General features: G+C 38.7%; 5 protein-coding genes across 7 annotated transcripts; 3 read left to right on the top strand and 2 right to left on the bottom strand.

Annotated features, from left to right (window-relative positions):
* Positions 1–3,411: 3,411 nt before the first annotated feature.
* On the top strand, positions 3,412–13,462 carry LOC104612056 (potassium channel AKT2/3-like). The gene is made up of 11 exons (XM_010279369.3): positions 3,412–3,887; positions 5,964–6,182; positions 6,832–6,990; positions 7,107–7,164; positions 7,235–7,552; positions 8,398–8,637; positions 9,365–9,682; positions 10,763–10,948; positions 11,751–11,826; positions 11,927–12,493; positions 13,128–13,462. The coding sequence occupies exons 1-11, from the start codon at positions 3,643–3,645 to the stop codon at positions 13,256–13,258; spliced, it is 2,517 nt and encodes an 838-aa protein (XP_010277671.1). The 5' UTR covers positions 3,412–3,642; the 3' UTR covers positions 13,259–13,462.
* A 24,982-nt stretch (positions 13,463–38,444) lies between these two features.
* Positions 38,445–40,735, top strand: LOC104612057 (uncharacterized). The gene is made up of 2 exons (XM_010279370.3): positions 38,445–39,526; positions 39,665–40,735. The coding sequence occupies exons 1-2, from the start codon at positions 39,170–39,172 to the stop codon at positions 40,265–40,267; spliced, it is 960 nt and encodes a 319-aa protein (XP_010277672.1). The 5' UTR covers positions 38,445–39,169; the 3' UTR covers positions 40,268–40,735.
* Positions 40,736–42,472: 1,737 nt separating this feature from the next.
* LOC104612058 (serine hydroxymethyltransferase 7-like) lies at positions 42,473–61,992 on the bottom strand. Of its 2 annotated transcripts, XM_010279371.3 has the most exons (4): positions 60,603–61,990; positions 51,457–51,862; positions 43,053–43,154; positions 42,473–42,952 (listed from the first exon to the last, which is right to left on the bottom strand). In XM_010279371.3, exons 1-4 carry the CDS (start codon positions 61,638–61,640, stop codon positions 42,729–42,731), a joined length of 1,770 nt encoding a protein of 589 aa, XP_010277673.1. In that variant the 5' UTR covers positions 61,641–61,990; the 3' UTR covers positions 42,473–42,728. The 2 variants fall into 2 exon arrangements, with proteins under 2 accessions (XP_010277673.1, XP_088752455.1); XM_088896329.1 differs by lacking the exons at positions 42,473–42,952; positions 43,053–43,154 and adding an exon at positions 43,163–48,596 and having other exon boundaries at positions 60,603–61,992.
* Positions 61,993–82,137: 20,145 nt separating this feature from the next.
* LOC104612059 (RING/U-box superfamily protein) lies at positions 82,138–84,421 on the top strand. The gene is made up of 7 exons (XM_010279373.3): positions 82,138–82,385; positions 82,516–82,642; positions 83,175–83,206; positions 83,538–83,582; positions 83,666–83,790; positions 83,877–83,985; positions 84,076–84,421. The coding sequence occupies exons 1-7, from the start codon at positions 82,284–82,286 to the stop codon at positions 84,145–84,147; spliced, it is 612 nt and encodes a 203-aa protein (XP_010277675.1). The 5' UTR covers positions 82,138–82,283; the 3' UTR covers positions 84,148–84,421.
* Positions 84,422–88,629: 4,208 nt separating this feature from the next.
* LOC104612061 (auxin response factor 17-like) lies at positions 88,630–115,146 on the bottom strand. 2 transcript variants are annotated; one of them, XR_737769.3, is made up of 4 exons: positions 113,846–115,133; positions 97,746–98,522; positions 89,023–89,161; positions 88,630–88,938 (listed from the first exon to the last, which is right to left on the bottom strand). XR_737769.3 is itself a non-coding variant. In XM_010279374.3 (3 exons), exons 1-2 carry the CDS (start codon positions 114,914–114,916, stop codon positions 97,791–97,793), a joined length of 1,803 nt encoding a protein of 600 aa, XP_010277676.1. In that variant the 5' UTR covers positions 114,917–115,146; the 3' UTR covers positions 88,630–88,938; positions 97,746–97,790. The 2 variants fall into 2 exon arrangements, 1 of the variants encoding a protein (XP_010277676.1); XM_010279374.3 differs by lacking the exon at positions 89,023–89,161 and having other exon boundaries at positions 113,846–115,146.
* Positions 115,147–144,179: the final 29,033 nt, after the last annotated feature.

The following is a 144,179-nucleotide window of genomic DNA, read 5'->3' as shown; positions in this document are numbered from 1 at the left end:
ACCTGGAAAACTTCATTTAACTCGATCCGCTCAGCTAGACTCGACCCGTTAATAATGTATTATTGCATTAGCTTAACTAAATAAGAATGCCCCACATCATTCATGGGCACATAATAAGAGATTGAAGTGGTTGTGGGGCATGAAGTCATATAAACAATTGATTGATAATTCTATGGTTTTTTAACCGTCGTTGACCTGGATGATCAGATCGTTCAGCTCTGAAATAGGTCAGAACACCAGTTCTATTTCAATCTTAAACCCTTTTTTAAACCATTAAATTAGTTAATGATCTATTGATTCGGACAGTCAAATCATTGATCCATTTGATCCAAACAATGATTTTTAAGTGAATTTTAAATTTAATATTTTTAAGTCATCATGAACCGATCCATTCAGACCGGACGGTAGAATTGCTGACCGAAAAACTGGTGGTCAAAGTAATTCCAGTTTTAATTTGGTTTTTAAAAAATTGAATGATTCACATAGGGGTTACAGTTGATTAAACAGCCCCGACACAGCCAAATGGTGCAGCAAGCTAATCTGGACTCGGTGAAAACGTAAATTGTCACAATCACTGTCACGAAAAACTTTGGCTGTTAGGCGCCAACAGCCAATAGTATTGAGAGAATTTCTGGAAATGCCACCTTACTATGAGAATGAATAAATTAATAATTATATATTAATTTATTTTTACTAAAAACTAAAGCATAAACATAAATAAGTGAACTGCCGAGAACATACCCAGCACAGAAATTGTCTCAACAGCCTATGCTGCTGGGCCCAACAGCAAAAGTTAACCCTAAACATGTAGTTAACATTGACTCCGTGAGAATGTTAGTTGTCGGAATCACTGTAATAAAGACCAAGGCCCTACCATTTCAACCAAAAATACAAGAAAGCAACATTTTATTTACATCACTTTTCCCTGAAGAAGAAACAAGAATGAAAATAACAACACATCAATACTGATGAAAGAGGTGGGGCCACTTAAAAGCTGATTTATTATATATAGCCATATTAATTATTTATGTTGAATAAAAATTAATTTTAAAATGGTATGCAGATATTTATCTTGAATAAAACCAGCTGGGCAAGACCCTACCAGCAGTGTCTCATATAGTTAAATGCCTGTTGAAGATTCACGAGTTAATCACTTGAAATTCACAGTGGTCTCACAGAGCAGACGGGTTTGGCATTTCCACTTAATCTTTACATATCCCTTTAGTGTATCAAAAGAGATTTTTAGCATTAAAACTTTTACTAGACTTAGGAACATGCATTAGCCGACCCCATAACAAGGCTCATAAGATGATACATCGATGACATTTTCTGACAAAACCGCATCAAGTAGGTGTCACATTAGAGAAAGCGATGCTTTAAATAACGTCCTCTTGTTTGGTATCATTTTTTTAGAAAAAAATAATGTTCTAGACCATGTCTTGGAAATTGGAAATGTGTGGTCTAGGTATATATTAAGCATCGATGCTGTGGATAACGGTGTTGTATGTATGTGGGTTGGAAGCACCGTTTCCTGTCAGGTAAGATATTTCCTAGGGCAACAACAATACCTTCTGTTTGGTACCAATGCTCCATATTTGTTTTCAGCACTAGTAATCATTATGGGAAGTCTACGTCACTGTCACGTCATATCTTCATTGGCAGCAACGAGTTCCAAATTGAGAAAACGTCGAATTCAGCGGTGCTCCAAACTACACCTTTTGGAGCACCAATTTTTCCAATGTGGTGCTGATGTGTCATCGTTTTCAGGAGCAACAACATCAATGCCAAACACTGCTTAGAGCAACGCCAAATTTGATGCTTTCTAAGAAAACAGTGCATTGCTACCGACAGTGCAATGACATGGCATCATCTTTGACATTAAATAATATAGATCAATATTGAAAACTTTACTACCAAATACCAAACAAAACCAGTGTTATTTTCTCAAAAAACGCCCATGTGACAGTACCTATTCCAAATAAAAACGGTGCTTACAACTCCACATGCCCACTCAAAAAATGGTGATGCTCCCAGCACCTATGCCAAACAACTATGACATGAAAAAACATATTTCTTTTAATTAATAAAATCTTAGGTGGAGTAAATGGTAAAAACCCCTAAAATCATTTTGCAAAGTGACAAAAGGCCCCATGACTATCTCTCTTTCCTCCGACTAATGGGTAAATTTTGGATCTCTTCTGGATTTCCAGAAATAACTTAGCATTTAATAATGTTCATAGGTCTGTTCAATGGGTACTGTCTTGATCTCCAAAGTTTTTTGTGAAAATAGGGGAAAAATCTATGATGTGAGAAAGACATGATATAGAAAGAGTTTTGACCAATCAAATTTTACTCATGAATTTTGATAAGTAACTTCATATTTACGATTAGGATGGATTAATGAGAAGTTTTTCAGATATGGTATCTTTCCCATATCATAGCCGAACCCCTTTTTGAGTCTTTTCATGCTACTTTAAAGTGTGATGGGTGGTGGGTTCTTTGGACTTTTGGCGTTTGTATTTTTGATTCTCATAAATCTTTTTTATTGGTTGCAGGAGTCAAATGAATCTTTGTAAAATTGGAGGCCTATTTTGACATTGTCAGATGTCTATTATGAATTTTTTGGAAACTGGTTCTTCTTCCCTTTCTTGGAATAGCTTTTGTGTTATTGACCGTATTAAATCTCATCTTCCTGTCTCCTTTTTCTTTTGTTAAGTTTAGCTTTTTGCCAAGGATTCTCAACAGGGCTGCCCATAAGCTTGCTTAGGTATCTAAAGGTATGGATTCAGAGTTTGTTTGCTAGACCAGCTGCCCTCTTTTTCTGAGTTCTTGTACCATGAATCACAGCAAGTATACATGTGTAGGATATGCTCGTCAACATGTTACCACGCCTTTTGGTTGCAGCAGATCCCTGTCTCCAAAATTCCGCCCCAAAACCCTGACTAAACCTGAGAAGGGTGCAGGGGTTGCTTTGGACCAGAGGAAAGAAAGTTGATTCATATAAAAACCTTTCAAAAGGAAAAAGAAAGACGAAGAAAGTGGATAAGTAAAAAGACATCTCTCTCTCTCTCTCAACCCAGAAGGTTATAAATTGATTAAATTCTATTAATCAAACAATCAGTACAATCTATCAAGCAACACATCTTTGTTTAATAGCTCCAGATTTTGCCAATCGAGGATCAGAAAAAGTTGACAGTCCCAAAATCAGCAGCCTACACAGGATGATTGCATCACCGCCAAGAGGAAAAAGACAGTGAATTTGGAGCTACCTTGAAAGTTCTAGCTCCTGCTCATTCATATACACGAGGGGCCCTCTCTCATATATACCTACTTCCATGTAACTTTCAGGAGTAAAAGCAATAATGGAGAGACGGCCATGTGCTACATTAGTGAATAATAACAAAGAGTTCTAAACCACACAAGTGCTCAGCATATAAATTCCTCTCCAGTCTCCACCCCTCTTCCATTATAGAGGCCTTATCTCAAGCACTCGTTGAATGAAACCAATGGATCATTTCCATCTTCTTAATTAGTTCTGAGTCAGTTTATGTTGCAACCCCATCAGACCTTTCAGCCTTTTTTACACCTCAGTACTGACAAGTCTGGACAATTTGGTGGGTTTTGTTTCCAACTTCCAAGTTGATGGAAGGAAGATTCACTGCTGCTCCATACAACCATAGCTTCAGTTCTGAGATGAAGGTGAGCTTCAACAGGAACCACCAGAACCATGGCAACTCTGAAATCCCACACGATGAAGACGACGATGCACCTCTTGATCTTCGCTACCTCTCAAAGATCATTCTTCCTCCATTGGGTGATTCAAGTTCTAATCTAAATCAAATTAAGTCCAAAGGATGGATCATCTCACCCATGGATTCAAGATACAGGTCAGTTCAACTTAATTATCACCATTCTTATATAGTTGCTTCTTCAAATATTCCAGCTTTATCTGTTCCAGTATGTAAACAAATTCAGATCTGTATTGATGTCTTGCAAAGTCGCCCAAAGTGCAGACCACAAAACCAGTGGCTCATCTGTTCTTCAGCCAGGTCTCCATTAAGGATGATCAGGTTTTAATCCATCCAACACCCATGTCTGTCCTTGTATATGAATTCCCTCTTTCAAGAGTCAAGTTGTATCGCTAGTGACCTCAAATCAATCAGAACAAGCTCACTGAATTATAAATTGTATGTGGGAGGTGAGTTTGGCAAATAATCTCCTGATAAACCAGGCAGGCATAGCCTTAATTGTTAATGAAAGTTTTGTTTTAAAAGATTTAAGGGGGTGTTCCACAACATGAATGCTTTTGTTTTCATTTGTTTCTGAAATCTCCATATCAGAAAAGAAAAAAAAAAAAAAAAGAAGAAAAAGAAAAACATGTTCTTGAACTCTGTTTTGGGAATCAAACTTTGAAACCATCAAAATAATGTTTTTAAAGCAAAAACTGTAGAAATTGTATGATTTATCCAGATGAAAACATGTTTTTGCTTTCATTTTTAGAAACAAAAAAACACATACACAACCGGGAATATTTCTTCTGTATTTTTGTTTCGAGAAACAACCAGTTTTCAACCCAGATAGGTTTTGATTAGTTTTTGGAACCAGCAATAAGAAAAACTATTCACCCTGCAGAACACCTCCTAAGATACCCTATGTATTGGCCTTCAAATATAGGGATTTCTTGTAAATCTCAGCAGGAATGTGCCCCCAGATCATAAAAAATGAAAATTTTCCAATCCAGTCAAGCTTGCGTTGGCTGCAACCATCGTTGTATAAATTCTTGCAACCACCCAGATGGCCTCTTTTTTCCTTAGTTGCTAGTTGCTACGCTGTCTACATATTTTAGGGTAGTTTATGATGCCAGAAAGGTACAATACCAGAATATCTTTGACCAATATAAAAATCCCGCATGAATTTTGTTGACATTTCTATGATACCGAATGATCGATTATAAGATTTTTATAGTCAATCCCTTTATTAGGAATCGAAAAATTTTTCTAGGGCCATAATTGAAGTAGATTTGGACTCAAATCAGTTCCCTCAAAAATATGGAGGGGAAGTGGACACATCCCACCTTTGGTACTCAGAATAGGGTAGAGCAAACTCCTTTAATTTTTTTCGGTAGGAAAAAAGAGAGGAACATCCCAAGGAAAGGTACTAAATGCTTTTTATCTTGCAAAAGTTATGGTATGGTAAAAAGCATATTTAATATGCATTCAATTTGTGTTATTATCATTGTAAATAAGGGATATGGTACCGAAAAGGTTTGGTACTCACAAATTAATTAATACTTCTCGGTACCATAAAAAGTACCATTTTTTTTTTTTTTTTTTTTTTTACTTTTCACAAGAGATGTGCCCCTTTTGTTAAAACTTGGGTGCCCAAATCAGACAATCAAAATGACTGATAACTAAGTATTCTGGTATAATTACATACCAAACAAGCCAGCAGTCAACACAGTGCTTAGGTTGGTGGTTTCTTTCAAATTTTGACTTGGTCAAATTTATTATATTAACTTCAAAAGTAATTTAGAACCTTCATGTCAACAGAGGTTGAATTGCTTTTGCCTCCATGTCAACAGCCCATCCTGTAATGTCATTATTACAAAATTTCGAAAAATTAGAAGAATACAGAAAACCGATAACCTGTTGATCAATGGGTCTGATGGGTCAATGATTCGAACTTTATGACTCATTGGGTTATAGACTGAATCAATGGTTTTTCGTAATAAAACAGGTTAGAGGTTTACTTCTAGTAATGAGCTTTCTGTCATTCTGTGTAGTCTTCTACATATAATTATGTCATGAGCTAGGTTTGAGCACTCTTGTGAAATGTTGGTTTGTTACAGCTAGTTGGCAAGGTGAAGAAGGAAACCAGTGACTGGTTTTCTGAGTTATACACCATTCAGAAATTTGTGTTCTCTGTTTGTACAAACTGATGCATGTTTTCTCTGACTCTTTCAGGTGTTGGGAGACTTTTATGGTGCTTTTGGTGGCTTATTCAGCATGGGTTTACCCATTTGAGGTTGCATTCTTGAAAGCCACTCCCACAAGAGGACTCTACATAGCGGACACCATTGTTGACCTGTTCTTCGCCATTGACATTGTTCTAACATTCTTCCTGGCTTACATCGACCCGCGAACTCAGCTTCTAGTTCGGGATTCCAGAAAAATTGCCGTAAGGTTTGCTGCTTCCTGCACACTATTAGATAATTGCATACCATCTTCATCATAACATGACAAGTTCTGATTATAAGTAGTAGTTCATAACTATTAATTGATGGAAATACAGAAAGATCAATCTTACAATTCACCTCAGAGTTTAAATGTTGCCAATACTCATTCATTGTTTCTGTGATTACTTTCAGCATAAACTGTGTATGAGTTTAAATTGAGTGGCATTCCCAAAATGAGTAGGGTCAGAAACTCAGACCAGAAAATCTCCGCCAATTCTTGTCTAGGACATAGATGCTATGCTAGGCTCAGTACCAGGCCAACCACACCTAGGTCAACACTCATTTATGGCCAAAGGAAGGAGTCTGTTCATGATTATGCACATTGATGATCAGTTTCCTAAATCATTAGAAAACTGTGAAGTTATATCCAGTCCTGACACACTTGGTCCATTGGGCCAATCCCTAAAGGCCCTTCAGGAGACCCCCAACCTGTTAAATCCCTCAATTCATTAAAAGTCTTGAATGTGCATCCATTACAAGAATCCCCCATTTGAGTAGATGGGTATCATGTGAATGTTCATATAATATGTATAAACAACATTCGGCAATTCATAGAAAGCAAATGATATTAATCTCAGTCTTACATTGTTTGTCAGGTACCTCTCAACATGGTTTATCATGGATGTGGCTTCCACTATCCCCTTTGAGGCTCTCGCATTCTTGTTTACAGGAAAATCCAAGGTGGGTCTTAGTTACTGCATTTTGGGCTTGCTCCGGTTTTGGAGGTTAAGAAGGGTCAAGCAATTCTTCACAAGGTAATTTAATTTCACCCTCTGCAAGCAAGTGAGGATTAGAGGATTACAGAGTTTATGCCCCCTAAAGCTTCTCTAACTCAAAACCTTTTCTCCTCTTTCACTTTAATGGCTTGCAGGCTTGAGAAGGATATCAGATTCAGCTATTTCTTGATAAGGTGTACTACACTTCTATCTGTAAGTAAAACTTGATTTGCATTTTGCTTCAAATGAATGTGCAGAACCATGACAGAAAGCTGTAGTGCAGGTCACATTGTTTCTGATTCATTGTGCTGGATGTCTCTATTACTTTATGGCGGACCGGTACCCGCATCAAGGGAGGACATGGATTGGTTCAGTGATGACAAATTTTAGTGAAGCAAATGTTTGGACCAGATACATCACTGCCATTTACTGGTCCACCACCACCATGACTACTGTTGGCTATGGTGACCTACATGCTGTGAACTCTACAGAGATGATCTTCAACACATTCTACATGCTTTTCAACCTTGGCCTTACTGCTTACTTGATTGGAAACATGACCAATTTGGTCGTTGAAGGAACTCGTAGGACAATGGAATTTGTAAGTCTACTTCTATCATCAAATTTGAATAGTTCTTGCATGCTTTATAATTGCTTTTTTTTTTTCTGTGCGCTAGGGTCAAACAGATTCCATCACTACTAAAGCAATCAAACCCTGTTACATAGGGTCTGGATCTGTATTTTGAGTCCCAATTATAATAGATAGGGTTGGGCTTGAATTTATGACCTTAAGGCTATGTTTGGATTGATAGAAAATAACAGAGAAACAGAAAGTTGATTAATTAAGAGAATGTTCTTTAGGCTCAGTTTGGAAGGAGTACAAATACAAATATGTACAGTGGAATTAATGAATACAAAATAATATAAAATGCAAGGTTTTTCAGTGTACATATTTTGTATTTCTACTCTTTTCAAACTGAACCTGAGGATTTTTACAAAATTCTTTAGAACTTTATTTCAACTTTTTGTTTCTCTTAATTTCCATGAACTAATTTTAATATAAACAAAATTTTCCAGTTTAATTGTCAAATTTTGCTGAAGGCCTTTTCACATCTGCTCTGCTGCAACCATGGTCACTGGTGTGTTTGTATTTCATTGGGGTGACATGCGACCACAGTTGCAGCAGATGTTTTCTCAAATTCTACCCAATAATTTTGAATCTGATTAATATTAATGAGGTAAGTTCTGGGTCTATAATTTATAGAGAGACTCTATAGGGTTTGGGTTGAGATAGTGTCTTGGAGTTCTCGGACCGGGATCTACATGATCAGCCCCAGGTCCAACCCATTAACAACCCTAGTCATAGGCTGGTACCATATAGAATTCAGGACATTTCAACTGAATTTCATATTGAGATTTTACTGAATCATTGAGCCCATATTGCAGAGAAACAGCATACAAGCAGCTTCTAGCTTCGTGAGCCGGAATCATTTACCTCGAAGATTGAAGCATCATATATTGGCCTACATGTGCTTAAGGTTTAGAGCTGAGTGCTTGAACCAGCAACAACTAATAGAACAACTTCCGAAATCAATCTGTACAGGTATCTGCCAGCATCTATTCCTACCAACAGTGGAGAAAGTTTATCTCTTCAAAGGTGTATCAAGGGAAATCTTGTTGCTTTTGGTGAGTAGTGAGTACTAGTTTGAATTCTAGACCAATGTTGTCACACTCACATCAGACCAGACGGTCAGACCGGGCCAGGAACCAGAAGCCAAAAGGCCCAAAACAGTCCTTTGCGTTTCCAATTCCTTAAAATGTTGACTTAGTCAAATATGAACCCAGATTTCCTAATTCACTTTCTCTACCTGCACCCTACCATGGTACATTGTAGTCATGTATCTCACAAAACAAGGAGTTCACGTCGCCCCACAGCACATCCCAACCTTGTATTGGGAGATGTCCCAATACAAGGTTGGGATGTGCTGTGGGGCATTGTGGGGCACCCCCTTGTGGGGGCGCAGATGTAACTCCAATACAAGATGGCTATGTGTGACTGCAATTCAAATAAAGTGTAGGGTAATGAGAGGTGGGCAGAGAATCCAGTTTGGTCGCATGAGGTGAAAATTGGCTACGCTGAAATCACGTTCTTTGATGTATTCAGTGGCCCCACTTTAAGGTGACTTCATCAATTCAAAATGGGGCCATCGTGATTTACGATTTTAGCCCAAGGCTACGTTAATGGTCACAGTGGATTTTTTTTTTTTTTTGTTTTTTTCAGTTTTTGGCGCTGCACTTGTGCACTACAATGAGACACTTGTTACGGATTGAATGAAAGTGCAGCGCAAAGACTGCAGCAAATCTTGTATATCCCAAGACAAATTTTGACTAAAAAGTGGACAAATTTGGTCAGGTTGCAAACATGAAGGCTGAGTACATCCCTCCTAGAGAGGATGTCATAATGCAAAATGAAGCGCCGGATGATGTTTATATAATCGTCTCCGGTGAAGTAGAGATCATCGACAGTGAAACGGAGAAAGAACGAGTTATGGGCGTTTTGAAAACCGGCGACATATTTGGGGAAGTCGGTGCACTTTGCCTCAGACCTCAGAGCTTTACATTTCGAACGAAGACATTATCTCAGCTCCTGAGGTTGAAGAAAAGCGCTCTAATTGAAGCTATGCATGCCAAGGCACATGACAATAAACTCATCCTCAGGAACTTCCTTGAGGTAAGTGCAAGATAACAAGGATTTCATTGGGTGGGCCTAACCCCAACTCACCCAAACCAATCCAAACTTTTGCACGGGTTGGGCTTCAGGTTGAGACCCATGTCAAGAAACTCTGGTTTCACCTAAATTCACGTTTGGCTTTGGGTTGAGGGCTTGAGGCCTCAGGTAGTCCAAATACGCCCTGATATTTTATGACATATACAAGTATATAATGTATAAATCAGATTCTCACAGCACTTTTCAGTCTTGCATTGGAAATATCTCTCATGAATAAAAAGTTACAAATATGAAGATGTTCTTAATGCACGACGAAAAATGGCAGTGAGAATGGTGTGAGCACAATTTTGTGTGGTGTGAATCCGCCCTCATAATCATAATTTATATATTGTGCCATTTTATCTTGTGTACATGTATACATATTACATATTTATACTATCCCTAGAGTATATTATATGTAGATTTATATACAAAATACATATATACATTTATTTATTAATAGTATTTATGTATACGGTTGATCTATTCTACTACTACATTAATAGTAGATGTACAAAACATATTTTATAAACCTTCTAGCCTGCCTGATCAACCTGTCTGGGCCAAGCTGATTTGTGTTGGATGTAAGTTCGGGTTGGGCTTGAGATGGTACACTCGGGCTGGGCCAAGCCCAATCCTGAGGCCTTAGCCCTTGGGTTGACCCTAAGTCCAACCCATCTGCCCAAGTTGTACCCTTTATTAGTGTGCATGGGGCCAGACCCAAGTCTAAGTCAGGCTACATGGGGCTAAACGGATCAATTATAACTAGATCCTAATTTGATTTACTAACATTTGGATTTGAATTGAATATTGTTCAATGGATTTAGATCAGATTTGAATTTAATTTTGATATTGGATATCATTAACAGATTAAACTAAAATATAAAAATATTATATATAATCAACAAAGTAAACCAAATATTGTATTGATAGTTGGGATAAGACATGATGATGGTGATGAATAGAATGACTTAAAGATAATTTATATATTATAAAATATAATAAGACATGATGTTTACATAGTTCCAATCTGATGCATTTCAGCACTTCAAGGAGCTTAGGGATCTCAGCATCCACGATATACTAACTGAGAATGGAGGTGATGGAGACCCCAACATGGCTGCCGATCTACTGACTGTAGCAAGTGGAGGTAACGCTGCTTTGCTAGATGAGCTTCTCAAGGCAAAATTGGATCCTGATATTGAGGACTCCAAAGGAAGAACCCCACTGGTAAGCTTCCAAACCTAACAACTAATCATATACGTTGATCAAGCAGCAAATGGAACCTACATCTCTATATTTGCGTAGCGGGTCGGGTTCGGGATTGTACCAAACCCGCCCGTTTACATCCCTAATATGGAAATGGAGAAAGAGCAGAGTTAGAGATGTGACTTGTGAGTGGATTGGGTCATGTGGTAAACCTGCACTCCATTGGGTTAGGGTCGGTTCAGTTTTAATTGGGTTTTGGATTGAGGCTTGCTTGAGTATATAGATGGGCCGGATTCAGTGGTCCCTCTCCATTTAATGGGTCGGGTCAAGGTTGGGGCAGCTTTGGATCGAGCCAAACCGTAAATCCAACCCGTTTAGGTTTACCTATAACTAGGGCTGTAATCGGATCAGATGCAGCAAAATCTGCACCCAATCCGATTGCTGATAGCATACATCCAAATCCGATCGGATTTAAAGATTTGGATTCGAATCTGAACTCTAACCGATTTGGATTGAATTCGGATTTAATCCAACTCTATTTTATTATAATAGGAATCAAATTTTAATCGAATTGGATGGATCCGATCAGATTATTAATCGGATATAGGTTATAACATCCGAATCGATTACATATATATACATCACCCGAATCCGAAATAATGAGATCGGATATCGGATCGGAACTCGGGTTTTCGGTATCATTGACAGTCCTCCCTGTAACCCATCAACTAAATAACCGTTTATAGAGAAACAGAAATCTACTTCTGGGAGTATATTAATATTTACACTTCGCTATCTGATTCACTGATTATGGCATCACCAGCACATGGCCGCATCCAGAGGCCACGAAGAGTGTGTATTGGTCCTACTTAAGCATGGTTGCAAGATCAACACACAAGGTAAGCTCTATTTCTTCTTTCCAAAATCCCAATCATATCCCTGGGTTGAGGCTATCTATCATCTCCATCCATCAACTTGATCATGAACCATTGGTTGCAGATGTGGATGGAAATACTCCATTGTGGGACGCTGTTGCAGCAAATCACCATTCCATCTTCAGGATCTTGTACCACTTCTCCTCCATTTCTGATCCCTACACAGACGGGGATCTTCTCTGCACAGCAGCGAGAAGAAACGATCTTCAGACGATGAATAAACTCCTGAAACATGGATTGAACGTCAACTCGAAAAATCGCGACGGAGTCGCTGCTCTGCAAATCGCCGTGGATGGGGACTACGTTGATATGGTGAACCTACTGGTGACGAACGGTGCCAAGGCTTATCAGGCCAATCAGAACGGACATTCAGATGAGATGATGCAGAAGCCGGAGGGGGGCTACCGTATTACGGGGAGTGAAGCAATACTGCCACATGATGCCTTAGTAGGACGGTTCAGGAAGATGCAAGAGGGAAAGGAGAGTAGGGAGAGAAGATCGAACGGTGGGAATTGTCTGAGGGTGAACATATACAAAGGTCATCCTACGGTGAGGAGGTATTCATTTGGAAGGGATGCCGGGAGGCTCATAAAGTTGCCGAACTCAATGGAAGAGCTCAAACGCATTGCAGGTGTGTTTTTCTTCATATCTTATCCCCATAGCAGTAGAGCTGTAACATGGGCGGTCCAACCTAAACTCGACCCGATCGAATTCATATTCTCGGGTTGGGCTTGAGTTTCAATTCCGGGTTGAGCCTAGGCCAGAAATTTTGGGTGATGGGTATGATGGGTGCAAGCAAAAAAAATCATATTCTCAATGTGCCGCTAGATCGCATGTGGGTAAAACTTTTGCTTACAGGAAATCCCATCTCTGAGGCTTCAGATAGTGAGCCTGACCTAACTGAAGTCGGGCTGATATTATTAATGGCTTTCAGACAGCGGCTTCTGGCATTTTGATTGAGGCCCACTTAAAAAGCCTATAGTCCATCCATGTTTGATATAAACCTGGGAGAGCCTAAAGTGACTTTTATCAAAAGTCAAAAGCATGGCTGAAGCTTCTTTTAGTTGCAGCTCAGCCCACGCTTTAGCACTCCCAAACAGGTCTATATATATTTAGTTGGTTCTACCTCCTGGGTCATCTAGGTAATCCATGTCTTGTTTATACAATTGAACACTGTGCTCATTTTGATGGTTTTCTCTCTTTCTGAAAAGATTGGTGAGGTGAAAGATGTCTGGAAATGACTTACAGTTTTCACTTGTTAACAGGTGAGAAATTTGGGTTTGACCCAAAGGATGCAATTGTAACAAATGAAGAAGGTTCGATAATTGAGTCCATTGAAGTGATAAGAGATAATGAAAAGCTTTTTATAGCTGAAAATACCAACTGTCTAGACTAATTAACTTCTACATTCTGAGTCAACTGAGATCCCCAAATGAATATATATATATATATATATATATATATGTCAGTAGCCTTCGACTTTTTTAACAAGGAAGGATGCTACATTTCTCAGTTCACTTTGTTCTTAAAATCATGAGTATCAATTGTAATTATACTTTATTATAAATTCAATAAGAGCTAGATTTATACAGATTCCAAACTATGGCTGTGATTTTCTTGGACCGCATGAAACACACATGAGCACCAAAGCACAAAAGAATATAAAAAGGAAAAACACTTTTAAGTGTCAGACATTATTTTTTGGTCTTTAACCTATGTTTGGTGAATAAGATGTTTGGAAAAGAAGTACTTGTTGCACAATTACTTTTTAGAAGTGTTTCTTTTAATAGGGCCTGAAGGTTGTTTGGTGATTCACTTGCCAATCACTTATTGTGTTTTTTAAGCACTTATTGGGGTGTGGATGTTTGGTGGCATACTTTCCCCACATGTAAGTGCTTATATTGGCTTAAATGACAGTTTTAGCCTTCACTCCACACATGCTTATAAACAATGCTTTCCATATCATTATAATATACATTTCAACGAAAAATCGTCAAATCATTATATCATGACACATGCGAATCCACGTGGGCCCACACATAGAGTGTCACATGGATAATAATAATAACAATAATAAATACTTCCAAAAAGCATTTTCAATGATCAATTTTCACCAAAGTACTTCCAGAAAGCACTTTCAAGGCACAAATTTCACAAAATACTTTTCAAATGTCTTTTTATGGCATAGTTTTCACAAATTATTACAGAAAGCACTTTTAAGGACCAATTTTCACAAAATACTTCTAGAAAGTGCTTTTAGGGAGCAACTTTCACAAATTACTTCTAGAAAATGCTTTTAATGACCAGTTTTCACAAAATACTTCTAGAAAGTGCTTTTATGGAGTAATTTTCAGAAAGTGCTTTTATGGAGCAGTTTTCACAAACTATTTCCAAAGAGCACTTTCACAACTGAGTTTTCACAAATAGACTTCAAGAAAGCACTTTCAAGGTGCATTTTTCACAAAATATTTTTAGGAAGTGTTTAAAATGTACTTTTCACAAAATACTTCCATGTCCATGTTCATTTAATGTGCCCTAAAGTAACACCCTCATTTGGTGCTTTTAAAAAGTACTTTTCACAAAATACTTCCATGTCCATGTTCATTTAGTGAACCCTCATTTATGCCCAACTATCATAACTGTGAGCAACCATGCCACCAAATATGATGTCCAAATCTACTACATGGGGAAGATCCTTATATCTAAACCATGCCACATCAGGGTATGTCTATCACACAATGACATAATTATGTAAGGTTCTACCTAACAAGTTAATTAACCTGCAAGTTTATTGTATTAACATACATACCTTTAGATAGTCATCCCAAAAATCATCCCCAGTAGTGAATATTTCATTCACTGGATCCCAACCCGAACTATATAAGTTGAACATTTATGAAATATCTTCCATTCATTCTTCACCTAATCCCGTTGATTCTTCAATTGTTTTTGGGTGTAGTTTTTCCCCATTATCTTGTTGAACTCCTGAATCAAATTTGCCCACCCTTGTCTATCCAATGTAGTATTGGTTCGGTGACTAGCAATTACTTGTTGCAAGCATAGGTCCACCCAAATTTTGTGTAGTTCGGGAGTCCACGTAGCCCGGGAGCCCCCCCTCTCCACCCCCATTTTTCCCTTGACTACTAGCCTTAACCTACAAGTTAGAAATAATAAATCAACAAATGAAAATTTGGATTATTCAAAAAAACATAGAAAAGATAACCAATACCATTGATAAATTTAAAAAAAAAATAAAGTAGGATACAATTTATTATACATATTAATATTTGGATTATTCAAAAAAATAAAATAGGATAATTTTAACTATACATATTGATGATGCGCATTTTGGCAGCTCCCGGCTGGCTAGTGACTCAGATGCCTGGCTGAATAATCCCAACCTGAAGGTGGCTTGGACGTCTAGCTGAATGGTGATGAGTAGGAGATGTGGCTCTGATACCTAGTTAAATGGTGACAAGCTGGAGAGGTGGCTCTGATGCCTAGTTGAATGGTGACGAGCTGGAGAGGTGGCTTTGATGCCTAACTGAGTGGTGACAAGCTGGAGAGGTGGCTCTGATGCCTAGTCGAATGGTGACGAGCTAGAGAGATGGCTTTGATGCCTAGATGAATGGTGACGAGCTGGAGAGGTGGCTCTGATGCTTAGCTGAATGGTGACAAACTGGAGAGGTGGCTCTGATGCTTAGCTGAATGGTGACGAACTGGAGAGGTGGCTCTGATGTGACCTACAAGGAAACAGTGTTAGTGCCCGGGTTGCTTTACCTGGGGTGGGCACTCCGATGCTTAAGTTAACGAATCAGAGATTTTAAGATAGCTAAATGTGAGAGAGCTAGAGAACTCTGAGAACTAAAAAATTGCGCATCTACCTGGGTCTCAGGGGCTGATGCCCTTATATAGTTGGGCTGCCGTTGGTCTCGCGAAACGCTCCTGGAATCCTTGGCCCACGACATAGGGTTCGTTCCGCTTTGGAAGGAGGATAGCGTGCTAGTTAATAATGGTTACCGTTTCTCTCCGATTCGGATGGGATGAGGATAAGGCCTACAGTTACGTGGCGTGATCCTGAAAGGTTTGGAAACAACTGGCAAGCTTCTAGAGAGGTAGGTCGCCAGGTCGGCGACAGAGGTAGATCGCCAAGTCGCCAGGTCGGCGACAGAGGCAGGTCGCCAGGTCGGTGGCAGAGGTAGGTCCCCAAGTCGGCGATAGAAGTAGATCCCCAGGTCGACGACAGAGGCAGGTCACCAGGTCGACGGTAGAAGTAGGTTGCTAGGTCAGTGGTAGAGGCAAGTTGCTAGGTCGGTAGTACAACTAGGTCACCAGGTCGGTGGCAAAGGCAGGTTACCAGCTAGGACCCCATTTTGGCAAAGGCAAGTTGTTGCCTAGGTGATATTGGGATGTAGTCCAACTGTTTTGATTTGCCATGTGTCATGATGTCAGTGGAGGGCCAAATCTACCCTCATCACATATAAATCAATAATTCATATTATTCAAGAAAATAAAAGAAAAGCACCACCAATTCATTATACATATTAATCTTTGGATTATTCAAAAAATAAATAAATCAACAAAAAATAGGATAATTTTAACTATACATATAAATCAATAATTGAAAATTTCAAATTATTCAACAAAACAAAAAAAAAAACACCATCACTATCAAACTAAAAAAATAAAATAGGATGACTAAATTCAAACTATTAAAAAAAATGAAAATTTAGGTTATCAAAAAATATTAAAAACATCATCAACAAAAATTCATGAAAAAAATTCACAAATAATCACACTTCAAGAATATATTCACACAAATATTCATTCAACTTCATCAAATTTTCATTCACATAAATATTCATCAAACTTCAGCAATTTTTTTGCATGATTTCTAACAAAAAATGCCTAAAAGAATTTTGGATTTCTCATATGAACACAAAAAATATTGAACTAGAGAAATAATCATCCAAAAAACCAAAAAAAAATCAAACATGGAGGGGAGGAGTTTGGGCAAACTCACCTTCTAACCGGCAGCCGCTGGCGGCTGGACGGTGGGATATCGCTGTTGAAGTCGCCCAAACACAAATCTGCGACCAAAGAGAAAGGGGGAGTTTTAGACATCAGAAAAACACAAAAAATAGCCTCAAATCGGTGGAATACTACAGAAAAACAAAGATAAGAGCAAAACGATGGGTCCGCTAACTGTTTTTTGCTCACTGTCGAATGTCGTTGGTGGACCTGCAACTGACGCCATCGCTGACTAGTATGTTGTAGGGTTTCGAATGGAAGAGGAGGATGACAACCTCGTGCGTGGGTATTTTTTTCATTAAAAAATAGGGACAGGTTCGTCCCATTCGAATGAAGAAGCACTTCTTCAAAAAGTGTTGAAAAAAAAGCCACATCCAGGTCACTTTTTTAAGAAATGTTTCTTTCAGCAAGAAGTACTTCTCCTCCACTTTTTTACCAAACACTTATAAGTACTTAAAAACCACTTAATGTGTGGTCTCACGTCTTAAAAGAAGTACTTGTTGAAAGTAGTAATTTCTAAAAGTGAAATCAAACAGGGCCTTAAAAGCACAAACCCTGAACTTGAAACTTATCCAAATGTAAATGTCCCTGTTTGGATAAGCTTTTAACTATGGGAAATAAAAAAAAAAAGCCAGAAAGTGTTTTGACCATTTGGCTATGGTTGCTTTTAAAAGGATAGCAATTTGAAGTCGAAAATCTTTTAAACTCCAACCACAATAAATCCCCATTTTTTTGGCAAGTAGAAAGCCTAAAATTGGGACTTTGTGGTTTTGGGCTTTAAAGCACAAAACTTATAGCTTATCCAAGCCACCTAGTAACTGGCATTTATGAATGGGAGATCTATGACCTACTCCAGAATTAGGCTTTTAGGAAATCCTAGTTTCATTATGGAAGATCCCCATTTTAAAAAGAATCCATTAGATCTACGCTAGCGGAGATGGAATAGAAACCGCAGTCGGTGGCTTGGTTTATCTTCTAGAAGATGTAATTAGGGGTGCAACTTGGATAGCCAATTTAAAATAGGGGTGCAACTTGGATGGCCAATTTAAAAAAGTATATACAACATTAGGCCCAAGCCCAAGCTGGGCTTAATACCTATGTTTAGGGCTTTAGTTTGGGCATAAGCCCAGGCCACCTGACACACACACACACGAATAGATAGATAGATAGATAGAGAGAGAGAGAGAGAGAGAGCGATTAAATGCATGTGATTTGAATTTAAAAGGGTAAATCTCTTAAAGTACCCTTAAGTTTTAGGAAATTGAGTTACTCTATCCTTATTGTTTGGAAATTGTCTTAAAGTACCTTCAAATTTTCTGACAATTGACTAAACCCTCTCCTTCCCATTAGTGTCTGTTTACATTTATCACAATCCGTTCACATATGACACCATGTGACATATAGAATTTTTAACAATGCCTCTATTGATGTTTAACGTGCTCCCACCATCAAAAGTTGTAATTGCAAACTATGCTAAACCAAAACCAAACCACTACCTACAATGAACTGGTTATAGTGCCATAAGAAACAAGGGAAATTGATGGTGAAAATGCTTGACCTGATCCATTAACATGGTTCTATATCTTTTTGGGCTTGCAATTAACAATGTGTAGCTTTGGGTCACTGCTACCAAAATTGACGTTTTTTGTTTCGACCATGGTAGAATCTTGGTGAGGACAAAAGCAACGTCATTGGCAATGGGGAGTTCACACAGTTAGCCCTTCTATTACCATATTTGTATGGAGAGAAACACAATTGTAGCCGGTTTCAAAGTTTGGAGAGGTTAGAGAGACACAAAAAATAGAATTATCTGTTTCATTTTGAAAATTTAAAGAATGATGTGTAAATAGTCTTTTCCATCTTTACATTCACATCTAACATTCCACCATCCATGAAATAAAATAAAATAATGAAAAACTAGGGTTTGATTTAATTTGGTCTAGAGAGAGTTTCCAACATTAATCTACATAATAAACTACAAATTGCTACAGTTTTGGCTATTTTGCTGAGATCATCATATGCATCATATATACATGATGATTTCAACTTTTTAGGATAGTGCAAAACTACTACGATAATTAGATTTAATCCATGAAAGTCTCTTATACCAATTGAAAGTGAAATTGCAATTAATAGAATGAATCGATTCATAGTTAGCCCAAGATCTCATAGGAATCTAATTGTTTTAATTTTTCCTTTCATACGTACCCATATGTAATTGATCCTCACGTTTTGGACTGAAGAAAAGTCTGAGTTTATCCTTTGGTTATAGTGATCCAATCAGCCTTTAGGTTTTACAACTCTCACGTTTAGATCTATTGGCACCAAAAGCAGTAGTTCAATCTCCACTCTCTAGGGTCTTTTTTTCACTCTAGGGTTTTGACTAACAACTATTCTAGAGCTCTCTATATCTTATATAGAGAGGTAGGCATATTGGGGGTGTAAGATCCTCTAGGGTTTATAAAACTTAAGAGTAAAAGGAAGAACAAGAAAAAGAAACTCCTCTTCCTCTCCACCTTGAGATAGGAATATTTATTCCTTATCTAATATGTATGGTTAAGATTAAAATATCTTTTTAATGTTACAGTCAAATCCAACAATTCCTCTACAATTTCTCTTAAGTCCCTGGTAATTGTCACATAGGCCCTCTCATGCAAAGATGATTTCAGTTTTTCCCTTTCCACACAACAATGTCCTATTTTGGTTAGGAAAAACTACACGTGATTGTCTGGACCAACCGCCATTAATATGGGATTTATGCAAGAGTTCTACTAGATTAAGAAACCTCCTAAAGATGTCAAACTTGCTTAGAATCACTTTTGAAGCAACTAATGGCATATGATAACCAAAGTATATTAGGGATTCCCTAATCAATCAAAGCATTACAAGATCAGCCCTAGATTCTTTCTTGTGAGTTCTAATGATAATAGGACACTTCCTATATTCATCCCAGGGTGATCTGAGACTAGAATATTAGAGTCTTATTGCAATTGGGAGTTCTCCCCAAGAGTCCCATTTCAAGTAAAATTCCTTACAAAGTCATCTCGATGTTGCTTATGAACTTATACATAAATGAGTCCTACTCTCACTAGGATTTTACTATTAGAGTCCTATTTGAATTAGGACTTCTAGTCAGAGTCCTCATGCAAACCAACTTGTTGGTTGTAACACTCTCCTCTCTTTTGAGTGTGTATATTCCTTATTGACAATCCCTAGAAGTCTAGAACTACAATATCACTTTCAACTTCTTAAAATACAATATATATCCATCACAAACCAATAGTGACCTCACCCATAATATAATAAAGAGACTAATCATGATACCATAACCTTGATGATCCATTAAAGGGCAAAAATGTCTTTATACTTGAGTGATACTATTCGCTAACAATGACTAATACATCCTATGATGGATAAAACTCAATTGGTTTAGTACCATTGTGTATAAGAAACACACCCACATGGCAACCTAAATCCTCATCTTAATAGTTAAGATATCATTATTCACTATCCATGTGCCAACCATAAAGTAAACTACCCAAGTCTATATTTAGTTGGAATATCCTAAATTTACAAGGAACTTAGTCATTCAGATCTCCCATAAATGAATCTCATTCATCATTTGAATGCTCTTAAATATAGCCTTTCGACTAGATAATAAAGATTGCATACAAGCAATATCAACGATGTCTAAAAAAAGTTTCACTTTACGGATTAAAGAAACTGTCAAAATACAAATTGGCTTTAAATGAGCACATGTAAATAATATTTCAAACAACAATATGCCTTTTCAAGTCAAAGAAATCCCCATTTTAATCTTAGATTCCCAAAAGTTGTTTTTGTTTTTTTTTTTTTTTTGAGACCTTTTCCTTTGACTACCTAAACCCATAGGTTGTTTGGTCGTCTATTACCACTCAATTAATGGAGTCCAAGATGTTATCTAAATTTTCACTTACTGTTTGATAGTATATGCCCTTAGCTCCAATCAGATTAATGTAGACAAACATTTATGAATAATATAACTACATTATTGTTTCATGATCACATTTGATATGTTTTTGTAAGTTATTCCTTAAACTAAACACTTATGAGATTCGTGTTACTTTAGAATGTTCTTAACCATTGAATAGACTTGGGAGTTCATCCTGACAATGCTAACACTAGTGTATTGTAGAATTAGTGAAGCAACTTGTCTTAGTTGCTAGGGTTAGATCCCAAGCACAACTAGTAGGTGTTTAGAAAAAGCACTAAAACCGGACCAATTTTCAATTGTGCCCTAGACCGTGGAGATTACCTGAGTTGGTGATCATAGTGATAAGATCAACACTTTTGTTAAACAAATTGAATATCAAGGTTTACACTCTTTGATGGAAACTTAAAATTGTTGGAAATGGACTTCAACTATATTTGAAATTTGATTTGCAAAATATATTTATATAATATATTACTAATTTATGAAAATGTTTGTAAAATGTTTTAATCCCAAGATACATCTGAGTAGAGAGTGTGACAATGCACTTTGCAATCAGGTAAGAAGTTCTTCCCTCTGAGTAATGTTTTGATGATTATGGACCAAGAGGTTAGGTGTAAGAGACCAATATAGGGCTGATTACCTAATGGGCTTCATCTTACATTTGTTCATTGCCCTCGTGTCTTTATAGGGTGGCTAAACCTAAGAATCATTTACATATAAATGTTGGGCCCAATTGAGCCCAAGTTGATTGAGTGGGGGGTTTATTGCTCTTGGGTAGTGAATTTAGCCTAACCTCTTCCAGAGGTGGGGCCAAACCCTTATGGACTAGTGTGAGACCTTTATGGGTCTCATGTCATACACTTTTCAAGCGTGCATGGCCTTGTAACACATAGGAAAGTGAGTCATTAAACAAAATGGGCCTAAGGCCCATTACTAATATGATTAGTTAAGTAGGCAAATGACAACTTAACCCTAGTATGGGTTTATGGATATGGGTATGTAACACCAATCCTTCTAATAAGATAAAGTTTATCCATAAGGATAAATCCTAATCTAAATCTGATATGAATTAAACTTCTAGTAGGATTAAGAGAATGCTCTATATGAGCTCGGCTTCTGTCAATGCAAGGGCCATTCGAACAGCCTTTATAGCCTTGCATCGAGAATATCTCCACACTTCTATGCTTTATTTCATGGGGAGATATTCCCAATGCAAGGGGATGTTCGAATGGGCTTTGCACTGACTGGATCCAGTTTTGCTCTATATAGGGGAAGAGAAGGATGGGTAAACCATTCAATCCTAATCTCTCTCCAGCTCTCTCTTTCTCTCACCTCCCTTGCTCTCATAAAACCCTAGTTCGCTCCATCCATTGTAGGGGATGATTTTCCTTCAGTTCCTAACAGTCTTATTAGAGAAAAACATCATTCTCAAGAAAGCTCACACTATTGCATCAATCCCAAGAAGATTGGAGGTCCGAAGTACAATAACTTCACCACTGAGTCAACTTCACTTCACTACTACATCATCTTTAGTGGGAGGCCATTTCATGTCTAACATTGGGTGTAGACTACCACCTTGGGAGTTATATTTGTTGATTCCATATCAGGTATAATTAGAGATTAATTTGAGTTTCAAAATCATTGGGAAACCAATTCCTAGGTTGGATTAAAAAATTTTAAAAATTTATCCAGCCACTAGATCTAATTCGACCATGTCTAATCTGATTTCTAACTCATCCAACAATGGTATCTGAGCTAGGTTCAATTATTGGATTGAACCAAATCAGATTTGAAAGAAACATCAAGTCGACATGGACTAGTCTAACCAATTCAACCTAGTAAGCATATGAACCAACAATTCAGTTTCAATTTAGGGCCAATCATTTTAAATTTATTCTTTATATTTTCTGATATTATTTGGAATAATTCTATGGTGAATTCTTGAATTTTTGGGCTGAAAGTGTGATGGAGGTCGAATTCTGTATTGGTGGCCAATTTAATGCATAATATGTGATTTTGATATTCATGGTCTGTAATCATTTTTTTTTAATTTTTCTATACAAAATGTATAACGTGTTTTTATATTTAAGCACTAGAAATTAGGGTTTTATAAGATGGTTTACTCTAGAGAACAAGTTGGAGATCATAGAGGTTGGTGGAATACAAGTTCGATGAGAAGAATGGAGATTAATGCAATTTGTCCATACCATATTTGGACCATCACACTCTCAGCCTTTGTTGCTTTATTTTGTTGTTGGTTATGTCTGATATGCTGATTGATGATCATAGTTTAAAGTACTCCGGTCATATATTTTGAATTGATGCATGTTTTGGGCACCAAACCCTAGGTTAATTTGACCTAGTTTTGGTCCACCATACATGGGCCAAACCTAGGGATCTTTAGGGACTATTAATAACTCCCTAGATCACTGATTAAGTGATCATTCTCTAACCAAGGCCAAGGGCTTGATGGGCCATTACATAAACCAAATCAGCCCACACTTATGGAATCTAGTTGGGTTTAGATTAAAGCAAGATAAGTCAATTTCAGCATAGACCACTATATGGATCAAACTGCCTTTTGTAGTTGGACTCGTATACCAAATTGAATTTTATTATATAAATGAATCCAATAATAGTATGATAATGTGTTAATCTAAATGGATCTGGGTTTTAAAGCTTTAAGTTGATTTCTTATCAATTATATGTGATGTGATATGTCAATGTAATTCGTATATGGGCCATAAGTATTTGGCCCATGTGAAGATTTTATATGGCTTTCTATGGGCCCTTCTCTTATTTCCCCTCCAAAGAGGGAACCTCACATGAACCCAAGCCCATTTAGGTCCATTTAAATTAAACTTTATGAAAGTCTGTAGTAGCCATTGTGGTAAGACCTAAATTGACCTAAGGACTGAAATAATTGTTCCGTCATCAATAATATAAGTGCTAAATGATAATCATAGAATGATATCTCTAAAGTCCTTCCGTCATTATCATGAAAACGGCCTGAAGTAGTGGGCAGTGATGCACCATAAAATTAGGTTATTTGTTTCACTAAAATTGCCAGTTTAATTACTTCATGAGATGATAGGAGTGTCATAGACTAATGGGAGTGTCTTATCCTAAAATTGAAGACTTCCGCAGTACCTTGGGGCAATCAACGGTACACATCATAAAAAAATAATTAGGTCATGGACTAATTACTCGTTCATTTTATTATAAATGGCACACATACCGTTCACTAAGCTACTAAATAATAACAAAATCAAAGAACCCAACTATGCAGATTGGATTCACAACCTTAACCTAATGCTCACGTTAGAGAAATTGGACAAAATTTTCAATCAAAAGGCAATGGAATGTCCCAATGAAAGAGCTTCTGAGGCTAGAAGGAAGGAATATCAAGAATGGAAGCAGAAAAACTCTCTTGCCCATTGTTACATCATTGCTTCACTGGAAAATTCTATCCAGAGACAATTTGACAAGATAACATCTTGCAAATAAATCTTAGATAGTCTTAAAGTTACACTTGAGACATATAAAGCTTGACTTATGGAGAAATTTTACATTCAAAAAGAATGAATCAATTATGAGGAAACCTTCTTATTTGTGGCCATGCTAAAATCCATTATACTATTGGCCATAGTTGCATACTACGATTAGGAATGACAACGGGGTGGGAATCATATTCTCCATCCCCGCCCCCGAATCTAAAATTAATCCCCATCTATGTCCCTAATCCCCAACGGGGATAAAATTTGTCATCCATTCCCAATCCCCGATGGGGATGGATTCCCTACGAGGACCTGAATCCCCAAATTTTTTTAGATAATAGTATTTTTTTGAAAATAAATTTACTTAAAATAAATAAAAATTATAAATTATAAATAATATTTTAAATATGATATATAATCGGGGTCGGGGCGGGGCGGGGCAGGGACCCCAATTCCCATCCCCGATCTTGACCCCGATCGGGGATTCTTATTAATCCCTGTTTCCGTCCCCGCCCCATCAAAACAATCCCCATCCCTGACCCCCATAAAGTCGGGGAAGTCAGGTCCCTGTCGAGGATGAGGAAAATTGTCATCCCTAAGTACGATTATGAAATCTAACAAATGGATGTCAAAACTATGTTCTTGAATGATGATCTTATTAAGAATATCTATATGCAACAACCAAAAGGCTTTATTACCATGGGTCAAGAACACTTGGTGTGTAAACTCAATTGATCCATATACAGATTAAAGAAAGATTCTAGAAGTTGAAACATATAGTTTGAATCAACTTTCAAACAATTTGATTTTGAGCAAAATCCGGATGACCCATATGTTTATAGAAAGACAATGAGAGACAGTTTTCTATTTTTAGTTCTATATGTAGATGGCATTCTGCTCATTAGGAATGATGTAAGAATGTTAACAACAATGAAAGAATGGCTTTCACAATAGTTCTCCCTAAAAGATCTTAGAGAAGCTCCGTACATCTTAGGACTTCGACTTTATAGAGATATATCAATGTGATTAATTGGATTGTCCAAATCTACTTATATTGACAAGATAGTTAAAAGATTCAATGTAGGATTCCAATAAGGAATTTCTTCCTTTTAGGCATGAAATCACTCTCTTTAAAGGAATGTCACTTAAGACCCCTGAATAGATAAAGGACATAAAAAAAAATCTTTATGCCTCTGTCATAAGGATCATCATGTATGCTATCTTATGCACTTGAGCTGACATTTCTCAGACCGTTAGTGTTATGAGCCAATACCAATCCAACCCGGGATAAGAGCACTAGACAATAGTGAAAAACATATTGAAATACCTACGAGGAACTAAAGACTATTGTTTTATCTCTGATGGTAGTTCACTACAAGTCATTAGTTACAACGATGTCAATTTCCAATTTGACCTAAATGATAGAAAGTCTACATCTAAATACATCTTCATGTTAGGATCTTATGTTGTCAATTGGAGAAATAGCAAACAAGGGACCATAGTAGACTCCACGATCGAGGCTGAGTACATTGTCACAAGTAAGGCTGCCAAGGAAGTAGTGTGATGAAGAAATTTGTCTACGAATTAAAAGTTATACAATCTAACACATCACCCAGTTATAAATCACACCTGCAATAATTTGAATTAAAAGAAAAGAAAAAAGAAGGAGATTGAAGAAAAAGAAGTGATGGAAGAAGAAAATGGAAGAAAAGGAAGAAAATGAAGAAAAAGAAGAAAGAATAGTTCAGAAACCTCTCTTCAGCCCCCAATGATCTCTTTTATTCTTTTGTTGTAAAAAATAATGATAATTACATGAGTGCCCTTAGTAGGGTGTCCATCATTAAAGACAGTATTGAAAACATTAAAAAAAAAGTGAAAACAATCCCATAACTAAGGCTCAATACCTACTAACACAAGTCATAAACATAACTTAATGAAAAGCAAAGAAACTAAGGCCTATTTGATCCATTATCTCTACACTACCCCTCAAGATGAGCACAGATATCAATCATTCCTATCTTACTTATATAGCGTTGTAACTTTATCTTGGATACACCCTTGGTTATAACATCTGCTAATTGTTGCTCTAAGTTAATAAAAGGAAGGCAAACTCTTATAAAAATGTCAATCAACTTCAATATGTTTTGTCATGTCATGTTGGGTTGATTTCTAAGCTATGTTGATCATAGCCTTGTTATCATAATAAAGCATTATGGGCTTATCATGTATAATACCCATCTCCTCTAGAAGTGACTTGTTCCATAACAATTCTAAATTTCCATGTGCTATTACCCTATACTCTGCCATAGCCTCCACCTGGCTACTACTAACGGTTTCTTACACCTTTAGGAGACAATGTTCCTTGCAATCAAGGCACAATAACCCGATGTAGATCTTCGATCATCAATACTACCAACCCAATGGGCACCTATATAAGCTTTTAGCTTTATGTGTCCATACCTAAAGAAGAGGTTACCCTTTCTTGGATTTCCCTTCGAGTAACACAAAACTTGTGTCTCTAGGGAAATGCAAAAACTGACTGATCACACTAACAACATATGAGATATCTGGTCATGTAATGCAAAGGTATAGCAACTTCCCCAAAAGTCTTTGGCACCAAGTTTCCCAGTCTTCGTGAGAGGATCTATCACATACTTCTATTGGGATATGAAGATGCCATCTTTAGACCTAGCAACTTCAATCCCTAGGAAATATCCCAATTCCTATAAATCTTTAATTTCAAATTCTGAGTTAAGGAATGTCTTGAATGCCTAAACTTCCTTTGTGTCACTCCTTGTAACAACTATATAATCAACATAAATAATAAGGTAACCTCCTCTTTACAAACAAGGTATGGTTAGACAGTGTCTGTGTATAGCCAAACTCAACAAGTGCAGTTTTGAATCTATCAAACTAAGCTTGTGGGGATTGCTTGAGGCCATAAATTTCTTCAACTTGCATACGTTGCCCTACATTTCCTTACCATACATACCCAGTGGAAATGACATATAAACCTCTTCAGTCAAGTTTCCATTTAAGAAAGCATTCTTCACATCAAATTGATCTAAGGGTCGGTCATAACTTACTACCAAGATAACATAACTCTCATTGTGGCCATTTTTGCAATTTGTCATATAGTCTCCATATAAAAAATTCTATATACCTGAATATAACCCTTGGCTACTAGCTAAGCCTTATACCTCTCAAGGGTTCCATCAACATGATACTTGATGGTGAAATCATCCTCCATCATTTCATAGCGAGCTGCTTTATGGATTCGTTACTTAGCTAGGATCAGGCTATGATGCTGAGTTGTTGCCCGTGCTGAGTCAGGTCCACGTGTCATCATTTCATAGGTCAAGTCAAATCATCATCCATCAATTTCCCCCCACTCCTTGAGCTAAGAGTGTTGCCTTAACGCAAGGAGTTCATGAAGTATGATGGACTGATTTGACCGAAATTCAAACTTGATTGACTGCTCACATTAAATGCATTCGCGGGAATCGGGAAATTTTTTGATCTTTCGTATTCCGAAAATGTGTGGCAGTGGCTCTTAACTCCGGAAATTTTTTATATATTCATCATATTAAATAAAAATAAATATAAAAATAAGAATTATCTTTCTTAATGATGGAAATGAAACAAAAAATTTAAAATCAATCAAGCAAAATGGTTTTTTTCCATCCAGGTGGTTGGCTTATGGTTCAACTATCCATGTCTACTAGGTTAAGATATGATGTTATAATTAAATAATTAAATACATAAAGTTCTAGAAAATATTGAAATTTGTAGAAAACCTTGGGCACATTTATAACACATTATCCCACCAACCATATCAAATGGTTTAACGATTTAATTAACTAGGTCACCCAAGAAAGTGGTTTGGTGGTAAATTGACCTAGAATCTAGAATTGGGCAATGGATTGATTAATCTAATTAGTTGATTTGACCACAATATTAAAAAGCATTATTCAAACAATATAATGGAATTGCATTTTCTCCAAGTAAATAAGTAATTTTTATTATGTCATAAATTAAATAATAAAAATAAAAATATAGAAATTTTTATAATTTTTATAGAAAGATTTGAGCATGCCATTAATATTATGTATTCTTCCTGTTAAACAAAAATATGTTTGAGAAAATGATAATTATTGTTAGTAAAGATGGAAATGGCTAAAAATCCAAAAAAAAAAAACTAATGTCTTAATCATGGCCCATTGACTTGGTCAAATAGGTTTGTGGTTCAACTAGTAAGATCATTTGGTTGTTGACCAAGCCTATGATTTTTAGCAACAAAGTGGTTTAGATTAAAACATACTCAAAAAAATTGTCTAAGTGATAAACTAATAAATCCAATCATCTGGTTCAACTGCAAATTGAAAACATTGATAGAAACTATAAGAACATCTGAACTTAGGTCTTTGGGTTAAAAGGCAACAAATCAACCAATATACCATGCTTTGACCATTTTTCTTTGTTACATGAGCTTTAATAAGAACAATAAAATATTATTATTGTCATCATCATTTGAAACTGCCACATGCAACACATGTACATATTTATTAGTCTTTTCAAAATAGAATTTGTTTTTCTAAGTAAATTTACTACCCCTTGACTCAAGATCTATGAAATTACAATAGGCAATCATCTCATTAAACTCTCTAGTTTGACTGTTGATTACTTTACGCTTCAATGTTTATCATTACTATATCTAATTGCATTTAAATCACCCAATACATACCATGGTCCAGAAATAATACCAGCTATATCTTTGCTCCATTATTGTCATACCAGATGTTGTTCATTTCTTTTAGGGGGAGAATAGATGAAGGTGCACGGCCAACATAAGTTCTGCATTAAATCATTCACAAAGACAATGCACAAGTAAGGGTGTCAATGGACAAAAATCAATTTGGACCGATTGGACGGACCGAAAAGACAGTGGATTGGACCAATTCGGTCCAAAATATTTATTAGATTGGACTGGACCTGGTCCATCTGTAATAAATTTATATAGGATTTAGTTGGATTAAGCCAATATCCGGTTCATTAATATAAGATAAGAATATAGGTGTCAATAGACTGGATTTGGGTTGAAACCAATCTAAATTAAAATGAATTTGAACAAATTGGACGGTCAGGACATTGAATTGGACCAGTCCAAAATGGTCCAAATTATTCATTGGCAAGTCTACCATTAAAGTAAAACCATTCCCAAATAAACATGCAAGCGGTATCTCACATAAGGTGCACTAATTAAAGTCATTGCGAAGTAGAGACTAGAGGGAGTGTCTCAATAAACATATATTTTCAATTTGAGTGCTTGGTACCTAAAAGGTCTGGTATGACGAGCTTGATAAACATCTATTATAGTTCACCTTTATGAACTAGCAATCCAGTTCCTACACCATCAATTTGAGTGCTTCACTGTGTTAGTTCATATAGGAGAAGTATAATTTTTATTTACAAAATATTCATAATACTACATACATTTTGTGCTGAAAAGAGTCAATATTGTCGAGTTTTCTCAACAAGTTTTACAGAGTTAAATGAATAGGATTCTGTACCTTTTAGGAGCTATGATCTAGTCTGCAGATTATTCCCCCACATGAAATGCTTTTTTTTGTCAAAATAAATGAAGAAAAAAAAAAGTTGATGGATGATGATGATAGAATTAAATAGCAAGTTGGGCTTGGGTCAGGCCCACTTATGACTTGGTGAACATTCCTTCTTAGTGCTGGGCTATGTTCCCAACTTGCACCCTTTGGTCCTATCCCACATGACCTCCTTGAGCTTCATAAGGTCGATTGTGATGGCTCCTTTCTGTACAATGAAAACCACTGATGGCTCTACATAAAATGGCATAGCATTGAAAGTTGAAGGTTGTAAATGGACAAGAGATGGTCTGAAATGATGTGGATTGGGCTTTTGAGAACATCAAAATGATGTAGGAGTAAGTGTTAAAACTAAGAAAAAGTTCATCATCTTGCTCCAGTAAAATAAGTCGCTTGATTCCACAAGAGAGGAGAGAAATTTTCAAGGAATAACTGAAATCCTTATTGAGAACATCAATGTGGGTCGTTATAAGCATGTTTGCAGAGACTCCAAGCTCTCTCGATTCAACTTTGAATCCAATTTTTCCCGAATAGAAAACTTGCTAATAAGAAATGTAAATTTTAACCGAAATAAGAAAACACCCAAAGCAACTCAAAATGAGTAAAGCGAGATTTCTCGACTCTTAGACTCCATGATTCCATTGGACTCATAATGACAAATTTTCAGGGCTCACTAGAAATAGTAAATTTTCCAAAATAGCAACTTTCAAGGTTTGTAGAAACAAAATTCAACTTTTCGAATGATTCTTGATCTGAATTCACCATTGAACATCTTGTTGATTGGAAACCATGCCATTTTCATACATTTTATTTGTTGCTTCAATGAATGAATCAAAATTGATGGCTTCTGAAAGTTTCAGGCAGTTTTCTTTACCTTTCAACCCATTTTTCACCATCTGATCCAGTTCACCCACTCCACGAAGTTCTCAGCAATCCATTCTACATCACAAAACAAATACACATGCCATAGATAAAACTTTGATTGATCTTTATTCCATTAACTTAACTTGTTGATTTTTAGACAGCTAGAGAGCCATGATCTTATTATTCAATCAATTAATGAATTAATGAAGATTACAATTGGCACCACGAGTATTTATATTGCAACTCATCATAGTAAGAGATTTCATCATAGAAGTAAATACTATTCCAAGTCCAACTGACCATGGGTGGTGGCTTTTACTCTTTGTAGCCCAAATTTTTCATCAATCAGATGAACCAAGATGTTAAGTGGGCCAGGTCTGGTTTGGGTCACTCCATTTTTGAATTTTAATAAACCGAGAACATCCATTCTTAGTGAGATAGTGAGAAGACAGGTGATTGATTTATAATGATAAACAAAAGATGCTGTATGGGAGGGGGAGGGGGGTCCCTCTTCTCTTTTATAAGACAGTTAGTGGGTACTACTTGTGAAGGGAGGAATGGTTTCCAGTTATGGGGTTGGACCCTCCAGCCTTAACCAAGGCTGTTACTCAATTGGCACTCGTTCTCTTGTTTATGACATGTAAAAGAGATTCTCTATCTAATCAAAAGTACGAATCAAATCAGGCCTCCACCAATTGAGAAGAAGTGGTGAGACCCATCTTCTCTAGTGATTCGTCATCTCATTGTAGGTCTATAGGCTTTTAGCTTCTTTTGGGCATTTTATTTATTACATCTACATGGTTTCTTAGGCACTTCCTGTGCTCGAGAGTCGAGAGCTCTTTCGTTACACGTTATATCAAACCGCCCAAGCTTTTCCTTTTTCTTCCATATCTTCTCTCCTTCTCCAGCTTTTCCTTTACAGCTAGCTTTTACAAGATCTGCGTTTATCCATCCCTGGCTCACCATTTTCTGTCAAGTCAATTGGAGGCCGGTCGGCACAAGCTAGCGGAGAATGCTTTAGAAAAGCCAGTACTTCCATGGCCGATCCAAGCCTTGGAACAAGTCTATCTTGATGCAGACAGCTAACGAGGGTGAGTTGTTAAAGTTGATCCATTGGAAAGCTACTCCATGTCAGGATCGATCAATAGGTTATTAGCTGTGGAGCTTTCATTCGAGGCATCTCCACACATGCATAATGCAACCAAGGAGAATAATTTGGTCTACACATGGAATGTAACTAGTCATGCACATGCAGAACCAAAGCTTCTCTCAGGCTTTGAAGGGTGTAACTTTCAATCACAATTATAACCATGAAGGACCATCTCTGCAACTGATGAGGCTCACTACACTTTTCCTCTTTCCAGCCTACTACTTGTACCCCATTTACTATTGATGCCCATCTGATAGGCTAGGTTTGATTAACTGTTCATCCATTTTAGTCCCAGCCATCAAGGGAGAAAAGGGTAGCTGTATAGGCATGAAAATGTAGTGGGAACCCTAAAGTGGTTTTTGCAGTGAAACCCAAAAAACTAGCAGCCTCAAATTAATGTACATCCCTGATCACCATCAATGTGGTCAAATTAGGGTAATGGGTATAGGCCAAAGAATAGGGTAAGTACTCAAGATTATAATTGAACCTCTCTTCTCAATTCTCATAGCATCATATATCCCATCTTCTTAGTAAAGGCTAGCTAGGCTACTTGGTTGACCTTGTTTCTCTATTCCTTTGCTCCTCCCATATGGTACTTATGTATGGTTGACACTTCCCATCAACAATGGCCACCCCATAAGGTGTTCTTTCCTCCACATACGGGTTGTGTTCCAGAAATTCTCTTTTGTCCTTTTCTTTCTTTCTTTTAATTCTTTATTTTTTACTAGGGTTTTCATGGAATCAAAATTTTCACTAGGATAAACTAATAATGAGACATATAGCTAACAGTACAAGTAGCATGGGATGACAAAAGGAAGCTAATTGGGAAATATTTCTACTCCCAGTGGGACACTTGAAAAGTCCTCTTCCACCTTCTCATACCTTTGTGCCCAATAAATTTGAGGTGGTAGTGCATTGGGACGTTGAGTTTGGTGAAACCCAGGTCAGGTTGAATGTGACAACCCTAAACCGTCCAATGTTTTAAACATGTTTGAACTGTAAGCCCACACAGAAATATCCTCCTAAAATGGTGTTAAGTCAAGGTGCCTCCTTCATCTCTTGTACAATAAAGATCCTGTCACAAGTAGAATTAGTACTGTAGTGACAAAGGGAAAGTTATTTAAGTTCAACATATGCGAAATTATCCCTACATTGTCTGCATAGGGGTATTTTAGTATTTAGGCTCCGTTTGATTTGTGGGAATAGGGGTCTGGAATCAGAATCGGAATGCGCTATTCCAATTCCAACTGTATGATTGGGTGGAATCAAAATCTCATTCTCATTCCTGCTGGAATGGCACTCCCCCATTTGAGGGAATGGCCATTCCCTGTTCCTTTCTTGGGAATGGAGTCCTATTCATGATGATTTCAATTTCCCTTTTCATTCCTGTTTGAACCAAACATACTATGGGAATAGACCATTCCGATTCCGATTCCAGAATATTCTAATTCCAATTTCAACTGCAAACCAAACAAACCCTTAATTTGTTTTACATATTCTACTGGTACTTTAAATTAGGATTGTGCTGAGATACCTTGATATAAAGTCTAATGGGCTGTTTGTTAGGGTAAACTTTGATTATATTGAGACCAGTGAATTTTGTAGGGATGTTCTATCGGCATAGGCGTAGACAAGGTTCAATGTATTACAATATATCAGTGTGTATTGTATAATAAATATATTGGTTTTTGAACCCATTGAAATCAGAACTAATAAATATTAATAGTTAAAGCTTCTTATGGGCTTAAATATTTAAAAAAAAAAAAATCATTACATACTTGTTGGTAAAGTATCAAACTCAAAATGAATTTTCTCAAAAAAATAATGAAGTAATTAAAACACGTTGAATACTCAAAAATTATCGAGCGTAACAACGAGGCATACAAACTTCAGACCACTTCAAATCTTGTTCTCTATTTGCGTTATTTTCTTTCGAATTTTATTGGTCTCTTTCTGTCACAACATTCTGGCCTAGTTAGGGTTAGTCCCTGCATTGGGTTAGAAATGATGCCAGCACCCAAAACCCAAACATTAGTTCAAACCAAGTGGGGAATGAAGATCAGTGGCCACAACCCAACAGAACTAAAAAACTTTAAGGAGGATTGGGTGGTTGGAGGGTGAAAAAATAAAAAGAAAATACCAAAAGGTGGACTAGTACTAGTAGTGGCCCATATATAGCCCATCAAGTACTGGTCCATTCAATGAATGGTCCTGAACAATAAATGGGTGAATCATCCATTCATCTCGAAGCATCAATTACGGAACTCTTTCATTCAAGTCTAGCATTTGCAAATAAAAAAGTAAATACTTAAACTGTTTCTATTTTCACCAGCCATGAATGAATTCAAGAAGGAAACCAGTCAGTGGTCCCCCTCAAGAAGCCAGTTCAAGTGAATTAATATAATTAATAACTTGGCAAGACTGGCCATCTCAATATTACTTTCTGAGTTGATTGAATATGGTTTTCTTTTAATGCTCTTTTCTTTCTATTTCCCAAAGACACTCATTCCTCCAGGCTCTATCTCCCTTTCATTGTTAAGAGACTCTGGACCACCCAGTTGTTTCCATCTAAGCTCATTAAGGAGAAAAGAACCCTGAGGAGAAAATGACTGATACATCCAAAGGCCCCATCAAACAAATCTGGCTACTCATCTAGATCTCATTAGCATCAGCATGCTTCACACTAGAGATGTCAATGGGTCAGGTTTGGTAAGGATTTAGTTCATCCTAAACCCGACCTAAAGTTAAAGGCACTCTAACCCAAACCTGATCTGACCCGTCTAAAGAAAATGGAAACCCAAACCCAATCTGCCACACCTATATATTCCAAGGTTCAAATTTTTTATGTAATATGCTCTGTATTAGGCGTATCGTATTGTATTGATAGGTCTAAGATATAATTTAGAAGGCTTTTCAAAAAAAATGTGTTATTTTTAATACTTAAATAACAGTATTAGAAGCCCCATGTGAAAATATGAAATTTAAATAATAAAAGGGTTTTTGACTCACTCGAAACACCCAATATGCATGTTCATGTGTATCGGGTGTATCAATACTTTGAACCATGCCCTATACATAATATACCTATACTCAACCAAGGCCATCTATTATTATATTAAAGCAGAATCGTCTGATGTGGCATTTATCTTTTTTTCTCATTTTTTTGGCATAATTCTACGTTGCCATTTCTTTAAACAAGGAATAGGAATCAAGGAGATTTCCATGTTTTATGAGTTTTTCAAGCAGTATCTAAGAGAGAGTGAAATTAATGGAGAGTTGGGCTTGGAGACTTTCAATCAGCCATTTAGTATTAAATGATAGCCTGATAGGTGAGTATTGCTTTTTAGAAGAGTTCTTAGATTATACCGATTGTATTATAGAGATTACTAATAATTAAAGATAATTTATTACTCATATATAACTAAGTATTATTAATAGGTTATATTTATATGATAATTTTTTATTTATAAATAGTACATAATTAATTATAACTTAATTAATTAAACTCAATAATTTAATTAATTATAACTCAATTGGCCCACACATATTTATATTATTTATACATATTTGTGCTATTTGTGTTGTTTTTTATTTATATATAAATATTATAAAGTGATACTTAAAATACATATAATGTATGATGTTTTTACTACAAAATGTATAAAATAATTTTTGTAAATGTTGCTGCCAAGGATGGCCAAGGGCAACAAGGCACTTTCACTTCCTTAGCCGAGGGCTGGTGTGTCTAAGGGCTGACGAAGTTCAAGGCCTATAGGTCTGACTTGTGAAGAAGGAAGCACGTCAGAGGCCCCAAGTGTTATCCCAGGGGCGGAGACTCCGACAGTTAAGTTAGTAAACGCGCAATAAGGAGGTTGGACGAGGCCTGAGGAAAGAGTGCTCAAACGAAGTCACCCAAGAAGTAGAGAGCTTGAGAGCAGAAAGAGTAAAGATAGCTTACCTAGGGAGTGATGCCACTTATTTATTCTTGAGCTCACCTAGAGTTGGTTAGCAGCGAACGGCCAGAATTGCATCTGACCAGTGCCACATGGCACCATCTTAGGCCTTGCCACATGCGCCTACATCAGTAAACATAAAATTCATAGGCTCGGAATTAGGTTTAGCTGTACTTGGGGGCTAGGCTATAGCCCTTATTACAATTGCTAAGCCCATCCTAGACCCGTGTACGACTAGGTGCGGGTTATGCTTCTGGCCCGAAACATAGGTCAGGCTTGAACCTAGGCCATAGCCCTATAATATGTGTTAACCCAGCCCAAGTCGGCCCATGACCACAACTATTTAGCTTCCATCCATTTTAATTCTAATTAATACAAGTCAATTAATAAAACAAAAAAACATTATTAAGAGATTGTTAGTTTTGAAATTAATTTTATAATTTAATATCCACTAAAATTACATTTAAAAACCATGATAAAATTTAATAAATATGATAACAATAAACTAAAATGCATACTTAATAAGAATAATAAATATATTTAAAAAATTATTGACTTTAAAGTCCATTTAAAATATTAACATTAAAAATTCTAATAAAAACAATAAAATTTACTACAAAATTAATAAAAAAATAGTACTATGAATTTATTAATAAAATTAATAATGTAAGAAACTTATTAGTTATAAATTAACAGAAAAGTAATTTTAACACTAACTTATCTAACAATACATAATCAAAAACTAATGATTGAATTGAACTCGATTTCCCTTAACCCTCTCATTTGGAAATGTCATAAGACCTTTTTCCACAATTACTTTTGACAAAGTCCAAGTATCACATGGGTCCCAACTAGCTTTTACAATTGTTGCAATGTTGCATATCAACTGATCGAGTCCAGCACAGAAGAACCTCAACCTGAATCTGACCCAAAACCCTACTAAGGTTGATCCCACCCAAATCTGATAGGATCGGGTCAATGTAAATTTACCACTTTAACCTGACCCACTGACATCCCTGCTTCATACTAAATAATTGCTAATTTCTATGCTATATAACTCAACAATGGGAACCCTAAAACTTGCCCGAAAATATGGCTCAGTTTGAAAAGAATACAAATACAAATTTGTAGAGTGAAAAACCTTATATTTTGTATGTATTTGCACTGTATATATTTGTATTTGTACTCCTTCCAAAAGTAAGCCTAAAGAGATCTATTCAAAAAATGTTTCTTACAACTTTTTGCACTCTTTTTAATAGATTCTAGGGAATCACCTTCACTGGTATAGAGGAGTAAGCTGCAAATCAACAACCAGAATCCTAAATCTACAACTATCCTACTCTCTTTGCATATATGTGGAAAAATAAAGGTCCGTTCTCACATAAGAAAATGTAGATTCAAGTCTTAGCAATCCTTAATGACCCCACACACAAGCACACAGAGTTCAAAAAAAAAAAAGGTTTAAAAAGAACCCAAGATCTTGTCATGAGTAATTTGGAGCAAGATAATGATCTATAGATATAATGGTTCCATGAGCCCACTCTGTTGTATGATTAAAACCCATCTGGTCTATTACATAAAAATGTAAACAATTGATGGTTAGGATCATTCTTTAGTTAAAAGAGATTTCCCAAATAGGAGAAGGTGACAGATAAGAATGGTGAGGGTTTGTTGTTCAGTTGTTATGATCTATAATATTAAAGAAATATAAACAAAACAAAACTGATTGGTTATTCACTTTCCAATGAGATCTCAAAAGACCAACATGCTCTCAAGTGTCCCAGTCTCCAAAAACCCACGAGCACTCTCTAAAACAAAGAATAAAATAGAATTAAGAAAAGATTACTAGTCCCACAATCCACTTCCCCAACCTAGAAATTCCGGCACTAGTGTATCTTAACAGAAATAAAATAGGAGATGTTCCCAAGAGTGGAGCATTATGGATAATGATTCTCTATAGCCACAAGATAACAATGGCCATCAGGATCATTGATCAGGACCATCCAATGGATGAATGGTTTCAAAGATAATGACAAGCCCAAAGTCAGAACTGTGGGCCTCTCCATGCTCATTTACCCTATAAATTCCTTCCTTTCCATTACCAAATAGATGGCAAAATTAGGAGTGGGTAAAAAGGGTTAAACTTGAATCTTCTTATGCATCCAAATCTTATCTCAGCTCTGGATCAGACCCTTGGGTCCTCCCTGTGCCATGAATGAGAGAAATAAAAGAGATGGCCCACGTGTTGAATGGTTTGATCAATAAATCAGTGGGCTTATTAATCTGTAATGGGTGTAGGGAACATCATATGTTCCATCACAAACAAAATATTATTTATCTATAAGAAATAGAATGTCTGGTAGCCTAAAAAGACGAATTTTGCATAGTAGACAGAAATAATTCTCAATACATGGAACCCCATCATTAATTCCCTCCCCTTTAAAGAATCAAACCAAAATAAAATATCTAGGAGAAATAAGCTACAGATTTCAATGGAGAAAAAAATAAGAAATAAAGAAGAAGAAAAAGTCAGTAGCTCGAGGAATGAGAAAAAAAAGGAAGAAGACAAAGAGCACTAGGATCAAAAGAGAAGGGAACTCAAACCAATATTGAAGAATAACAGGAAGAACTTCAGCCAAAGCAGTCAAACTTTTCTCAATCAAATAAGCACAAAAAAGGGGAGAAAACTTTTTAAAAAAAATGAAGCAATAGTAGCGGAGAGACACTTCTTACTAGCAAAGACCCATGTTTTGATGATTTCATACAGACATCTTTGAAGGGGTGCAAGAGGAAGGAAACACAGAAAGGGAAGAAATAAATAGAGAAAACCCATCAAGACTTTTATGTTTGTTGGCTTGAATTGTTGGTTCTTTCTCCCACTCTCCCCCCCCCCCCCCCCCCCCCTCTCTCTCTCTCTCTCTCTTTGTTTTCTTTTTTTACTCTCTTTCCTTTCTCTCCCTTTCTGCCCATTAAACTATGAAAATGGCAGATTCCCAATCATCCTTTCCCCTCTATTGGAAACACCCATCATTGCCCCCATCCATCCTTTTCACCATGGAAACCTGAGCTTTTAAGCCATTCCCTTCTTCCTTCCCTGTTTTCTTCTCCTCGTTCTTCTTCCTATTCTTCCACTCCTTGGAAGGTTGTCTGCTTCTTTCAATTTAAATATCACCCTACTGATCACCTTTTCTTCTGCACGCCTTCCTTTCCACCTTCTTACAATGGATCCTTCATCCACCACCTCTGTCAATGGCTTCTATACCTTTCTCACTCGTGGGATCGACGATCTCGAGCGGTCGTTCCTCTCCAACAACTTCATGTCCATTCAATTCCTTCAAAGGGTCCTCTCACTTCTTCGGTCCTTTCATTCCCAGTTAACCATTTTGGTTCAAAAGCTTCATCTACCCGTAGGAGAGAAATGGCTGGACGAGTATATGGACGAGAGTTCAAGACTGTGGGAGGCCTGTCATGTTCTCAAGTCTGGCATCTCCGGCATGGAGAATTACTATCTTGCCGGGGCGGAGATTGCCTCCTCCCTCGACGGCCATCACAACCTCAGTCCCCAACTCTTGAGACAGGTTTGAATTTGATCAAAAATCAGAGAAAAAAAAAGAAAAAAAAAAACGAAGAAGAATTAGCATAAGTTGCTCTTCATTTTTACTATTTAGAAGCAATGAATTGAATTGATTTCTTCATTCTCATAATTCTTGTTACAGGTCATTCGGGCAATCTCTGGTTGCCGCAGAGAAGTGGTAGGATTGGAAGAGGAGAACAGGGCCTTGATGGAGACCAGAATCCAGCCTCTGTCACTAAGGTTCGACGAGAATGTATCCATTGAATCCAAACTCAATGGATTCAATGGCTTCCGGGGAGTCCTGTATGCAATGAGGAACGTCAGCTCACTTCTTCTGATGATCTTGCTTTGTGGTTTGGTCTACTGCTGGCCCGAGTCGAGCTTTCGCCGAGGAGGATATGAAGGGTGCTTGTTCTTCGGCTCTGCTTTCATGGTTTCCACTGCAAGGTTGCAGCAGAGGGTAGCAGCAGAGATCAACAGAATGGATGGGCGCCCAGGAATTCTGCTCTACGAGTTCCGAAGAGCAAAAATGGCAATGGATGAGCTAAGAGCAGAATTGGAGAGGTCTCAGGGACTTGGGGAGTGTGAATCAGAGGTTAGTATTAGAGAGAGGGTGGAGAACTTAGAGGGTTGTTTTGGGTTGTTGAGATCTGGGATAGAGAGTATTATTGGGCAGCTTGATGACTTCTTTGATGAAATTGTTGAAGGAAGAAAGAAGCTTTCAGACATTTGCAGTCACAGGTAGAGAAGGAAGATTAAAATAGAAGGGGAAGAATCAGTTGTTAGGGCGGTTGATCTGTTACCTTTTTCTTTTTTTTCTTTTTTTTTCTTTCTTGTGTTCTCTTTGTTTTGCAGCTACTATAGTTGATGATTTTGAAGAACTTGGAAAAAGGCAATTTTGAGGGAAAAATAATATGAAATGTGATATGGCTCCCAGGGAAAGGAATCAAGGAAACATCACCATCCAGAAGAACAAAGGAAGAAGAATATTAGATGGAAGCTTCACTAGAAAGCCATGTTTCTCCCACTCCCGTCCAAACAACAGTTTCTTCTCCCTGTATAAAGAAATATTATTATATTTATTAATCAAAAGGAAAAAAACAAGGAAAATATGCAACTTGTTATTGTCATTATCAAAAACAAGAACCGGCATTACAGACAACTCCCATGTTATATGTATGAAATTATGATATTATTGAGAGGATTTCAAAGGAAACGAGAAAAGAAAGAATTTGGGTTGAAGCTTTCTTTAATAATTGCCTTGTTTTTTATTGTTTGTTTTCTCACTCTTTTAACCTGTTTATTGTTGGAGAGTGGAGACTTTGAGTTCCTACTTGGTTCTTTTTATTAGTATTTACATTTTTTTAGACTTCAGTTATCTATTCATTTATTAAGTTGGGATGCTTTTTAGGGTTCTTTAGCTGTTCTAGTAAATGACTAATCATTTCATTTGTGAAAGAATGATGAAATGAGGGACACTGGGGACTGGAGATTCCTGGGCCGCTTTAAATTCAAAAGCGCTCTTTTTCCTTGTAGAAGCTTGTCTGATTCGGTTCCTTTGAAAGCAATGGAGTTGATGATGAAAGCTTCTCAACATTCTGACATGTCCCCTCTGCTTAGTTCGTCTCTCTCTCTTTCTGGACATGATCTGATTCGGTTCCCTTCTCTTTTTCATTGCCCATATTTTCCTTTCTCGGGCTCTGCAATATGTAGTAGGTTGATAGGCTCCCTCGTTAACTGAATATGGCTTCCCCTTTTTCAGCTTTCAATTTCATGCATCCCGTCCCCTCAGGAAATTGATTCCTTTCACTTGGAAAGGTTTTCTTTCTGTCAATAAAAGAGTTGAGCAAAATGAATGGAGAAAAAGGAGAAAGAGTGAAAGAAAAAGGATAACACAGAATGGAAAAGTTTGTTGTTGGTGGCTAGTGGGACATCAAGAAAGAACCCAGAACCAATAATCAAGAGATTCACTGCTCTTCCCTGCAATACAAGTGACCCATGACATAATACTGTTCCTTGTCTCTACCACTACCACGACAGGAACCTGGTCTACATCTGCCTTCAATCCTTAATTGAGGAACCATAATACAAATAATTAACAGCTAAACTGAGCCATGCAATAATAAATTATTCGCTATCAACATCAAAAGCTGGCTACAAATCTTGACCCCGGCCAAGCTCTGATCATCCAATCAGTGCAACTTCTTAAGTTCCGAGTAGTAGCTTTATACAAATACTTCGACTGACCAATGGTCACAATTCATAGTCGGCATTAAGCCATCAAAAATCGATGAACTGCCCACAATGGTCGAACAATAAGCCTACCAGGATGGATGGACCAACTCAAACCATAAATAAATTGTTACAGATGGCTATGGCAATCAAACGAACCATGCCACATAGCTTCCTTCGGTGTTCTTTCCCTTTCCAAACCCCTCACCCAACCCTAAGAAAAATAAGAAAAAAGCCAATAAATAAATAACCAGGTCTGTCCTCAAATTTGTAATTCACTTTTTTCCTTCTTTATTTTCTGTAAGGCCGAGCTGTGATTGACAGCTAATAGAGAAGCCCACAAACTATGTATACAGATATACTGAAAACATTTTAACACCTGTACAGCAACGACTCCAGAAGATGTTATTTGCACGCACAGTTGTTATAATGTAAAAGGTGTAGAAACACCATCATGACAGTGGTACATATCTTGTGGCTCAAAGGCGTAACAGCAAACATAACCTGCAAAATCTGGCCGAGACATCAAGCGTGGATTATCTTTGTAACAAACAAAAAGAAATCCAATCCATCCTTTTACCGGGCAATGCCATTTAAGCCAGCGGGTGAGCAGGGACAAAAGTTTCCCGTTCTGCAACCAAATTGTGATCCAAGTTCCAGTTGAACAGAATGAGTACAGACATTCCGAACACCATCATTCCGGGGGACACCAAAACAATTACAATCAAATGAAAAAGAAATAATGACTTCTGTATAATTTACAAAATCATGTAAGGTCAGACAATACAAAAGGGTAAATAATACGCCATATAGCAGATGAAGTAGAATACAGTATTGGGTGACCTGAAATTTACAGAGGTAGGGAAAGCAACTTGGGACAGTATTTGAATTTGGATGTATTAACATGCAGACCTTTGTCAACCAAGAAAACAGGATTATGATGTTTATATCCACAAGGCATCTCTCAAACATGTTCAAACATCAGATCCAGGCATAGCAAAATGAGATGCAAAAGACTCGACACGGGACCGGAGTTCAAGAATGTCCTTGTTGTTCTGGAGACCCTTGAGAAAATCCTTCTGCAATTTTCCATGTTCTCTCTGCACAGCACTTGCAATCTGAGCTGCCCTAACGAGGAAATCAGCTATTGTTTCAAAATCAGACTCCAGACAACCTCTTGTGGTCATAGCAGGAGTACCTGAAAATACAGGAAAATCATTAGCACCTGATACTCTCTCATAAACCACAATAATACAAGTTTTAATGAGTAAGCAACCAATAATAAGAACATTACGTACCAATTCTCACACCTCCAGGAGAAATAGCACCATTATCACCGAATATAGCATTTTTGTTGAGAGTAATATGACACATCTCACAGACTTTCTCATAGTTCTTACCTATCAAGGAAAAATGAAAATAAATAAGGGTGAACATCAATTCTCAAATGCAAAAGCATCATATTACAGTAAAAAAACAGTCCAAAATATCAAACTGTGTTATGGACCCGGGCGTAGGATCTCGTCACGGGTCGGTCCACGGGGAGAACCTCTAACTTCCCCTTGCCCCTCCCTTTGCGTGCAGACCCTATTGTGGCAACCTAATGGGTGATTTGTCCAAGAGATCACCCGAACTCTCCTTGCTCTTCCCTTGACTGAAAAACTGAATGCCTTTATTCCCAATTCACAGCTCCTTGAATAGGAGATTACAAGAGGTGACTCCTTATTGAATTCGACTAGGCTAGGATAATCCAACTTTAAATCAAACTCCTACTTCTAATAGGTAAACAAACTCCTACTAAGAACAGAAAACAAACTCCTATTTCTAATAGATAAAGTAAGAATAGATGGGATAAGGTAAGCTGGTGAAGAGCTGGCACGATAAGCTGTCGTGGCAAGATAAGTTGTCGCGTGGGCCCCTCCTCATTGCTGCTGCCGCCCTCCTCATTGCTGCGGCCGGCGGCGGTATGTCTTTCCCACGAATGCATCCATAACATCACACCCCTCCTGGGCAACGAGCTTGTCCCCAAGCTCGAGATCTGGATAGGCGTTGTGAAGATCAGACCAGGGAATCCAGGTGGCCTCAGCTGATGGTAGTTCGTCCCACTCCACTAGGACTTCTAAGGTACCCCGATTGACGCGGGACCGAACAAGAGCCTGAGGTTGGAGAATGGGTCTGCCGTCCTTTAAGGGTGGTAGGGGAGGTACCTTATCAGGAGGAGTCCCTGTAAATGGCTTGAGTAAGGACACATGGAAGGTATCATGGAGTCTGCTGTGTTTTGGTAGCTCGAGTTGATATGCAATCTTCCCGATCTGTCATAAAATCTTGAAGGGCCCGTAGAATTTGGGAGCCAGTTTAGGAAAGCTCTGCGTCTGAGGGAGTGTTGCCGATAGGGTTGGAGCTTTAGCCATACGAACTGTCCGGGTTCAAAGATTAATTCTCTGTGGCGCTGATCGTAGGCGTTCTTCATGCGTGCCTGAGCCTGCTGCAAGTGTAGGGAGACTTCGGCTAGGAGGGCATCGCGGTCCTGTAGGCTTCAATCCACTTCTTCCAACCATGTTGAACCGGGTTCGTAAGACAATAGACAGGGAGGGTCCCGACCATAAACAACCCGGAAGGGGGTCATGCCAAGAGAGGAGTGATAAGATGTGTTGTAGCAGTATTCGGCCCACGGAAGGTACTCCACCCAACGCCGTGGCTGGTCTCCCACAAAACAGCGGAGGTACATCTCTATTGTTCGGTTTACCACCTCCGTTTGGCCGTCAGTCTGCGGATGGTAGGCGGAGGAGAAGGCTAGGGCTCTTCCCTGTAGTCGAAATAACTCCTTCCAGAAGGTGCTAGTAAAAATCGGGTCCCTGTCACTGACGATGGATTCGGGTAGCCCATGCAATCGGAAAATATGGGTGAAGAAGGCGTGGGCAACTGAAACCGCGCTATATGGGTGGGATAAGGGAAGGAAATGAGCATACTTGGAAAAACGATCCACCACCACGAACAAGACCGATTTCCCGCCAACCTTGGGCAGGCCCTCAATGAAGTCCATGGAAATATCGGCCCAGATCTGAGTTGGGAGTGAAAGTGGTTGGAGAAGGCCTGCTGGGTGCAAGTTTTCCCACTTTTGTTGTTGGAGAGTTCTTCTGAATGAAGTCCCGCACCGAATCCCTCATACCCTGCCAGTGGAAATCAGCGTGGATGCGGTGCAATGTTTTTTGGACTCCTTCATGCGTGGAGTTGTGTATGTTGGAGATGACGGAGGGAATTAAGGGACAGTCAGCTAGGAGATATATCCGTCCCTTGTATAGTGCCAACCCGTCGTGCATGGACCAGTTTGGGTTGGTTGTTCCAAACTGTATTTTCTGGACAAGATCGTTCCACTCTGGTGATTGCGGCAATGTGTTCCAGATATCTTCCAGCAGGGTGGCTCGGGGTTGGGAGATTGCATGGAGGAGCATATTGTCTTCTTCTCGGCGAGACAAGGCATCTGCTGCACGGTTCAAGGTTCCCGCCTTGTAGTCCACCCAAAAATCGAAACCAAGTAGTTTGCTGACCCAATGTTGTTGTGGCGAAGTGGTAAGCCGTTGTTCCAACAAATATTTGAGGTTGTAGTGGTCCATCTTGACGACAAAGGACCTTCCCCATAAGTATGGCCTCTAGTGCTGCACTGCCTTAGCCAACCCAATCAGTTCACGTTCGTAGGCGGGTAATTTAAGGTGGCGGTTAGCCAGTTTGCGGCTGAAGAAGGCGACCGGATGTCCTTGCTGCTGTAGTATGGCGCCGATGCCGGTGCCGGATGCATCGCATTCGACTGTGAACTCGAGCTCAAAGTTTGGCAACTGTAGAACCGACGTGGAGGAGAGGGCTTCTCTTAAACTCGCAAAGGCTGCATCGGTTGTATTATCCCAGTGGAAGGCATTTTTCTTGAGCATATTGGTTAGTGGGACCGCCAAAAGTCCGTAATTTTGTAGAGCCTTGGCAGATTGCGGTCTGGGCCATTCCTTGATCGCCTGAATCTTGGAGTCATCCACAGTGACCCCTTGCCCGCTGATCACATGTCCTAAGTAAAGGACCCGGCGTTCCCCAAAGGAGCATTTGGATCGCTTAAGGAAGAGTTGGTGTTGTCGCAGGAGTTCAAAAACGATTCGTAGATGCTGCACGTGTTCTACCCACGACTTGCTATAGACTAGGATGTCGTCAAAGAATACCAAGACAAATTTGTGGAGGTGGGAGTGAAATACCTCGTTCATCAGGGACTGGAACATGGAAGGAGCGTTGCTGAGGCCGAATGGCATAACTAGGAATTCAAAATGGCCATGATGTGTTCTGAAGGCCGTTTTCTCTATATCTTCAGGAGTCATCCGGACCTGGAAGTAACCCGACCAGAGGTCTAATTTTGAGAAGTATCGGGCGCCATGGAGTTCGTCCAATAGCTCATCTACGATGGGGATAGGAAATTTATCCTTGACCGTCCGACTGTTAAGCTCTCTGTAGTCCACACAAAATCTCCAAGTCCCATCTTGCTTGGGTACCAACAGAACCGGAGAGAAGGGGGAGCGACTGGGACGGATGATCCCCTACTGTAACATATCCGCACACTGCCTTTCTATTTCATCCTTTTGTCGGTGTGGGTAGCGATAGGGTCGGACGACGACGGGATCTGATCCGACTAGCAGAGGGATCCGATGATCGCAGGCTCTGGACGGTGGGAGCCCCTTGGGTTCTTGGAATACTGCAGAGAAATCCGTGAGAAGCCTCTCCATATCTGTTGTGCGCAAGTTCTCACCTTGAAGTGTATGCAACTGTGTCTTTGTTCTTATCCTGGTTCCCTGCCATGTAACCGGTTTTCCATCTAGGTGGAATGTCATTGTCAGGGTGCTGAAATCCCATAGGATTGGCCCTAGAGTGATCAGCCACTTGACTCCCAGGACGATGTCGAATTCATCCAAGGAGAGTACGAATAAATCAGCAAGGAAGGATTCTAATCCGACCTAAATTTTGGTGTCCTTGCAGATTTCGGGGCTGTGAACTCTTTCCCTGTTTGCCACGGCTACCTGTAATTGCGGCCTGATTTCCATCGGTAAATCTAACTGATGGACAGCCTGTTCACTGACAAAGTTGTGGGTGCTTCCAGAGTCAACGAGAATGCGTACTGGTTTCCTTGCTACCAACGCCCTTAGTTGCATGGTTTGTGAGGTTTTGATCCTCGTGATTGCATGGAGGGAGATCTCGGGATCTGATGCTGCAAGTTCATCCTCGTCCTCTTCGGGTTCGTCTACCAGAAAACAGAATAGCTTCTTGCACCTGTGCCCAGAGGAGTACAAATCATCGCAGTTGAAGCACTGCCCTCTTGCGTGCCGTTCTGCCATCTCGGCTCGGGACAGTCGTCTAATGGGGGGTGTCGTCCTGCTACTCCCTATACTTGATGCCGATCTGGAAGGGTTCCCAGTAGGGGGCCTCTATTCCCTGTTAGTAGTTGAAGAAGGAGACACTCATGCTGTCTTCGAAGGTGCCCAGGTCGTTGCTAGCCAACCTATACTGAGGGTTCCATGGTGAGCTGCAATTTCCGTTCAAAGGCGCGTGCGAGGTTCATTGCTGTGACTAGGTTGGGAGGGTGTTGCATCTCCACGTCCACCCTTAGGGGTTCTGCTAACCCCGCGGTGAACATATCTACTTGCTGATCTGGGCGTACCGAGGCTGCCCTGGCGAGAAGGGTTTGGAACTGGCGTTGGTATTCTGCCACGGTTCCAGTTTGGTTGAAGTTAATTAACTCGCCCAACGGGTTGCTTGTCAACGGGGGTCCAAACCTGAGGAGGCAATAGGATTTAAATTGCTCCCAACTGAGCCCGGGTTCTTCCTGCTCCAGACATTAGAACCAGAGCTCTGCCTCTTCCATTAGGTGGAAGGCGGCCAGACTGACCTTGTCTTTGTCATCAGTGCGCTGGTTACGGAAGAACTGTTCATAGCGATATAACCATCCTAATGGGTCTCCAGTGTCGTAAGACGGAAATTCTAGCCGACTATACTTGGGAATAACTGTGGCTGTCGGGGCAGCGATCTGATGTTCACTGGACGTCTCTGCCCAGTCCGACCGGCGACTGTTGGTGGTGGCGGTTCCCTCAGAGTTCCTTTCTTTGTTAGAGAAAAACGTTTCTAGCAAGCGTCGCAGCTCCCGGACATCGTCTTTGACCTCACGAACCTCCATGCTGGTTTCTGCGAGCCTATGCTCCAGTTCGTGGACCCAAGATGATAGCGGCTCTAGATCTCCCATGACGGTAGGCTCTGATACCAAGATGTTATGGGCCCGGGCGTAGGATCTCGTCACGGGTCGGTCCACGGGGAGAACCTCTAACTTCCCCTTGCCCCTTCCTTTGCGTGCAGACCCTATTGTGGCAACCTAATGAGTGATTTGTCCAAGAGATCACCCGAACTCTCCTCACTCTTCCCATGACTCAAAAAATGAATGCCTTTATTCCCAATTCACAGCTCCTTAAATAGGAGATTACAAGAGGTGACTCCTTATTGAATTCGACTAGGCTAGCATAATCCAACTTTAAATCAAACTCCTACTTCTAATAGGTAAACAAACTCCTACTAAGAATAGAAAACAAACTCCTATTTTTAATAGATAAAGTAAGAATAGATGGGATAAGGTAAGCTGGTGGAGAGCTGGCACGATAAGCTGTCGTGGCAAGATAAGTTGCCGCGTGGGCCCCTCCTCATTGCTGTTGCCGCCCTCCTCATTGCTGCTGCCGGCGGCAGTATGTCTTTCCCACAAATGCATCCATAACAAACTGCACCAAGCCACAATCACAACACGTGCAATTTGTTGATGATACAATTTTGTTCTGTGGGAAAGGAGATAGAAGGTGGATTAGAAACTTGAAATTAGCTATGCAATTATTTGAGCAAGTAGCAAATCTGAAGGTAAATTTTGATAAGAGTTGTTTAGTGGGAATCAATGTAGAGGAAAGGGAAGTGGCAAAGAGTGCTGACATTCTAGGATGTGGGGTGGCTCAATGGCCTTTGAAATATTTGGATTTACCCTTGAGAGATAATCAAAGAAGAGTAGTTTTTGGGACCTTGTTGTAGAAAGGTTTGAGAAAAGACTTGCATCTTGGAAGAAAAATTACCTTTCATCAGGAGGTAGGATTAAATCAACTAACTTTCATTCATCAAAAAAAAAGGATTAAATCAACTTTGACTAATTTGTTTGAGTATTATATGTCTATCTTTAATATGCCAAAGAGAGTGGAGAAGCAGTTGGAAAAGACAAAAAGTTAAATGAGGGATTTCTTTTGGGAGCCAAGTGAGGAGAAGAGGGATCATAGAGTTAGATGGGAAGTAGTAAGTAGAAGTATGGGGGTTTAGGTTTAGGAAATTTGCAGAAGAGAAACGTGGCTTTAATGGGCAAATGGCTTTGGAGATTACCTGATGATAGGGATAAACTATTAGGAGTGCTCATGAAAAACCGAGAAACCGAACCGGAAAAAGTAGTTAACCGAACCGACCGATATATGTATATATATACATATATATATATATACATACATATAAACATATATATACACACATACATATATATATATATATATATGTTTTAACTTTTAATATATATACATACATATATATATATATATGTTTTAACTTTTAATATATATACATATATATATATATATGTTTTAACTTTTAATAAAATTTATAGATATTTTAAACTTTTAACCATTGAACGGTTGAAGTGTTGAACACCAAACGCCGAACAGTATTCATCCCTGAATAGCAAATGCATGCAGAAGACTCTATCCCTCACTCTCTAATCCTAATTCTCCATCACATACCTGGTCGTTGTGTATATGTACAAGAAATGTCTTCTATCTCACTCTCTAATCTCCATCATGGTACCTGATCATTGCCATTATCTCACTGTCTCTATACAACAGCAACTCTTGGTTATTCTTTCTCAGTCTTGGAGGTAACTGGTGACCCAATCCTCCTATCCTTGACTCTATTTACTCTAATCTTGTTTATGCTTTCCCTTTTTTTCCTTTTGATCCAGTGTACTTTGTTTCAATGCTTTCGTTTTTTTTTTCATGCAATGCATTCCTTCTATTTTGTGATTAACAAGATTACACAGTGGTGTTCTCGGAGAAAACTGTTTTTTTTTAATATTTTAAATGGAAATAGCAACATAATAAAAAACCAAAAAATGGTAAACCGGTTAACCGATTGCTTCAGTTTGGTTTCGGTTTGGATTTTTAATAAACTGAATGGTTCAGTTCAGTTTCAAAAAAAATAGCCATGGTTCTGTTATTTCTTTCCTATAGCTGTTATTAAGTACCAAATATAATCTTTTAGATCTCTTTTATAGGTTTCATTATCTTCTAAGCCTTATCCCATGTCAGCTACATGAATCTTGTTCTGCCATTAAGCTCTGTTTACCTCTTTTATAGGCTTAAAAATATGGACTATTTTAATAATTTGTACTTTTCTATAGACCTGTCCACAGATCCTTGATTCTTCATCTTGGTAAGTCAGATTCCTGGATACACATCAGGTTCTGATTCCCATGTCTGTGTCCATGTCCATGTAAAATTGTTAAACATACAACATTCAAACTAACTTTTACCAATACATACAAATTATTTTTATGTAAATACAAGCATATATATTTAAATATTATCATATTAGGGTGGATCCATAGTTAACCCAACTATAAACAGATAGAAATTGGACTGCATTGGATCAGATTTGTATTCAATTTCAGATAAATGTAGACCACTTGCAGCCCTAACAACATTAGCAAAGCCAAAATTATGAACAAAAATGTAATAAACAAATAAGTAAACCAGTAATTATAAAGAACAAATGCATTTCATTGTAGTTGAACAAAACCAATTAGAGGTAAGATCATCAAATACAGGGAAAACATTTTATCATATTGTCTAATCCACAAGGCAAGCTGCAAACTATAGTTGTCAAGGCGGCGCCTAGGCATGTAGGTGCTTTTTGGGTCTCACCTCGCCCAAACGCCATATGATATATCTATAACATGTTATAATTTTTGCATATTTAATATTTTTTTATATTTTAAGTCTATAATATAAATATAGACATGATAGACTGAAATTATTTTTATTTCTTTCATATTATAATAAGTTTTTTATTAATTTCTTATCCTTTTAAGGTTTATGATAGATAAAATATTCGAAGATGAGTTCTGAGAGAGATGATATTCGAAGACGAGTTCAAGAGATATCCTTGTCAAGTTCCAAGTTGTATGTCTTTGAAAAAGAAGGGACAAGCTCAAGATAATTTCTTATCTTTTTCTTGATTAGGAACAAAATCAGGGGCTCCGCCCCTTCTTTTTCTTGTTTTGGAAGAAAAACAGGGGCTCCACCCTCCGCCCCTTCTTCTTTCCTCCTCTCCTCTTCTTTTTCTTGTTTTGGAACAAAAATAGGGGTCTGTTTCTTTTTCTGGAAGAAAGATAGGGAGTCTGCCCTTCTGTATTTCTATTTCAACGGCAAAAATAGGGGGTTCATCCCCCTTTTTATTTTATTTTTCTTTTAGACATTAAGCGATGCCTAGGCGACCAGGCGACTAAGCGCTCCCCTGTCTCCTAGGTTCGCCTTGGCGCCTTGAAAACTATTTTGCAAATTGACTCATGATATAATAAAACAGAGGATACCTATTTCAGGGAGTCTTAAATACCTGTTAGGCCAAGAGTTCTTAGATCCCAAAGCAACAAATGGTTGTCTGTACCTCCAGTGACCAGTCGACATTTTCTTCTCAGTAAAGCAGATGCTAAAGCTTGGGCATTTCTCTTCACCTGTTGAATATATGCTTTATACTCAGGAGTAGCCACTTGCTTTAAGGCTATTGCAAGAGAAGCAATGTGGTTATTGTGAGGTCCTCCTTGCATTGATGGAAAAACAGCAAAGTTTATCTTTTCTTCAAAATCATAATGGTCATTTTCATCTCCTTGACTTGGAAGCATCCCACGCTTCCTTGGCTTTCTGCCTTTTCTGTAAAAAATTATACCTCCTCTAGGTCCTCGGAGACTTTTGTGGGTAGTGGATGTAACAAGATCACAGTAATCAAAGGGGCTTATGCATTCCTGTAAAAAAGGCACCAGAACATGATATAAGAAACGGCATGATCACGGTAAAAGAAAAAAGGAAGAAAAAAGAGTTATATTATTAGACCATTACCATTCTAAATTGCTTCTTGACAATTTAGAATGACTTTCTTTCTAAATTGATGTCTTTCTTTCTATTAATAATACTAAATGTATTGTATCAATATCAATATCAATATTAAGTGCAAATATTGATGCAGAATCAAGGCCAAGAAAGGGAAGCTAAATCCATTCTTCTCCCTAGGTCTGTATAGGCCTTCAAATGGCTCTCATGATGAACTAGGGGGTAGTGTCTGTTTGGGAGGGCTTTCATGCAGTGGCTTTTGCCTTTGTAAGGTGGGCTTTCATGCAGTGGCTTCAGCTAAAAAATTGGCTTTCTGGTGAAGCTTGCATTAGTAGCTTCTTAAAAGCGGCTCAGTGAAAGCAGTTCAATCAAAGCTTCAGCCCTCCCAAATGGACCCTAGGTATCTCTCGTAGTTCATGTTAGTCTGACTTAATACTATACCCCCGTAAAGTTGCACCAGCAAGCACAAGCCCAAGAAGTTGTTGAGTTGAGCCCAAAGCCTACTAGCAAATCCAGAAAAACAATTTAGGATTTTCCAACTCAAGTGACTGACCTGTCCCTATTACACAGGGTCCAGGACTGCATTCTCAGTCCAAATTGTCAATTAGGGAGTCTGGAAATCTGCATCCAGGGTTGGAATTGGTTTTACCCATTCTAAAATGATTTAAGGCCTGAAATTAGTAATGACTTGCATATATGCATATGCAAATACATCTCACTGTAAGAAAAATGTATTGTTCTGAGGGATATCGAGATTCAGTCCCCAATTCATAGTTTGTTGACCAATCCTTCCTAATTTGCACTTTTTGTTGATTAAGTTTCTTTTGCAATTCTTTACATAAGGACCAAGAAAAGACTGGATTCAAACATACACAGGCAAATTTTTGATAAAACTCCAAAATGGTATTTTCTTCTGACCCAATCCTTTTTTCTCCCCATACACATATATATTAACATATATATTATATATTTTATGTAAAAATGGAAATATCTTTCATATTGGAAAGGCATGATACCAGAAGAACTTTGACCAATCAAAACTCCCCATAAATTTTGACAAATATCAGCTTATTCCTTACCACTTTTATGATAGCATCTGATTGGTTATATAGCACATGAAAAAGATACCTCCAATGGTTTATACATATTTGTCATTGCTTACCTGTAATAACTTCATTTATGATTGTGATGTCTTAAACTATCATTTTAGAAGTAATATATAAGATATTATGAGAAGAAAACGCAATAGAATTAGTAGGTTTACTGTCAAACTACAGGGACAAAGGCTTGTCAGTTATAAATAATCAGGTCTAATCAGGCCAAATCTGACAAACCCAATTAATAATAGGGTCAGATCTGGGTCTAGTACTTGCAGGACACTATAGGATCTCTGTTGGGACTGGATCTGTGTGTTTCTTATTGCTTTGGGACCTGGCCTACCCTGACCAAGCCCAAAATCCTCCCAATTCTAGTCTATGAACACATGTGCTAGTGCCCAGTCCACTCCACTAACAGTGACAAATATCAGCAACAAGCTTGCCTTTATCTTGAACCTTTCCTTCAAAGATATGTCTGTTCCTTTCTCTCCAGATACCCCAACAAACAGTAAAATGGATGATATTCCAGATATTTTATCACTTCACTACTTTCTAATCAAGGCCATCTGTGAATATCTCCTTAAGTTGATAAATTTCTAATTTAGTGACCAGAAACAAAGCAAAAAAGAACAGCTATATAATATAAACTCCATAGTGCTAAAATGGATAAATAGGTTCAAATGCATCATCTTAATGATTAGGGATGAGCAAAAAAACCGAAAAACCGAGCCGACCGAAACCGAACCGAAAAATCACTTAACCAAACCGATCAGTTCGGTTTCGGTTTGATGTTTTCAAAAAACCGAAAGTTTCGGTTCAGTTTCGGTTAACCATTTAAAAAAATCGCGGTTAACCGAACCGACCGATATATATTTTTATATAATATTATATATATATATTATATTTTATTTTTTTAAAAAATCAAATAAAAACATTCGACAGTCTGAGAGTGTTCAGACTGCCGAACTGAGAGCTGAGACAGGTTCGCCAGTCTGGCACCCGCTGGCTGCCAATCTGAGTCGTTTGACAAACTAACACCCGTTGGCCACTGCACAGGCCTTCTTTTTCTTTCCCTCTCTCTCTTGGACTCTCTCATACTCTCCCTCTCTCTCTCTCTCTCTGAACTCTCTCTCTCGCTTCTCAGTCTCTCTGAAATCTCTCTCTCTCTCGCCTCTCAATCTCTCTCTAAACTCTCTCTCGCCTCTCAATCTCTCTCTGTACTCTCTCTCTTGCCTCTCAGTCTCTCTGAACTCTCTCTCTCTCTCTCACCTCTCAGTCTCTCTCTCTCGCCTCTCAATCTCTCTCTGAACTCTCTCTCGCCTCTCAGTCTCTCTCTGAACTCGCTCTCTTGCCTCTCGGTCTCTCTGAACTCTCTCTCTCTCTCACCTCTCAGTCTCTCTCTCACCTCTCAGTCTCGCCTCTCAGTCTCTCTCTGAACTCTCTCTCACCTCTCCTCTTTCTGAGCTCTCTCTCTTGTGTCTCAGTCTCTCTCTGAACTCTCTCTCTCTCACCTCTCGGACTCTCTCTGGTTCCGACCTTTGGCGCTCTGCCCTCCAACCGATTCACCAACAGCTGCCGACACCAGCGATCCGCGACACTGGAGGCTCGACTTACTGGTTAGAGGCTAATGCATCTCGGCGACACTGGCGATCCCAGTTACCGTGTTTTTCCTTTTTTTTTTAATTTTAAGGGCATAAAAAAACCGAAAAACCGAACCGCAGTTAATCAGTCGGTCGACCGATTAACCAATTGTATCGGTTCAGTTTTGGTTCAGTTGAATGTAAAAACCGAACCGAAATTACCCCACGGTTCGGTTAACCGAACCATGAACACCCCTATTAATGATCATTACAAATTAAGCAAAGGCTTGAAAGCTGGAAACCTCTAACTTTTAATAGATTCAAGGTAAGAAAACTGTCCGTTTTTTTGTCTGAGTTAGAAAACTGTCCATAGAAAGTAACCTGCTCGGCCTCGCCCCTTGAAGGAATAGGGTTTTTTTTTATAGATATTGAAGGAATAGGGTTTCCCCAAATACCATTTGTACTGCTGACTTTCACCTGCTCTTTTAAAAAGACTTGACTGCAAATTTCCCACCTCTGCATTCTTTCCACCATTTCTTATCAGGTTTGATTGTTTCCATCTTTACTTTTTCCAACTTAGCAAACAAGGCAGCATACTCTTCTAGTTCTCTTTTCCAATAGTGGGCATCTGAAAATTGGGCACCATACAACCTGATCCCCTCTCTTTTGAAGGACACTTCTTAAATACCTCTAAGTTCTGTCCAGACCCCTTTGATGATTACATGTATGCAAAGTGTCAAAACTACAAATGCTAAGGGCTTTGTGGTTCATATCCAGATTGATAATAGACCCTTCTCAACCTATCACTTTCCTTTACATTTCATATTTTGTTCCATTAGACTGATTTGCTCACACCCAACCATCATTGCAACTTTGACTTTAATACTCTATCTTAAGGTTAACCCTTATTTTTCCCTCTTTTTTGATGAATAGTGAAGCAATTTTATTAATAGAACAAAGCATAATGCAAGAGTTCAGTCATCCCAGAGTTTGAGATGACCAAGACCCAAAAAGAACAACCAGTTAGAAGCCAATCCCCCAACAACAATTATAAATCAAACCCCAAGCCAGAAATTCAATACATCATGCCTTAAGCTAGTGGACTTGGCACTCGCAGTCTGAATCCAAAAGTCTGAGAAGAACGGCCGTGGAAGCAATGTCAATGGTTGCAAAGAGACAGCAAGGAGGAAGAAGTGGAAAGAGAGAATAAGAGGAGAGAGAGAATATACGGATGTTCTCCCCATAATGGGTTTATTGTGTTTTGCTCTTAATGGGTCCCCATGTAGGCATGGTGCCCCTATTTATGATGCTTTTTTTGGATTTCCCACATTCTAGAATCTTCTTATATTTTTTTCCTTGAACATTTTACCCTTTAATTGATATTCCAGAATGTTCTAGCACTAATTGATGCAAATGGCTCTAATTAAATGAATAATTGATTTAAACCAGTCCTGTCTGACTTGGGTTTATGCCGAGCTAACCAAGTTATAAATCCAATGTCTTACATAGGCAATAGTCCCACCTCCCTACAATAGATACTCTCTTTATACCCCCTTCCTAGATACAAGCCATATGCTGGTCAATAACCCTCATTCTCCCTTAGATGCTCATAAAACCTTACCATTGATTTCTGGAGTGGATATTTTCAGCCAATTCTCTACAAGTCTAGCATCATTTTTGGTTTTAAAGCTTATGGTGCATTACTATGCATTCACAAAGTTACCAATTTTCGAGAGTTTTTTTTTTTTTTGATAAGTAAGAAAATGTGTGAACTCCATTAGGCTCTATCTTATTTGTTAATTGAATATTACTCTGGATCTTTTTTTATGAATAAAAAAATCATTAGTTCAGAACTTGAAACTAATACAATAGCCCTTGAAGAGGCAGGAGCTGCAACCTCTCCCAACAGATTAGAAAGAGACAAAAAACAGGTTACATAACGACTAAAAACACACATTATAGCTGAACCCAAAACATAACTTCCCTATTTGCCCCTTGCTTGGCTAAGCCATCAGCCAAAGCATTTGCTGATCTCCCTACTAACTGTATCGTTACAGACATATTCCTTGTCAGCCACTTAAATTTCTAGATTTCATTCTTATAGCACCATAGAGCATCCTCAAGGTTCTTCAACCACCCCACCACCACCATGGAATCCCCTTCAATAAATAGTTGTCCCACACCCAATTGATTTGCTAATTACACTACTTGTAAGGCAGCTAGCAGTTCTGCCCTAACAGAATCCCCAAACTCCAAAGGACCCAAATAAAGAAATACAACCTCTCAAAACTCCTCCCATTCCAAAGAGCCCCTAGGTTGCCCTGACTGCTTCCATCAAAATTCAGCTTCAATGAACCTTCAGAAAGGGAAACCCACCTTGTAGTAGCTACCCTATTCTTAATGGAGCACCTTGCTACTGCTAACCAATGCCTCCATAAATCATTAAAGGAAAATTGATGGAAAATTTCCAAAGTCTTTAACCAATGTAATGCCCTATTCAGCACATATTCCTTCAAATTTTGATTGCCCCTCTCCTCTTGGAAGATTCTAGCATTCCTTTCTTCCCAGATTATCCAAACCAAAGCAGCTTTGGCACATCTCCACAGAATTCCTCTTTTATTAGGTCAAATGAAGGTAGGAGGATTAAAGATCATGCTTACTTCTAATGGCACACTTCACCTGCACCCAAGCATCAAAAAAAGCCAATCCCATAACTCCACAGTAAAAGAACATGAAATTAGTAAGTGGTGGCAATCCTCACCACGAGATCTGCAAAAAGTACACTAGTTAGGTGAAATACAAAGGAAAGGTCTTTTCTACTGTAGATTATCTAAAGTGTTTACTTTCCATTGGAACACTTCCCAACAAAAAACCGTAATCTTAGGGGAAACCGGCCTGCACCAAACTTCCTTAGAAGGGAAAACCTATTGAGAAGAAAACTGGCAAAGGGACTCCAAAAAAAGAAGTACAAGAGAAAGTCCCTTTGGACCTAGGAACCCAAACCCTTTTGTTTGGCTCAAAAGGATCCAAACAAACCTTAACGAGGAGACAAAGCAAATTAGATAGGCGTCTGATTTCCTTATCTCTTAACCCCCCATGGAAACACTTCCCAACAAAAAACCATAATCTTAGGGGAAACTGGCCTGCACCAAACTTCCTTAGAAGGGAAAACCTATTGAGAAGAAGACTGGCAAAGGGACTCAAAAAAAAGAAGTACAAGAGAAAGTCCCTTTGAAACTAGGAACCCAAACCCTTTTGTCTGGCTCAAAAGGATCCAAACAAACCTTAATGAGGAGACAAAGCAAATTAGATAGGCGTCTGATTTCCTCATCTCTTAACCCCCCATGGAAGCCAAAGTCCCGATTCGGAGCCAAAAGAGTTTCCAAAGGTGAGAAGTTTTGAGACAACCTCTTTTCTATACAAAGAGACAGAGAAAAAGGAAGGGAAAAGGTCCTTTAAAAAGAAATGACAGATCGTATTGATAGGAGACACTAAAATATTAAAAAGAAAGGGCCCCAATAGAACTATATAACACCCACAAAATTGAAAGCAATAAACCAAACTAAAGGTCTCTATACATTGTTAGGAAGTAATCATCATCATCATCCAAGTTAGGAAGTTATCTAAATAAAGCCAATAAAACATAAAAGAAAGCAAAAATGAATGAAGTAGACTCAATATAATTCAAATCCAGCATAAGCTGCACCCTTTCACACCAAATCTTGATTTTCATATAAGGGTAGAGATTAGCAAGATGGCAACATCCATACAAATGGTATCATTTATGTTAACACATGGAATTTAGACTAAACCAATTTTCCTCCAAATCTTTCCATACAACAACAAGAACTAGATCAAGGAATAGAAAACTAAGTAGATAGATGTGGACACTTAAATATAAGAAATTAAAAAAGAAGCAGAGTCCAAAATGCAAAACCCCCAAAAGAGAGAGAGGTAAGTTCAAGGTGATATCCAATGACATGTATATGGTAATATAAACTACAAAAATCTAATCAAAAATATATAATTAACATAAAGGCATATATAATGTTATTCTAAATAGTTAGCTATATACACAGACAAATAAAACTAATATTTTCCAGCTAGATCTTAATGAGATTGAATCATGGAGGATCCAAATTTGATCTAATATAACCAAATATACAATTTGATATCATTATCCTGCTTAACCAAATCAGATTAAAATTGGAACTGGATCATGAAACTTCAGAAATAAACTTGTTGTCTACTAATTTGACTAGTCATAGTCAATCTGGTCAATACCTAGTCATCTCACAACTACATTGTAGGTATTGATTGATTAGTGAATGGTTAAGACAGTAAGCCTCAATTGACTAGTTCGTTAACTACTTGACACAGAGGCACCACAAATCAAGTGAGTTGAAAAGGCTGCCTATTCTTTCCAATAGATGCCAAACTATTAAAGTGTGTCATCTCTAGTTTTCACTGACAATAGGGAAGCATCAAAGAATAAGTTTCTTAACATGGCACAACATCTAAAATCAAATCAACTTTAATTCTAATAAGAATAGTTGTCAAGGCGACACCTAGGCAACAAAGCGCCCATGGATGGTTGCCTCTAGGGGTGCAAGTCAGGCAGGTTGGGCCAGGTTTATGGTCAACCCGAGCCCGGCCCTAAAATTTGGACTTAAGGCCTGAGTCCAAACCGAGCCCGAGGTCAAACCCGATTTTCCCAACCTACACTATAATTTGATGCACTTAGGTTGGGCTCGGGCCAGGGCCTGGGCCTGGGCCGGGTTGGTCAATGAACCCACTATAAAATTATGCATACATACATACATATATTTATGTACATATGCAAATATTTATACATATATTTATGTATATATGTAAATATGTATGCAAAATAGGTATTTATATAGGTAAATATGCATACAAATGTTAAAATGAATATATATACAAATATGTATGTACTACATATTTACATATATACATATGTATTTATGAATGTGTATAGTTGGGTCGGGTTTGGGCTACCTAAGGGCTAGGCCTAGGCCCAGGCCCAGCCTGAAAAATTAAAAAGCCCGACTTCTTGAGACTAAGCCCGGCCCAAGGACTGAAAATCCAAGCCCAAACCGTGTAAAATCTTGGTCTGGGCCCACCCTACTTGCCTCACTTAACCCCACCTATTTTTTCATGCCACTATGAAGCACTTTTACATTCTTTGTTTTTTGATATTATATCAATTAAATAGATATTGTTAAACTAAAATATACATTTTGTAGGTTGAGATGCTAGATGCTTCTTACTATTTTTTTAGTTTTTAGGGTTCAATCAACACACATGTTGATGTCTGCTGTCTTGAACCCTCAAAGACTCAAAAAAATGAACCAATAAGAAGGGAAGAGCTTAAAATTCTGTCCAATCAACACGTTCTTTATCATAATCATCTTCCTTTTCTTCTCCTTCTTCCACCCCACTTTTTTCCTTTTCCTAGACAAAATAGGTGCTCATCCCCTATATTTTCTGAATTTTCTTTTCTTTCTTCTTTCTCTTCTCATAAATATGTTGGTTTTCTATGTTTTATTATAAAGCCTATACTTTTTTATGAAGTTTACAGACAATTATCAATGAAAGATGGTTGCTGGTTGCTATGGAACCTAGGGAATTAAACAAGGATTCATGGTTTCTGGTTTCTATGTAAAAAATTCCATCACCTAGGTGACTAGACGACAAGGCGCCCTTCTATTGCCTAGCTTTGCCTTGGCACCTCGAAAATCATGCTAGCAAGGGAATTACATAACCTGTTATTATCATCAACCAGTTACACAATTTTGAGAATGACCATGCACCAACCTCCCCAAATTTGTGAAAAGATGAGAAGAAAACTGATACAGCTAATATACACATACATGGAAGAAATTTGAAGCACAGATAGAATAACAATCAATAAATAAACTATAAATACATTAATAGAATACTGGCAGAAGTCGAACCTTAGCAGCAATTAGACCACTGATATGAGCCATGTCACACATAAGAATAGCTCCACATTTATCCGCAATCTGTCTGAACCTCGCATAATCCCACTCTCGGGGATACGAGCTCCCTCCACAAATGAGTATTCTAGGACGGAAATCAATTGCTCTTTCCTCAAGTTTATCATAATCAATGTATCCTGTGAGTGGGTTCACCTTATAAGGCAGACTCTCAAAAAAGATGGATGCACCGGAAACCTTCTTTCCACTAGGTGTGTAGTAACCATGGCTTAAGTGTCCTCCTGATGGGGAATCCAAACCCATGATCCGATCCTTAGGAAGGAGAAGACCGGTATAAACTGCAAAATTTGCTGATGTACAAGAGTACGGCTGAACATTAACTCCCCAATTCTCGGGGTTGAGACTAAAAGCTGCCAAAGCTCGTTCGCAGCAAAGCGTCTCGATCTGATCGATGAACTGATTACCACCATAATATCTTGCACCCGGCATTCCTTCCGAATACTTGTTAGTTAAATGGCTGCCAAGAGCTTCTAGCACTGCACGGCAAACGAAATTCTCAGAAGCTATCAACTCAATTCCTTTGAACTGCCTCTGTTTCTCATTCTCCATAATCTCAAAAATTTCAGGATCAGCAACACAGAGTGGCTGATTCCCCCAAGCGCGTACTGCAGCTATCCTCGATTCAAGCCCGGGTTCGATCGAGGCCTTCTTCGAAGGATTAGAAGAAGACGAACACGATGAAGATTCCCCGTCCCTTCGCCTCTTCAAACACAACGGATGACCCAAAAGACTGAACTCCTCCTCTTCCCTCTGTTCATCTTCCTCTTTCTCTGCATCTACTACAGCCTCATCTCTTCGTTTCTCTGGCTGCTCAAGCAGTTGCAACGGAATGGAAGGCCCCGAATGCGATGGACATCGAAAGCTCGAATCAATCTGTAACGAGATCGAGTCATCGGCAATTGGCGCTCGAGGAACCGGTGAATCGTGCGGATGAAACCCTAAGGAAAGGCCCGATTCTGCCTGTGATAGATCCATAGAAAAACACGAAGTATGAAGAACAACAACAACAAAAAAAAAACCCTAGGCAATAAAAATTCGATATTTTCGTTCTCAAATTTAGAAAAATTCAAAGCCGAGAGCAACAGTAGCAACAACAGAAACAGCGACAGCAGCGTCCGGAGCAAATGCAATAGCAGTATGGGAAGGTCGAATGGGGAGAGACGGAAAACGAAGCAGGAGCAGACGCTTCCATGGAACTTGCAGAAACCCCAACTCTAATGGCTGAAGTGACTAAGGGAAAATGAGGGAAGGGTTAGACAAAGAAGGAAGTTCAATGAGAGCGACGAGAGCAGATGGAGACGGAGACGGACAGATTCGGGCGCTGCAAGCATGCACCTGGTTGAGATTTCGGAGTGAGTGTACGGTCAAATCTGTAAGGTTACCGGTAATAGCCGGTTGTGGAAAATCGTGAAGGACACGTGTAGCTCGTACGTTAAACAGGAAATGAATAACCGAACTCCTCCAGTCCTCCTCCCTCAAGGACGGAATAGCGGGTAGGTTCAGAACTTCGGACGGGGTTGGCATGCTTGTCGGGAAGTGGGAGCCACATAATCTAGACTCCGGGGTAGACTCGTAGCTGTTCGAATTTGACACCTAAAGAAGGTGCGAAGGGCGATTTCTGAGGTAAATTGGGTTTGATACAGTAGAACTGTAGAAGAAAGCTACATAATTGTGAGGTTTTCGCAGCAAAACAAAAGATCCCGATCTAAAGGCGCATGATGTAGGAGAAGGATTTTATTGGGTGTAATGAATTCATAAAACAAAATGGAGATTGTATCTGGGTTTTATTGAGCTGTCACAGGAATAGCAAAATTTTTGGGTGAAACTATTGGCCCAGGCCCAGCTCAGAAAATTTTGGACTTAATGCATGCTGGTCCAGGCCTGGGTTAGGTCTTAAGACGCAAAACCTAGGCGCAAGCCCGGAAATTTCTACCTCGAGAGCCTTTAACTATGGTAACAAATTAAATTCCTAAAAGAGACGTGTGTTCTCTTGGAGTATATGAAAAGCAAGGAATAGACTTATTTGCACTAATGAAGATCTTGGAGATGCTTAGGTGTTATAGCTAATATATAAAGAATGCACTAACGCCATGTTTGGGAATGCTTAAAAATAAATGCTTATTTGGGTCGAGATTACACCATTAAGCACTTATTGGTGTTTGGAAAATAAGCTCAAATTAAGTGCTTATTTTAAAATAAGGGTTATCTTTTTAAGCCTAAATTTCCAGTTTTTTTTAAGTGCTTGTACAATATGCACTTATTCAATTTTTTTCTTCTAAAAGTATCCCTAGTTGAATTTTAAAATACCACTTATAAAACTATCCTTAGTTGAATTTTATTAAAAGTACTTTCATAAAAGTGCTTTTATTCATAAAAGTACTTTCATAAAAGAGCTTTCGTAAAATTTGAAAGACTATGAATGACAAAATAATCACAAATGCTTATTTAAGTGCTTATCGGAGAAAAAGACTATCAAACGCCCAATATCAAATAATTGCTTTTCTTAAAATGGAAAATTTCAATTTAATACCCTGAACCTTGGGGTAATGTCAAGAAGAATTGACAGGGTGATTGGATCAATGGCCAAGAAGATTTCTTTAACCATACTGCAAATTTCTTATAAGATTTGTACATACACCAATTCTGGTAGTATTGGTGTACAAATAGGCTGTCAATTAAACGACTATTTACTTTGGAGGAAATAAAAATGGTTCTAAATCAAATGGTCCCTTCCAAAGCTCATTATATCTTATATAATCTTCTTAATATATATCTCTTTTTTCCAAAAAAAAAACTAAGTTATTATGTGTAAATTGAGGCAGCCCCTTGAATTCTTCAAGTCGGAGAATATCTATATCTATACTATTATAATAGTACTAATGAGGTATTAGATTTATGAAATTTTTGTTAACTAAAATATCCCTCCTCTTGAATTTGGTTTATCTTCATTGAGAAGGCAGAAAATGTAATTCAAAATACACTATTAAGTATATTCAATTACCTCTCATTAACTATCATATTTAAGTCATTAAATAAATCTCATTCTCTCTCTCGTTGAATTTAACATTTAAGTTACTTTTGTTTCTCATCACTAAATTCCACTAATAAATTCATACACGATAATATTCATATAATGAAATTTTATATTTTTAAAAATAAACCAAGAAATGAAACCATATTTTCCATCTAAGTGGTGATGGGTAATTAGTTGGTCAAATGGATAATTCCATGAAGTCATAAGTAAATAATAAAATTTAGAAATATAAAAATACAAAAACATAGAAAATAAAGAACTTTTTTTAAAATAAAATTGGACACATTTCTATTATTATATATTTGTCATATTAAAAAAAGATAAATATGATAAAATAGACATAATTTTATTAATGATGGATTGGAGTATACAATTTAAAACTAATGAGAATTGAAACCATTTTCCCATCTAGGGGGCGAGTTAGTGGTTCAACCTTTCAAGTTAAATGGGTCAACCTATGATATATACTTAAAAAATGAAAATTTTAAAATAGAACAATACAGCAAATTATGAAACAATTATGGGAACATCTATAATATTATATATTAATCATATAAAACAAAAATAAGTGTGATAAACAAGAGTTATTTTTATGAATGATATAAATGAAATACAAAATTTAAAACCAAATCTAAAAATGTAAAGCATTTTCATATCTAGATGGCAGGTCAACGGTCTAAGCTTCTAGGTCAAATGGGTCAATCTATGATGTCATAACTAGGTAATAAATATTAAAAACATATATATAAACTCAAAGACAAATATAAACTTTGTTTAATACATTTTGATACATTTGTAATGTCATATATTCATCATATTAAATAAAAATAAACATGAAAAATAAGAATTACTTTTATTAATGATGGAAATGGAATACAAGATTTACAATCAACCAAAAAAGAAAAATAGTTTTTCCCATGCAAGTGGTGGGTTAGTAGTTCAACTATCCATCTCAAATGGCTTGACACATGATATTATAATTAAATAACAAAATACATAAGGCTGTGTTTGGTTGTAATGCAAATAAATTTGCATTGATGCAAAACCATGGCAGTGCAAATGATTTGACTATAAATTTTGACCTATTTTTGTTTCAAATTTTAGCTTATTTTGTTTGATTGTAGTACAAATGAAGTAAATCAAACCATGAAGCAGAATAAAGTAAAATCCAAAATAAAATTAGACAAGAATTTGCATTTTTTACATTTGCACTCCCATGCATTTGTACCGGTGCAAATAAATTTGCAGTGCAACCAAAGACATCCTAAAGTTCTAAAAATGTAGAAATTTGTATAGAAATTTGGGCATATTCTATAATATTATATATTCATCATATAAAATAAGTGTGATAAATGAAAATTATTTTGATTAATGATGGAAATGGGATAAAAATTAGGAAAAAAAATAAAGAGCGCTAATGTCTAACAAATGACCCCACTAACCATGTCAAATAGTTTAGTGGTTTAATTATTTAGGTTACCACAACCAAGTGGTTTGGTGGTAAATGGACCTATAATTCTAAATTGGGTGACAGATTGATCAATCTAGTCAATTGATTTGACCACAATATTCAAACAATATATTGCAATTGCATTTCCTCCTAGTAAATGAGTAACTTTTATTATGTCATAAATTAAATAATTACAAATAAGAATATAAAAATTCTTTATAAATTTTATAAAAAAATTAAACATACCATTAAGAATATGTTTGAAAATGAGAATTATTGTTAGCAAAGATGAAAATGACTAAAAATAAATTAATGTCTTAACCATGGTCCATTGACCTAATCAAATAGGTTAGTGATTCAACCAATAAGGTCATTTGGTTGTTGACTAAGTCAATGATTTTTTTTTTCAAAAAAATGGTTTAGGTTAAAACATATATACTAAAATATATGTCTAAGTGACAAACTAATAAATCCAACTGTTTGGTTCAACCACAAGTTGGAAACATTGATACAAAGCATAAAAACATTTGAAGTTAGGTCTTTAGGTTGAAAGATAATATATCGACCAGTACACCATGTTTTATTGATCACTTTTCTTTGTTACATGAATTTTAATGAAAACACTAAAATATTACTATCATCATCATTTGAAAATGCCACGTGCAATGTACGTGCACATTTACTAGTGCTGAAACAAACTAAATTATACCTTTATTGCTATCATCTCCAAGACCAAGAACCCTAAAAATTTGCTTAATTAGCTTATGTAAACTCTTTTCCAAGTAGCTATTAATCTTATCAATTGTATATTTGATTGGCCCATAATAAAGTGCATTTATTATTGGGTGACAAACTTGGGTTTCAGATATGTAATAAAAAAGATGACAAAATAGTAATAAAAAGTACAAAATTAAAGGAATGTTAATGGTAGGAGCAAATCTTGCAATCTGAAAATATGAGATAACTCTTTGTCGCAAATGAAGGTTGGGGGACCTAATATTACTAGTGAAGTTTGTTATCATAGTTGAACTCCAAGAATAGAAATAAAAGGTTAAAACCCAAAAGCATTGAGTTTTCTTCCCTTTTGGCATTTTTCTATATATTTAAACATTTCAATCATTATATTTAAATATTTAATATATTTTTTACATGTTTTCTTCAATTTTTTATATTTTATTATCTTATTTAATAAAAATTTCCTGTATATAATTATTTTAATTGTGATGTCATAAGTTGATCCTATTTTGATTAATTAATTTCTTGGTTGTCAAATAATCAAATCATTGGAGTTAATCCAAGCTGGACTCATTAAAATGAATTTTTGTTATTTATTCCATTTGTTGATGTATTAAATATGTTTGTAACTACAATTTTCAATGATTGTTGCTAAAGATTCAATGGCATTCATTTAAAGATAGAATTCGCAACGGTTGATCCCCATTAGTTTCCAATTCACTAATTTAGGGACAACAAAAGGTGGTAAGCTTTGTTTCCAATTCATTGCTTTAGCAACAGTTATAGATAAAATGAACAATAATTAGGTAGTTTTTGTCGCCAATTCATTTGACTTAACAACAACGTTGATCAATTGTTGTTAATGCTTATCTTTTGGCAACAACCATTTGCAACTGTAATGAAGTGCTTATTGTCAAAGGTCAATTTTCTTGTAGTGTAAGTGTTACTATCCCTAGTAGAAGTAGTTTTCTGAATTTTACCCAAAATATAGATGGATTGATTAGGTTTTGTCTAATTAAATGAAACTATATGAGTGGTTTAGACTTTCTCAACCTTAACATCCATATCAAATCATTTTGTGAGCTAATCAGATTTGGGTTCTAATTCTAATTTAAATTCACTTTCTAAAAATCACATAGAAAAATCTATTTATAGATGTATAAAAGTCCAGTACCCTATATATCGGTTTCACTTATTTGGGGTCTTGGGAGGGGTAGATTGGATAGAGACCTTAATATTTGACATTTTCTCCAAGGTTTTTAAAATTGGACTGGACTGGGAATCATTATGCGGACCAGTTCCCAGTTCAAATAGACGGCCTATTCTGACTTAAAAAATAATAAAATAATAAAAATAAAAACAGCCAAAAACCGTTGTCCGGGTCGACAGTTTGACTGCTTGGGTTAGCGAATCGCTAACCAAATCGACGGTTTTTTTTTCTATCAAAAAACAGTTTTAAGGTGAAATAGAACAATTAGATAACCAATTCCCAGGTGCCCAGTCCGATTCAGTTTTGAAAACCATGATTTTTCTACCCAAAGTGGTTGTTGGGCAACTAGCTGCTCCTAGACTCAAACATGAGTTCTCATACTTATTATATGAAGCAATAGCCCCCAAATGCCCAAATATCAACTACTAATTTGGTTGATAAAATTGAGCCTCACCTCAGGCCGAGTTGGCTTGGGTTGAGGTCAACCCAAGCCTAAGTCAAGGAAAAGATACCTTAGCTCTAATCTAGTCCAACCTAACCTCTGAAAATATAACCCTAATCCAACTTAAATAAGTTATTTTCATGATTGGGTTGGAGCATGCGAGGTTAATTGGTTTGGGTTACTTTTCCAAGGCCTAAAAGCTGACCTAATCCATCTAAAATTAGGTTGGGTTGAACAAGAACACAAAAATCCAATTGGCCCAAAATAAGTTTTGGTCAAACACATTTTGACTTTACCTGACCAAATTTGTTGCACCTTTATTGTGAGTCCCTAATAGATGTTAAAAAGAACGGAGAAGTATGGATACATCCGATGCAGAATTCTAAATTCCAGACTCCCCCTCCTACTATTAATCCTCTACCCCTATAAACTATATTCTGCCCGTGAATTTAGCATCAATTCGTGATCAGGATGCATTCCCCCTGTACTATAGGGCTATAAAATTCTGATCCAGGCTGATTGGTTATTCTCCCTAAAAAGAATAATCTTAAAGGAAGTTATTAAGGATGCTTGGAACTAGTCGGTAAAGAGTTCTAGAGGTGAACAATTTGCTCAAAAATCAAGGCTAGTGGCACAAAATTTAAGAAACTGGAATAAAACTTAATTTGTAAATATATTTGAAATAAAAAAGAATTTGGTATAGCAATTAAAACAAATATAAAAGAGAAGGTTGAAAAGTGGACCTGAGAAGTAATAAACAAAGAAAAAAGTTATACAAAGAAGATTAAACAAAATCCTAGAAAAAATAGGAGTTGTACTAGGCCCAGAGATTAAGAATGGATTGATTGAAATGTGGAGATAAAAATACTAAGTATTTCCACATTAAAGCAACAATGAGGAAATACAAAAATAGGATTATTAAAATAAAAAATTCCTCAAATAATTGAGTGGTCGAACTAGAGTTGATCGAATAGAAGTTATCAATCCTATTGTGACCTAGGAAGAAATGAAAAAGTAGGTGAAGAGGTCCTGGAGGGTTAAATTGAGAGGCTCTGAATTCAATGGGAGGGAATAAGGTTTCGATCTGGATGAAATAAGTTTAAATTTTTAAGAAATACTGGGACATGATAGGTAAGGATGGCAACAGGGCGGGTTCAGGGAGGATTTTTTTTTTTTTTTTTAATTCTAGATAGACCTATTCATGGGCCGGGCTTGGGCCTAGTTTTTGTCAAAATTTTTTAATGGGCCAAACCCGAAGCCCGAGCCCAACATAGTATAAAGTCAAGCCCGAAGCTCAGCCCGTGAATAGGTCTATTCTAAACCCTACCTGCCTCCCTAAACCTCCCAACCCGTACTCACCCCAAAACCCATAGGAGGTTGGATTTTGAGAATCCAAACCCTCTCCACACATGAAAATGCAAAACCCTCTCCGCATTCAATGGTAAGGGCGGGTTGGGTTTAGAACACACTTCTAATTTCTTGTCATATATAAGCAATAAATAAATAAATAACACAACTAAAAAAATAAAATTTCTAATTATTTGATTAAGGCATGTAAAAATCACAAAACTATCAATTATCCTTAATATAAAAATTCAAAATATTACTAAATTCAAGACCTAATACATAAAGTTTATATGCTATCCAACAATATGTGGGTTAGGGAGTGTTGAGTTTGGCCTAATACTGTACCCTACTCATACTCATACAGGTTGTAAAATCCCAAAATTTGTCCCTACCCGAACCCGTTCTTCAAGCAAAAAAAACCCCACCCTATCGGTAGAAACTGCCATCCCTAATAATAGGGGACCAAGTCAAAAAACTAATTGAAGCCTTCTTTCGTTTGGATAAATGAATCGAAAACTAAATAAGATTTTTATAACTCTGATCCTGAAAATAAAGAATCCTGATAGACTTAAGCACTTCAGGCCCATAAGTTTATGTAATGTTATTTACGAGATAATAGCCAAAATATTGGTCAACATATTAAGACCAATATTAGGGAAATTAATTTCCCCTTTTTTGTCCCTAATAGATAGATCTATAATAATGTTTTAATTGCAAATACCATTCTCTAGTTTTTAGATGACACTCTTTACTTTCTTGATGCTGATCCTAACCAGTTAGAGGTGTTGCTTGGAATTTTTTGCTGGTATGAAGTGGTCTTAGGACTAACCTTCCCACTTATTTCCTTTCCCTCTTCCCGACCCTAGATAAAATTGCCAAAAAGCTAGAGTGCTTAGAGAAACTTCCTATTGGAAAGGATGGAAAGAAGAAAAGAAAATCCATCTCATTAAGTTGGAGAAAGTCTGTCTTCCTATTGAAGAAGGGGGTTTGGGAATCAAAAAATTAAAATTGTTTAATGCAACCCTTTTTAGTAGGTGGAGAAGCCTAATTACGTTCAACTTTGGGGTGAATTGGGTGATTGGTATTCTTAGGACCCCCTTCCAAATTGGGGCTGTTCTAGTTGGAAAGGAATCATGAAATGTTTTCCCTGTTTCTCTGACGGGGTGGGGTTTAAGATACGCAAAGGTGACAAGTTAAAATTTTGGAAAGACCTTTGATGTATGGACAGTACCTTGGCTGAGGCCTACCCTCTCCTCTTTCAATGTGCAGCTAACCAAGATGTCTTAGTGGTTGATTCCTATGTCTATTCTAAAAATTCAATAGTCAGGGTCCCTTAATTCAGAAAAAAAACTTGTTTGACTGGGAATTTGGTGAAGTATTGGAGTTGCTGTACCTTTTACAGAGTCAGGAAATTGACATCAGCAAAGAGGATGACTAGTGTTGGAAGTGGAATGGTGATGGATGTTTTGATCTTTGGCTTCAAAACTAAGCAGATCTAGTCTTTCAGATTCCCTAGTAAGCAAATATGGAACCCTACTTCTCCCTCAAAAGTGAATTTTCTGGTTTGGAATATGACTTTAAATAAATGTCTTACAAGAACAAGTCTGGAGAGAAAGGGCCTACAACTCTTGGATCTGTCTTATAGCCTTTGTGACCTAGTGCCTGAAACTACAAATCATATGAGTTGAAAGAATGGTAGGATCCATCTAATGGACGCCATAAAGGTTGCGGAATGGGTGGGGCGAATTTCAAAAATTTCCTACCTTCTCCCAACTGGGAATCATATTCCCTGAATTTAGAATACAATATTCAAGGATCTACTTGAACCCTAATCAAACCAGATCTGTACCAAAAGATAAATGGGAGGATTATACCTGATCCGGAGAAGCAGTATCTCCCAAAGTTGGTGTTCACGCCCAAAGAATGCTCCAAGATCTGTCCCTGCTGAAGATGACACAGCTGTGGATGGAACAGAACCAGCAGGGTGCGTCCTACACACTGGATCCTTCACAAGAATCCCCTGGATGTACTAAACACTGAATTCTTTCAGTCTTTCTTGCAAGACTGATGTCAAGAACTGGTTTCTTGACTTTCTTTTCTGCAAAGATCAAATCTTGCAACAATGCAGATGGCGGCGGCAGGAGGAGATTTCCAGAAACGAAAAGGCTGAACTATTTTCTTTTCTGGAGAGAATGAGATCTAATCTCAATTCGCAGGAACCTTTCTTGCTTACCAGAACCTCTTGGATCGAAATCTTATTTCTCTCTCTTGGTTCATTCGAAAATCTCCTCTCTTTTCTTCTTGATTAAGAAATCTCCTAATTAGGAGTTATCTCAATCCAAATCAGTATTTGGATAGGGGATAATCTTAATCCCTTTCCCAGATAGAGTTAGCTTACTCCTGATCTTATCAGGAGGTTACCAGATTCAAATCTGATTTGAATTTGGTCTCTAAGAGTGGATAAGGCTAAGAGCCCAATCCTTTTTGCTAACTGCAATCTCAAATTCGCCCCATTGATGGGTGATCATATCAGCCCACTTCGAAATGGGCTTTTAGCCCATTTAGTATTCAGTGTTTAATTAGTTTCCAATCTGCTGCCCAGTTGGGCTTCTTTGTATGGCGTGGGACCCAAGCATTGATCTACACACCAGCCACATGGGTTCGGCCCAGCCTTTAATACAAGGCCCAGCCAAATTCACTGAAAATCTCAATGAACCCCTTGAGTCCATCGTATGAACCCTATGGGCCCAACACTTACATTAAGTGGTCCCTGGGCCAAGCCATCTTATAAAAACCCAGGGACTGTGGGCAGGTGCAAGATTAGCCCATCAGGTATTATCCTAAATGGTCTTACACTTAACCTCTCAGCCCTTAATGATCAAGCACTGCCCGACAAGAGAGGACCTCTCCCTCGGCTGCAAGGAACAGTGCCGCACTCTCCTCTCACATGGATCCCGGGAATTAAAACCATTTGCAAACATTTTGAAACCATACATATATATGTAAATATATTAATTTTGCAAAAACAAAATTCCAACGATTGAAATCAACTGCCGGCAGTTTGGTTTCCATCAGAGAGAGTGCATTCCCGATCATTACCCTTTGTCCGACAAAGTGGCTGATTCTGTCACTATGACCACCCACTCAGATGAATTCTCAAACTGCCCCAACATACCCAGGTTTTGATCCCCACTAAGGATCTCACTGATTGGCATATCAAAGGCAGCCTGATCCAACACCTAGTGAAGTGTCATAATCGAGTCTAGGGGTCAGGTGTAACTTTCCAGTTTTGCCCATCTATCTCCAAGGTCCAGGGCAAGATTGGAAATCTGGTCCGGTTCAAGGATTCAAGTAATCCCATGCTGTATGTGCCTCGGGTCTTACCCTGATGGCTGAGACAGGCCATCCCAACACTTGGTGGCACACCAGCATCAGCCTTGGCAGGATAAATCTCCCCAGACTTATCCAGCGGCTGTGAACATTTAAAACTAACATGAGTCTCTACAAATGTCCAGTTTTAGGGTTTTACACAGAATTAAACCAAACAACATGAATCAAACATGCACTTTATTTATTTCCACTAAATAACAAAAGTACATCAAAATGATTGAAGCTAAGGGCATACAAAACTGTCTAACAGCTCCCACTTGCACTTAGGTCCAATCTGGTACAAGCCGGAGTCCCATACTTTCCACGTGTTTCTCAAACACCTTCTGTGTCAGTGGCTTAGTCAATGGGTCTGCCACATTATCCGCTGATGCTACCTTTTGAATTAGGACGTCCCCTCTACCAACGATCTCCCGTAGTACATGGTACTTCCTCTCGATGTGCTTTGACTTCGAGTGGGCCCGAGGCTCTTTAGCCTGGGCGATCGCTCCATTGTTGTCACACAACAACGGGATGGGTGATGTGCTGGATGGAATCGCTCCCAATTCGTGTATGAATTTCTTCATCCACGCGGCTTCCTTGGCAGCTTCACTTGCGGCAATGTACTCGGCCTCGGTTGTGGAGTCTGCAGTGGACCCCTGTTTGCTGCTTTTCCAGCAAACAGCACACGATCCTATCGTGAAAACATACCCAGATGTAGACTTTCTATCATCTGGATCCGACTGGAAATCGGCATCGGTATACCCTAGAACTTGCAGTGAACTACCATCGAATACCAGACAAAACTCTTTCGTCCTTCGAAGGTATTTGAGTATGTTCTTCACAGCAGTCCAATGCTCCTGTCCTGGGTTTGCCTGGAATCTGCTTACCACACTCACCGCCTGAGCTATGTCCGGACGAGTGCACAACATGGCATACATGATGCTCCCCACAGCTGAGGCATAGGGAACGTCTCTCATGCTCTCAATCTCCTCAGAAGTCTTGGGAGACATCTTCTTGGAGAGAATGACTCCGTGCCTGAAAGGAACGTTTCCTTTCTTGGAGTTTTCCATGCTGTATCTTTTGACAATTTTGTCAATGTAAGCAGCCTGGGATAATCCAATTATCCTCTTCGATCTATCTCTATAGAGTCGAAGACCCAGTATGTATGAAGCTTCTCCAAGATCTTTCATGGAGAACTGCTGTGATAGCCATACCTTGACCGAAGTCAACATTCCTACATCATTCCCAATGAGTAGGATATCGTCCACATACAAGACTAAAAAGGTGATCTTATCCCCACTGGATTTCCTGTAAACACAGGGCTCATCCGGATTCTGCTCAAAGTCAAACGTTTTGACTGCAGAATCAAAACGGATGTTCCAACTCCTAGAAGCCTGCTTAAGTCCATATATGGATCTATTAAGTTTACATACCATGTGTTCCTGACCAGCAGCAATGAAGCCTTGCGGCTGCTGCATGTAGATATCTTCACTAAGATCTCCATTCAGGAACGCTGTTTTGACATCCATTTGCCAAATCTCGTAATCCTGGTACGCTGCTACAGCTAGCAGGATCCTAATGGATTTAAGCATGGCCACCGGTGAAAAGGTTTCCTCATAGTCGATGCCTTCTTTCTGAGTATACCCTTTCGCCACCAAACGAGCTTTAAAGGTCTCAATCCTGCCATCGGGGCCCTTCTTCCTCTTGTAGATCCATTTGCAACCAATTGCTTTTACCCCGGAGGGCGGATCCACTAGAGTCCAGACTCCATTGGTCTCCATTGAGTCCATCTCGGCTCTCATGGCCTCCACCCACTTCTGGGAGTCTATGTCTAACATAGCTTCCGCGTAAGACACGGGATCCTCTTCACTAGTCAAGGCTTCCACCAGGTAACTATCCTGGTCATAACCATATCGGACTGGTGGTCTGGATACCCGGGTGGACCTTCTAGGTTGGTCATTACCTGGAACTTGTGGGTCATCTCCCACTGCTCCTGAGCTCTCCTCATCAAGAACTATTTCCTGACGATGGGTGTCCAGGATGTAATCGGATTCTAAGAATCGGGCGTTTCGATTGCAGAACACTTTCTGCTCACTTGGGTCATAGAATAGATAACCCACCGAATCCTTTGGGTAGCCTATAAACAGGCAACGGCTGGTTTTAGATTCCAACTTGTCCGCACTTGTTCTTTTAACGTGTGCAGGACAACCCCAAATCTTCAAGTGTCTCACACTTGGCTTCCTTCCGGTCCAAAGTTCATATGGAGTTTTCGGAACTGATTTGGTTGGAACCCTATTCAGCACGTAGATAGTAGTCTCTAATGCGTATCCCCAAAAGGATGTGGGTAATTCTGAGCGTACGAGAAGTGACCGGACCATGTCCAACAAGGTCCTACTTCTCCTCTCTGAAACACCGTTGAGTTGAGGTGTAGCAGGAGGAGCTAGTTGTGACACTATCCCATTGGCCTTTAAGTAGTCCCTGAATTCGTCAGAGAGATACTCGCCACCTCGATCTGATCGAAGGGCCTTAATTTCTCTCCCTAACTGTTTCTCGACTTCCTGTCTGAACTCTTTGAACTTTTCAAATGATTCAGACTTATGTCTCATTAGGTACACGTAACCATATCGTGAAAAATCATCTGTAAAGGTGATGAAGTACACGTGTTGATTCCGTGTCCTAACACTCAGGGGACCACATACATCAGTATGTATTAGGTCAAGTGTGCCTGCACATTTTTCAGGCTTACCGTCAAATGGCCGCTTAGTCATCTTACCTTGGAGGCAAGGTTCACAAGTGGGAAGATTTTCTACGGTTAGAAAATCCAAAGGACCATCCTTTACCAGTCTTGTGATTCGGTCGACACCGATGTGGCCAAGTCGGTAATGCCAGAGGCACGTGAGATTTACTGTATCACGAGTCCTTTTCTTGGGATTTTCGACCGACGTAGTTTCGGTTAAGTTAGTTTCCAAAGAAGGATGCAGAACATAGAGACCGTTCTCTAGCTCCCCGCATGCGATGAATTTATTATTCCGTTTAACAGTAATCATATTACTAAAGTAAACAGTATATCCATCAGCACACAATTTTGAAACAGAAATTAAATTCCTTCTCAAGTTCTGTACATAAAGACAATCTTTAAGTACAAGGACTCCTTCTTTAAAAACCAATTCTACGGTTCCTATTGCCGCAGCTGCAACATTTGCAGTTGTTCCCAAGAACAGTGTCACTTCACCTTCACTCAGCCTTCTGCTAACTTTGAACCCCTGCAGTGAGTTACACGCATGAGTTGAAGCCCCGGAGTCAACACACCAGGACACAGAAGTAACTAACATATTAGTTTCTATGACACAAGTTTCGATATTACCTTTCTTAGATTCCAGGTAGGTAGGACAGTTCCTCTTCCAGTGGCCGGTCTGCTTGCAGAAGTGACAGACATCAGATGCCTTGTTCTTCTTCTGCTTCTTGGGTTTGGTAGTCTTCTTCTGGGGCTTCTTTGCCTTTCTCTTTCTCTTGCCCGATTTGTTAGCTTCAGCAAGCATAACCACAGGCTCATCCTTCTTGAGTAAATCCTCGGCCCTCTGCAACATATTGCTGAGTTCCTGGACGCTGACATTCAGCTTATTCATATTGTAGTTCATAGTGAACGCATTGAAGGAAGAGGGCAAAGAATTTAGGATGGCATCCACTTGCGTGCCAAGATCTAGCCCGGATCCAAGAGCTTCAAGTTCGTTGATGTATCCCATCATCCGAAGACAATGGTCATTAACTTTCTGCCCTTTGGTCATCTGCGCGGTCATGAACAATTTCAGGACCTTCTGTCGAGTAGAACGGTTCTGCTCCTCATACATTGTCCTTAGACTGTCCAATATGTCCTTGGCAAGTTCGATCTGATCGAACTGCCTCTGTATTGAGTTGTCTAATGAGGCAATGACAAAGCAGCGGGCTAGGGAGTTTTTATCCTCCCAATCTTGGTAGTCCCTCCTTCGGGCCTCAGAAGCCCTATCACCCGGACGTTCCGGGGCAGGATTTTTCACTACCTTGTCTAACTTTTCAGAAGTTAGGACCAGCATAAGATTTCTGTACCAGTCGGCATAGTTTGGGCCCTTAAGCTTGTTATCGTCTAGAAGCTTTGCAAATTGACCGTTTGCCATTTTCTGATAAAACAGCAAAATCATTAGTCCACAACCTTAGTTTGATTCATGTTTACCTACATAGATATGGCTTTTAATCTATGTTCCATTCCCATTTGTTCATCTCTGAGATTTCCCTCCTATCTCAGTGACGGAGACGACGAAATGTCTCTGGAAATGTGGGAAATCACATGGGGTGCGTGAAACCAACTGTTTCAGCTGCATAACCCCACCACCTTTCTGTGACGGATCGTATCCACTCATCAAATGAGTTTCCCTTTGGCCTCTGTCAGACAAGGTTCAGAGCCGTTTTCAGGTAAACCCTTCTGTCAGTGAGTGCACACCCATCATATTCAGGTTACGCCAAGGTACCGTGAGAGAGTTCCCATTTTCTGGTGAAGCCCCTCCCACATCGGTCTATGACGCCCCTATCATCTTATGAAACACTCTAACAGATCCAACAGCAAATGGATAGCCCAATTTTATGGTGCGTTTCCTCATTACTGATGGACCCATCATTGTGCTAATGACGGAAGGCCTTTAGAGAGTCCATCATATGGATCTCCCTATCACTTGCATTCATATTTGCTGGAGGGAACAAAATCACGGCCTAGTTCTAATTTAGGTCAAACCAAAGTGGCTCCCACTGACTTTCATAAAGTCAGATTTCTGGTGGGCCTTAATCGGCTAGGGGTTCCGTACGCATCCCTTTTCAGGGTTGTGGGGCCCACCAGGCAAAGAGGGGGGTCATCCAATGACCTTCAGGGACACCATGGCAATGATGTGCATTCAGCCATGGTGTGCGCAAGAGCCACTAACGAGTCATCACGGGCCAAGTACTTATGGCCCATGGTCGCAGCACATCAAACATCCAAACATCACATGTAAAGGAGGAATTGATCCAATCAATTAATTGCTGTAAAGCCCATTCAACGGCCCATTTAAAAATCAAGTCATTAACGATTAATGTCCACTAGGTGTATGGGCTGAATCGCAGATAGCAGTTCGGCCAATACAGCTTATCTCACAATAATGGGCTTTTGCAGTTTTAACCCTTTAAAACTGGGCTTTACAGGTGGGCCGAATTAATCCCTGTAATTGAACATCAGATTTGGAACAAAAGTGTGAGATAATTGGACTGAGAACAGCCCCTTTCGAAACCCAGATTTGGTCCAAACAGTTTTGGTCCAATCTAGTCCGAAATGGTCCAAAACTGATTTTCAATTCAAGAATTAATTATTGAATGATCTGAAATTAATAGTTTTGATTTCTAGCAAACACAAAACAATTATGGACTGTTCGCACCACCTGCAAAACAGAGGTTAATCACAAGGGTTGCAGTTTCATAAACTGCAAATCGCAGAAAACGATTTCTCCATCTGCAAATCTCCAGCGCCGCCATCTTCTTCCATCTTCTTTAATCAAGAAAAATAACAAAAATCCTATTTCTATTAATTACATTCTTGATCAAATCCTATACATTCAGTCTAAAAATAAAAAATAAAAAAATTATTTACAGACCGAATTGAATGAAATAAATAAATAGAAAAGAAAAAGGGTGCGCAGACCATCTGCGCTAAAACTGCACTGCGATCTCCAGGTTTGAACAGTCCATTAAATCAAAATAAATAAAGAACAATTCCAAATAAATTTTGGATTTAATAGAAATTAATTTCAGATCAATCGCCACTTCGAAATGGGCTTTTGGCCCATTTAGTATTCAGTGTTTAATTAGTTTCCAATCTGCTGCCCAGTTGGGCTTCTTTGTATGGCGTGGGACCCAAGCATTGATCTACACACCAGCCACATGGGTTCGGCCCAGCCTTTAATACAAGGCCCAGCCAAATTCACTGAAAATCTCAATGAACCCCTTGAGTCCATCGTATGAACCCTATGGGCCCAACACTTACATTAAGTGGTCCCTGGGCCAAGCCATCTTATAAAAACCCAGGGACTGTGGGCAGGTGCAAGATTAGCCCATCAGGTATTATCCTAAATGGTCTTACACTTAACCTCTCAGCCCTTAATGATCAAGCACTGCCCGACAAGAGAGGACCTCTCCCTCGGCTGCAAGGAACAGTGCCGCACTCTCCTCTCACATGGATCCCGGGAATTAAAACCATTTGCAAAAATTTTGAAACCGTACATATATATGTAAATATATTAATTTTGCAAAAACAAAATTCCAACGATTGAAATCAACTGCCGGCAGTTTGGTTTCCATCAGAGAGAGTGCATTCCCGATCATTACCCTTTGTCCGACAAAGTGGCTGATTCTGTCACTATGACCACCCACTCAGATGAATTCTCAAACTGCCCCAACATACCCAGGTTTTGATCCCCACTAAGGATCTCACTGATTGGCATATCAAAGGCAGCCTGATCCAACACCTAGTGAAGTGTCATAATCGAGTCTAGGGGTCAGGTGTAACTTTCCAGTTTTGCCCATCTATCTCCAAGGTCCAGGGCAAGACTGGAAATCTGGTCCGGTTCAAGGATTCAAGTAATCCCATGCTGTATATGCCTCGGGTCTTACCCTGATGGCTGAGACAGGCCATCCCAACACTTGGTGGCACACCAGCATCAGCCTTGATAAATCTCCCCAGACTTATCCAGCGGCTGTGAACATTTAAAACTAACATGAGTCTCTACAAATGTCCAGTTTTAGGGTTTTACACAGAATTAAACCAAACAACATGAATCAAACATGCACTTTATTTATTTCCACTAAATAACAAAAGTACATCAAAATGATTGAAGCTAAGGGCATACAAATCATATGAGTAGCCACTACTCTGTCACTCCCAAGGTGTGGGAACACTTTCTTAATGTTGTTGGAATCAATTGGGTAATGACGAACTCAGTCAAAGACTTGCTTGTCTGGAAGTCTGTTCTTGCAACTGTTCTTTGGTCCATCTGGACTAAAAGAAACAATAGAATCTTTTATAAAAAGGTGAAGAGTTAGAGGACCTACTATGTTCTGTTGTTAGTAAACTAATACCTTATGTCTCTATAAATTTTGAGTTCATAAACCTGAATGTGTTGAGTTGTTAAGATCCCATTTCCTTTGGAGTCTGTAATCTGATCTTCTTTCCTAGCCAAACTCAGTGTGGGTAGGGAACCGTTGTACTATTTGCTTGTTGTTCCTAATAAAATTTATCTTATCTTTCAAAAAAAAAAAAAAAGGAAATACCATGAAAACTAAGAAAAGGGAAAGCTGGGCTAATAGCATATAAAATCGATATGGAAAAGCCTATGATAGGCTAGAATGGGATTTTATTAAGAAAAATCTCTGGTAAAATGAGACTAAACAAAAATTGGATCAATTGGGTAATGGAATGTATAACCTCGTAAGCTATCAAGTGTTAGCTAATGACACTCTAGGAGAGACTAGAGTGTTAGTTAATTCTTTGTGCCTGTAGTGAAGCACTAGCAAAGAATTTTGAAAAAGCCATGGGAGAAAGAAAAAAAGTAAGATATTAAAGTAAAAGTAACAAAAAATGCCCCAAATATCCTGATGCTCCAATTTGTAGATGACTGCCTCATATATTCTTAAAAGCTCCATTGAGGCCACAACAAAAGTGAAAGAAATTTTGGACAAATATGCAGAAGCATCAAGGCAGCTTCCAAACATTCAAAATAAACTGTAAAAATTATTGGCCACAATTATAAGGATCCCAAGAGGCAATTTAAATGAAAAATACTTGGGAGGTTCCCTCATAAGTGAGAGAATTAGAAAAACCACTTTCAGGGAGTACGTTGAAAAAATAAAAAATAAAATAGAAGGCTGGAGGGCTTGATCTCTATCATTCGAGAAGAGAATCACGATGCTAAGAGAAGTAATTAGTAACATTGCTCAATATCAAATGAGTATGTTCTAATTCCCAAAAAACACAACAAAAGATCTACAAAAACATCAAAAGAATTTTTATGGACGAAAAAAAGAAAAAAAAAATTGTGGGAACATCTAATGCCAAACACAACCATAACCCAATTGTGAGTTATGCCTAGTTATGCTCAAATGAGTATGAGCGAAATCATCTTGCCCATACATACATACATACATACATATATACATACATATATGTATGTATATATATATATATATATATTTATATTTATATATATACATATATATATGTGTGTATTTATGCATTTATTTATTATCAAAGAAATCGTAGGATATCTACTGTGGTAGAGGCGTAGAACAAATTTCCAAATAAATGTGTGTTAATTGGTTCATTTGGGCCTACAGAGAACTAAGTTTGGTTGGCACCTTCCAGGGTCATTCAAAGTTCAGAATTGGAGAGTGAAGGCTTGATTTGGCTTGGTTGTGAATTGTACCTTCTAACTACAGCCAGCTCAAACCCCATTAAACCATACAGATTGCCACCCATATATAGCCGTCTCCTCTATGCAATTTTTTTTTTGGTCAGCAAGCACAAGAAAGACTTTATATTATAGATAAAAACATTCTTTAATTTTTGAAGTAGATAGAAACATATTTACATCAAGACCTTCCAGGGGAAGTTGGAATAGACGTTCAGTACCACCTTTACAAACTTAATTGACATGCCAGCCTATGAGCTACAACATTTTCCTTCCTATTTACATATAAAATTCTATTTGCAGTCTGAGGCTTCTATTATCCCTGCCAATCCACACTTGCTACGACAGTGAATCAAAGCCTTTGATTTGTTTCCATAGTCTTACCTTCAATTAGATGAAGTGACTTGGCTATGATTTTCTGTTTTAGCCATGCGCTACGAACTCTTACCCTGCATCCATTTTTTTTTTTTTTAATCAGCACAAAAGAACTGCTCGATTCTAGTGAAGTATATAAGAGCAATGTTTTCAAATTAGGGTTAAATCAGCCAGTTGAACCGCTTGATCCTTCATCTGCATCCATGCTTTGGGTTCATTTCACCCGTGAACCGTTTGTAAAAAACAAACACTACTTTGGTCCATTTTACCTGTGAACCGGACCAGTTGAATCGTTGAATCAAGGTTTTTAAAACTGGACTGGACAGGGAACTGTTCTAGGGACCAGTTCCCGGGTTGAACAGTCCAACCATCTGGTTCAAACAGATGGCCCATTCTGACTTGAAAAAATAAAAAACGACAAAAAATCGTTGTCCAGATCGATGGTTCGACCATTTGGGTCAGCGGATCGCTGATCAATTAAATCAACAGTTTTTTGCCGAAAAGCGGTTTTAGGGTGAAATAGAACCAATTACCTGACTAGTTCCCGGGTTTTCCATTCTGGTTTTGAAAACCATGCGTTGAATCATTTGATCCAATCAGCAGGTCACGTCACGGGTTAGATTTTTTTTTGTATTTTTTGGATATTTCCTTTATTGATAACGATAGTTCTCATTTATCACACCACACTTATTTATATTTTAATATGATGAATACTTGATGTTAGAGACAAACCCATTTTTCTGTTTTTTTTTTGTAAAATTTTCTATCATTTATTTATTTTTTACTTTATTTATGATGCCACAGGTTGGTCCAATTGTCTCAAACGGTTGAAGCACCAACCCACCACCCAGGCCGAAAAGCGGTTTCATTTCCGGATCGACTATTAAAACACTGCTATAAAGTGATTGGCACCCCCAACAAGCCAAGTGGCAAGCAGTTGGTTACCTCCACGTTAGGCAACAGCAAGGCAGAAGTATACCATGTATTCAAACTGCAAATTGGAATATATTCCTATATATATTATAAGTTGTATACGTTAGGGGGAAACGTTTGCATAAAAGCCCATAAAGGTTGCTTTAGCTCTCTACCCAGGAAAGCTCAAGCTTTAGATCTTCTGAATTCTGAGTCTCCACATATACTTTCACCAACTGGGTTTCTCTTTTCCTTTTCCTTCAGAAGAGATTGAATCCATTTTCCATGGATGATGAAGAGACTAGACAGGCTTCAAGGAGGGTCCTATCCATCCAGCTCGACCAAGAAGACTCAGATTTGGCTCTTGCTATGTCACTGCAAGAACAGGTCTTCTCATCAACTTTTTTTTTTTTTTTCTATTTTGTCACTCAAATTCTGTTGTTTCTTTATTTTGGATTAATCCATTATTGTCATTTGAGTGATGATATAATTTCGATATTATTTCTTCTGTTGCCAGGATAGGGGATTTTTGATGTTTACACTGAGTGAAACCGATGAAGAGGAGGATTACAATGATGGAGGGGATGAAGGAGTTGAAGATGGTGGGGACAACATGGATTTATTGGAAGATGGTGATGCCAATGGTAATTTGCATCTGTCTGCTTCTAGGCTTTAGCACAAATTAGTCAAGGTGTTTTTGCCTTTTTGGAGTCCTTTTAATCAAGGTTTTAGAAAAAGTTTATTTTTCACCTAAATAGAATATATCAATATTTCTTATAGAATAAAAGATATATTTCTGGTTTTCTTTTCTACCCGAAATGAATAAATGTTCTCTATCTGTTTTAAGTGAAGAAATCTATTGGGCTTCTGGCCATAAATTAGACAGTTATCATCATTTACAAGCAAAGGTGGAAATGGATCACCTGGGACTGGAGTGGGTTAAAATTTACCAGCTAGAGAACCAGTCCAAATTCAATTTTGATTTTAGTTTACATATGGGAATCACTTGCCTATAAATTTATTCGTTTTTAATAAATAAGATGAGTTTGGATTGGAAAATCTCCAGTAACTAATAGTCCTTATGACTTTCAGAAAAGTTGGTGCACATGATACACTTTGAGATTAAAACTAGAAAAGAAGCATTGTTGTAACTCTTCTAAATGTTTGCATTTACAGATGAAATGGAGTTCCAGGATGAAGAAGATGAGGTACTTATTCAAATCTTTTCTTTTCTTTTTAATTCAATATCATCTCCATGACCCAATTAGTGCCCACCAGACTGTAAAATGGTTTATAGTCTGAAATTGCCAACCAAATGAATTAACAGTAAGCAAAGAGGGGATCATACATACAAGGGCTACTAGAATTACCATAATGATCAGAAACTGATTGGCTGATTCGCTTTTCAAATGTATTAAATCATCTCAACGAGCCATTACAGCAATTGCAGTACTTCATGAAAGGGCAACATCAAAATTGCACCAAATATTAGATATCTTGAATGATGGAGAAGCTTATATATAAGAAATTTCTCTGTAGGATATGGAGGAAGACGATCTCGATCCAGACGACTTGTCTTATGAGGTTGGTATGATGAGGGTGTCTTGCTACGTTTCTATTACTTACTACTAATTACAGAAAGAAATCATCCGATAGGTTATTTGCAGGAGCTGATTGCTCTGGGGGAGATTGTTGGAAAAGTGAATAAAGGACTACCAGCAGATGCAGTCACCGCACTTTTGCATCCCTATGAATTCAAGTGCCAGAGTGAGTGCAAAAATGGTTTGGACCGGTAAGTTGAGATCGGTACCTAACTCTCACATAACATAGATAACATAACCAACCATGGGCAATCTCTCTGAGTCTTAGAAATGGCAGGTGCGTGATCTGTCAGGTTGAGTATGAAGAAGGAGAATCACTAGTAGCCCTTCCTTGTGAACACCCCTACCATTCAGATTGTATAAGCAAATGGCTTCAAATTAAAAGGGTAAATAACTACTTAACTATTACAAATATAATTCCTATTCATGGTTGATCTATGATTTCATTCTGATAAGCCAGTTGGTATAATTTGCAGGTTTGCCCAATATGCAGCACTGAAGTTTCCCCATCTGAACATTCCTCTTCAGCCCTTGAAAAGAACACCTAAAGATATATATATATATATATATATATATGTTTTTTTTTTTTCAGTTAATATTCTCAATAAAATCTGAAAGTTGTATATACTTCCACATCATTTCTCCCTCCACCCACAATATTCATTTCTCGTTCAAGCTAATAAGGTTGATGATTGTCTTGGGGGCAGTCGGCGTTTCTCAACTGAAAACTCAAAATTGTTGGTTCATCTTGCATTTATATTGCAAATCATGTAATTATTTTATCACTTAATATCATAAAAAGAAAGAAAAAATTGGGCATTGCTAAATATGTTTATCAAATGACCAAAGATCATGGAATTCCAGTATTCCACTTTACATCTGAATTTAAGAATTTTACGTAAACCTCCCATTCTTTCTGGCTGATACTTAAACCTCCCTAGCTTCATATTTCAAATAAATATGCAAATGCACCCTTTCATTAATTATATTGTAATGGACTCTCTCTTAGGTTGCTTTAGTACTTTTTGCTAATAGGGGAGGTTTAAGTTCAATCCCAACTTGGCGCTTGTTGTTCACTCAGTGAAATAAAAAATAATAATAAAAGCCCACTTAAATAAATTGAATCACCATTCTGGGGTAATTTGATAAATATTCACCCAATAAATTTCTTGGGCAAAGATTGGATTTTAAAAACTTTAAGGCTGTGTTTGGTTTAAAAGAAAAACGGTAAGGAAAGGAAGGGAATCCCTACCTTTCCTTTACTTTCCCCACCGTTTCTTTCAAACCAAACATAGTCTAAGCATTACTTTAGTGTTTTCCATCAAGACAATTACCAGAGAAGGGTGATTGCATACTTATTTGAAAACGCTCCATGCAGCCTACCGTATCTTTTATATATATATATATATAGGATTGGGGTGCTATCTCCGTACAAAAAATGGAATCTACTTGTGCGAATAGATTCCTACGTGAGAGCAACCTATTTTCTATTAATTATATAAATATTGTTAGATAAATATATAATAATTATAAATATTGTTTATATAATTATCTAATTATATAAATATATAATAGTTATTATAAATATTGTTAATAACTAAATATCGAATCATTTGAATGGTTTCGACCGTTTTTTTATTTTTTTTATTTTTTTGTCAAAACAGGTCGAAAGTTTGATTCGAACGATCGGACCATTCAACCCAATAACCGGACCCCTGATCAATTCAGTCTCCGAGTCGGTTTTAAAAACCACGATGTTATGTCATTCGAGCGTGTGACTCATACAACCCAAAAATAGAACCGTTCTAGCAACCGGTTTTTGGGTTAATGGCTTGACCATCTGGTCAAATGGACGACCCATTCTGACAACAAAAATAAATAAAAAATAAAAAATCCAAAAACCATTGAACAGGTCAACGGGTTGACGGTTTGACTACTCGGGTCAATGGGTCATTGACCGATTCAACGGTTTTTGGCCAGTGACTGGGATTGGGATAAAATGGAACTGGTTGCTTGGATGGTTTCTAATTAAAAAAAAAAAACAGATAACCCGTTCTGACAACAAAAAATTGAATGTGTGAGGTCCATTAAACAATACCATATGTGTTATGTCATTCGAGTGTGTGACTCATACGACCTGAAAACGGAATCGTTCTGGCACCAATTTTTAAGTCGACAGTTCGACTGTTCGGTTTGAACACATGGCTCGTTTTGACAACAAAAATTAAAGAAAAAATAAAAATAAATGACAAAAAACCATTAAACAAGTCAATGATTTGACTGCTCGGGTCAATGGATCATTGATCGATTCAACAATTTTTTACCAGAGATCGAATCAACAGGTCAACGATTCCATTCCAGCCCCTCCACTAATTATTATTATTATTGGGGTAACGTTGGGTCTTTTCGAAGCAGATCCAAACAATTACAACCTTCCCAAATATGTTAGAAAGGGAAGTCCTCAATCGAGGTACGTAAAAGCTTATCGCACCCAAGGATATGATGATAGATAGCCGAGGCGTCCATGTTATACTTTCTGAAATGGGGAGGCAGAAATTGTAAACTTGTAACCCCGAATCATGTTTCCTGTCGTAAAATATGATAGGCAGGAATAGAACAAATATAAAGAAATTTCTACGAATATTCCATGTTTTATTTCCATAGGATCAATCCTTCTCACAAGAAAGGAAAAAAAAAAACTGTCCTTTTAAATTGTAGGTACAATCGCTTTTATTTAAGTGGATGATGAATCCACATCTCCTTTATTATTGTCAAAATTTTTGAATGATCGATGAGGTGGATGTGAAAAGGTGATTACCTACGAGCCAAATGTAATTCCTCACTAGCACTAGCGCAAAGGGATACGAGTATAGGCCGTACTACCAGTAACCACATTCAGAAACCAGCTAAACATATCGGGGTGTATTGGTGTTTTGGGTTTTTGTAATTCAGGGGTGTAGGCATTGCCAAAACCAGCCCCTTATAAAATTTTGAGAAAAAAAAAAAAGAGAAATTATCTAAAACTCATCATGAGTTTTCAGTATTTCTCTTAAACTCATCATAACTTTTCAAAATGTATAAAACTCACCATATGACTAAATTGACATTAAAAAGACTAACAGTGTTTATATATTGCCATTTTAGCCTTCATAGAATAATATAAAATATATACAAAATAAATTAATCGGTGTTAATATATTACCATTTCAATATTTAGACATAAAAAAAAGGAAAAAAGTTCAAAAAAAATATTTTCAAATATAAAATTTATAAAAACATAGAAATTATAAAAATATATAAAAAATTATAAAAATTGCAAACAAAATAAAAAATTATTTTCAAATTATAGAAACTATAGAAATTGAAAAACAAAATCAGAAAATAAAAATTGTAGAAAAATACCAAAAATTATAGAAAAACACAGAAATTGTAAATAAATAACAAAAATACTGGAAATTTTATAAATTGTAGAAAATAAAAAAAAATGTAAAAAAAGAGATTATAAAAACATTGGAAATTATAACAAAACACTAAAAATGCAAAAAAAAAAAGAAAATTGAAAACTGAAAAAGGCATTTTTCCTCTAACTCACCATTCAAGGGTAATTTGGTCATGAAAATTTTTACTTATACTGACATGGACACCTCTGTTAAAAAGCATTAATGGTGCACTAATGGAAGGTGAGTTTTGGAAAATAAAAACTTACTGATATGGCGAGTTTTAGACATTTTGAAAAGTTGTGAGTTTAAGAGAATTGTTGAAAATTCATGGTGAGTTTTAGACAATTTTCCAAGAAAATAAAACAACTGGAGCACATAAACGAAACTCCATTTGTGCGTGCCAGGTGGTTGGATACTTTGAACCTTGGGACAAAGTATGGGGAGATTGTGGTCTGTGGAGCCATGCAGAGACGAGAGATACAAAGTTAAAATGTTGAGTGGTTGACACTCAGATTGTGGTTCTAGGTCTCTTGTGCCGGCCCTAGTGCATATACAATTGGGTATCTATCATCCATCTCTAGCGATTGACCTTTCTGGGCTAATTCGTCTAGGAAGGATCCTATTTGTTTCATTTAGCTTTAAGAAAAGAACTGGACAGGAACAGGGCCCAAATTGGTTTCAATCAACTACCTATTGATTGTATATTTGTATTGTTGTCGGTGAGCTCAAGTTTCAATTTCACATTTCGAAAACTGCTCAGCAAGCCATTGCATTTGTACCTAAAAGCAGAAATAAATCATCGAGACCACTGAAAGATGAAAATTTGAACTTTGGCTTTTGGCCAACGTCATGTCACATTTCAGATAACTGGTACGAATGAAGCACAGTGTGGTAGCATGAATAGAGGTTGCCGAGTTTGGTGGAGTGCAGCCAGATGAGGGCCATAAGCATAAGGTCGCATTTCACGAGAAGATGTTTGTAAAAGGCTAAAGAGATGATGGACGCACCTGCAGAATGCAGCTTTTTTCCTTTCGTGTGGAACTGAATCCCATCGTGAGAAGAAAAACCCCAAGTGCTTTTGCATTGTAGATCGGGCACACTCACTCTGTAGCACCTGCCGTCTGAAATCTCGACTTAAAAAAGCTTCTCCAACTCCTAAGTCGATAATAAAATTGGAGTTGTAAAAGAATGTCATCCTACCAGATATATGTAGGTAAATATATTAGTATATACTGAAGTGAAAATACCTTGAACAGTGCATCATCATATCATGAAATCAAGATTCAAGAGTCTGGTAGAAGCTAATCAAGCTGTTCTCCACTTGTTTTCTCATTGCACACGCAGAGCCAATAAGCGCTGATTGGACCTATCTTGAATTCTTGCAAATGTACAATCATAATAAGCTAGAGTTCAAACTACAAAAGAAAATGCCAAATAACCCGCTTCGCAAATCAAAAACACAAAGATTGATCAACCGATCTTTAAACACAACCTGCTCTAATAAATACCAAACACGTCATGTTACCAACAAGGAAAATCCAACCACATAGAGTAGCATCACATGATAATAGTATTAATGCAAATGGAATGTAGGTCAGTCTCGTAGGCAATAATAGTTCAAACTTGTGAACATACAAAGTTGCTCAATAGAAGAAAGCATCCATCAACTCATACAGAATGACTCGCATACTCAAGCACGACAAATTAAAATGTCAAGTTTCTGTCAATTGTAAATTAATTGGTTTGGACATCAGAAAAAAAAAAAGAAACTACGGTGGTTCATACAGCCACATTGTCAGACTAAAATGTTCTAGCTTCAAAACTAAACCAATCCAACACTGTCAAATTATTGCTGCAAGAGTCAGATAACGAGTCAGTTCCTCCCTTTCCTAGAAACACCTGCAAACAATAGGAGTGATCAGAGACATTATACAAACTGGTGATTAAAAAAGAAGACAAGTAAAAAAAAATGAAATCTTATACCTATTGGAAAGATGAATGAGCTGTCCTTTCCCATGAACAAAAATGCTACAATTTCAATAATCAAAATATCTAAGGCTTCTTTTTTGATGGATGTGGGTCGTGCTTCCAAATCATTTTAAAGATCCATTTCGTTTCAGCCCTGCCAGTAAAATCTTTATATTCCATATTTTCACATAGAAATGGCTAGAGCTCAGATTTTCCAATATGATAATTGAAATCCAGTTACAATGCCTAGCAACATAGTACCAGCCTATGCCTATACGCTGACTCCCACCTGCTGATGTACCATATACCAACAGTCCAACATGGATATGATGGAAATCAGATGGTTGTTAAGGATAGGGGTGGCAATTTATCAACCCAACCCGCCGACCCACCCAGTAATTGACAGGTTGGGTTGTAACCATTTAGTCCTGGGTCACTATGGGTTGGGTAACCCAATAAGAAAACATTTAAAGGTTTGGGTGGGCTGGGTCATGGTTTTCCAACGGATAACCCATTAGGCATTAGCTTTTGATATTTTAACTTCTCCCTTTCTCTGCTTCGTGGTTCACAATTTTCTTCCTTCTCTTTACTTTTGAGTTCTCCACAGAAACGTAAATTAAATTTCAGATGTGATTGTATGTGAACCAAATAAACATTATTTCAGATTTAGATTGAACTGAAAAAATGCAGACATATGAACTGAAAAAATGAAGTGGTTTCTGAGCTTTGGGTATTCGTTGTGTGGTTTGCAAAGAGTGCCAATGTAGTTGGCTAAAATGGAGAAGCCACCGTTAGGGTTCCTTTGAAATTCCAACAGGTTGTAAATCCCTTCTGTGACCACAGAGTAAGAGTACTTCTGAATTTCATACTCAGAGAAAGATCAGAGAACTTCAAGTTTTGGTATCTCTATAGTGATTTTTCCAAAAAACCAAATCCATCTTTTCTATTTAGGTAAGACCGAGGAAATGAGATAGTTGCAGTGGAATAGAAATTAAGAGCGGTGGAGCATCTGGTTTTTAATTAAAAGGATGGAGCGACACAGAAGATGAAATTTCATGGTCTAATATTTTTTCTTCATTTTCTACATCTTTCTATAAATTTTGTTATATTATTGTGTAGCATTTGTTATTTTTCTGCATTTTTATGTTTTTTGTAATTTTTCTGCAATTTCTGTTATTTTTGTTCATTTTATGTTAGTTGTAAAGTTTAGAGATGTTGAAGAAGAAGGAGAAGGAAAAGGAGAAAGAAAGTGTCGAGAATGTTTGGTGTGGCACTGTTCACACCAAGAAACTTTTCATTTCTTCTTCATAAGCAAGATTACAAAGGTGCCCTTGAATAAGCACCCAAATACAAAAAAACACAAAATGACAGAAATGCCCTCACACTCTTAACAATGTTTTTCTATAATTTTTGTTATATTGTTGAGCAATTTTTTTTTGTAATTTCTAGTTTTTCTTTGTTCTTTGCAATTTTTGTTAGTTTTCTACATTTTCTGTTTTTTTATAATTTTGTGCAATTTCTATTGTTTTCTGTATTTTTTATATTTTCATATAATTTATACTATTTTCCCAAATTTTCTATGTTTTTATAATTTATGTATTTTTCTACAAGTTATATAGGTCACATTTAATGAATAATAGATTTAACGGGTTGAGTGGGTTGGATTGGATCAAAGTGGGTTTGGGTTGAACCCAATCCATTTAATTTAATGTTAATGAGTTAGATGGTTTGGGTTGAAGCTCAACCCAAACCTGCCCAATTGCCACCCCTAGTTAAAGGAAGCATGGCAGTTGTATGGTTTTCTCAGGATAAACCACAGACCCAGCAACAGAGGACTAAACCCGATGCTTTTGTTTCTTCCATTTCAAATAGGAACAGAGTAAACCATATGAGCAGGATTACATAATTACAGATACATCAACTAGTCCTAAGTGATGCCCATGTTTGTGTGGATAAATCAAGCTATGTACTAATTCCAGCCAAATTAGCAAAGTAAAAAAGCATAAAATTATTAGGCCAACACACAAATATGTCATAAAGATCAAAATCAAAGTGAGGTATGAGTAAGCAAAGATGAGAGCACACAATCAAAGTGATTAGCTGTTTCTATTTAACTATCAGATCAAATTATTTGTAATATCATATTGTGGCACTAGTCATTATTCCTTTAGCAATACTATAATGGTATGTGAATAATTCCCTAGGCAGAAATCCCCACCCCACAAAGAAAAAAAGAAAATAATAAATCATGCCTAAAAATCTTTGACGTGGCAAATTAGTTTGGAGCTCAAAAGAAAGAAGGAATCCAGATCTCCTACCCACACCTACCCACAGGACACTACAGCTATACATTGGGAACATCTCCCCATGAAAAAGAAGTCCCGAAATTCCTCTCCCCACCCCATATTCATGGAAAATATTTTGGCCAAATGACCTTGCCATGTTTACTAGATAGAATTTCTTCCATAGGTAAATCTTATATGTAAAATTTGTAACTATGAATGATAGTTGTCAAAATCACCAATACAAGGTGGGGAATATGGTTAATATGCACCATAGGATTGAGCATGTGAAAATCTAGCGTGTCCTCTATCTGATGAATGATTTGGATAAGCAAGAATCCCTCTACATGGCAGATATAGGTGGGTTCATGTAGGGAAGCTTCCTACTTGACTTGATGACAAAATCTTATTCCATATACATACATTTGTTGGTTGAGTCATTTATGGAGTTTCCTTAAACAAACATGGAACCTCATACATGACATTCATGAACAGAAATAGCCAAAAGACCTTGCAACATGTAAAATAATCCTGCTTTTATATGTAAGTTATATATTAAATTCTTTTTGTGTGAACAAATATTAATAATTTAAAACTTTGAATGCACAATATTAATTGTGAAAATCAGCAATACAAGATAAAAGCACATGACTTATGTGAACTTTGGGGTTGAATGTATGACCTATCCACTGGGTTACCTATATGATGGACAGTCTGGATCAGCCATAGGAACCTTCTACATAGCAGAAATCAAGGAAAGGTCCCTACTTGACCTGAGTGGTAAACCTTTTCCTAGAGAGAGAAAGAGGGAAATCATGATGGTTGGTCGATGGAATCTGTTAATGTCGACTGTGTAGGGGTATTTTAGTCTTTATGCTTATGTTTAAGTTGCTGATGTGTAAAGTTATGTTAGTACTTGTGTCCCTCACTTCATTAGGGGCAAAGGTGTCTTTTTGATTAATAGAAATATACAAATAGATCTGGCCGACCAGAGAGAGATTGATTTTCTCTCTTGTTCGAACCAGACTTTTCTCCCTCTTTATTCTCTTCTTTTCTTCTTCTTCCTCCTCCTCTTTCTCTTATTTCTACTGTCACTATTCTAACAGAATTCAAAGGCAGATTGGATTCTAATATGGTATCAGAGCTAGGTTGAGCAAATCGAATCTGCCCAGAATTCTGATCTTCATGCACCCAGTCTAGGGTTTTCTCCTTTTCTCTTCGCCATCGGTTGGGGATAAGGGAAGGGGCTGAAAAGGAATGGTCGCCCTCTTCCCTTGGAGGTTTCTATGCCTCCAGTCGTGCAGTTTGTGGGTGGTTGCTGTGGTTTGTAGGAAGCCATCCCCTAATAGATGAAGAGAAAAGGGTTGATTCAAGTGATGCAGTGGGTGTCGAGTATAGTCTGATTTTCTGGTGATTAGGTAAGTGGTTTTTATGCAGTTTTTTATTGTGAATCAAATGATGAGTATGTTCCGGATCGTAAGGTGGAAATTCAGGTTGTAAGGTGTTAGGATTTATGCAAATTTCAGTGTGATTTGAAGGGGGAGTGAACTTCGAACAGTGTGGTGAGTTTTTAGGTAGTCATGTGGTAGGGTTGTGGTGTAGAGAGTGCAGTATTCAGCAATAACAGGTGCTGAGAACAGTGTGGTTCAGTGTGCAATGTGGTTTAGTGTGCAGTGTGCAGAATTCAACAATAACAGAATTCAGCAATAGGAGACAATAGTGACAGTAAAACTAGTGTGATGGTTCCTACTGACTACCTGAATGTTCAGATTACCTCTATTAAGTTGAATGGAGAAAAGTATGTACCTTGGGCAAAATCTGTAGAAGTCTTTCTTAAAACAAAGAAGAAAGTGAAACACACAAGGGAGGAAAAACCCTCTACTGACTCTCATGAGTATGATGACTGGGAACAAGAAGATGCACAGATTATTACATGGTTATGGAACAGCATGGAACCCAAGATTAGCATGAATTTCATGTTTCTTGATACTGCCAAGGAAGTGTGGGACCATGCTAAGAAGCTGTATTCGGGTCAAGACAATACAACTAGAGTATATCAGTTGTATCAGGAATACTTTAATTTGCAACAGGGTAATCAGAGTCTTGAGGAATACTATGCTAGTATGAGAAACATTCGTAATGAGTTGAATGTGTACCACCCCCTCACTCTGATGTTAAAATTCAGCAACAGCAGAGAGAACAACTAGTTGTGACCCGATTTTTGGTGGGGCTGAAGTCTGAATATGAACCAGTACGAGCACAAATACTAGGAGGATCAGCTCTCCCTTCCTTAGAAGAGGTGTTTGCTCGACTTAGAAGGATTTCTATTGGATCTATCGAGAACTCTAGTGTTTTCGATATATCAGCCTTTGCAGTATCAAGGGGCCGTGATATTAGAGATGGAGCTCGGGGAGCTCAATCTGGTCGTAGTGGTAGCAGTGGATCGGTATATGGCCGTAGTGGTGGTGGTGGACCTATGTATAACCATGGTGGTGGTCGTACTAGAGGTCAAGATTCAGGGGGAGTCTGCGGCATAGGACGTAGTTCAGATCCAAGAAGATATACACACTAGTATGGATGGACATACCATTAATTATTGCTATGATTTGCATGGTCCACCTTCAACTTGGGCCAATCATGCCATGAACAGTGATAGCAGCTTCAAACAAGAGAGCTATTCAGCTGATCAAATGCCCCCTACATCCACAGATGTTCCCGGGAAGGAGATGATGAGCATTCCCCGTGATGAGTATGAAAAGTTTGTCCAGGCCACATCTCAACAAAACACAACCACTCTTGCACACTCAGGTATGGCTTGTCTGGCATCCACACCCAATCCCTGGATTATTGACTCTGGAGCATTCGATCACATGACTGAAACTCCAGGTGTGTTTTCTTCCCTCTCTTACTACCCAACATCACAATCTGTTACCCTTGCTAATGGTTCCACATCCTCCATTTGTGGTATTGGTAATGTTAACCTGGACCCTTTACCTTTATCTTCAGTTTTGTATGTCCCCAAATTTCCTTTTAACCTTATGTTTGTTAGTAAGTTGACCAAGTCTCTTAATTGCTCTATCACTTTTTACCCTTATTCGTGTGTTTCAGGATCTCAAGACAGGGATGAAGATTGGTGGAGGGCATGAAGCTGGTGGACTGTATTACCTTGATGGTGGTAAGTCAACAGTTCTCCAGACATCCCTTTCTCCTCTCTAGTGACATTATTGATTTGGTCATCCGTCACTGAAAGTTTTGAAGTCTCTTGTTCCTTTGTTGAGTCATCTTTCTGTTTTGGATTGTGAGTCATGTCAGTTGGGGAAACATCATCGTGTTCCCTTTAGTCCTAGGGTTGATAAACGTATGTCGAGTCCTTATAAAGTAATGTCATACAATGGGTATAAATACTTTGTTATTTTTGTTGATGATTATTCAAGGATGGCGTGGCTTTATTTAATGAAAGAAATGAGTGAATTGTTTACCATTTCCCAAAAATTTTATGCTGAAATTCGCAACCAATTTGGTGTCCACATTAAAATTTTTCGTTCCGATAATGGCCGTGAATATTTTTCTACATCATTTCAAGAATATTTGGAATAACATGGCATTATCCATCAAACTTCATGTACCTACACCCCACGACAAAATAGGGTGGCTGAGAGAAAGAATCGCCATCTTTTGGAAACTGCTTGATCCCTCATGCACCATATGAATGTACCCAAACCTTTTTGGAGTGATGTTGTGCTTACTTCTTGCTTCCTAATTAACCGGATGCCCACGTTTATCCTTGATGGTCATTCTTCCTTCACCACTTTGTTTCTTACCTTGTCTTTGTTTCCCCTTTCTCCTCGGGTTTTTGTGTGTGTCTGTTTTGTTCATAATCTGGGACCGGGAAGAGACAAGTTAGATGCATGATCCATTAAGTGCATTTCCCTTGGCTATTCCCAGACCCAAAAAGGGTATAAGTGTTATAATCCTTGTTCTCAACGTTCCTTTATGTGTGCTGATGTTACTTTTTCTGAGTCCACTCCGTTTTTCTCGGGGTCAGGTGATGTTTCTTCTTCCTCACCACCTCCTCCTCTTCCACTTTCAGTTGCGGATCCCGTTCCACTTGTTCCAGTTGTGACCAAGTCTTTGCCTCTGGTGCCACCACCTGTTGAACAGCCACCTAGTCGTCAAGTGTATACACATTGCCAACATGTACCGGCTCCTCCAGCTCCATCGTCATCAACAAATCTGGCAATTGTTCCCACACCAGCCCCAACCTTAGTGTTTGAAATTGATCTTCCCATTGCCTTGCGGAAAGGTAAACACAGTTGTACCCTTCATCCTATTTCTAATTATGTTTCTCTCGCTCACCTTTCTACTTCCTATCACCAGTTTATCTCCTTGTTATCCTCTGTTGTTGTCCCTATGGATGTCCAGGAAGCTCTTGCCTCTCCAGGGTGGCACCGTGCAATGGAAGAAGAACTCTCAGCTCTAACTCATAATCATACATGGGACCTCACCACACTTCCTTCTGGTAAGCAGGTTGTCGGTTGTAAATGGGTATACACTGTTAAGTACTTACCTAATGGTAGTGTAGAGCGGTTGAAAGCTAGACTAGTTGCCAAAGGGTACTCCCAAACATATGGTATTGACTACACGGAGACCTTCTCCCCGATTGCTAAGATTGGTTCAGTTCGTGTTGTAATATCCCTAGCTACTATGTATGATTGGCCTCTCTTTCAGCTTGATATCAAGAATGCTTTCTTACATGGTGATCTACTTGAGGAGGTCTATATGGAGCAACCACCGGGGTTTGTTGCTCAAGAGGAGGATGGTAAGGTGTGCCAACTAAAGAAGGCCATTTATGGATTTAAACAGTCTCCTCGTGCATGGTTTGGTAGGTTCAGTGAAGTGGTAAAGAAGTTTGGTATGAAACAATGCCAGGTTGACCACTCAGTCTTCAGTCATGACTCTTAAGCTGGAAAGATCCTATTGGTGGTATATGTAGGTGATATTGTTATTACCGGGAATGATACTTTGGTAAGCTATAGTATTTCTTGAGGATAGAAGTAGCAAGGTCTAAGCATGGTATTAACTTGTGTCAAAGGAAATATGTTCTTAATTTGTTGGAAGAAACAGGATTGTTAGGTGTTAAACCAGCTGAAACACCTATGGAAGCAAATACTAACCTGAGCATTGATATGGTTGAAAAGTTTGAAGACCCTGGCAAGTACCGACAGCTAGTAGGTAAACTAAACTACCTAACCATTACTCGGCCAGATATTTCATTTGAGGTTAGTGTGGTAAGTCAGTTCATGCAGAAACCTCGGGTTCCACATTGGGATGCAGTTCTAAGGATTGTGAGGTATTTAAAGGGGGCTCTTGGGCGTGGCTTGATATGTAGAAGTGGAGGAAAACTTGAAATAGAGGGATATACTGATGCTGATTGGCTGGTTCTATATCTGATAGGAGATCCACTACAGGCTATTGTACTTTTCTTGGGGGTAATTTGGTGACATGGAAAAGCAAGAAACAAATAGTTGTTGCAAGAAGCAGTGCAGAGGCATAATATAGAGCTATGGCACATACTACTTGTGAATTAGTGTGGCTAAGGAACCTTCTACAGGAGATGGGATACACTATTGACACTCCAATGAAGCTCTACTGTGACAATCAGGCTGCAGTCCATATCTCTTCTAATCCAGTGTTTCATGAGAGAATTAAGCATATAGAGGTTGACTATCACTTTGTGAGAGAAAAGGTGCTGAGTGGAGTGATAGATACTGCATATGCTAACACAGGAAACCAATGGACAGATTTGTTTACCGAAGGGTTAAGTCGGGGAAGAGTGGACTACATATGTAACAAGTTGGGACTTTATGATATATACTCACCAGCTTGAGGGGGAGTGTTAATGTCAACAGTGTAGGGGTATTTTAGTCTTTATGCTTATGTTTAAGTTGCTGATGTGTAAAGTTATGTTAGTACTTGTGTCCCTCACTTGAGTAGGGGCAAAGGTGTCCTTTTTTGATTAATAGAAATATACAAACAGATCTGGCCGACCAGAGAGAGATTGATTTTCTCTCTTGTTCGAACCAGACTTTTTTTTTATGAATGTACAAGATTAATTATGTTATTGTTCAAACCAAACTTTTCTCCCTCTTTATTCTCTTCTCTTCTTCTTCTTCTTCTTCCTCTTCTCCTCTCTCTTATTTCTACTGTCACTATTCTAACAGAATTCAAAGGCAGATTGGATTCTAATAGAATCTTACTCGCAAATAGAAAGCAATGCAATCACACATTTTAACAATCTTATATTTGGCACAAGGTATTTTCAAAACCACCCCACAAGAACCATAACTGCTCTTCAAAACTCATAAGCAAACTAAGAAAAAGTTATTTAGTTATGCAATTTTCAAACAAATCTAAAGCTTTTTTACCACATATAAGCTAAACAGATTCAATGCGTACCTGTACAGCTTCCATCTGCATGGCACCAATGGAACTACCTTTCCATCACAAGGAACATGCCTCCACAGCTGATACTCTCTGGCATTGAACATCAAGCCCATTATACATCCCTTCATATGGATAAGATGACGAATGAAGTGGTTTGCTCACACCATCTGCCTCTTTGTACTCCTTAATAACTTCATCTTCCATGCATCCACCATCATCAAACCCACTCTTTGCAGTCTGTTTTGTCTGGATAGTCTTACCAAACAGCTGGAACGAAGTAACACTAGCTTTTGCTGTCATGTTGCAGTTATGATGGCCAGAAGTTTCTGTGCCAAAGAAATGCACACTGCCTTGGCTATGTGGTGACGAGTTGTCTGAGTGTGATGAACTACCAATACTCAATTCAGTGGACACACAACTTGACTTCGGTGTAGTTTTGTTGCCATAAATATTATTAGAATACATGTCACCCATATTTTTAGATACAAAATTGGATAAACTGGATACACAGATTGGATCATGCCTGGCTCCCTGCATGCCAGCAGGAAAAGTGTTATAATTAAACAATGATGGGGTCAAGTTCAAGTGCCCCATCATTGAATTGGATAATCCTGTCATAGGAAAAAATAGGGGTCCCTCTCCAGTCAGCAAGTCAGGATTCTGAGGAACCTTGAATTTCTTTGTTGGGGGGAAAGGGGTTTGAAGAGGTGGTGTGGCTGCAGCCAATTCAACTTGCCAGGGACTTACTCTATTGACATTCTGCAAAACTTCAGGCTCATCCCAGTTAACCTGAAACAAATAATAACGGGGTTATACAATTATATAGGTCCTTTACTGTATATCTTAGAAGATAATACATTGAACAAAGAATTAGTTGAATAAACAGTTCATAGCTTTCATTTCAACACCTATAGAATTTATGATAGGCAAAGTAGATTCAAAATCTATTGGGGTTCTTCCAACTGAATAGAAAAAAAGGGCCATTACCCAACATCGGTTCCAGCTATCTGGGATCTTGGGAACAATGAACCTTACCTTTGGCTTTATTATATTTTTGCACAAAACGGTTGCTCTCAGACTTGAACCTGCATTCTCACACTTGTCAGCCCCAAATTTTACAATTACACCAGCCAATAGCCCACACAGTTTTTTTTTTATCAGCAACATGAAAATTAGAAATTCATTAAAGATTAAAAAGAACAGAGTACAACAAGAAGTTGTGAGAAACTAGCAAACCCATTACAGGATTAGCCCCCAACTATATTACATTTGTGCCCAACATATATGTTGTATTTGAACCCCTTGCTTAGCTAAACTGTTGGCAGATCTTCTAACCCATCTTTTTTTTTTTTTTTTTGATCAATAACTGGAAGAGATTCATTAAATTAAAGATAAAGATACAAAGGTGCAAAGAAGGGAGAGATAAACTCTCATAGCTCTCCCATAAAAGAAGCAAGGTTACAACAAAGCCCAAAACAATTGATTCCTTCCCACCCCTTGTTTGCCCAATGCATCAGCAGAGGAATTAGCCTTTCTTTACCCACTGAAAAGATACCTCCATTCCTTGTAATAGCCACCTAATTCTCCTCTTCTCATAAATGTAGCTCCACCACCCAACATCCTCTTCCTTTTGCAGCCAGCTTCTAACCCATCTTATTTGAACATTCATATCTTTTGAAAGCCATTTGAAAATCCTAAACTCATTTCTAAGCTGCCAAATCACTCCCTCACCTTTTTTCAGCCATCCCACTACTATCTTTGAATCACCTTCAATGATCAAACTACCAACTCCCAATTCTTTGCTTTCTCAACCCCAAAAACTGCTGCTAGGAGTTCTGCTCTTACCGAATCACCTTGCTCAATTGGTCCAGAAAACAAGGCACAGATAGCACAACTCTCATCCCTAATCATCCCCCCAATGCCTGAGGAACCCAGATTACCAATGGCCTACACAGTTAACAATAACAATTTGTGACAGTAACTCCAATGTTAGGAGTAGACTGACTAATTGGTGAGCCCTGACAGAGATCAGACCATTTTGAATATTTAATTCACTATCAAAAGTAGGAACAAGAACAATAACAGCATGCCAATGTCCTAAAACTTTGACCACTTTGAGGATATATATTTCCCTAGCAAAATTAGGAAGAGGATAAATCGCAATACTGTTAATTAATCGGTTACTTGAATCCAAATTTGGATTAAGAATAGTATATACTGATTTTTTTGTCATTATCGAAAGAAAATATAGTTATTCATAAAAAAAATCTGGAATTTTTAGTTTAGATTTCTAACTAAAATAGGAAATTAAGCATAAATAACTTTCAAAATTAGCAATAGTGTTCATCTTTAACAATTTTTAACACAACTTGACAAGATAAACCTGATTTATCTAAACAAAGAAGAAACTAATAAAATAAATGAACATGATGAGCTCCAAAGGATATCTGTCAGACGACTCAGACCCATTCATTGAATATTATATTATCTTCTCCAAACCCCTATTTGAGAATACAACAATGAGGGGACTGGAAAAACAACAGGCTATAGTAGGCCAAGGATATTTTTAAAGAGCATTTGACTGAAGAACCCATGCACACCACTACTGCCCGATACGCCGGTAGGGGCGTATCGAGCGTTTCGATATTCGTTTTTTTACCTTTTTTTTATTATTTTTTTTCAAAACTGGTTTAGGGGAGCCGGTCTAGGACCCCTCCATCCCCTGAACCGGTCAGACCCTCGATACACCCACTGTATGGGCGTATCGGAAGGGTCCCGGAATGATACATATTGGCCGATACGGGCCGATACATAACGATACTTTGAACCTTGGATTCTAGAACTTGGCCAGGCTAATAATAGCCATGCGTTGACTGGAATACCATGTTTGACACAATGCATTCATAAAAATGTATGTAGGGATAAATGCACTCACACACATATTTGATCATATATTTTGTTTTAAGCATAAGCTTTAGTGGACACAGAAAGTGAGGAATGCTTCATACAGAAAAATCAGGCCTAAAACCATAAGATTATCATTCCAACCAATTTTATTAGTGAGATTTGAAAAGATATCCTAGCTTAGAGCATGTTAGCTATTCATGGAGTCCTCAAAACACCTTATAATATTAGGAACTATGTTTTTACAAAATATTGAATGGTAATAGATCAGACCATAGAAAGCTATTAAATTACATACTACAACAATAAAGTAATAACTTTCCCTTCTCATCTCTGAAGGCTCCTCCAATACCGAAAGGCCCCAGGTTACTTTCACTGCTTCCATCAAAGTTCAATTTGATAAATCCAGAAGCTGGTTGTTAAGTCCTTAAGTTTGCTGGACTGGGAGCAGGATGTTAAGATACTCCCAGTCACAGCTTAAAAAAATAATAATAAAGAAGAAAAAAAGGGCTTTCTTATAAGCCCAATCAGTCTTTTTGGTGGGCTGATTTGTAATGCAATAAGCATTTAATGGGCCTGCAGTAGAACCCATTTAATGAAACAGCAGGCCCTAAAAGAATAAACCCATTTTGATTAATTAATTGTGAGGTGTCCCACTTGTTTATGAGGGGATGCCACTTATCCTATTCTAACAAGAGGACCATTTTCCCTCCTTTAACCACTTGAAGTGGGGGGACACATGTCACCCTAGGGGAGAGAGTTATTTTCCCTCCTCTAACCACTTTAAGTGAGGGGACACATGTCACCCTAGGGAGAAGGATTTATTTTCCCTCCTTTAACCACTTGAAGTGGGGGGACACATGTCACCCTAAGGGAGAGAGAATTATTTTCCCTCCTCTAATCACTTTAAGTGGGGGGACACTTGTCACCTTAGGAAGGAAGAGTTTTATTTTCCCTCCTTAACCCATTTTAAGTGGAGTGACACTTGGCACTCTAAGAAGAGAGGAGTGGGGAGTTACTTAACCACCTCCCTCCTCTATATAAACCCCTCTCCTACAAGGAGAAGGGGCTAATGCCTTTTTGTTGGCTATTACTAATTTATCTACAGGATTTCCAGCATTAAGAAACAAGTGGGAAGAGAAAAGAGAAGAAGATTGGTGTGGAGAGCATAAAAAGGGAAGAAGAAGGTAGGGAATCTTGTTTTCTTTCTACACCTCTTAAATATGATACTCCTTGTGCTTCTCACATGAGATGGAAGCCCATATTCTATTAATTCCTCTCACTCCTTTCTTTCTTCCTTTTATTTTTCTTTTCTTCCATGTTTCATATTGAAATACATGTAAGGAGACAACCATCTACAGCCTTGTTCATGAAACTTGGCTGATTATGGTTCCTTACAACCTCTTAACTTATGTGTGAGGGGAAAAACCATCTACAGCCTTGTTCATGAAACTTAGCTGATTATGGTTCCTCCCAGCATGATAATGCACACTACCACAATTTAAAGGCCATTTGTAGCCTTATTGATGAAACATGCTTTTTATGATGCCTATTTACTTGTTATGCATACAATGTTTGTTTCTTTATATGCTGGTTTTCTCTCATACAAAGAGGGAATATATACCAGAATTTTCAAAGGAAAATTCTGTAGAAAAATGATACTTAGTTTAGTCTTTATTCATTGGTACTTCTGAATCAGAATCAAAAGGTTTTCTCTGTCCCTAGCAGAGATATAATTAAGGGAATTGTTTTGGAATGGTAGAATAATGATGTGTTTCATTCTATTGCCAATCGGCATATTTATACAGTAAGCTGCTGCAATAAATAGAAAGAAGAAAAAAATAGAAAGAAAAGAAGATAGAAAGTACAAAAATAGAAAGAAAAGAAAATAGAAAGAAAGAAATAGAAAGAAAAAACTTTCTAAATCAATCCTTCCACAATCCTAGGAATATATACAATTCTATTTTTACACAACTACCAAATATAGATCTGCACCAGTAACCCCACGTTTTCCAACACTCCCCCCCTCAAGCTGGTGAATAGAGATCCTCCATTCCCAGCTTGGCTATAATTCTTCGAAAGTCTGTACTATTGAGCCCTTTAGTAAGTACATCGGCCAGTTGTCCTTTTGTAGACACATAGGGAGTGCAAATCAACTTGCTATCCAGTTTCTCTTTTATAAAGTGTTAGTCAATTTCGATGTGCTTCGTCCTGTCATGTTGAACAGGATTGTGAGTAATATTGATGGCTGACTTGTTATCACAATATAGTTTCATTGGCTCTTCTCGTGGAATCTTCAGGTCTTCTAAAATTATCTTCAACCAGAGGAATTCACACGCTCCTTGTGCCATAGCCCTGAATTCTGCCTTTGCACTTGACCGAGCCACTACATTTTGCTTCTTACTCCTCCAAGTGACTAAGTTTCCTCCCAAGAAGGTACAATAACCGAAAGTGGACCGTCTATCTACTAGAGATCCTGCATAATCGGCATCTATACATGCTTCAAGAGCCAGTCCCCCATTTCTTCTGAATAAAATTCGTTTTCCTGGATTGGCTTTCAAATAGTGCAGAATTCGATGAGCAGCCTGCAGATGAACTTCTTTAGGATTATGCATAAACTGACTTATTACACTTACAGCGTATGCAATATCTGGCCGTGTATGTGCAAGATAAATGAGTTTTCCAACCAGTCTTTGGAACATCTCCTTGTCTACACTTGCATTCTCACTGGCTTCTCCAAGTTTATGATTGGGATCTATAGGCGTGGAAGCTGGTTTACATGCCATATTTCCTGTTTCTCTCAAAAGATCAACAACATACTTTTGTTAAGAGATAAAGATGCCTTGTTTAGAATGTGCAACTTCAATTCCGAGAAAATACTTTAGTCTCCCCAAGTCTTTTATCTCAAATTCTCTGGAAAGGCAGTTTTTCAATGCTTCCTTCTCCTTTTTATCATTCCCAGTAATGATTATATCGTCCACATAGACTAATAGTGCAGTAACTCCCCCTGAGGCTGTGTGTTTGATAAACAATGTGTAGTCACCTTGACTTTGCTTGTAACCTGTACTAAGCATCACCTTTGTAAACCTTCCAAACCATGCTCTCGGAGATTGTTTGAGGGCGTATAGTGCTTTCTTCAACCTACAAACTTTGTTCCCCTTAATGCCTTCTCCAAAACCCGGTGGAATGTCCATGTATATCTCCTCTTCTAGATCACCATGGAGAAATGCATTCTTTACATCAAACTGTTGCAAATCCCAATTATAGTTAGCAGCCAAAGATAGCAACACCCTTATTGTATTCATTTTAGCTATTGGGGCAAACGTTTCCTGATAATCTACCCCATAAGTCTGTGTATATCCCTTGGCTACCAGTCGTGCTTTGTACCTTTCTAACGACCCATCAGATTTGTACTTAATTGTGAACACCCATTTACAACCTACAGTCTTCTTGTTTCTTGGTAGATCCACAACTTCCCATGTGTTGTTCTTTTCTAGTGCCTCCATTTCCACTCTCATGGCTTTTCTCCACTCCTTATTAGAAAGTGCCTCGGCTAGAGTATTAGGAATTGGAATGGTGTTAAGGCTGGCTAGAAAACTTTTATGGGATTTAGAGAATCTTTGGAACGACACAGATTTGGCTAAAAGGTACAATGGGCGTTTGGTACATTCTCTAGTTCCTGTTCCCAATGCAATAGGTAGGTCATACTCAGACTGTGAATGTGCAGGTTTAGGTTCTGCATATCCCTCAGTTCCAGGATTAGGAGTTGAATCTTGGACTTGCACAAGTTGAGGATCTGGATTTCTTCTCCTAGAGTAAACCTGCATATATCTCACATCATCATGCACATCGTTGGTGGGGTTAACAGTGTCTGAATTTGGTTCAATAATTGGGTTGTTTGACTCTTGTTGAGACTCGGGAATGTGGGGCTCAGAGGATTGTGACTCAGAGGGATGTGACTCTTGACGGTTGGATGACTGTGAGGGTAATACATCTAAGGAGAGTAGATCCGAGGCCTTAGATGTGACATCGATGGAGGTGTAGAATTTTCTGGTGGCTAGATGATAACATTTATAACATTTCTGAGTTGGGGAATATCCCAAGAAGACACACCTGATTGCTCGTGGATCCAATTTTCCCTTATTATAGACATGAACAAAGGCAGTGCAGCCAAAAATTCTTGGTGTGAGATTATTTGAGGTTCAAATATCAAGGTAGAATTGAGAAAGGACTTGTATTGGGCTTCGGTTGTCAAGAACTTTAGATGGTAGTCTATTTATGGTGTATGCAGCAGTAAGGACGGCTTCCCCCCAATATTGTTTTGACACCCGGTTTTGAAAGAGAAAGGCTCGGGTGGTTTGCAAAAGATGGCCATTTTTCCTCTTAGCTATCCCATTCTGTTGGGGAGTGTTAACACAGGAGGATTCATGCACAATGCCTTCTTTCTGAAAAAATGGGGACAAATTCTGATTAAAATAATCTGTAGCATTATCAAATCGAAACCTTTTAATTCTCACACCAAACTGAGTTTGGACCATGTTATGAAAGTTGGGAAGAATGGTACCCACATCAGATTTAGACTTAAGAAGAAAGATCCATGTGACCCTAGTGCAATCGTCAATAAAGGTGGCAAACCATCTAGAACCAATAATGTTGGGAATTTGAAAAGAGCCCCATATATCCGAATGAATCAAATAAAAAGGAGTTGAAGATCTTTTATTGCTGATTGGGAAATAAACCCTTTTGTGCTTAGCAAGTTTTTATAACAAGAAATGAAGGATGACCGAAACGGAAGTGATGACGCCAAATTAAATCTTTATTGGAGGTAGATAAGAATGACTCGTGTGAGACATGCATAACAGTGTGAAATGGTTTGCTGGTTGTTTCAAGGTAGTAGAGTCCATCCCTTTCCTTAGCAAGTCCAATCTTCTTCCCCGAAACCTGGTCCTGAAATACACAGTAAGAAGGAAAGAACACAACATTGCAGTTCACATCCTGGGTGAGTTTATGTATAAAGATAAGGCTAGTGGATAACTTAGGAACATGAAGCACATTTTTAAGCAATAGGGATGGAGTAATTTGAATATTCCCAATCCCTGCCATTGTGGTGAAAGAACCATCAGCAACAAAAATTTTTCTATTACTAGGACAGGGTGTATAGGTGAGAAAATGTAGTGAAGAGGGTGTCATGTGGTCAGTAGCTCCAGAATCAAGAATCCATGGAAAAACACTAGCCGAGGCATGTAATCCTAGAGATAAAGACTCACCTGAGAGAGCAAGAGAGGTAAAACCACTTCCTGGTTTCAAGGATTTCAAGAAGCTCCTTAGCCTTTCAATTTCTTCATCATTAAATGGTCCCTGACTTGAGCGTTCTTGCTACGGGGTTGTGGAGACATTATGGGCCTGTTGAACTCCTTTTGAAACTCCTCAATTTCCCCATTCCTTGCTAGATGTGGGAGGTTTCCCATGAAGTTTCCAGCACCGATCTTTTGTGTGTCTGGGCTTCTTGCAATAGGTGCACCAGAGGTTATCGTTAGAGTCACGGGTAGTTGTGTCACGAGCCAAGCTGTGATTGTTCTCACCCTTTGAACCACTGTAACTTCCTCCCCTTGCCACCATGGCTGAGCCTTTGAGATCTCTAGGCTCAAGCATGATTCCACGGCGGCTTTCCTCAGCTTTGACAAGGGCTATGACTTCATTCAATGGAGGCACTTCTTCTTTGCCAAAAATTTGTATTCGGACCTGATCAAATTCAGCATTCAGTCCGACCAAAAAATCATACACCCTATCTCTTTCAATAAAGTTCTTCAAGATCACAGCATCATCAGGGAACTGTCTCAAGAACCCGATAATGATCAAGCTCATGCCATAAATTTTGCAGCAGATTTGCATACTCTGTAACACTTCTGCTCCCTTGTTTGGCCGCCACTGTCTTCACTTTGACCTCATAGACACGAGCAGCGTCATGGGCTTTGGAATAGGTTTGTCGGACAGCATCCCAAATAGCCTTTGCAGAGGGAAGAAACATACAAGTATCACTGATCTCGGGTGTCATTGAACTCCACAACCATGACATAATCATGGAGTCTTCTTCGTCCCAAGCATCAAAATTTGGCTCGCCCAACTTTGGCCCTTCTCCAAGAAGGTGACTAATTTTTCCTTTTCCCTTCAAATAGGTACGCACTAATTGTGACCACTTCAAGTAGTTCTGGCCATTCAGTCTATATGTTGTCTGAATATTCTGCAAATCACCAGTGTGAGGATGAGAAATTGTTGCTCCTTCATCGGTTTGGACGGGAGCACTTGTTGCAGTCATGTCGGACATTGTTAATGGAGGAAAAAATAACGCTAGCAGGAAAGGAGAATAAAGGAGGGAAGAACTAGCCGGAATAAAGGAACACTTTTGGTTATAGATCAACACTGAAAGCCAAAAGAGAAAAACACAAAAAACTGGCAATGAAGGCCGGAAAAAAAAAAAAAAAACCCAAGGTTGACAAACCTAGAGCTCTGATACCATGTTTTGGAATGGTAGAATACTGATGTGTTTCATTCTATTGCCAATCGGCATATTTATACAGTAAGCTGCTGCAATAAATAGAAAGAAGAAAAAAAATAGAAAGAAAAGAAAAGAAAATAGAAAGTAGATAAATAGAAAGAAAAGAAAATAAAAAGTACAAGAATAGTAAGAAAAAACTTTCTAAATCAATCCTTCCACAATCCTAGGAATATATACAATTCTATTTTTACACAACTACCAAATATAGATCTGCACCAGTAACCCCACATTTTCCAACAGGAATATCTACGTGATTTCCCGAATGGGGTTTACCCAAATAACAAAAAACCCAGTTATTAGTCTAATTGGGTGAATTATGTTATGTGAGAAATTATACCAAAAAAAATTCCACTAACACTAGTGGAGACCAAAGGGGACAAATCTTGGTTTTCATAGGGGCTGAATTAGCCACTTCCAATTCCTTATCATCATATCTGTAGAGATTCCTCCCAACATTTCTAGAGATTCCACCCAACGCACCACTCTAATAGTAACTACCTCAATAATGGCATCCCTATTCCTTTCCTTTTCAGTGAAAATCCTTGAACTCTTTTCTTCCCATCCAGTAAATGACAGCTCTTACACATCTCCAAAGAATTCTATCCCTCTTCTTTGGCCAGCTAATAAAGGAAGAGGCAAACAAGCTTTGTATATCTGGCGATGGGTCTACCTGAAACCAAACAAAGAAAGGAACCAATCCCAAATAACTGAAAAATTTTAAAAATTAAGGTAGACTTAGGTGGCGTTTGATAAATTTGAAATCTGAAAAATTAAAAAGATATTATTTGTGTTTAAAATCTGAAAAGCCGCATAGATGCTTTTCTACTTTTTAGAGGCTCTGAATAGATAAGGTTGTTTGTGTTGGATCAATGCTTCAGCATCTGAAATTCCCTGATTTTACTATTTTACCCCTAGAACAGACTAATTGGTAATTTTGAGTTCAATTTGTACTATTTCATAAAAATTAATTTATTAAATTCAAAATAATATTGAAAAATTAGAATAAATTATAAAAAATAAAAAAAATAATTTATTAAAATAAGAATAAAATTGAAAAATACGTATAAATTTATAAATTAAAAATAAATTTTTAATAGTTAAAATAATAATGAAAATAGTAATAAAGTCCATGATGCAATGAAAAAAAATTAATAATTAGCAAATTAATATCTTAAAAACTATTGAAAATAATTAATAAACATTATAAAAATAAAAATAATTTATTAAAATAAGAATAAAATTGGAAAATATGTATAAATTTATAAATTAAAAATAAATTATTAAGAATTAAAATAATAATAATAATAGTAATAAAGTCCATGAAGCAATGAAAAAATATTTAATAATTAGCAAATTAATATCTTAAAAACTATTAAAATAGTTAATAATTAATTTTACATAAGTTGCAGCAGTGCTCTGTTCTACATCAATTGCATCAGCAAAGAATGGGGCGAAAATGACATCAGTGGTAGGGAATGGAGAAGAGATAGAGAGATCAAGAGAGAGAGAGGGAAATCGATACAAGGAGATAGTGAAAGGAGAACACAAATAAAAAGAGGATAAGGAACAACAATATGGCAAAGGTTTCTCCAAAGGATAGGTATTCCTTGACTCCAAAACAAAAGAGGCGACTGAGGAACACAAGCAACAAGTATCTGACACGGGGGGACTCATGCACAACTTCATTACAGCAGGGCTTCTTCTGCTAAGTCTTATACAGATATTAGCAAGAAACGGGTTGTTGTATTAGACACCAATGGAACTAAAAGTAATTTGTGTTGAATGATAAGGTTGTTGGTGGAAGCTCTCCGATGTTGTCACCAGAAAGGATTTGTTTCCATTCCATCGAAGGACCAATGAATTCGATCAAATAGCTCAAGTGGCTGAAGACAGGGGTGTTAATCACCGCTGTTGAGAATTACAACGGCGATGGTGGGAAGACAGGGGGGAGAGAGAGAGAGAGAGAGAGAGAGAGGGAGGGAAGAATGGGATTTGAGAGATGGTTCTCTTTCCGGCGAGTTCTCCATTGTTGGTGACTTTAGGGTTTCTTCTTTTGAGAAAATGAGGGATGTTTTCCAGCGATACACCCGTATGATATGAGCAAGGATGACGAGGACGGAATCGACAATGCGCTTCTTTGGTGCAAAGACCTCGATCAACATTCTTTAGGCAAGTTCTCCATCATTGTCGTCCAAGCTATCGAGATCATTCTTTATGTGAGTTCTCCATCGTCGTCTCTCATTCAATGACAACAAATCGAATGAGCTTCTATCAGGTTTAAATGGGTGTAAATATGTCATTTTAAAAAAGTTGAGGATATTTTAAACTTTCGGCCAGGTATGAAACATGTCTGACCGCGTTCAATGCTCGGCCTAGGTCTTACCAGTTTAGATATGAAAAGTTGTTTCAGATTGTCTATTCAGACACATCCAAAATGCGTCTGGCGTCTAAAAAGCAAGTTTTTCAAATGTTAGATGTCCGAAAAGTGTTATCAAACACCACCTTAATCAAAGTGATCCTACAACCCAAAGACAAATGATTTTTCTTCCATGATGCTAGCCTCTTAGTGAACCTATACATTGGTAGATTCCAAAAAAAATTGTTATTTCTCGAATTATCCCCTAAAGGCAACCCCAAAGTAATTCCTTCTTCCTCAAATTATCCCAAAATATTTGCCCTCATTGCCACCTCTCTGTCATCGATGTTGACCCCCTCTACACAACTTTGTCAAAGTTAATTATCAAGTTTGACATTTTCTCAAAAAAAAAAAAATGAACCATCAGTTTCAAGTTTCTGATCTAACTAATATCATCACCCTCATAGAACATGATAGTATCATCAGTAAACTGTAAATGGGTGATTGATTAGTACCCTATTTCTGTCAACCCTCCAACCCCTGACCAAGTTTCTAGAATCTACCCTAGTTATTAGCCTACCCAAAACTTCAGCAATTAAAGTGAAAAGGAAAGGAAAAAGGAGGTCCTCTTGTCTAATCCCTCTAATTGCAAGAAAGTGGTGTACCACTACCCATTCACCAAAATAGCGTAATGACAAGGACACCTTGATTCTAGGAAATGATGTAAAGAATAACAAACCTATTTCTCCTCGAGATCACCTTAGCAATAATTTTATAAAGACCATTTTGTTTTGATAAATATAATTTTATAAAGACTATGAACCAAGTTGATATGTTTGAAGTCGTTTGGGTGATTTAAACCACACATTTTTGGAATAAAAGCAATAAAAGTGGAATTCAGCCCCGGATTTATCACACCCCTCTCAAATCATTAAACACCTTTTGCATGTCTTGTTTTAAAATGTCCCAACAATCTTGATAAAATGTCATTATAAACCCATCTAGATCTGGTGCTTTAGATCTATCCATAGAGAAGATTGCTTACTTTATTTCCTACAAATCAAAACTACTTTCAAGTCAAGCCTTAAGATCCTCAATAACTCTGGCCAATCCAACTCTTCCAACCATAGTCTTCCATTTAGGAGTCTCCTATAAATAGATTTGAAGTGTTACATCATTAATCACAAGCTTAGAGATAAAGCTTTTCCTCCTTCCATTTTCCATGGCATGAAAGAATTTTGTATTTCTATCACCCTCCTTCACCCACTGATGTCTAGTTTTTTGCCTCTAGCTAACTTTTTCCTTAAGGTTGTGTTTGGTTGCAATGCAATTTTATTTGCACTGGTACAAATGCATGGGAGTGCAAATGTAAAAAATACAAATTCTTGTTTAATTTTGCTTTGGATTTTACTTTATTCTGCTTCATGTCTTAATTTACTTCATTTGTACTGCAATCAAACAAAATAAGCTAAAATTTTAAACAAAAATACGTCAGAATTTACACTCAAATCATTTGCACTGTCATGGTTTTGCATCAGTGCAAATAAAATTGCACTGCAACCAAACACAGCCTAAACAACAAATCCTCTAGCTACTTCCTCAATAACCACCTTTCCTCCTTATCCCTTTCCCCAAAAGTCCCTTTACTGTCCTTAGCAAACTAGGTCAGAATTTACACTCAAATCATTTGCACTGTCATGATTTTGCATCAGTGCAAATAAAATTGCACTGCAACCAAACACAGCCTAAACAACAAATCCTCTAGCTACTTCCTCAATAACCACCTTTCCTCCTTATCCCTTTCCTCCTTATCCCTTTCCTCAAAAGTCCCTTTACTGTCCTTAGCAAACTAGGTCAGAATTTACACTCAAATCATTTGCACTGTCATGGTTTTGCATCAGTGCAAATAAAATTGCACTGCAACCAAACACAGCCTAAACAACAAATCCTCTAGCTACTTCCTCAATAACCACCTTTCCTCCTTATCCCTTTCCTCAAAAGTCCCTTTACTGTCCTTAGCAAACTCTTTAATTTGGCCAATCATTTCCTGTTTTCTCTCTTCAAGTCTCACAAATTGCTGAATATTCCACTCCTTGATTCTAGATTTTAATTCCAAATTCCTGATGTTAGGCAACCCCTAACATTCCACCTATAGTTTTTCTTTTACTATATTCTTCCCTTTTGTTTCTCTCAAACTGTTTAATTGCTTTTCTCACTGCCCTCCCCCCACCCCACCCCCCACAAGAAAGAAAAGTCCAAGTGATTTCCCAACTTCCACCTACCTGTCAACCAGAGTGTCTATATCCACCCTTCCCTTCACAAATCTCCCCTATACCCTTATCAGCTTCTACCCCCCTATCGCCTTTTCTCCACCCCCAAAAAATCTCTTCCCCTTCTTTATTTCTTCCTTTTCCCTTCCTTCATCCTCCTTCTATTATAGACTTTGTTGTGCCCGTCTTCCGAATTTTTCCTCTTCAAGCAAGCTCCCTTCCCATGTTAATCTCCATAGCAAAATTCCTCCTTGTCTCTCTCTCCAACCGAAACTCCCCCACCTGTTGGAGAATGAAAAGTAAGAGAAGACAGGGAAGAAGAAGGGGAAAAGGAAGCTGGGCATACCTCACTATTTAGGCGAGTAATGATCCCTGAATCGCTTCTGCCTTCTGGCAAGCCAGAATCTCTTGGATGCCACTCACTTTGTCTCCTATCTATGAAGATTCCTCAAAAACTCCATCACCCTTCCCATCCCCACTACAAATCTGTTGAGACATTTCCTCTACAGTCTTTTGAAAGGAAGGACCTCCAAATGGATTTGAATATTTGAACCTTCGCGCGTTTGGAATCAAATCCTCTTCCTCCTCACAGTTTTTTGATTGTTATTGCTTTTTATTCTGGACTGAACCCAATTGTGTCACCTTCTACTGCAGCTCTTCTTGATTGGTGACCTTCCTGCCGTTCTCGAACTTAGTCACCACCTAGACCCATTCATTGTCAGTTTGGTTCCTAAAAGTCTTTAATCGCTTAGACCTAAAGGAGCCAAACACCTATATCTCCTCAATTTCCTAATGCGCATATCTACCACTACTAATCTACGTTGTGTTGTTAAATCTACCTCCACTCCAAAATCAAGTTCTCTCACTTTGTTCTCTTTTTTTTTTTTTTGATCAATATCTCTCACTTTGTTCACTTCATCACTTACATTAATTTTCTAGATCAGTTTCTCTTTGCCACGATCTTTCTTGCTTTCCATTCTCTTCTTCTTCCGCCTCTTGAAACTCCGAGTAACTGAATCTTGTGACGAAACATTTGTATTCACCTCTTCCTCTAACCTCTGTAATCTTGCTTTCCAAAACTCTATTCATAATTATCCTTTGAATGACCCTCCCTTCGAGCAGTTGAAACTACTTTACCTCAGTCCTTGATCTTATTTCTCTCATGGGCCAGGCACTTATCTTTGACAATTACTCTGCTTAAAAGAAATACTCCAAAGAAAGTAAGACCACTTACATCATGAGGCATGTTAACAGCCATGATAATTGATAACTTGATAAGAGATCACATTTCAAACACTCTTATTCAAATTCCTAAAAATATATAGCCATGTAAAACCCCTTCAAGAAGAATGTGTCAGACCTAATCGTATCTATGAAAACAGAAAGGTTAACCTCGTTGGAGGATCTATTAAAGAGTTAACAGAAGACACAACTGATTTTTCTATTTATTCAATATTGAGTTTTAAATAAAAATACCCAAAGGTCCCAAACAAAATTGAAAAGCCAATCTACCTCTGGGTATCTATTGAATTTAGAAATCTAAGCTTTTTAAATTTTTGCTCGGAATGGGATATATCTTTCCAGCTCAATATGTATGAATCTGTAAACTCTGTACACGGGTCTTATACTTAGGACCATGTCATGCTTGTAACTGGGCCAAGATGGCATTTTTTGGTTCATATATAATATAATGCTTCTACAGTACTCGTAAAAAAATAGAATACTGAAAAAACAGAAAAGAAAATAGAAAAAAAAAAGGTTTAGGTCCATATAAACTTCATATAAGACCAGTTGACCACCCAGTGAAGTAACACTACTATTCCTTAGATAAAAAGAAATCACTGTATATGTCATAAAAGCATAAATGGTAAGGATTCGGATAATTAGTACCCTAAAATTCAATTGACAAATGCAGCATAGACGAGTTGCTATTTATGGAAAAGAGATAATTCTATAATATAATATTATTAAGAAGGACAAGAATTAAACTTTAGAGCTCAAACAGAAATGCAAAACGCAAGTTCACCTGAAGCATGCGCCAGAAAGAGCCCTTCCACGGCCCATGATCTGGAGTTGCAATAGATGAAACAGTCCCCTGGAACCATGTCATTCTAGAAGAATCCTCTGTCTCCACGGCCATCTTAACCCTCATACCAATCATCCAAAATATATTCAAGGATTCCTCCACCACCTCTGCCTTCACTACAAAATCCGGTGAGCCAGTTCTTGGATAGTAAATAACCTCAAAAGGCCTATTTGCACCCGCCAATTCAGCAGCCTCCACTACAGACTCAGCCGGAACTCTGCCCCTGCTACTCCTCGAGAATGCTTCTCCACATCCAAATTCCTCCTCCAATTTCGTACTGGAATTAGCCGCAGCTCCAACATGATAATTCCACCGTATACAGTCCACACTACCGTTCGACCTCGCAGTGCGCCTGATCCCGACAGAAAGCTCTCCGCTCTGATTCTTCATGAAAACTACAGAATCTCCAGCAACAAGCTTCTTATGATTCACGAACTTACTCCACCCAGTTGTCAGCAAGTGCCGACGTGGCGTCCCACGGTAAATGTGCCGGAACTCCCAAACCACTCCATGCACATCTTTCACTGAAATCGTCTGCACCGGTGGCTCCGCCTTGTAGTCTAATGCCGGAAAGATCGAATCAGCACAGAACCTTGGAACCGAAAACCCGCCACCATTATTGGCATCACTCGGCGTCAGGATCTTCGCAAATGATACGACCTTCTCTTCGGTATCATCAATGCCGCCATCCTGCGAAAATCCTACCGCAACTGGCGGCTTACGGATAAATCCAGCGAGAGACCGGTCCAGCGGCTCAAGGCGGATCCTAACAAAAACCTCGTCAGTATCAGGATTCGCGAGGAACATGACTGATACGATTCGGCACAAAACCATGTCTTTTGCACAAACTAGAGAACTGAAATTGGGAGCAGAAGAAGCCTGCTCGGCGTGGCCTTGAGGGAAGTAGTAAACCTTAGTGCCGACAACGGGGATCTCCACGGAGCTTCCAGCACACGCCTTCCAGATGTGTGGATCGATGTTCCGAAGCTCGATCACTTTCTGCAACGCCATTGCTAGGGTTTCCGTCCAAGCTCAAAGATCTACCGACGAGAGCTCAATGAGATCGCTTCTTAGGGTTTCCCAATTCGGTTGGTTTCGATTTGATTCGATCCCAGTCTCAGTCTCTCTGTTGTCTCTCCATGTCTTCTGTTTCATACAAGAACTAGACTTGAAGAAGATGAAAAACAATCAATATTAAGAGAGAGAGTGGACAGTGCGGCCGTCTTGGGGTCGGGGAACAGGCACAGAAGCAAAAGTAGAGGGAATTTGCCCTCATATTTGTATCAAATTACGATTTCATCCATTCACTTCACTGAGTCACTCAATGAGAGTGGAGCTCACTACCTCAATCAAAAAGACTCACCGTTGTTTACATCGAATCTGGATGATGAGGCTCGTTGGGAGTATGATAATACCGTAGCTTAAGAATTTTGAAATACTTTCTCTTCGTTATAGCAACAAAAGATTATATTAACGAAATTACCCTTATCGACCCGAAATTGTTGGGGTCCAGTAACTGGTTTGTTATTACTCGGATTCTTTCCTTCCATTTTCAAAGGGAATTAATCAGTCAAATCATTCCTGTTTTATTTAAAGGAATTATGACGGATAAGGACAACTTTTGAGCCCTAATATCATAAACGTAGTTCTTTTAATATAATTTTTAAAATAAATTAATTTTTTAAAAATATATTAAATAAACGCAAAAATACTGTTCATCTCCAAACCATTTCCCCCCAAGTAAGTGAAACCAACCGCTGATAGATTGAACGGCGACTTGAGACTTGAGTTCATCCTACCAATCTCTATGAGAAAAGATTCCAATCCTACGTCATCTGATCTAAATCAATATGTCATCTTGACCATTTGCCCGCCATCTTCTCCTGCTTTATTTCACTGGATTTCGATTTTAACGACTCAGAAGCTCAGACACAGACCATTCATTCAATTCAAGCTATATCAATTGAATCGTCATTCTGTCGTCCAAGATTAAAATTCTTGAAAGAATCTCAAACCCCATTACCACACAGCTCATTAATGGAAGTTTAATTAATGTTCAGAACAGGACTTCTCCTGCAACTTACAGTAATTTATTTACAAGCTTTTAATTTCTTTCCCGTTAATTCTTTTTCTGTTTTTCCATACCTGCACCATGACCTCAACGTCAAGAGCATATCGGACCAAACCAAATCACCAGAGAACAAGTTAACACAGATGATACGATACACACAAGACCACCCACAAGCACCAACACACAAAGCAAAATAAAGAAAAAAAGAAACAAAGCAGTCGGAAGAACGAGGAGGAAAGTCATGTTGTTCTCCGATCGATCATTCGACTCCTTTTAGAACGACCGCTGGAGTTGGATCGTTCCACCAAGGTTTTCAAGGCGTCCCGTAAGAAGCCGATGGATTCGTCGCTGTTGTCTCCCTCTTCGGCGACGACTAGAACGTTTCGGACTCTACCTCCCAACGTCGCCATTTCTGCTCGGATGGTCTTCAGGCGGAGGGATTTCAGTGTCTCGAACAGATCGGGCAATAAATCAGATCAGTCTTCGCAGCACAAGGATGCTTTCAAAAACTGTTTGTTTTACGCCGGAATCTTATTTTATGTTTTGTCGTCGCCATTTGTGGGACGTGAAAAGCATTTCTGGTTATAATTTGACCGGAACCTTACATGATACAAAAGCAGAGGAGAAGACGAGCAACAGTGCCCTTTTTTTGATATTTTTCGATGAAACTTATCTTATTTTAGTTATTATATAAAAATATTATTTTTTATTAATATTAAGGGCAAAAACAAGAATCCCTTATCTAAACACTCGGCATATCAGTACACCTGTCAGTGAGCTATGCATGATCAGAATCTTAACGCCATCTTCTCTACTGAGAGTCCGGATCTGCTCTCAAGATGTGAGGAGCAGATTCCAATTCCTCTATTGAAGGCCATTGGATTGGAATTATTTGAGGATGATGATGATTATTAAAGTTAGGGAACGGGATGATAGGCGTCGAATTGGGAGGAAAAGGCGGAAGAAAATCTGAAAATGGTTGGAGATTTGGAAGAGAGCGGAGAGAAAAAGGGGGAAATGCTGGGAGATGGCGATTGGCGAGTAAAGAGATGACGCAATGCGGATTCGAATCCAAATTGTCGCGGTTCGGTTCGGTGTAGTGTTTTATCGGGGACAGTAGACTTTCTTTTTCTCTCATTAACTAACTAAGATTTGCATGCAAGTAAGATGGATTTGACCGATAGATAGTGATCAAGAGGATAGGATGGTTTTAGGCCCCACTAAAGAAAGATGCTGCTTGGTTTGTGGTTAGTGGTCAGGGGTTTTATACGTTGGTGGGACCAAAAAAGTCAACGGTCAAATCAGACAGACATCATTGATTCTCCAAGGTAAGTGTGGGATAGTCGGGTCGGGTTATATAAGAAAAAAAAAATGGATAGCGACACATGATCCACTCCATCTAACTGGCTCACTCAAGATTTTTTAGGTTTAGGTTTTAATCCATTTAATTTTTAATGGAATTTTGACCGTCGGATTGGCAAGGGAGAGTGAGCTGGCGAACCAGTTGGATCCAGTGGATCCCAATAACGAAACTGGATCTGCTCCTCACAATTTGCGTTTCACTGGCACATTCTATCATACATTGGGAATATCTTTCATAATAAATATTCACGGGAGATTCCCAATATATGATGGATGTGCGTGTGAGACGCCCATTTGTGAGGAGATGGCAGTGGGTGTGAAACATTATTTATTAAATAAATATTAAAAAAATCAACTTACCAAAGAGAGAGAGAAATTATTAGGTGGAGGGGCCCAAATATATGACGTACAGAACAACGAAAAGTAGCAGACAAAAAACAAAGAAACAAAAAAGGACATGGCATTCGTACATGGCTTGTTGCAGGCTTGCAGCAACAGTAAAAAAAGGACATGCACCGGACAAAAAGCAAAGACTTTTCCTCGTCCTTGGCCAATGGTTAGGGTTAGCAATGGGTTGAGTTATTGACTGTTTTGTAAACAAATTTCGACCCTAGCATGGCAAAGGAGGTTTATTGGGCTTCAGGACAGTTTTTGAAGTTGGGGTTCGTTCATGTGGTTAAACCATTTGAAGAAGTCTTTTGGCCGCAAGGGAAGTTATTAAAGGGTCATGGGTAGTGGTGGCAATAGGGCGGGTTGGATTGGGTTGAGTTTTAAATCCAATCCATTTAACTTGTGAATCCATTAATGACCTAGTTATATAAAATTAAATGGGTTGAATTCAACCCAAACTCATTTTAACTTAATCCAACCCGTCCAAACCCATTAATCTTATATTTATGTATTTAAAACGAAAAATTAATTCTCTCTTAACAAATAAGTTGGTCATAGCTTGGTGGTAATAGTAGTTGCTATTTATATAAGTGGTGAAAGTTTAAATCACATTACTTATATGTTTGATTGGTCAAAACTCTTTCCAAACCATATCTTTTCAGTATTATAGATTTTCCTTATTTTTACACAAGCAGCAAAGCCATTTAACTATGTTCGGGTTTCGGATTAGACGAATCACTCAGGTTCAAACCGGTCAGACCAACTTGAACTATCTAATTGGGTTGTCTTTGAGTTAATCACATCAAGAGTGGTTGAACCATTTAGATCCGGATCAGTTTGTTCAGACTAGACTCCAACTGGACCGGTTTGGTTCAATTGGACTAATTCGGACCGGTTCAATCAATGATGGATTGGCTTGGGTCAGCTCGTATCAGGTTTGTACACAGGTCTGGGACCAAACTGACTTGCCCAAATCTGGTCAAGAGAGCTAAATCGGACTGGGCCGGATTCGGGTCGGGTTGTATGGATACAAACCAGACCGGACGATCCAAACTGGGCAAAGCAAGAGGGGCGATTTAGGCTCAACCCGGATCGGCTTGTACCAGGTAGGGCGGGGCTATGTGGATGCTGGTTGGACCGGACAACCCAAACTGGGACAAAGCAAGCGGTGTTGAACCATCTCGCCTGGGGTCTATTTCGGATTCGGGTGGACCCAGATCGGGTCAGACCACGTTGAATTGGTCCGAACTCGGGTCAAATTGATTTGTATTTATGTTGGGCGAAGTGTGTTGATTCAAGACAAAACTAAATTTAGACAATAATTAATAGAAAATTAATGCATTAATTATAAATTATTTAATTCAAATGAAAAAAAATTAAAAAAAAAGGCTAAGGAATTAATACTTATCTATAATGGTTAACCCAATGGTTATCCACAACCCAACCCATTTAAATGGACGGGTTGGGTGATGGGTTGATCACACAACCCACCAAGTAAATGGGCGGGTTAGGTGGGTTAGATACTGGGTGGGTTTAATGGGTTGGGTGAAAATTTGCCACCCCTAGTCATGGGGTGGCAAGAGTTCGGCTTTGGTCAGGGCAATGCCTGTCCAAACAACCTTTACAGCCTTGAATTGGGAATATCTCCGTACTTATGTGCTTTATTTCATAGAGAGATATTCCCAATGCAAGGTTGCAAGAGGTTGTTCGCAAGGTGTGAGCACGAACTTGCCCTGACCGAAGCCAATCTCTGGTGGCAAAGTCTCTTGGCCGTAAGGGAAGTTATTAAAGTTGGAGCTTGTTGGGTAGTTTAACAAGGGGGACAATATTAATTTATGGGATGACCCTTGGCTCCCTAGAACCCCGAGATTCCAAATTCAGGGACCTAGAGTCCAAAACACAAACCTGCAGACTGTGAAGGACTTAATGCGAGATGATTCAAGAGGTTGGAAGGTTGACATGGTTCAAGGAAATTTTAGTGAGGTCTTTGCAAATGAAATTCTAAGTATCCCCTAGCTAAAGGAGAATGGGAAGACAAGTTGATGTGGACTCCAAACAAAGACTTAGGGCCCGTTTGGCGCATCTTTCCATGCGGTCTTTCGGCTATTTACAAGCCGAAAAGACCAAGAATCAGTCTATTCCTGTTTGGCATGCGGAAGTTCTAGCTGCCAAAAGACGTGCAAAGCCCATTTTGGGCTAATTTCAGGAAGCTTCAAATGAATCTTCTCGTGTCTTTCACATTTTAATCTCGTGCGGAAAGACCTGAAATGACGCACGAAAAGATGCGCATCTGCTAAACGGTCTTCGGGCTGCCTAGATCTTATGTCAAAAGCTCAATGTGTCTATTGACTGTTAGAGCTACAAAAAGATCTTCTCAAAAAGACTTGCCAAATGGACCCTTAAATTTTTCTATTAAGTAAGCATATTTTATTGCAAAATCTATGCAACAAGAGAAGCTAGGTCAAGATCCCTCCTTGTGAAGAAGAGAAATCTCTATGCAAAAACAATAGTGGAAAGATTTGTAGAATTCAAATATACTGATGTGGACCCCAAATAAAGACTTAAATTTCTCTATTAAGTTAGCCTATTTTATTGCAAAATCTATGCAACAAGAGAAGATCTTATGGCTAAGTTAGAACACTGCGATAGTAGAGAGCTTGAAGATGATAGCAGTGAGAGAGCTCAGAGAGTGAAGATTACATACACAACAATAATAATCGAACGTACCTTCGCCCCTGGTGAGAGTGGGGTTTTTATACACTAGCTCAGGTGGGTAGGTGGAACGGTCACTGAACCTCTATTACGATGGGACCTGTCGCGTGTTAGGTGGTTGAAGCGCCGCCAAACGGTAATATTGTCACTTCCCATCAGAACGGGGAGTTGGTGAACTAATGTTACTATTATAAGTACGGTCCTGCGGGGTTCAGGGATGGGGGTGTATTCCCCGAGGTTGCCATGAGAAGATCTGTATGGTAGGTGAGCTACCTATAGGATACCGGGCTGCTCGGTAGCAAGCTTCTCGAGCTTGCATTTTGGTTTGCCCTTGTCGTAAATGCCGAAGTGCCCTCGGGCCGAGGTGATCCTAATGTAATCTTGTGTGGTGTGCTCGTCCCGAAGTGACTTCAGTTCGGGGTACTGACGTACCCGAGCTTGCTTTGTACCGAGTTGACTTATGCTGAGTTGTCACTTGTGTCGAGTCACGTCCACGTGCCGATCTGGTTACGTTGAGTTGTTGCTTATGTGGAGTCAAGTCCACGTGTCTTCCTACCAAGAGGTCGGGCCAAATCCTCCTTCATCAATTGCCCCCTACTCCTCGAGCTAGGGGTCTTGACCTGGTTTGAGGAGTTCATGGTGTGTCAAGTGGATTTGGTTCAAAGTTTAGCTGATGTCGGATGGGTCACGTGCAACTTACGCGTGGACGTCAAACGATCTATAGGTTCTACGGATGCCGAAAAACGCGCTAAATTGTTTTCGATCTCAAGGGTCGTGCAGTCGGTTTTCTCAAGAGCTGTCGGATTGTTTCAATCTCGACTATTGCTTCTCTAGCGCAGTGACTATAAATAATGATACCTGGGACCCATTTTCTTCGCCACAAGGTTATCAGTCTTCGATTTGAGGTCGTGCTTGCTTCTTTAGCTCAAGTTTTTCAGTTTGTCACTTCCTCCTAATCAGGTCGTCTTTCTTTGGTGAGTCTTCCTTCGCTTCTTATTTCAGTTCCGTTTAGTTCCATGTCTTCTTCTAGCTTTGATAGCCTTCTTGATGAGGCCAAGGTGGGTACCTTAGCCCGGGTTGGTAGCCGGGACGGGGCTATCGTGGGTTTAGAGGCAGCTCGTGATTTTCCCAAAGCACAGGCACCTTAGGAGGCTCGAGAGGCCTCGGGTAGTCAGACATCCACTTCCCAGCAAGGTCAGGTGCCAGGCAACTTCAGTCATTCGATAATGACTTCGGATTGGCTTCAGGCCAAAGTTTTCCAATACAATCTTTCGAGAGAGTTCTCCTACAGCCTTCCTTCCGGTAATTTCCCTTGGGAACACGACCATAATGAGATCGTGATTTTCGAAGAGCAGCTCGTGGCTGGTCTTCGCCTTCCTTTGCACCCTTTGATCATTAAGGTTATTAAGTCTTTTAACATTACCATAGACCAGTTACACCCAAACTCTATTCGTAGCGTGGTAGGGACCATTTCGCTCTTTTATGAGTATTGTCTTCCCCTTGACCTTGACACCTTTTCTACCATTCTGTCCATCAAGAAAAACTCTTCCTACGTTCTCCCCGAGCATAGGAGAACCTACTACTTGTCCCCTCACCTGGGGTACAAGCTATTCCACACACTTCGTAGTTTGTAACCCCGAGGGGTGACCTTTCCCGACCCATTGGAGGCCGGCAATCCAGGTTCCCGGTGTTAGGCTAGGCCTGAAGACGAGAGAGACGCTTAAGTCTTGGGCGGAGCTCGGATTCCTCTGCTCGGACTACTTTACCGAAGATAAACTTGTGCAGGCCGGCTTGAGTCCTGGTAGGTCACCTTGGTCTTTTACCTTCTCAAGATCATGATTAGTTCGTGGCTAATTTTACTTTTTATTTTTGCAGCTATCATGCCAGTCAATGCCAAAAGCCTTCTGAGGAGCTCTTAGAAGGGGAAGAAGAAGGCTGCCAAGAGACTGCGCCAGGAGGCCGGTCACTCACCCGAAGTCTCTATCGTGGAGCCGATCTCCTCTGCACCTCCTCAGGAGGAGGCCCAGCCCGCTGTACCTGGGGGGTTCGACTGGGGTCCAACGTGAGGGAGTTCTCCCTCAAGAGCCGGGGAGTTCGTCCGTACCTGTGGATGGACCAGAGGGCTATCGTCCAACTATGAAAGATAGCATCATGGACCACGTTAAAGCCTTGCGCAAGAGTCGGGACACCGTCTTCGAAGATGAAGTCTCGAAGTGGGCTAAGCTGTCTCCGGGCACTCTCTTGGGACTAGTTGCCTGCCACTGTATGGTGGTGAGCTTTCTGCCTCTCTCTTCCCTTTTCCTTCTCTCCTCCCTTCTTTTTTTTTTAACTGATCTCGGCCTTCTTGTTGGCAGGCTAACTCTGTTGGTCGCGCGTTGGCTTGCCAAGCGGCGATCCACACAAAGGAAGCTGTCGATGCTAGGACGAAGATGCAGAAGCTCCACTGCGACCTAGATCTGGCTCGGGGCGAGGTGCTCAGGGCTAAGAAGGGGACTGAGGCCCAAAAGGAGCTGATCCTGACCCAGGAGGGGCAGATCTCCTTGTTGACAAAAGAGAAGGTGCGTCTTGAGCGGGAGATTGCGAACCTCGAGGCCTCTATCATGGAAGAGAGGGCCAAGGCCGTTGAGAGCTTCAAAGAGTCCCTGGAGTTCGAGGCCCTACAAGTCAAATATGGATCGGACTCTTATCATGCCGGGTTCAAGCTGTGTCGGTACTTGGTTTGCCAGAGGTTCCCCGACCTTGATCTCGATGGGATCATGATGACGGGCTTGGATCCCGAAGTGGCCAAGGTAGTGGATGCAGAGCCTGACTCTTCAGGGGAGGAGGGAGATACTGAGGTCGAGGTGGTGGACCCTTCTGCGTGATGGCTCCTTGCTTTCTTTCTCTCTTTTTTGAACTGTGGATGTATTGTCCCGAGCCTTTGAGCTCGGGTAAAAAATCTTGTATTCGGACTCTCTTCTATTAATGAAATATTAGTTTCTTTTGAGTATTCCTGGGTGCAAAAATACTTCTAAGTGTGTGTGGACTTCGATCTAGGAAATTTAGCGTATAGGTTACCTGAATTGTTGAGCTACTGATTCGGCAACAAGTAAGGATAACCGAAAGTGAAGTTGTCACTTCAGGCTGTGCGGGTTACCCCGAACTATTGGGTTACCAAGCCGAGCAAGAGCAACAGGGGTGGAATAGACACCATAGGGTTCATACCCGAGCTATCTTTCCGTTAGGGGTTAGAGATAAGTAGGTTTTACGTAGCGCCTAGATCCTTGTCTGTTCGGCCTTTTGTGGCCCTTAGGATTTGGGAGGGACTTGTAGTCCGTTCTTGAATTTCTCCCAAACCGAAGTGGCAACTAGGGTCTTCTTGTGGCCCTTAGGCTTAGGGAGGGACCCGTAGTCCGCTCCTGGATTTCACCCAGGCCGAAGTGGCAACTGGGGTCTTCTTGTGGCCCTTAGGCTTAGGGAGGGACACGTAGTCCGCTCCTGGATTTAATTGCTCCTTGGAGACCTGTAAGGAATTAAATGTCAGAGGACCCGGGGTACTAACCCGGTGAGGTCGCTTCGATGGCTAAGTTAGTACTCTCATAGTAGACCGCGAGCTTAGGAATCATGATCTGAGAGTTAGAGCCTCCTTACTTGTTTTTGAAGCTGGTGCCTCTTCAATTTGTAATCAGAGGTAGTATCGCCTTAGGTTGCTGACGTTCCATGCCCGGGGCACTTGCTTTTCTTCTAGGGTTTCGAGCTCAGACGTGCCTTCCCCTAGTATTCGCTTTACTCAGTAGGGACCTTCCCAGTTTGGTCCGAGCTTACCTACACCGGGCTCGGGTACCATAACATTCCAAAGGACTAGGTCACCAACGCGGAAGTGTCACTTCCTGACTCGAGCATTATAATACCGAGCTACTTTTTGCTGGTAGGCTGCGGTCCGGATGTATGCGAGATCCCGTACTTCTTCTACTAGGTCGAGGTTGGTGCGGAGCTCGTCATCATTTCCTTCTTTGTCATAGGCTTCTAGACGTAGTGTAGGTACCTTGATTTCGGCTGGGATTATTGCTTTTGTGCCACAGGTGAGGTTGAAGGGGGTTTCTCCTATGGCGGTCTTGACGGTAGTTCGGTAAGCCCAAAGTACGCTGGGCAGCTCTTCTATCCATAGCCCCTTAGTTCGAGACAGGCAAGCTTTCAATCCGTGGAGTATGGCTCTGTTCGTGACTTTTGTCTGCCCATTCGCTTGGGGGTGTGCTACCGAAGTGAAGTTCTGTTGTATCCCCATTTCAGCACACCAGTTCTGGAACTTGATATCTTCGAATTGCTTACCATTGTCAGAAATGAGCACTCGAGGCAGTCCAAAGCGGCATACTATGTTCTTCCAAAAGAAGTTTTGCAAGGTTTGAGCTATGATTGTTGATAGGGGTTCCGCTTCTACCCACTTTGTGAAGTAATCCATTGCTACTACTAAGAATTTCCTATCCTGTCGCTGACAGGAATAGTCCAAGGATGTTGATCCCCCATTGTGCGAAGGGCCATAGGCTGGTGAGGTACTTCAGGTCGGCAGTAGGTTAGTGATGGATGTTGGTATACCTTTGACATTTGTCGCGTTTCTTGACGAGCTCGAGTGTGTCTGCCTTCATCGTGGGCCAGTTGTACCCTTGCTGTAGTGCTTTCTGTGTGAGGGCCCTGCCCCCCAAGTGTTCGCCGCGTTGGCCTTCATGGGTGTCATGGAGGACGAGCTCAGCTTCTGAAGGTTGCAAACAATGCAAGTAGGGGAGCGTATAGGATTTTCGGTACAATCGTCCGTCTATCATGACATACTTGGCTGCCTGTCGTTCTATCCTTCTGGCTACGTTGCGATCTGCAGGCCGGGTTCTTTGAAGTAGGTAGCTAGCGAGTGGGTCGATCTAGTTTGGTTCACCTTGTGCAACAGGAGTGACCTCTTTTGCCCCCTGAGAATGCTTGGTCGAGGTAGATTCTCTATGTGCACGGTCCTCATGGTGTTGTTGCTCGTGTTGGCTAACCGGGATAGTGCATCGGCCTCAGCGTTCTTAGACCTTGGAATCTGCTTGATAAAATAAGTTTGGAAGCTTTGCAGAACTTCCCTGACTTTGGTCAAATAAGCGGCCATGGTGGGGTCGCGGGCTTCGTAATCTTTGGTGACCTGATTGACTACGAGCTGGGAGTCACTGCTGATGATGACGTGCTTTGCTCACACTTCTTTCGCTAATGTGAGCTCGACTAGTAGTAATTCGTACTCAGCTTCGTTGTTGGACGTCGTGAACTCAAACCGAAGTTCATACTCTAGTTTCACCCCGCTTGGTTTGTGTAGTACGACACCGGATCCGCTTCCTTGTTGGTTGGACTAGCCGTCCACATGAAGGATCCAGGGTTCTTCGTCTCAAGTTGGCTTTGCTTTAACTGGGATTGGTGCCGTACTAGTTGAAGCCTTTTCTCTGTGTCTGATCTTTGTCAGCTCGGGGGCTGCGGTGTTGAAGGTACACTCTGCTACGAAGTCGGCCAGGGCTTGGGCCTTAATTGCCGTCTGAGGCTCGTATTGGAGGTCGTATTCACCGAGTTTGATGGCCCACTTCGTCAGTATGCCAGATACCTCGGGCTTGAGTAAGACTTGCCTCAGAGGCTTGTTTGTGAGGACTACGACAGTGTGGGTTTGGAAATACGGGCGAAGCTTCCAAGCTGCCGTGACTAGTGCGTACGCCAGCTTCTCGATCTATGGGTACCTGGTTTCCACATCCTGCAAAACTTTACTCACATAGTAGATAGGTCATTGGACCCAATCTACTTCTTTTATTAGTACCGAGCTGACTACCTTGTCACTTACGGAGAGGTACAATTTTAAAACATTGCCCTCCTCGGGTTGGGTCAGAACCGGGACACTAACTAAGTATTCCTTTTGCTCGCCTGACACTCTTCAGTCCATTCGAAGTCTTTACTTTTCTTGATTGCCTTAAAGAAGGGCAGGCAGCGATATGCTGATTTGGACATGAAGCGGCTTAAGGCTGCCATAAAGCCATTCAGCCTTTGGACCTCTTTCAACTTGCGAGGTGGATTCATTTCTAGGATAGCCTTGATTTTTTCAGGGTTTGCCTCGATTCCATGCTGGTTATTTATGTAACCCAGGAACATACCCGAGGTGACACCGAAGATGCACTTATTGGGGTTCAATTTCATACTATACTTAAGCAGAATTTCAAAAACACATTGCAAGTCACTTATTAAACAGTCTGAGAATCAGGTTTTGACGACCATGTCGTCTACCTAACATTCAACCTTATCGCCGATCAACGGCTCAAAAATTTTGTTGACAAGTCTTTGAAAGGTTGCCCCGGCATTTTTTAGTCCGAAGGGCATAACTTTATAACAGTACAGGCCTAGCTCGGTTATAAATGCAGTTTTTTCCTCATCGGCTGGGTCCATCTTGATCTGGTTATAGCCCGAGTATGCATCTAGAAAACTCAACAACTCGTGCCTTGAAGTCGCATCCACTAGACGATCAATCTTGGGGAGAGGGAAACAATCATTCGGGCAAGCTCGATTCAGGTCGGTGTAATTGACGCACATGTGCCATTTACCGTTGGCCGTTTTTACCAGAACGGGGTTAGCCACCCAACTCGGGTAGTGGACCTCCCTAATGAAATCGGCCGCGAGAAGTTTCCCTACCTCCTCATCAACTATCTTCCAACGCTCCGGGGCTAGGTTGTGTTTTTTCTGTCTAACTGCCCTGACTAAAAGATCAGTGTTCAACTTGTGAGTTATAACCTTAGCATTTATGCCAGGCATTTCTGCCGCGGACCAGGCAAACACATCTAAATTATCATGTAGAAAACTTACCAGCCGAGAGCGAAGAGGCTCTTTGATCATGGCTCCGATTTGGAGAGTTCTGGCTGGATCTTCCGCTAAGGTCGAGATGTAGATCGTCCCTTTGGTTGGCGTAGCTCGCTCCTCGAAGTACTCCACAGGTCGCTCTAACTTGAGGTCATCCGCTAGTTTGCCTTTCCCTTTGAGAGCGGCGACGTAAAACTTCCGGAATTCGAGCTGATCGCCCCGAGCTACCCCTACCCTGAAGTCCGTGGGGAACTTCATGGCCAGGTAGTAAGTAGATACCACTGCGCGAAGCGCATGAGTGATGGACCGCCTTACAATGGCATTGTACGGGGAGGGCATTGCGACTACTAGGAAGGCATGCTAAAACCTCACGATGTTGGGCCACGTGCCGATCTCCACGGGTAAGGAATCTTGTCTGAGGGGTTTGACCTCTTCTCCACTAAAGCCCACTAGAGGAGTACTGGTGGGCTGGAGATCACTCTCCCGGAGCTGTAGCTTGTCGAAGGTGCTTTTGAACAGGATATCGACTGAACTCCCCGAATCTACCAGGATGCGCCTGACTTCAAAGTCGTTGATCTTCATTCTTTTGACCAGCGCGTCATTGTGGGGATACTGAATCCCGCGTGTGTCATCCTTGGTAAAAAATATAGGGTCCTCAGTTCGCGACCGCTTTGGAGGGTTTTGCCCTTCATGTTCTAGCTCGCGGATTGAAGTCTTTCCTGCTGCTGTGGAACAACCCGCAACAACCGACCCGCCGGTGATCGTATTGATTACCCCGTGAACTGGTCTCTCTTCAGGCGGTTGTCTCTATTCACTCGTCCTGTTGCTGGACTCGGGAGCGTCTTTCTTTTGCTCCCCTCACTGATCCATCTGGCCTTTATTATTTTTTTGTACAAAGTTTCTTAGGTACCCATAACGAATGAGCTCTTCAATCTTGTCGCGGAGGCTTTTATAGTTTTCAGTGCTATGGCCGTGGTCTTTGTGAAAATGACAATATACATTTTTATTTCTATGGATCGGGTCGCTTCTTAACCTAGGTGGCCACTTCAGAAAGGAAGCGTCCTTTATGGCCATGAGAATTTCCCCACTCTTCACGTTGAGGGGTGTAAAGCTCGTTCTTTCAACCGGGGGAGCTCGGGGGTGGAAATATGACATGTTCCCCTGACAAGGGACCTGCTTTTATTTCTCTTGCCGCCACCATTGTTTGAGTTGTGGTCCTCCCTCTTTCTTTTCTCTATTGGGGCTTCAGTCCGCTGGTTCATCTCTTCCTTAGTCCCGATGAACTGATCAACGAGCTTAAGGAACTCTGTAATGTCCTTGGGTTTGTTCGCCATCACATGCCATTTAAATTCTTTGTGAGTAATCCCTTTTTTGGTAGCCGCAAGTCTCACGACTGGGTCTAAGTCCGGGATTAGCAGGCAAGTGTCGTTGAAGCGTTTGATGTAGCTTCTGATTGACTCCCCTTCCCTCTAGACTGTACTGAGAAAGCTCTCTTGTGACCTCGGACACTTCTTACTGGTGATGAAGTGCGAGGTGAACAACTATACGAGCTACACCAAGATTTTAACTGTCCCAGGTGCAATGTTTCTATACCAAGTGCAGGCTACTCCTTTGAAGGTCATTGAGAAGGCGTCGCACATGCAGGCCTCATCAGCCCCAGCGAGATGCATCTGGGACTGAAAGGAATCTACATGGTCATTAGGGTCAAAAGACCCGTCATACTTGTCCAGGGGGGACCCTGAAGTTCGTTGGCATCGGGGAGGCCAAGAGCCCGGGGGATAGCGGAGAGGGTTCAGAAAGGAGGGGAGCAGTGTTGGTGACTCTTGAGCTTACCTCCGCTTTACCTTTAGGATGCTCAGGTCGGATGGGTGCTTTGGTATGCCTTCTTCGCCGCTGCTCGACTGGTTCCGAGCGGTGCTGCTGACCTCCACACCGTCGGATGGTGCTTTGGTCGAGAGTGACTCGGACTATCGGCTACTATGGACTGAGAAGCCCTGCCTGGAGTCCTCAGCTAGGACTTCAAACTGGTTTCCTGCAAGAATACCTTCGGGCCATGAAGGTCGAGGTGGACTGATTCTGGTGGGCCGAGTATCTCTCGACTTGCTTACTTGAAGAGAGGTGGGAGGGACTTGTCTTTCTCTTCTGCCGCGAGATGAGGCCTGGGAGGTCTCCTCCCGGTCAGGACGGCTGCTTTGGCGGCGAGGTTTGCTCGGGGTGATTGGACATTGAGGTGGGGTAGGTTGCTGGTTCTGCTATAGCAGTGGGAACTGCTGCTGGTACATGTGATGTAGAACTTGTTGTTGATACTATTGGAACTGCTGGACCTGCTACATTTGGGCTTGAATAGCCCGTACACAGTATACCAAGTCGTTTAGTTGGTTTTGTCCTACTCTCGGGGGAACTACGGACGGTTCAATGGAGGTTGTGCCTGCTACAAGGGGAAGTGGGGCATTCACAAGCCCAAATGGTTGAGGCATAGCAGGTGCTGGGATCCCACCCGCGGGAAGCGGTATGGTGAACTGGCCTATACAGACAGTTGGGGGCTGAGGTTGCCCCCTGGAGGTGTTTTCTTCTTTGTGCTGTCCGGCATTGCTGGAAGAAGCCATAGGTCTGGTTTTTGAGTTCTTTTGGTTCTCAAAAAGAGGATAGAAAGGCTATTTTGTAAGTGTTCCCAAAGACGACACCAATTGATGTGGCGTAATCCGGCTAATCCCTGTTGGATATGACTTGGCTTCCAGTGACAATGAGAACGGGTTCCTGAAAGAGACGAGTCAGAGATCCTGGGGTAGCTCACACGACGTGGACACTCCGATGGCTAAGTTAGAACACTACGATAGTAGAGAGCTTGAAGATGATAACAGTGAGAGAGATTAGAGAGTGAAGATTACACACACAACAATAATAATCGAACGTACCTTCGCCCCTGGTGAGAGCGGGGTAATTGGTACCGAGCTTCTCGAGCTCACATTTTGGTTTGCCCTTGTCGTAAATGCCGAAGTGCCCTCGGGCTGAGGTGATCCTAATGTAATCTTGTGCGGTGTGCTCGTCCCGAAGTGACTTCAGTTCGGGGTACTGACGTACCCGAGCTTGCTTTTTACCGAGCTGACTTATGTTGAGTTGTCACTTGTGTCGAATCACGTTCACGTGCCGATCTGGTTACGTCGAGTTGTTGCTTACGTGGAGTCAAGTCCACGTGTCTTCTTATCAGGAGATCGGGCCAAATCCTCCTTCATCAGTTATCATGGTGGATTAAAACTAGTAGTAGTTTCTATGATAAAAAGCAAGAAATTCTGTAGGTCTCCTTCTTGTTAATTTGGACCATGTGGATCCAATAGGAATAAATTTATTTTTGAAAATATTACCCTAGACCCCAACTCTATTGCCATGCATGTGAACAGGATGATCAAAGAGAGGAGTTAGACTTTGCAGCAAGAATATCGACCTTCTTCTCATGCCCCTAAAGAAAGTAAGAAGCCAGTTTTTTGGAAGGCACCCAAGTCTAGTTCAATCAAGATCAATACAGATGGAAGTTTTTTGAGAAGAGGAAAGGCTGGTTTTGGTGTTATAGCAAGAGATTCAACTGGTCAGCCAATCGATGCTGCTTTTGGTCAAATTCAAGTTGACTCCCCGGTCCAAGCTAAAGTTGTTGTGCAATTGTAAGAATTTAGTTCAAGCCATGACTAGTGGAAACCTCTCAGTTGTTGGGGATGCTTTATTTTTTATTCAGGATATTTTAAATCAGATGAAAAACAGAAGGGTAAATTTCTATTTTGTGAATAGAATGGGAAACTTAAAAAAATTCATGATTAAAAACAAGAGGAAAAAACAACTAATATAAATAAAAATATGGAGTTCTCGATCACCATTCTGAATTAGAGTCATTCTTTTAGGATCATGACATCCAATTCCAAAAGAGTTAAGACGTTGGATTCAAAGAATATGATATTATTGAGATCAGAGAATCTCAGAGAATCGTATGTTGGGACAAAAGATCAACATCATTCTTTAAGAAGCACGGTGACTCGACTTAGCATAATAACCATCTGCGAAGATGTAGCCGAGTTGAAGAAAGACTTAGAAGAGTTGAGGCACATTCAGTTCCATTTTGCACCAGGTTTCAATGAGTTGTGCATATACCTAGGGTTGCAACTGCCAAAAGGGATCAATATTCCAAACTTTGTGAAGTACAATGGAAAAAATTGCCCTAGTGTGCATCTGAGCACATATTGTGGAGAGATGTTTCAATTTGGAGTAGATGAGAAGATCCTCGTTCAACTTTTTTAGCGGAGTTTGGAGGGTGAAGCACTAACATGATTTGCATCACTTGATGTAGATAAGAAGAAGACTTGCAATTAAGTGGCCACAACTTTTCTATAACAGTTTGATTATGGCATAGATTTGGCTCTGAAAAGAGAGATAATAGAAGGCATGCGAAAAGTACCCGAAGAAAGTTTTGACAAATACATATACCGGTGGAGATCCATTGTTGCTTAGTTGAAGATTTTCATCCCTTTGGAAGAAATGATCGAATTGTTTCTGAGAACCTTTAAGTCACCATTCTCTACATTCATGAAATATCAGGATTTCAAGAATTTTAAGAGCATAGTCACTGTCGGGAAGAGAATTGAGCATGACTCTCGATCAGGAAGCCACTATCCAACTATAGGCCCTCTACCACAACATGAAGTGAATGAAGTACAAGCCATTATAAGTAATTATCAATGATTTGGACCTTCGGGTCGTAAGCATCCTGCTTCTCCTTCCTAATCAGATAGAAGGGTTAAGAGAGAGCTTACTCCGCTCCTGATGCCACTTTCTTAGTTACTTCCTTGATTAGCCCAAGAAGGACGTTTGGTTCTGTTTCAACCAAAGCTAATTCCAAATCTGCTTCCTCGAGGGTTCAGATTGAGTATATTTTGTGATTATCACTAGATGCCAGGGCTACTGATCAATGTGTTCCTCTTCGGCTTGTGTGAGTTCAGGGAAGCTCATGGCCGGCTCAAAGAGATGGAGTCACCACCCATTTTTTTAGAGAAAATGAGCCCTTATTTTTAGATTTGAAAATCGATTTACTTAACTTGATAGTGATTCCATTTTTTGCTAAGGATTACACCTAACCAAGAGATTTTGGATTCAAAGGATTAGGAGAGGGAAGGTGTTAGAAACCCCTTTCTCCAAGCTGTTGTAACAGCCCAAAATGGGAGCAATTCAAGCTCAAATTTAACAAAACACCAATTAATAAGATTGCTCAAATCTTTGGAAATCTGGTAAAAACATTCCCAACTTCACAAATAAATGATTTGAGGTTATGTTTTTGGGTCTTAGGTACTAATTTCCTTAAGACCCTTACCTCTCTACCTCTTTTTCTCAATCCGAAGGAAGCTAGGAATGCAAGTTTCACAGGATTTTAGGAATTTAAGCAATTTGGAACTAAACAAAAGCAGAGAGACGGTGCCGGCACGAAGATTGAAACAAACTTGTGTGTAACTTTGAAACAAACTTTCCTACAGTTAAAATGACTTCAAATGAAACTTGAGCGAGGCACGGAGCTGGCCTAAGCGTTTTTGGTATTAAGTTTGGAAAACAGGGTATGAAGCTTGAGCTTGGCTTCAGAGATTTCAGGATTTCAAGCAGAATGGGTGTATTATAGAAGTTGGGAAACTGCCCCCCTTTTCTGCCAAGCTCGAGCTGGGCCTCTATTTATCGAGGAAAAGGGAGGTAGATGGGTCTGAAACTCATCCAACTACAGTGTTTGTGATTCAACAGAGCTCTTTCACTGAAATAGGTAAAGATTTTGAGAGAGAAGGGCCTATAGTTGACCCTTCCTTCTTTATGCAACAAATTTTCTCGACTTTGGAAGGCTACTTATGGGTTTCGTACATCCAATGAGGCCATGATTGGGGCGTGCCAAACGTTGCAGCCCCGTATTTGGGGCTGACAGTGGCATAAAACATAAATTTGATGAATTTTTAAATGGGGTTTTGTCTTTTCTTAGTTTTAAGTGGGGTCAGTTTGGTATTTTGAGATTTTTAAGCTTATTAGGATCAAACTCATTGGTCTAGGTGTTCTAATGATTCAAGAATGGGTCTAACATTAGCCAACACCCTTTTTAGGCTTTAGGTTGGGACATATGACATGGTAATTTAATCTAGTGCATCGAAATAACGTCTTCCTAGTTTAATGGTCAAACAGGTGAATTAGGACGTGAAATTTTATGTGTTAGGTTTTTTTTTTTGGTCTTTGAACATGGTGGTGGGGTCTGATTGGTTAAATAAGGCTTGGATGATGGAGATTCTTGACAGGTAAGCTTTTGATTAATAAGATTCGTCAAAATGGAATCAAGGCTTGATGTTGGGTCAAAGAAGAGAATTTTGGGATAAAATTTAGTGGGGAGGTATGGATTGGGCTTATGAGTTTTTTGGAAGGGTTTGATCGTGTTAGGTATGTGCAGATCATGGGTTTTATGTTCAAGGAGTGCATAGTGTTATATGCATTGAAATGAAATCTCTGATGGATGATTGGCTAAATCTAGGAATTTAGGGTTGAAATTTTGTGTGGTTGGTTGTTTAACGATTTTGTTTCACATGATAGAGTTTGATAGGGGACCAAGTATGGTGATGTGCATAATCAAGACCATCGAAAGGGATTCATGTGGATTTAACGATGGATTTATGGGCATTTATGGGTTTCTTAGGATTTTGACTTGTTTTAAAGTGATTGGCATGGTCTGATCAAGCATCCAGAATGTAGGAGATGGGTCAAAGAAGGGACCGAGCAAAAATCGGGTGATAACAACTTGTAGTACAAAATCTTAATGATAGTGGAATCTTTCAGCCTTAGCGGCATACTGCAAGTTTTGATAATTTGGTTTTGTACTCCTTTTTTCTCTTTCTTATAATTGAAATTATAAATAACCCAAACTACGCTCAGTCTGATCCTCATGATGGGTATGTAAGTAGTCTAGGCAGTGGCACTTGGGTTCGACCTGGATAATAAAATAAAAGTTAACTTTCATAATGAAGTGAAATGTTATGATCAATCATTTAAGTAATCTTCTTTTCTGGTTTTAAACTTCATCATACCTCTTGAACAACTTTAGGTTTCCTCCCTGACAGGTTCTCCCCTACCTTAGCCAACCATTCATTCCATCGTTTTCTTGTATTTCATACACACCACCAATGGCACACAAACGTGTACATTTTTATTTTTTTCCCTCCTTTTTTTCTCATACATACATTATTCGTTTTTTGAAGTTTAATGCTATTTTAAGATGAAAAACAATAGGGGAAAAAGCCAAAGCAAGATGAGGTTAACTTGAAGATTCTAGACATGCTACCTATACTCTATAATCAAAATAGAAGTGACCATTTATTAGTGCTTAAATAAAAGAAATCATTTGTTATGAAGTCGTCTTTTCATTCTCTTTCTTTTTGCATTTTAAATAATAAGTTCAGCTTTTGTGGTTTGGTATTTTATTCAGAAAGATGTTTGTTCCTGGTAACAATCAGTTTGTAACCCGCCAAGTGTTTTACACACCCTCATCGGGCGTATCCATGTCCTTGCCGACCCTCATAACATCCACGCTTGCATTCGCAAACATTAGGCCATCATCTCAAGCAACATCCTTATCTTACAAACCATCAATTCATGAATGTTCATCTTGTGCACTTGTGATGTATAACAAACCTCTTGCCATTTCGACCACACCCCAGATAACTCCATTTTATGCATCATCTTCTAAGCCAACACCACACACATTATCCTCTACTCCATCCCAAATGACTCAAAATGGCCAACCATCCCGGAAGAATGAGAAAAGGGTCCTTACACATTTATCGTTCCCTCATGCTTAACTGTTACCCTTTCTTGTTTCGAAGGGATATCTTCGATTGCTGACCTGGAGACCTCCACCGGAACCAAAGCCAAGGAAGTATGATGTAAGTGCATTCTGTGCTTATCACCAAGGCTTAGGCATACTATCGGTCATTGTTAGCTATTGAAGTTTGCTATTCAAGATCCCATCGATGGGGGTGTATTCGACCCCCCCAGGAAAATTTCAGACATGGCTTAACCAATGCCTAAGAAGCCGATTCACTAAAAGATCTCATTAGTTTTGTTTTGTTGCATTAAGACCTTTTTTTTTTAGGTATTCCTTTTTGTTTCGATTTTGCCTTCTGTAATTTGGATATGAACATGATCATTGAACAACCCATCTTTTGTATTAATAAAAGTTTTACTTATTTGTTTCATTTTATTGTTTTACCTTTTGTGATTCCGATAAAGCAATAAATTTTAATACGAAGAGGAGTTCCCAAATTTGGAAAGAGATAAAGTTACCACTTCTCTTATGTGAGCATGACTGTCTTGAATCCCAAACTTGGAATAAGCCTTAAAGGTGTAATTGCACGAAATAAGGAGTGTTGATCAAAAGTCCATGGCTAGAAACACCCTAAGGAGAGGGGGGGGGGGAGGGGGGTAACCCAATTAGGCCAGCAATATCCATTTCCAATTGTATCCACAAGTCAATTCCTTTCAAATTGTAACTGCACTCCTTTGTATCATTTTTTGAGCTAATTTTGAATGAAGGCATCATATTAACCAAGCATTTCACTGATTAGTCGGGGAAAGGACCGAAGGCTATTATTGGTCGTTTTTACTCCCTAGATGCCCTTGCCATTGTTAACACTGTTAGTTAGCCATTTGAGCTGATTCATTGGACTTTCTTCTTTGTTAAACCAATCAAATTCCCAGGATGCTTCTTTCCAAAGGGCTAGAAAAAGTTTTTGAAAAAAAAAAGAAAAGAAGAAAAAAAAAGAGAGTAGAAAAAAAGAAGAGAAAAAATAGAATCACTCTCATTCGGATAACCTCAAAGTTTCCAATTGTTAAATTTGTATTGACATAAATACCCTTGAGTTCTGTTAAACTCAAATTGTGCTTAACATATAGTTCTTCCCTATGGGTTATGTATTTAGTGATGAAATGATGGGAGGCCCTGTTTTGGCCATTTGCTTTATCCTTCTTACTTCAAACCCTCTTTATCTGCATAATCCACTAGTTAGCCCCTTTGAGCCTTTGTAGTGACCATTCCTTCCAAATAAACCCCCTTAGGAGGTGGATGTCAGATATTAAGCTTTTTGTATGAATCTCAATCAATTTTTGAGAAAAAAAAGAAAGAAATGAATAGAAAAATGAGGAAATTGTGTAAAATAAAAAAAAAAGAAGAAAAGGAGGCATCAAGGAAAAAATGGTGCAGTCTATTGTTGCAGAAAAAGAAGAGAAGAGCAAGCAAGAGCAACTGGGGCAGATATGATGATCAAATCGATAAATTGCTCTCTACAAGCAACATTCATCTTCATTTCAACCTTACCTATTTACATTTCATCATACAATAAAGTCCTTGATCACCCAGGTGTGCAACCCATAGTATTGAAAGACAAGAAGAGATTTTTCATCTATGGAATGAGAGTGTTAAATCGAGAAAAATAATAAGAGTAGAGCATAGTCTTGAGTGAATTCCTTTAACTTGATTCAAGCATTTGATACCCATTGTAGTTTAAGTTTCTTGAGCCTTCTATCCTTTATTTCAGAACCCTTGTCCTAGGCATCCGAAAGTCCTCATTGATTAGTGAGAAATTGGTAATTAGCACTAGACAAACCTAAGGGTGTTGGCAAGGAAGGACTTGACAACCAAAAAAGGAGAGAGAAAAGGAAAGAAGAAATCAAGCCTGGTGATTATTTAAAACCAAGGGCAAAGTGGTCTAAAAGAAGAACCTTCTCGTTAAAAGCACTATGCGGTAGTGGATTGCATATCAAAAGAAAGTGAAGTGGTTAATCGTTTGAAGTGTGGCAGAATTACCACTTAACCTAGTTCGAGAACATTCACTTTATCCCTCATTTGACATTTCTATACATACCAATTTTTGAAGAGATCATCGATTTCGCTTCCTGAAATTGAGCAACCAATCCCTTTGCATCATCTTTTATTCATCCAAACTTGGGTAGCCCCCCTTCCAATGGGTGTTTCTCGATATGAATCTTTGATTGACAATCATTGCATATCTAATGTTGATGTTTTTGAGATTTAAAATATGTTGATCATTACTTTTCAAGAAGGAAATGGTTGCTTTTATTTCTTATTTAAGATTGGTAAAACTCCATAATGGAGCTCTATCTTTTTAACATCGATTACTTTGAATCATTTGAATGTGGCATTTTGCATATCATTTTTATTGTATTTAGGTTTTTAATCATACCTCATTTTATTTACAAAAAAATATACATCGTGTTTTCTTAATTGATTGATCAGTTAAAATTTCTATTTGAAAGTCATCCATCATATGAAGAATTGTGTTAACCATATCTTGTTTTTTGAAATCATCCAACTTCCAAATAGTCATATCATTCTCCCGCCCAATGACCTAAAAATCATTGTTTAATCAGGATAACCATATTCTGTTTTAAAGTCCATTACGACATTAAAGTCCTTAATAGTAGCAAAGTCCCTCATGGCAAAATATTAGTGTTTTGTTTATAATTGCATTATGGAATAACATATTTTTATTGAGTTGCATAATGAAATAACACATCTCAGATATAGAAACCATAAATGATTTAAAGATTCCTTAGTACTTCACTTTAATCAATGTTCCAATTAAACAAATTAAAAACCATTAACCTCTCATCTGAATTATTTTATTTTAAATTCCGTTATGGCACAAAGTCCCTTGTGGCAATAAAGTCCGTTATGGCATTAAAGTACTTCATGGCACCAAAGTCCCTTGCAGCAAAATATCAATGTTTTGTGGATAATTATATCATGGCATATCATGTTTTTTGTTTATTTGTTTCGTGGCCTAACACATCCTAGATACATAAATCGTATTGTTCCAGTTAAAGATCGTTAACTCCTCATCATGTTTCAGTTAAAAACTGCTCATATGAATTAAAACTGTTTTAAAATCTCTTGCGGCATCAATGTCCCTTATGGCATTAAAGTCCACTATGACATAAGTCTTTCACGGAAAAATATCAATATTTTTGTGGATAATTGCATCATGGCATAACATTTGTTTTGCTTCGCAGCATAATACAACTTAAATATAGAAATCATTACTGTTTCAATTAAACATCATTACCTCATCAAGCTTAAGAGTGGTTTTAATTAAAAATCATTAATCTCTCGTATGAATTAAATATGTTTCAAAGTACCTCGTGGCATCAAAGTACCTTATGGCATCAAAGTCACTCCCGGCAAAATATCAATGTTTTATGGATAATTGCATCATGGCATAGCATGGCTTTTATTGATTTGTTTTATGGCATAATACATCGTAGGTGTAGAAATCACCACATTTTAGCTAAAGATCAGTACATCATCATCAAATTTCAATTAAAAATCAATCATCTAAATTAGATATGTTTCAAAGTCTCTCGTGGCATTAAATTAAGTCTGTTATGACACTAAAGTCCTTTATGGCACCAAAGTCACTCGTAGAAAAATATCAAAGCTTTGTGAATAATTGCATCATGACATAGCATGGCCTTTGTTCATTTTATCTATTCATTAGTTATGAAAATGGAGGTGATGGGACCTCCGAGAATGACTTAAAAAATATTTTAGTTATAGTAATTCCAAGACCTAAGGCATTGACTACACCAATCTGGGTAAGACTCGGATGGGAGAGCGAAGGAGTTAGGCACCCCTCTCCCGAGTCCAATAGGTGGGCCCACATATTGATATCAAAGAAACATAAATCAAGGAAAATAATAATAAAAAAAGTAAACCCAAGAATAAGACAACACAAAAGCAAAAACTATTTTTATTTACCTACTTTTATTTTTATTTTGGTTTTTTTGTTATTATTTTTTTAATTCTTATCTTTTATTATTTTTCCTATTTTTTTATTTTTAAAATATTTTTATTTTATTTATTCTTTTGTCATTTACTTATTTTTCTATTTTCTTATGGAATTCCATTTGTTAATTTATTTATCAATTATTCATTGGATTTATCACCCCTAATCTCTCTTTTTTTTATTTGTTTCTTTTTTATTTTTTATTTTTATTAGAATTCTATTTGACATCGCATTTTCCCTTTTTTTTATCTTTCCTTTTTTAATTCCTCTTCGTACGTTCAATTCGAATCAGAGACCTGCATCCTCCATTAGCTCGAAAGGATGTTCCCTTTATACTCATAGACCAATCCCTTTTTGGATGCAGGGGCCGGAGCAAAAGGTTGGAAGATTGCTCCCTTACCCCTCTTCTATCAGAGCCCCAACCTTCAGACTCAGTGGAATGGCCTGACGAGAGAGGAAGTTCACACCTCTCGAACTGTTGGAGACTACGTAGAGTGATGTTCAAACTTATTAATATGTTTGGCTCTTCAATTCATGCGAACTCATTCTCCCGGTTAAAGCAATCATAAAGGAATAAACCACCACCAACTTAAAGAAAACTGTGAAACCCACATATAAACAGATTCTAAATACAACAAATATTACAAACTAATAAACCGAAGTAAATAAACAAAAGACAAAAGAATATGCAATTTGTCATCTTCCTTTTAAATCAGGACTTAAGTTGAATAGAAGTTATTTATCCTCCATCTAAACCTCACCTCTTCAAATCTATATATGATAATATCATTGTTGTCTTTAAATTGTTCGATCATCAGGATTGCATTATCAACTCTAGAAATGGCCAAAAGCTTACAAGGAATGACTCCATAGAGCTTCATTGCCGTCCCTAGTAACTGACAACCAAATGGAAGAAATATATTTAGAAATTAAGAGAGAAAACTACAAGTGAGAATAGTACTTGTAGACACCCCATTTTTGCACCCCTTAGTCTTTCTACAACACTTTGAGCTTTAAGTATGTTTCATCTAACCTCATTATCGACCTAGGGGTATTTTTGGAATTTTATAGGAGTCAAGGCCTCAAGGATCCAAGACAATAGGTACATAGAGCCCTGAAAACCAAACCCAACGACACTAAGATCACTTAAATCTGACATCGTTTACCCCTTTATCTGAAGACCCAAAGCCGGAACCAATTTTAATTGTCCAATTAGAGTCATTTTGATCCTAATACTCACTTCAAATCAAATTAGAAACCCAAAACCATAGGTACATAGATCTCAAAAATCCAAACCCAACGACCCCAAGATCACCCAAATCCAACACCGTTTACACCTTCATCTTAAGACCTAAAGCTAGAACCGATTCTGATCGGGATCATTTTGATCCTAAACCTCATTTCACATCAAATCAGAAATCTAAGACCATAGGTACATAGAGCCTGAAAATCCAAACTTGACAACACCAAGATCACCCAAATCTAACACCATTTACCCCTTCATCTTAACACTCAAAGCTAGAATTGATTTCGATCGTCCAATCGGGGCCATTTTGATCCTGAACCTCATTTCATATCAAATCAGAAATCCAAAACCATGGGTACGTAGATCCTGAAAATCCAAATCTGACAACACAAAGAGTACCTAAATTAGACAACATTTACCCCTTCCTCTCAAAACCCAAAGTCAGAAAACCCAACGGTACCAATTCCAACAACCATTAAAACCAGATTTGAATGATTTTGTTTCTTTCATCTTCTTTTACTTTTTCTCTTTTTCTCTTTTTTTTTCTGTTATTTTTATCTTATTCCCTTTTATTTTTATTTCTTTTCCTGATTCTCTCTTTTTTTATATTTCTATTTTTTGTTGATTTTTTGAGTTTCTTATTTTTATCATGTTTTTTGTTTATTTTTCATATATTTGTTTATTATTTATTATAGTTTTTTTTTCTTTTTTTATCTTAATGTTTATTTTGACACTTTATTATATTTTTGGATTTTTCATAAATTTGTTTTTATATATTTTTGCCTTTTGTTTTGCTAATATTTGTATACATTCTTCATTTTTTTTCCTTTTTCTTTCTTCTTTTTTCTTTCTCCTATTTAAAAACTTTTCTTTAATTTTTAATTTTTTTCTTTTTCCTCTTTTTTTTTGATTTTTTAATTTATTTTTTTGGAATTGTGATTATTTTTTGTATATATATTTTAATTTTCTCTTTTTTTTTCTTTTTTTATCCTTTTCTTATAATTCCCCTTTTAATTTTTATATACTTCCTCCTTTTATAATTTTTATCTTTTATCTTTTTTATCCTTTTTTTATGTTATTATTTGATGTAGGCCCTACAAGGGGCATGCAAGTAAGCAATCATGGCTGAGGTGGCTAGCACATGGAGTGTGATGAGGTTTGAGTGTGACACCTAGATCCATGGTTGAGGTCACCTAGTCCTGATGGCCCAAGTGTACTAGACTCTCTCCTAATAGGACAAAAGGATTGTAAATCTAGCGCAAGATGATTTATGCAGAGTGTGAATAGACAGATTAGCAATAACAAAAATAATGCAATAAACAATTATGGAATAAACATTAGAAAATAAGCAGTTATTCATATAACTAAAATAAACAACATAAAAGTATGCATATATACAAAATAACAATAAAGCCAAACAAGCCCCATGTGGGCCTCACCTATGGTCCAAGAACTCCCTAGTGGAGTCACCAGTTTGTGGGCGTAAAAAAATAGCTCACTTGGGTTAGATCACCCATCAGTTACGGAAATGGAGGTGATGGGACCTCTGAGAATTGTATAAAAAATATTTTGGTTTGGTAATGACTTCAAGTCCCAAGGCACTGACTACACTAGTTCGGGTAAGATTTGGATGGAAGAGGGAAGGAGTTAGCCACCCCTCTCCCAGGTCCAATAGGTGGGGCCCACATGATGATCTCAAATAAACATAAATCAAGATAAATCAAGGAAAATAATAATAAAGAAAACAAGCCCAAGAATAAGACAACGCAAAAGGAAAAACTATTTTTATTTTTATTTTTTGTTATTTTTTTAATTCTTATATTTTATCATTTTTCTTACTTTTTATTTTTAAAATATTTTTATTTTATTTATTTTTTATCATTTACTTATTTTTTGTTATTTTCTGATGTAATTCCATTTGTTAATTTATTTATCAATTATTTTTTGGATTTGTCACTTATCTACCCTATTCTATCTTTTTTTTTTAAATTTTTTATCCAAATTCTATTTGATATTGCATTTTCTCTTTTTTCTCTCTTTCTTTTTTTTTTCTAATTCCTCTTCGTACTTTCAATCTGAATCAGAGACCCGCATCCTCCATCAACTTGAAAAGATGTTCCCTATTCACATACCAATCCCATTTTGGATGTAGGGGCTTGAACAAAAAGGTGAAAGATTGCTCCCTCACCCCTTTTCTATCAGAGCCCCCACCTTCAAACTCAATGGAATAGTTTGATGAGAGAGGATGTTCACACCTCTCAGACCGTTGGAGAATGCATAGACTGATGTTCAAATTGCAAGACCATCTTTGTTCTTTAACTTATTAATTTGTCAGGCTCTTCAATTCACGCATAGTCATTCTCCTGGTTAAAGCAATCATAAAGGAACAAACTACCACTTACTTATAAAAAACAGTGAAACTCACATCCTCACAGATTCTAAATACAACTGATATCACAAACTAGTAAGACAAAGTAAATAAACAAAAGACACAAAAGAATATGCAATTTGTCATCTTCCATTTTAAACCAGGACTTAATATTCAAAGAAACATAAAGAGAAAAAATGACAAGACAAACTCACATCTGCATGCATAATTGGCAACATTATCAGCAATACGAAGGAAAAAAATGAGGACTAAAGATGTATAGAAGTGATTGATCCTCCCTCTAAACCTCACCTCTTCAAATCTATATACGATAATCTCATTGTCGTTAATCAGGATTGCATTAACAGCGCTAGAGATGGCCAAAAGTTTAATGGGAATGGCTCTATAGAGCTTCATTGCCGTCCCTGGCAACTGACAACCAAATGGGAGAAATATATTCAGAAATTAGGAGAGAAAACTACAATTGAGAATGGTATTTGTAGACACCCCTTTTTTTGTGCTCTTTAGTCTTTCTGCAACATTTTATGCTTTAAGGATGTTTTAACTAACCTTGTATTCGATTTGGAGGCATTTTTGGAATTTTAAAAAAGTTAGGGACTCAAGGATCTAAGACCGTAGGTACGTAGAGCCTAGAAAACAAAACCCAAGGACACCAAGATCACTCAAATCTGACACTGTTTATCTCTTCATCTTATGACCTGAAGCCAAAACCGATTTCAATCATCCGATCGGAGTCACTTTGATCATAAACCACATTTCACATCAAAACATAAATCCCATAAATCCAAATCCAATGAAACCTATATCACTCAAATCCAACACCGTTTATACCTTCATCTTAAGACCTGAAGCTGAAACCAATTCCAATCCTCTGATCAAGATCATTTTGATCCTAAACCTCATTTCACATCAGAAATCCGAGATCCGACAATACCAAGATCACCCAAATCTGACACCATTTACCCTTCATCTCAAGACTTGAAGGTGGAATTGATTCTGATCATTCGATTGAGATCACTTTTGATCCTGAACCATATACCAAATGAAATCTGAATCCAACCTTGTAGATGTATAGAGCTCGAAATTCTGAGTCCAAAGGTACCAATTCCGACACCGTTAACTCCTTCATCTTGTGACCCGATGCTTCGCTCGATCTAGACCTTCTGTTTGGAATCCTCTTCACTACAACTTCGAACTTAGGGCATCCCACAACCAAACCTTTCTCCTAGCCTCTAGAACCATCTTAAAATCTAGGATTTGACCAGTTAGGAGCCTCCAATCAATCAAGCCAATCACTTAAACTTGGAATGTCCAATTTAGGTATATTGGTAAAATCTTTCACTCATTATCTTGATTGATTGAAATGATCTCTCCAAAAGCTGTCTTGATAGCCCATTGTCTCAATCAATCTCCCTCCAAAA

The sequence above is a fragment of the Nelumbo nucifera genome, chromosome 1, assembly GCF_055504915.1.
Source record: "Nelumbo nucifera cultivar China Antique chromosome 1, China Antique-T2T, whole genome shotgun sequence".
NCBI lineage: Eukaryota > Viridiplantae > Streptophyta > Magnoliopsida > Proteales > Nelumbonaceae > Nelumbo > Nelumbo nucifera.
Note: the sequence above shows the minus strand (reverse complement) of the source record. Positions and strands in the feature narration are given on the sequence as shown.

Coding starts and splice junctions, on each gene's coding strand:
- LOC104612061 (XM_010279374.3), bottom strand. CDS start 114,916: ATGGCGTTGCAGAAAGTGATCGAGCTTCGGAACATCGATCCACACATC. Junction 98,523..113,845: donor CTTTCTGGCGCATGCTTCAG/GTGAACTTGCGT, acceptor TATTTGTTTCAG/GTTAACTGGGATGAGCCTGA.
- LOC104612057 (XM_010279370.3), top strand. CDS start 39,170: ATGGATCCTTCATCCACCACCTCTGTCAATGGCTTCTATACCTTTCTC. Junction 39,527..39,664: donor GTCCCCAACTCTTGAGACAG/GTTTGAATTTGA, acceptor TTCTTGTTACAG/GTCATTCGGGCAATCTCTGG.
- LOC104612058 (XM_010279371.3), bottom strand. CDS start 61,640: ATGGATCTATCACAGGCAGAATCGGGCCTTTCCTTAGGGTTTCATCCG. Junction 51,863..60,602: donor GTGGTCTAATTGCTGCTAAG/GTTCGACTTCTG, acceptor CCTTTTTTACAG/GAATGCATAAGCCCCTTTGA. Junction 43,155..51,456: donor AAGAACTCTTGGCCTAACAG/GTATTTAAGACT, acceptor TTTCCTTGATAG/GTAAGAACTATGAGAAAGTC.
- LOC104612056 (XM_010279369.3), top strand. CDS start 3,643: ATGGAAGGAAGATTCACTGCTGCTCCATACAACCATAGCTTCAGTTCT. Junction 3,888..5,963: donor CCCATGGATTCAAGATACAG/GTCAGTTCAACT, acceptor TGACTCTTTCAG/GTGTTGGGAGACTTTTATGG. Junction 7,553..8,397: donor CTCGTAGGACAATGGAATTT/GTAAGTCTACTT, acceptor CCCATATTGCAG/AGAAACAGCATACAAGCAGC.
- LOC104612059 (XM_010279373.3), top strand. CDS start 82,284: ATGGATGATGAAGAGACTAGACAGGCTTCAAGGAGGGTCCTATCCATC. Junction 83,583..83,665: donor CAGACGACTTGTCTTATGAG/GTTGGTATGATG, acceptor GGTTATTTGCAG/GAGCTGATTGCTCTGGGGGA. Junction 83,791..83,876: donor TGCAAAAATGGTTTGGACCG/GTAAGTTGAGAT, acceptor TAGAAATGGCAG/GTGCGTGATCTGTCAGGTTG.